Below are 144179 nucleotides of genomic sequence, written 5' to 3' on the forward strand. Positions count from 1 at the left end.
GGCGAAGTATATTCGGCAGCAGCTGTCCACAGAAAAGGAAGGGTGGCGATCTTGATAGGCAAGCAGGTCACCTGGGAATGGCTCACCACCGTCGCGGATGACCAGGGCCGATATATTATAGTGGTAGGGAAAATTAATGGCAGGGTTACCACTATATGCAGTGTTTTTTGCCCCCAATGTCTACTCACATACTTTCTTTTAGGAGATCCTGCATGAGAGCCATAAAGTAGCACAAGGCTTCCCTGTACGTACCTGGATCAGTCCAGACAGTGGGTTATGTCCCCAATCCAGCAGATGGAGTCAGCCCAAAGCTTCGAGGGGGCGTATCCATAAATACTACTACCCCCTCTGCAGGAGTTCAGTATCTTCTGACTCCAGCAGATGCGAGTAGTGGAATCTGGGCTTGCTCCCGATTCTCTTTTTCCTTTGTTCTTTTGCTTCCCTTGGTTGGAGGCTTTATTGTTGTCAGGTTTGTTTGGTTGGATCAAGTTGTGCTACAAAAAAAAAAAAAAAAAAAAAATTAATTAAGTTAATTGATTGATTGGGGAGGCGTGACTTCTGTATTGTCCTCTGTCTCTCCTTTCTCTATTTACCGGCGCTGTCCGGGGCTGCTGCGGGGTAAGTGTGATTTTCTTCTTCTCCTTCCCTTGCAGCTAGGTTACACGCGGCTGCCGGTGCTCCGGCCTACTAGCGTCTTCACCCTCTCCCGCGGCCATTTTGAGGCTCCACGTGGGCTGCACCGGGGAGAGGGCTGCTTACCACCGGCGGGTCGTGCGGCCAGGAGGGCCCCCCCCGCGGCGCCGTTTCTGTCTTTGGCGGGTAGCGCAGGCCACCCGGGCCCCCCCGCAGCGGCGATCCGTTTCGCGGCCCCCCCCCCGGGTTTTTCAGGAGTTCTGGGCTGTCGGGGACTGTTACCCTTGCGCTCCAGATGCCGCGGCCGGCGCGTTGCTCGGCCTGTGGGGAACCTGGATCGCGCGTTTCCAGGGAGGGAATTTGTGCTCGGTGCCTTCCCGGAGGAGAAGGCACCTCTCGGTCCCTCACGCATCGGGCCTCCATGACAGCCTTACCCGGGCGGCGCGGGCTGGCCCCTCCCCCATTCCTGGCGGGAACGGCGGCCATCTTACATACGCTGCGTCCTGAAGGAGCCCAGGCAGCGCAGGGGGACGAGGTGGCTTCAGAGGGCTCTCCCCCGAGGTTAGTACCGGAGACAGACCAGGAGGAAGGCCCGCGGGGGCAGGGTCCCTCGGGGCCCCCACCCGCGGAGGCCCCCCCGACCAGGCCGGGATTTTCGCCGGAGTTCATACGGCTGATGCATACAGCCTACCTGCAGGACCTGGCTGCGCCCGCGGATCCACCACCACCCAAGCTCCCGCGACCTTCGCCCGCCTATCCGGCCCCCCCGCCCCGGCGGGTGTGGGGGCCCCACAGCTCCCCAGCCAACCACGGCTCCCCGTGGGCTCGGGGGGGCCTGGGTCGCCACCAGCCTCCCCTGGGTCGGACCCCGCGGCGGCGGGACAAGGGGACTCCACTTCGGAGGGTGAGGACCCACGTACCCTGCGCCTCTTCCAGCGGGACGAGCTAGATGACCTGATCCCCAGATCATTCAGGGTTTGGACCTTGATCCCCCGCCGGACCCGCCAGCTCCCGTCGCGCCCGCTGTAGTCACCTCCTCGAAGAAGGGAGACCCGGTGCTGGCAGCCCTTCGCCCGAGGGCTCGGGCTTTTCCCATTCATGAGTCGTTCCTGCAGCTGCTCACCAGGGAATGGGATGCCCCGGAAGCCGCTCTGAAGGGTAGCCGCGCCATGGAACGGCTATATCCGCTGCCGGAAGATTTTCTGGATCTCATCAAGGTACCCAGAGTGGACTCCGCGGTGTCAGCGGTCACGAAGAGGACGACCATTCCGGTGACAGGTGGAGCAGCGTTAAGGGATACGCAGGATCGCAAGTTGGAAGTCTTCCTCAAGCGGGTCTTCGAGGTCTCCGCAGTGGGGCTGCGGGCTGCGATGTGCAGCTCGCTTGCCCAGCGAGCCAGTCTTCTCTGGGTGCAGCTACTGCTCACGTCTCAGGTGTTGCCACCCGAAGAAGCCGCCCAGGCGGATAGACTGGAAGCTGCGGTGGCATACGGGGCAGACGCTTCCTATGATCTGTTTCGGGTCCTTGCCCGCTCCATGGCCTCGGTGGTGGCGGCACGTCGACTTCTATGGCTCCGCAACTGGGCGGCGGACACGTCCTCCAAGTCAAGTCTGGGTTCCCTGCCATTCAGGGGTAAGTTCCTGTTCGGCGAGGATCTGGACCAGATTATCAAGTCTCTGGGGGAAAACGCGGTCCATCGTCTGCCGGAAGACAGATATCGCTCCAGCAGGGCGTTTTCGTCCTCCCGGACCAGAGCCAGAGCGCAAAGGCGCTATAGGAGTTATAGGCCGGCGGCGGCTCGGCCCTCTGCCCCCAGGTCTCAGCCCTGGTCTCGCTCCTTTCGCGGACGCCGCCCCGCGCGCCCCGCTTCCACGGCGGGACAACCTTCGCCCAAGTCCTCTCAATGATGTTCAGCTCGCCCACTCCGCCGTCCCCAAGATTGGGGGGCGGCTGGCGTTCTTTTACGAGGAGTGGGCACGGATCACCTCGGATCAGTGGGTCTTGGACACCATAGGACGCGGCTACGCTTTGGAACTTGTCCGCGCTCCGAAGGGTCGATTCATTTTCTCGCCCTGCGGCTCGGCCATCAAGCGAGAGGCGGTGCAGGCGACGCTGGACAGACTGTGGGAGATAGGCGCCATTGTGCCCGTACCCTCCGGAGAGGTGGGCTCGGGCCACTATTCCATCTACTTCGTGGTACCAAAGAAGGACGGCTCCTTCCGCCCCATACTGGATTTGAAGGAAGTCAACAAATCCCTCAGAGTGATCCGGTTCCGCATGGAAACGCTGCGTTCGGTGATCGCGGCGGTACACCGAGGGGAGTTTTTGGCCTCCTTGGATCTGACGGAGGCCTACCTTCATATCCCCATTCGCCAAGAACACCATTGCCTTCTCCGGTTCAAGATCCTGGACCAGCATTTCCAATTCGTGGCGCTTCCGTTCGGCCTAGCAACGGCCCCACGTACCTTCACCAAGATCATGGTAGTTGTGGCGGCTGCCCTTCGGAAGGAGGGTATTCTAGTTCATCCTTACTTGGACGACTGGCTCATACGGGCGAAGTCCTTCCGGCATGGCCAGGCGGCAGTGGCCAGGGTGATAGAGTTTCTGCAGTCCCTGGGATGGGTGGTGAACTTCTCCAAGAGCTCCCTCGTGCCTTCGCAGCGCTTGGATTTCTTGGGGGGCGACCTTCGACACCCGTCTGGGGGCGGTTTTTCTGCGGCAGGACAAGGCGCACTCCCTGCGGGAGCACATACAGCGGTTCTCTGCATTACCAGCGCCCACTTCCTGGGACTATCTACAGCTCCTGGGGGTGATGGGTTCCACCATCGACATGGTTCCCTGGGCCTTTGCGCGCCTCCGGCCGCTACAAAGGGCACTTCTATCCCGCTGGAAACCACTTTCGCAGGACTACCAGGTGATACTCCCGCTGCCCCAGGTTGCACGGAGCAGCCTGGACTGGTGGATGGTCCCGGAGAATCTGGCTCGAGGCATGTCCCTCGATCTACCAAACTGGGTAGTGGTAACCACCGACGCCAGTCTCGTAGGCTGGGGGGCAGTCTGCGACCGCAGCGCCACGCAGGGGACGTGGTCCGCGGAGGAGTCGACGTGGTCCATCAATCGTCTGGAGACCCGAGCGGTCAGGCTGGCTCTTCTTCACTTCCTGCCACTCCTTCGGAATCGGGAAGTCAGAGTCTTGTCGGACAACGCGACCACGGTGGCCTATATCAACCGACAGGGCGGAACCCGCAGCCCGCAGGTCGCGCTCGAGGCAGAGATGTTGATGCAGTGGGCGGAACGGCACCTGGCCCGCCTGGCGGCCTCGCACATAGCGGGAGTGGACAACGTCCAGGCGGATTTCCTCAGTCGCCAGCTCCTGGATCCCGGAGAGTGGGCCCTCTCCGACGAGGCCATGCAGCTGATCGTTCGGCGGTGGGGTCCCCCCCACCTGGATCTTATGGCATCCGCTCAAAACACCAAGGCGCCTCGTTTCTTCAGTCGCCAGAGAGAACGGGGGGCGGAGGGCGTCGATGCCCTAGCGCTCCCGTGGCCGGCCGAGCTACTTCTATACGCGTTCCCCCCGTGGCCACTGGTGGGAAGGCTACTACGACGAATAGAGGTTCATCGGGGGACTGTCATCTTCGTTGCGCCAGAGTGGCCGAGACGTCCTTGGTTCGCGGACCTTCTCCACCTAGTAATCGACGGGCCCATAAGGTTGGGACATCTTCCTCGCCTCCTCCACCAGGGACCAGTATTTTTCGACCAGGCAGAACTCTTCTGTCTTGCGGCCTGGCTTTTGAGAGGCGTCGCCTCCGACGACGGGGATACCCGGAGGCGGTAGTATCCACGCTGCTGCGGTCTCGGAAGACCTCGACGTCGGTGGCCTATGTGCGGGTCTGGAAGGTGTTCGAGCTGTGGTGTACCGGCCTGAACACAAGACCCTCGGAAGCGTCTGTTCCTCAGATCCTCCAGTTCCTGCAAGCAGGGGTGGACAAGGGGCTCGCCTACAACTCGCTTCGGGTTCAAGTGGCCGCCCTTGGCTCTCTCCTGCGTGACGGAGGATCTCTGTGGCGACATCCGGACATCGCCCGTTTCCTCAAGGGGGTCAAGCATTTGCGGCCTCCACTGCGCGATCCTTGTCCCTCGTGGAGTCTCAATCTGGTACTACGCTCTATGTCAGGACCTCCATTTGAACCGCTGCGGAATGCGACGATCAAGGATCTCACCCTCAAGGCGGTGTTCCTAGTGGCCATCTGCTCCGCTCGGCGTATTTCGGAGTTGCAGGCCCTGTCGTGTAGGGAACCTTATCTCAGGTTCTCCGATTCGGGTGTTTCACTTCGCACTGTCCCCTCCTTCCTTCCGAAGGTGGTGTCTGCGTTCCACGTGAATCAGACGGTGGAACTTCCATCGTTCTCTTCGTCGGAGCCGCGGTCTCTTCGTCTCCTTGACGTCAAGCGCACCCTGAGGCTCTACCTGGAGGCTACGAATGATTTCCGGACTTCTGACCATCTCTTCGTCCTTTGGTCCGGTCCCCGCAAGGGATCTCAGGCTTCGAAGACGACCATTGCCAGATGGCTGAAGGCCGGCATTGCCGCCTCCTATATTGGGGTGGGGCGGACTCCCCCACCCGGCATCGTAGCACACTCGACTCGCGCTCAGGCGGCCTCCTGGGCAGAGAGCCGCTCGGTGTCTTCGCAAGAAATCTGTAGAGCGGCCACCTGGAAATCGTTGCACACGTTCTCGAGACACTATAGACTACATCTCGCCTCGTCCGTCCAGGGACATTTTGGCGAACAGGTCCTACGAGCAGGTCTCGCAGGATCCCACCCGGGTTAGGGAAGCTTGGGTACATCCCACTGTCTGGACTGATCCAGGTACGTACAGGGAAAAGAAAATTATTACTTACCTGCTAATTTTCGTTCCTGTAGTACCATGGATCAGTCCAGACGCCCACCGCATTTGGGTCCTAGGGCCTACTCCTGCTCGACTGTATGTGGATGCTGAGTCTGTTCAGCTGTGTCTCCTTTTTACAGTAGTGCACTTACTGCTGTTGTTTGTTATTACGTGTTTCCAGCTTTCCCTGTCACTGTTTACTCCCTTGGAGGTTGACACGCTATGTTCGTGTCCGCCCACCCGTTGGTGGGTCGGTCTTTCAGTTTACTCGGTTATCACTCAGCGGCTTATTGTTGCCGTCCTGTTTCAACTTGATCCAAGCAGGGGGTTTTCGGTTTACTCGGGCTTTGATATACTCGATACTGAACTCCTGCAGAGGGGGTAGTAGTATTTATGGTGACGCCCCCTCGAAGCTTTGGGCTGACTCCATCTGCTGGATTGGGGACATAACCCACTGTCTGGACTGATCCATGGTACTACAGGAACGAAAATTAGCAGGTAAGTAATAATTTTCTTTTCTTGCTGGTGGCGGGCGACTTTAACTGCATGGTCGACCCCCACCTTGGACAGGTCTTCTCTGTTGGTTGTGCCAACGCTGGGGAAGAATAAGGGGATCTCGTATTTATAAAATCCCCTACATCTCTTGGATTTGTGGCGGACCCTGCACCCAGAGGAGGCGGACTTCACACACAGACCAATCTCCGCCCTCCATGGGCGGAGATTGGTCTGCCTGAATTCTCAGATCATTCCATGATCTGAATGGAGGTGACCTGGGGGACAGGGACAGGCAAGCCTCGTAGATGGCGGTTTCCCTCTCATTTAGCCACAGATCCAGATTTCCAGGTTTATCTCTGAGATGTGTTTTTTGTTTTTCTTTTATTTTGTTTTATGCATTTCAGGTATTACAGACATCAATACATTTGTCTAGAGAAATATCGGGTATATATGGCAGAAATAATGTTACCATCCAGGAAAAAGAAAAGTTATTTAAAGCAATCTTTCTAAACCATTTACCCACTTTTACAATACAATTTTGGGGGAACCCTATACCGGTAGTTGAGCAAATACACCAACCATATAACAGTAACGAAAAATAAGAAAAACCGACGATTTCTGAGAGCCTTGAGATTACTCAGTTCCTTGGATCTGTTGATGAGAATCTAAATAGTTTTCCAGTTGAACAGGGTCAAAAAATACATATCTAACCCTCATAATACATTTACAGGGAAATCTAATTACTATCTGTGTCCCCAGTTGCTAAAGCTAGAAATCTTTTCCGTCTTTGCTGTGTCGTTTTGGATGCATCTGGTTATATCCAGATTTTTTTGTCCCAGATAGAGTGAGCTCCTCTTTTTTTTATTTTTATTTTTATCTTTATTCAATTTTCAAATAACAAACAAAGCATTCACTTTGCAATGCAACATGGTATTTCAAATCAGAAACAAAAAGCAACCAATTACTAATTAATGAAAATAACCTCCATAGCAATTTTTTTCCTTCTATATTTAATACCCATTAGACCACATTTCAGGTGGGGGGTGGATAAGCAAACAGAAAACTAAAGGAGATATATGGGAAATATAATATTTACAACAAGGCTCCCTTATACCTCTACATTATATCTTGATGAACTTCGCTAAATACTACCTATTTGTGGGATAGCTTTCTTGGATTCTACAAAAACTTCTAATTGTTCTAGTTGGAAAAAAATATAATTATCCCTGTTATATTTAATGACACATTTGCAAGGGAACCTTAAGAAAAAGGAAGCTGCCAAGGCCAGTGTTTCCTGGCACAATGCAAGGAAACCTTTCCTTTTCAATTGTGTTGACTTAGTTAAGTCAGGAAAGATCCTAATTTTTAACCCCATAAACAAAACATTAGCTTTCTTTTTTTTTTTTTTAATTTTTTATTTTAAACCTTTCATTTCTTTTTACAAAGAAACAATAGTAATTTGGTACATTCTAACAATCTTTAAAGTAAAATGATTCATTATTTTTACCAAATTTTAAATTCATAGGCAAAATACATCAAAGAAAAAAATAAACTTAATGTTAATTCACATTATCTTTTCCATGTACCTCAAATATAAGTAATATAAGCAATATGGGCTGACCAGAAATTTGAGCAAAATATTTGTAGAAATTTCTATTACATAATATAAGTGATGCCGGAATGATATATCGCTTTATCATTACTTTGAGCCAACAGTGGGGTTACTCTAGTGGTGGCTCTCAACAAATACCCTCAACTGGTCTGGTTCAAAAAATACATATCTTTCATTTTGATACAATAAGCAACATTTACAAGGATATCGAAGCTCATATTTTGCACCCAATTGTATCACAGCTGGTCTCATAGAGAGGAATTTCTTTCTCCGTGTCTGTGTTTCCTTTACTAAATCTGGATAAATCCATACCCTCTGACCTAGAAATAATACTTGCCGATTTCTAAAAAAATTGCTTCATAACATTGTTTCTATTTATCAAAAAGGCAAATGTTACCAGTAAAGGCTTCCTATTTGTAATATTTTCTTCCTCCAACGAGGATTCAAGAATCTTGGAAATATCTAGGGGTAATGAAGCCTGTGCTGGACCTTCTTGAGTAACAATATTATCTTGCTTAGGTGAGGGAGGGTGATAAATTTTTGTTATTACTGGGAGTGTAGCCTCAGGTATTTTTAACATTTGCATCGTGTATTTCTTAAATAAATCCAATGGTGATTATATAATTCACCAATGGAAAATTCAAAACACTCAGATTATGTATTCTCATTCCATTTTCTATATTTTCCAGTTTTTTCCAGTATATCATATCAGACTTCACTAAATTCTGTTGGACTTTTTCTACGGCAGATACTCTCTGGCTCATATCTTCTATTTTCAAATTAAAGGATGTAATTAAATTGGTATTTACCAATACTTGGTTTTTAATCTCTGAAACCGCTTGGGATACTAGTTGTAAAGAACTCTCAATTGATTTTAATTCAGTCCAAGGACCTTCAGGTGACGTATAGTCCATACAATTTTTTTCTCTTCCAGCTCCCAGAGAGTTAAGTGAGGCCTTCTCCACATTCCCACTGCTGCCAGCTCCTTGATTTTGTACTTGGCCTGATCTTATTTTAGACTCTGTGGGTCTTAATGTTTCTGGTGTGACATGATCGTTTTTCTCCTCCTTACTCAGGGGGCTCGTCACGCCCAGAATTAAAGGTTCCTTATTCTCCATTGAGAGCAATTGCCGTTGCGCCTGGTCCGGTGCTTCGATTATTTCATCCGGGAGTTCTCCTTCCCGCGCCGGTCTCTCGGAATAAGGCGGGGCTGGTCTGCTCGGTTCGCCGGGACTAAGGGTGATATCATGAGCCAGGGCACATGTGGAAAGCTACAGGCCCTCCTCTTCCTGGCACCGCAGTCAGTGTGGTAATTAATGGGCAGCATCAGCATGCAGGGCATGGAGAGCTGGCTTCCACATTTCACACTGCACTTCCTCCTTTGAGTCCTTACGGCCTCTGGTTGCCAGTGGCGCAGCCAGAAATTAATTTTTTGGGGGGCCCAAGGTTAATATGCGTGGGCAGTTGCCACACAAATCTAGGACTTACTATTTGTATTCTTATCGATAAATAATGCCTTAGAGTGCATCTGCCAATGGATTTCTAAGCAGTCTCATCATGAGTGATGCTTTAAAATATTTTAATTCTATTATTTCAAGCACTTACCAGCATTAAAAACACCTTATTACTCTGTATTAATTTATTTTATATTTATTGCAGTTTATAAGAAATCCAATCCAATCATGTAATAAAACATATCAATGTATTCTTTTATGAACCCTCTTTCCAAAAAGCAGAGAATGTCATAATTACAATAATCATAATCATCACAAGAACTTAAGATTTGCAACAGGTGCAGAACAGAACTAGGACAGGCAAAAAAAAAAAATTCAAATTTTAACGACACGTCAGTGATAGCAAAAAAAACTCCTTCCACTGCCAAACATTTTCAGGCTGATGCAGTATAAGTGCACGGAAAAAGGGTGTTTATGATTGAGCACCCACTCTCCTAACGCATGCTGATCGACCTCTCCGGGGTGCCTAATGCAATATGCAAATAGGCAGCCGTGGTAAAAAGGAGGCACTGGGGCAAACTGTGCGCCCCTAGTGCCTCCTCTGCAGCGGGCACCCAGGAGAGGTGGCTGTTAGCAGGTTAGGAGAACGGACATTCAATTTTATAAGCATGCATTTTCCTAACTTATGCACAGCCACAGGTTAGGAAAATGGACGCTCATTGAGTGTCCCTTTTTCTAACCTGACCGCTGGCACACTTTAAAAAACTTTTTTTTTTAAATGTTTTCCTTTTTCTGTTCCTCCAACTTAATATTGCCACAATATTAAGTTGAAGGAAGTATAGAAAAGTATTATTTTCTGCTTTTCTGTCAACTTTTTGGGCTCCTCAAACTTAACGCCTGCTTGGGGCAGGCATTAATTTTTTAGGTCAAAAATGTGTGCATTGGGCACAATTTTTTTTTTTTTTGCAACTGGGGAAATAGCTAATAGTCTCATCAATATGAATTTACAAGCGGTGAGTGCTATTAGCTGTGCACGTTTTGGACGCACTCACCCCCATTTTGCATTAAGGGTTATGGACTCTCTTCCAAAATGCGTGTCCAATTGCATGTTAAGCCATGTGCTGCAGCCAGTGCAAGGTATTGCATCGGCCTGTTTGCGAAGTAAGAAAAATCTCTACAAAAAACCCAGCAATGCCTAGAATTTTGCCCTATCATACCTTACCCACAGTAACTCTCAGGACTCAAACAGCAACAACCTTATCTACAAAAAAGCAGCAAAGGCAAGCATTACACCGAGAGAAATTGCACGCAGCCAAAATACTGCACTTCTGTTGTACATGCACAACACAGACAGAAGGGACCGACAAAACAGAAATGGAAAGCCTGAGAAACCAGACTGTAAACACTGGAATACTGAAGAAACAGCAAAATACAAATATAATTGCCTCCCAAAAGATAGCATATTTCAATCACTGAAAGTCAAAATATATATATTATTTTTTACCTTTGTTGTCTGATCTTATTTTTCTAATCAATTGGTCCCAGTCTGTCTGTTCCCCTTGTCCGTCTTTTCCTAATTCCTTTTTCAGGGTCTCTCTTGTTCTTTGTTTCTTTTCTTTCCTCATCTTCTTTCCTTTCTCCTTCATATATACACACATTCTCTCTCTCTCTCTCTCATATACATGCTTTCTCTCACACAGGCTCTCACTCTTGCATGTTCTCACGTACACATAGGCTCCCACTCCCACACACTCTCACTCAGGAACCCGCTCTCAATCTCACATGCAAGTTCGCACTTCCCCACATACACAAGCTTATGCTTTCACATGTAAGCCCCCATTCCCCCTCACAGACACACCCAAGCTCTTACTATTACATTCTGTCTTTCACACAGGTTCACATTCCCATACAAACGCACAGGCTCTCACATGCTCTCTCTTACTTGCAGTTCACATACAAATATACACATAGGGCCAGATTTTAAAAGGGTTACGTGCGTCGGGCCTATTTTAAAAAGGCCCGGTGACACGTGTAAAGCCCCGGGAAGCATGTAAGTACTGGGACTTGCAAAAAGGGGCGGGGGCGGGGTCAGGTTCCTGGCACAGCAGCCATATTGGCCACTGTGCTGGGCTTCGTGCGCCGGCAATCGGCACGCGCAACTTCTTCAGCCCCAGGGCTGAAGTAAATTGTGAAATAAAAAAAAAAGCAAAGGAAAAGGTAGGGGGGAAGGGCAGGAGAGGTGGGGGTAGGGAAATTCCCTCCCAGGCCACTTTGATATTGGAGCGGCCTGGGAGGTAATGGGGGAAGGCAGCGCAGCTTGGCGTGCACAATTGTGCACCCCCTTGCATGCGCCGACCCCCGATTTTATAATATGCGCTCCTGCTCTGTTTTTTTTAAATAAAACTGGATGTACATGTGCACGCTTCTTTTAAAATTTACCCCACAGGGTCTCACACAAGCAGGCTGCCAATCCCACCATGTCATCTAGTCTTTCACATGCAGGTTCCTACTTTCAGACACATATGCTCCCTCACACACACACACACACAGGGTCTCATTCCCACATGCTCTTGCTTTCAAACACACATACTCTCACTCTCTCTTACACAAGGCTCTCACACTCACATGCTCTCTCACACACAGAGCTTCTCCACTCCCACATGTTACATAGAAACTTAGAAATGACGACAGAAGAAGACCAAACGGCCCATCCAGTCTGCCCAGCAAGCTATGCACTTTTTTTTTTTCCCTCTTACTTGTTACAGTTGGCTCTTAGTACCTTTTAGTTTTATTTCCCTTCCACCCCCACCATTAATGTAGAGAGCAGTGTTGGAACTGCATCTAATTGAATATGTAGCTTAGTTAGGGGTAGTAACCGCCTCAGTAAGCAAGCTACACCCATGCTTTTGTTTACTCGACTAGGTAATTTAGTCCTTGTTGGTTGTTCTCTATATATATAGATACTTTTTTCTACATTGCCCCTGCCATTGAAGCAGAGAGCTATCCTGGCTATGCGTTGAAAGTGAAGTATCAGACTTTCTCCCCTGCCATTGAAGCAGAGAGCTATGTTGGCTATGCGTTGAAAGCGAAGTAACAGACTTTCTCTTATATACACATATACACCCCCCCCAGGCAGGCTCCCATTTACACTTCTCCCTCCAGGCAGCCTCCCATTTATACCCCCAACCCACCCCATGGCAGGCTCTCATTCATGCACACACACCAGGCAGGTCCCATTCACTCACAAACAAGAAGTCTCCACATTGGGAGCAGAAGGGGAAGCTCATTCTGCTGCTCCTCATGAGCCAGTCTCTGCGCTATACAAAACTCTTGCGACTAGCACTTCCTCTATGCTGATCTCGTGCATCGCAAGATCAGCATAGAGCATGTGCTAGCTGCAAGAGTTCTGATCTGAAAAGCCGGCACAATCATGAAGCAGTCAAATGCACTTTCTTCCTGGCCGTCGGTGAGATGGGGTCCACTGGTGGCCTCTTGCGCCTCTTCATTCTTCGACCACCGGAGGGATGGGGTCCACCGGCAGTCTCTTGGGCCTCTTCCCAGACACCGGTGGGGTGGGAGCCGCTAGCAGTCTTGCAGGCCTTTTCTCTTTGGTAACCTGTGGGACAGGGTCCACTGCCGCCTCCTCTCTTTGGCTGCCGCTCCGCTGGCAGTGCACACCTGGCAGCACCGGGCCTGTTCACAGGGGCCCTACGACAAGGTTCTTCAGGCCGCTTGTCATAAACGGGCCCACCGGTGGCTACACCACTGGTCTGTGTGTGTCTGTGATAGAGCAGGTCTATGTGTGCATGTTCGTGTCTGTTTTTGTGAGAGAGCATATTCTGTAATTGAGCATGTATGTGTATATGCGAGAGAGAGAAGAAAGATTGAGAGCATCAACCCCTCTCCTCTCCCCTGCTAATCCACGACAATCTCAGGGCATCTGGAAATCAAAAGATCCCAGATATAGACACAGCAGGGGATTTTTTAAAATCCTTTTTAAGCATTGGGTAATGTTTGTGTTTGCTGTTTTGAAATATTTTATTGGTCTTTGGAAAATGTATTCTAGTTTTAAATTAGTGGATGTTATTCTTTTTGTCAAGTGTTTTGAAATGTTCTTTTTATTAGTATGATTTTACTTCTCTTGATTTATATTTCTCAAGAACATATACACACTCAATTTCAGAATGTTTACCACAAGTTGTTAGCGGCTAAGACAGAGCACCGTAGACGAGATGATAACCAATTACTACATTTTCTTGACCTGGCTAAACAAGGCTATTTTGAAGGGGGTGATAAATAGAGGCACTTTCTAGCCTGGCAATTGAAAAATCTAGTTGCTCAGGGCATCAACTATAAAAGTTAAAGATTCGAAGAGAAAGATGTTTACTGAGGCTACTGAAATTAGGAATTATTTTACTGAATTTTATTCCACTCTTTATCGTAAAGATATTTTTATAGTAGATTCTGATATGAGTTACCTGCAGACTGTGATGCTGCCTACTCTCTCTCCTGTTCAAAAGCAGTTTTTAGATGAGCCCATCACAATTGCTGAAGTACTGCAAGTGATTAAGTCACTTAAGCCTGGTAAAGCCCCCAGGTTGGATGGATTTTATATTGCTTACTATCGAAAATTCTCTCACATACTAGCCAAACCACTTACTATTTTATTTAACCATGTACGGCAGGGTGGTTCCTTTTCTGAATACTCTAATGTTGCAGGGATATCAGTCATAGCCAAGCCAGGTAGAGACCCATCTTTATTTGGATTGTATAGACCTATTTCCTTAATAAATTTGGACTTGAAGATCCTGGCCAGAGTCCTTGCCTTGTGTTTAAATAGATTTATGCCCTCCCTGGTCCATTCTGACCAGGTAGGCTTCATACCACCACACATCGCCTCAGATAATGTGTGAAAATTATAGATCTTATATGATTGGCTGATTAAAAAGTATATTCCCTCTGTATTATTATCCATCGATGAAGAGAAGGCCTTCGACTTTGTGCATTGGCCATTTTTGTTTCAAACATTGCAGCAGATGGGGTTTGGTCCCCATTTTCTTCAATGGTTGCAGAAATTTTATGACTCTCCTAGGGCCAGGGTAAAGGTCAATGGTTGTTATGGACAGGATTTTTCCATCGGTAGAGGAACTAGGCAGGGATGCCCCCTTTCTCCATTATTGTTTGCTTTTTTAGAACCTTTTGCAATAAGAATGTGCGCTACTTCTTCTATATATGCAGTGTGTTTGGGGACCTCTCATTTTAAGCTATCTTTATTTGCCACCGATATCATGTTTACCCTAACAGAACAGAGTTCTTCCTTAATGGGTGTAGAATCAGAATTAAAGCTCTTTAGTAAGGTATCTGGTTTTAAAGTACATTTTGAGAAATCAGGACCACTTAATATAAATCTACCGGCCTCCGAAGTTTCCCTGATTAAGAAACGCTTTCCTTTCCGTTGGGCCAAATAATCTCTTAGATACTTGGGGATATATATTGGTTCCTACACGTCTGAGTTATTTTTTCTTAACTGTATACCCTTATTGAGGTCTATAAAGAGATTTAGATAAATGTGGGAGAGGTACTTTTTCCTGGCTTGGGTGTATCGCTATTGTGAAAATGAGTAATCTCCCTGTTTTTATACCTTTTCTCCTCACTCCCTATTTTTCTCTTCTGCTCTACTACTCATCTGGCAGAAGAAAGTTTTTGCATTCATTTGGAGGTGCCATCCCCCAAGAGTAACACATCGAATCCTTTTTCAGCCAAAGATCAATGGTGGTTTTGGAGTGCCCAGTCTCATGTGGTACTTCGCAGCCTCCCAATTTAGAGCACTTTTAGACCTTGGATGTCAAGTTATCACCCATTGTTTCGGTGAAACATAACAGACGATCATTGAGGAAATGCCTTTGAGTACATTTCCCTGGCAACCAAGAATGTCCTGGCTCCCCCTACAGTGCCTACCTTAAAGGTGTGGAGTCAATGGAGAGCAAAACTGGTGCGAGAATATTCATATTTTTACCAATCTTCTCTCTTTTATAATCTGACATTTCCAGTGGGGTAGCAAACCATTTTGTTTAAATCTTGGAAGGAGGCCGGACTCTCAACCTTTGGGCACCTGTTTAGACAGGGTAGTCTTGTATCGAAAGATGCTCTGCAACAAACTTATCCTATACAGCACATACTTTTTTTTGGCTTTTATAGACTCCATGAGGAAATTAAATGCCCTGCAAGGTAGATCTTTGTTTGAAACTTATTATTCTCATTCTGATTCAATAAGGGATGCAATTTCAAAAATTTATAGCTTACTTAATGATCGGGGCCAACAGTCCTTCTCACATATTGTCAAATGGGAGGAAAATCTAGGTTGGACCCTCGGCTCTAAAGTCTGGGATTATGTCTATGCAACTGCCAATAAATGCTCAATCTCAGCACAATTGCAAGAAAATTGCTATAAAATGCTGTTTCAATGCCACCTTACTCCAGATAATCTACACAGAATTTACCTGAGGCAGTCTCACTTGTGTTGGATTACCTAGGGCCTTTTTCCACATGTGGTGGCAATGTGATAGAATTGCCCCCTTTTGGCAAGCAGTGTTTGATTGGATGGGCAGGGTCCCGGGTATTATCTGCTCCCCTTCAGCTGAATCTGCATTACTCAACCTACCTATCCTGGGACTGAATAGGCATCAACAGAAGTTCGGTATTTATCACAGCCAGGAGTGTTATTGCTATTAATTGAAAAACTGGAAAGGTACCTTCTTTTTCAAGTGTTCTGGAAAAATTGCAATGGCCACTATCATCTAGCATCCCTAACTGCTGCCAAGAATTAATTGTATGCCTTCTTTCCATTCTGTGTGGAATTCCTTTCTAAATTTTTATTCCTGAGGGGTGTTTGTGGACTCTCAACCTTTGATGTAAAAGTATCATGGCTCTCAGTTTTTGACGTGAAGTATGTTTACCTGGGGACATATTTACCACCTTCTGTATACTGGGAATATGCTTGTCAAATATTAACCACAGAGACGTTATTCCTTTTCTTTATTATGTTATGTCATGCTTTAGTATATATCCAAGCTGTATTGATGTGACATTGTAGGTGAGAATCTGGGGGGGGGGGGGGGAGAATGGGGAGCAGTGCTGTATTTCAAGGTTCTTAATGGTGGTTTAGGGTTTTTGCACTGTATTTTCTACTTCATAAAATTCAAATTATAAAAGAAAACAAAAAAAGGGAACTACCAAGCAAGAGATTGCGAGACCCTGCACTAGGCACTCAAAAACAAACACAAAAAATCATAACAAAAAACTTCAGAAAAAGGCTTGAACTACACCCTACCGGCTCAGTTGAAAAAGTGTCTCAAAGGACCCCGAATGGACATATGGCATAACAGCTTGCTGTGGGCAGGCCTCGTAAGGCTCAAATATTTAGGAACTTTGGACATAGTATTTCTAAGCTGGCTCCATCGGATGATGTTACCCATGTGTGAGGACTATAATCCTGCTTATGAGAATTTTCTATATATATTTAATATATAAAATATTCATCACATTAAATGGCATATCTAACTTTTTGGGTGGGTTGTGAAATTGGATCTGAAATTTCCTTCCCAAAATATGATTCTTTTTATTTTCATTTGATAAATAACTGGAGGCCATCTGCCACACAGATCCCGTTGTTGCAGAAGTATTTCTCCAGAGAAGGCCTAGGGCATCTTGTTCTTGTCATTCTCTGGCACCTAATCTTCAACATAGCCCCAGCTCAGACTGTCCAAGTGCTGATATTGTGCTACAGCCTGGCTTTGATTTGCTGGTCTCTCTGTAGGAAATGGCTGATGAATCCAGACACTCTCTCTGGGTTGTCCAAGTGCACAGAGTGGTGCCCATCCACCACTTCAACCTGGAAACGCTATATAAAGAAACATACAGAGATAGAGGAGTAAGAAGGTCATAATTAAAATTAGCTCATAATTAAGGTCTACACTAACTGCTTGATTGCCAGTGACTTGGCTTATGAATCACTTGCTGAAACTCAGGTCCCCAGAAGCAGCTATAGCTAATCTCCATTCCCAGAAAGTCTTAAAGCAAGATGGGCTATTACAAGTAGCCCATGCCATTTTTATTTAAGTGGTGTAGATTGACCCTGGTGATTTGAGCCTTGAAGAGGGGCTGCTAATTCGTGTGTGTTTTCAAACTCTTCAAAAGATATTTACAGTGGGTGCAGTGGCTCTACGGCAATACTGGGCACTGCCAGATGGAGGACCTCAGTTCAATTCCAGGGACAGCTCTTCCTCACCTCAGGTCAAATGGGATTGCAGCCCTGGGAGGAGAAAATGGCTATTAACCAATTTTACTTAAGGAATAGCCACTGCTGTTAATTGCATCAGTAGCATGGGATCTTCTTAGTGTTTGGGTAATTGCCAGGTTCTTGTGGCCTGGTTTGGCCTCTGTTGGAAACAGGATGCTGGGCTTGATGGACCCTTGGTCTGACCCAGCATGGCACTTTCTTATGTTCTTATCAAACAACAGTGACATCTAATGGCTGGATTTAGGACTGATAATTACAGGTTCTAGAAGGTACACTGGTGGCATGGCCATTACCTGGAGACTGCCACTAAAATGACTGGGATAAGTGAGTTAGGGGCGAGAATCACAGGTATTTGTGAATAAAGGCTCATGTTGCACTGGAAAAGGTACAGAGAAGGGCGACCAAAATGATGGAGATGGAACAGCTCCCCTATGAGGAAAGGCCAAAGAGGTTAGGCCTGTTCAGCTTGGAGAAGAGATGGCTGAGGGGGGATATGACAGAGGTCTAGAACGGATAGATGTAAATAGTTTATTTACACTTTCGGATAATAGAAGGACTAGGGGAGCACTCCATGAAGTTAAGAAGTAGCATATTTAAGACTAATGTGAGAGAGATTTTTTCACTCAGTGCACAATTAAGCTCTGGAATTTGTTGCCAGAGGATATGGTTAGTGCAGTTAGTGTTGCTGGGTTCAAAAAAGGTTTGGAATCATTCTTGGAGGAGAAGTCCATTAATGGCTATTAATCAAGTTTTCTTAGGGAATAGCCACTGCTATTAATTGCATCAGTAGCATGGGATCTTCTTAGTATTTGGGTAATTGCCAGGATCTTGTGGCCTGGTTTGGCCTCTGTTGGAAACAGGATGCTGGGCTTGATGGACACTTGGTCTGACACAGCATGGCAATTTCTTATGTTCTTAATACAGATGTTTTTATACTACTACTACTACTAAGCCATTTGAAGAGTTCTCATTCAGTATGGTAAAGATTATACTGTAGGAGCACATCCTGCAATATATTATCCCAATGCAGAGCTGCCTTTATAAATGGGGAGTAAAAGTTAGAGGCAGCTGTCACTCATGTATGTGACTGTTCTTTTCTACATACCATGTTTTTCCAACATGTCTTAATAACTAATATACATCTATAAAAAGGAAAGATGAGCAGGATTTCCTATCATATAGGGCATATAGCAGTGGAGGAGTAGCCGAGTGGTTAGAGCAGTGGGCTACGAGGCAGGAGACCAGGGGTCGAGGCCCGCTGTTGCTCCTTTTGACCTTGGAAAAGTCACTTTACCCTCCATTGCCTCAGGTACAAACTTAGATTGTGAGCCCACTGGGGATAGGGAAATACCTACAGTACCTGAATGTAATCCACATTGAAGCGTTGAAAAAAAAAAAGTATGAAAAGCGGAATAAAAATATAAATAAATAAAAGTTTTCCCCTTGATATACATTCCATAATCTCTAAAGTACTGCATCCAAGATCAGTGAAAGCCTCTGGTTCCAATTAGTAGCTAGTTCACATTAAGTAACAACAAGACACTGGATGCAAGTCCATCAAATATATAGCATTATGCCTTCACCCCCAAATTGATGCCAACAAGTTGTTTCATAACCTAGATAGATTTTCCCCAATTTATGTAACGTAAGATACCATCAGAAGTAGATCTTAAGACTATTTTCCATTAAGATGGCAGAAATAGAAGTTTTATCCATCCTAGTTACTATTTGTCAATTGTTCAATTACATTCCCCTTTCCCAGGCTAGCAAATGCTTGGGTCTATTTACTAGAGGTGCAGCCAGGATTTTATATAAATTAGATAAAAGGCTTCATGACCTGGAGTAACATTTGGATATGACTTCAAACTGAGTCATTTTTCTTTGGAAATCAGGATTCCCTTCTGAAGAATGAAACACTTAATTTGTATAAATACACAGAAATCCTCAGAAGGAATCTTAAAACAATCCTGCAATTTACCAAAGGAATATATGCCATCTTTATAAAAAATTTGTCCTAATCTTTGTGACCTCAGAGCTTCCTATTTCTTTAATATCCTAGAATCCAATCCTGGTAAGAAATCTGGGCTATATCACATGGGAGAAAATTTAGAGTAACCTATCCTAAATGATTATTATACAAGATATCTCATATTTTAATACTAAACCCAGTAATGGATTAGAGGAATATCGTGGTAATCTAGACCTTTTTGAAGCCTCATTTAGAGGATAAGACAAACCACTGTGCGGCCACAAATATGCGTGTATATGGCCATGCAGAGATTTACTATAGTATTTTGTAACCTGCGTGTATCAGGCACCCACAGATTATAAAATACTCGTATGTCTATCCCCCCCCCCCCCCCACACTCGGGTGGAAAGCACATACTTTTCCTATTTTATAAACATGCTTGCGTAAAACCCTGATTTAAACACGGAAGTTGGTATATTTTTAAAACATGCGTGCGTAATTTAAATAGGAAAATGAGTTCTTACCTGTTAATTTTCGTTCCTGTAGTACCACAGATCAGTTCAGACCGTGGGTTGAGCCTCCTGTCCAGCAGATGGAGACACACCAAAACTGAAAGGGTATCCTATATTTATTTATTTATTTATTTAACGGTTTTATATACCGACATTCATCAATGATATCACATCGGTTCACAGCGAAACAAGAAACTAGTGCCTGTGGCGGCGCTTTACATCGAACAAGTTTAACATAATACAATTAGAACATATTGAAACATAATAATTAGAGAGTAAGGAAAGGTAGGGGAAATAAAGCATTAATCTAAAATTAAAATAACATGAATACAAGAGGGTAAAAAGAGAAAAAAGGAGGAAAAGTGACAGAAGAATGAAATTAGATTAATAAATTAGTGTAGGCAAAGATTGCAGGTATATACAAAATGTACAATTATAGGGAATAACATGAAATATCAAATGTGAAGGGAAGGGGTGAGGAGAGGGGGGGAGAAGAAGGGGTAGGGAGGGGGTAGGGTAACACAGAAGGGAGTGAGAGGAGGAATGATGTATGCTTAGGGAGAGCCTACCCTGCAGCCCTTCAGTATAACCATTGTCAAAGAAGAAAACAACAAATGTAAGTAGAATCAAGCAAGTAATCAAAAAGCTCAACTGAGCAACTCAATAACATTGTAAAGAACATTGTGGAACTAAGTACTCTTGCATATACTTGGTATTCAACAACCAAGGCTTCCGGTGTAATTGTACTGTGTACAGTAGAAAATGAAGTATCAACTTCTGAGAATCTGCAATAACAAGCTTCAAGTGGACAGTAAGAAAAAAACAGGGAAGGGCGTCTGGACCCCTAGAGGAGCCACCTCGTCCTCGGGGTGTGTATACCTCCTCTGCCCCCGGAAGCGAGGACGGGAGGGCGTAAAGGATCGAGATTGTTTCGGACGGTCCTCTGGTAGCTTATGAACCTTGTTTTCCCCCAAGGAATTAATAAGCTGCTCAAGGTCCTCTCCGAAAAGCAACTTAACCTTTGAAGGGCAACGTGCCCAGCCGTGCCTTGCAGGACGGGTCGGCCCACCAATTGCGCAGCCAGAGGAGCCGTCTAGCGGAGACCGCCGAGACCATCGCCTTCGCCTGGACGCGGAGGAGGTCGTAGAGAGCATCAGCCCCATATGCGATGACGCGTTCCAAACGTTCAGCCTGCTCCGCCTCTGCAGACGGGAGGTCCTGGGTGCCGAGTAATTGTTGAACCCACCTGAGACCTGCCCGCTGCATGAGACTGCTGCAGATAGTCGCTCGGACCTCCAGGGTCAGGACTTCAAAGATACGCTTCAGATGGGCCTCGAGTTTACGATCCTGTCCGTCCTTCAGAGCCGTCAATCCCACCTCAGGGATAGTGGTGTGCTTGGTGACCGACAACCAAAAGAGTCCACGGTGGGGATCTTCAGCATGTCCAAGCATTCCTCCGGGAGGGGATAGAGCTTATCCATCGCCCGCCCCACCCGGAGTCCCGCTTCGGGAGCCTCCCATTCCCACAGGAGAAGCAACTTATGCATAGGATGAAAGGGAAAAGCGCTTGCCGGAGCCCTGAGTCCCGCCAGGACTGGGTCCATATCCTTGGGCAAGGAGGCCATAAGGGTTGTCCGCAGGGGGCCCCTCCAGCCCCAGTTCCTGAAGGACAAAGGGGATGAGGGGCTCCAACTCCTCCCTCTGAAACAATCGGAGGACCCTAGGATCATCCCCCTCTAGGGGTGAGAGTGCGTTCACTAAATCTGACGTGGGATCAGGATCCGGGGTAACTGGGGCCACCGGGGGGTCAGGGATAGGGGTCACCCCCACCCTAACAGACCCCTGTGGTTCAGAGACAGGAAAAACAGGTAGCGGCGCGGGGAATTTTCGTCAGGGGGGGGTGGCCCTGGGGAAGGGTCCTCCTCCTGCAAGCTAGCCAAATATGATTTATGCAGGAGGAGAACAAAATCGGAGGAAAATAGAGCCTTGGATTTCCCAGGGGGGGGGGGGGGGGGGGGCAGGGACCTCAGGACTTAAATCAGGGGGGAAAATCCTGAAATTCTTGCTCCCCAGCCCCAGGCAGCTCCGAATCGGGAGCTGCCGAAATCCCCAAGATGTCCGCCGTTCCCACAGTTTGCCGACTGCGCAGGGGATTCTGTCCCTGGGCTAAATTTGCTTGTCCTGCCGAGGAGGGGCCTTCCTCACCTGGCAGGCAGGTAGGCAGAGCACCTCACGCAATAGGCGCAACGAGGGCTCCCCACAGGCTAGGCAGGCGGCTGGCCGCGGCATCCTCAGCGAAGAGGAGCTGCGAGCTGAAGAAAAAAAATCTAACAATAGATGATTGGCAGCTCTGCCAGCAGGAGCGGAGGCAGGGGAGTGAAGCCTGCATGCTCCTCTGTGTCTGGCTGCCGGATCGATACCAATAGAAAAAAAGTTTAAAGTTTAGATTTTTTTTTTTTTTTTTAAATCAATCCTACTAGAATCCCGAAGGAATAAGTACTTGCTTGATCCAACAAGAAGAGAAGGAAAAAACGCTGACTAGCCCAAATCAGGAGACCGCAGGGTGAGCTGATCCATCTCTGCTGCAAACAAATACTGAAGGGCTGCAGGGTAGGCTCTGTCCTGATATAGGATACCCTTTCAGTTTTGGTCTGTCTCCATCTGCTGGACAGGAGGCTCAACCCACGGTCTGGACTGATCCGGGTACGTACAGGGAACACCAGTTTGCCACTATTTCCACCAGTTTAATCAGTCCTCCTTCAGTTCATCATCGAGACCCTCTTAGATCTTCACCTTGAACTTCCCCAGTTCATCCAGACCTCCTACCCAACCAGTAGCAAAGCACAAGCAAGTCTGCTATCAATTATGCAAGATAATTATCAGGTATAAAATTGTGCGAATAAGTGTCCTTATAAAATAGTAAATTACACGCATTCCTCTTGGCCCCACCCCAGAACACCCCTAGACCATGCCTTTTTTGCGTGTAAATATGTGCACAAAAAACTTGCTTTATAAAATAGCATGTATGTGAGCACAAGCTGCTTATGCGTGTATAAGCTAATTGTACACTTGCAACTCCTTTGAAAATTAACCCCATAGTATTTAAGAGGTATTTTCCAAACTTTGTTGTTCAATTGACACCCACTGTTTAATTGGGGAGGCAGCTTGTCGTTGTACCAATGCCCTCAATTGTGCTGCAAGAAAGAATCTTGAAATTAGGGATGCCTAGCTCCCTGTCTCCAAGGAAGATACATTATCCCACTTATGACTTTCTGTTTGAGAGGTCAAAGAGGTGATGAATTGGCTTCCAGGAATCAGGAAAGTTAATTAAAAGCAGAAACACTAGGGGTTGGGTTTTTTTTTTAATACAATAAAGAACTTTGCTTCTAAGAACAGCATAACAAAATTGGTGTTATGGTGAACGCTGGACATACTCTGACCATAGATTACTCACCAGAAAACACGCAGCAGCATCTCTGAAACCAGAAGCATAAATTTGATTGAAATACTGGGTTTTATGCAAGTTACCTGAAATGGGTTTTCCCATAAGGGGTTAAGAGTACAGCTGCACTCCCAGACCTGCCACTTTTTCATGCAGAGAGACCAAATCATCTGAGGTAATTAAATGAGACTTGGCAGTATTTGTACTGGAGAGTCAGTGACAACTACTGAAAGGACAACATTTTAGAAACAAAACCAACCAATTTATTCACCTTTTAGGCTTCTGTGGGGTCAGAATCTCTCCTGTAACCTGTGGTTGGGATTGATTTTTTTTAAATTGTATTTATATGGTTATGGTTATATGTATTTATTGTTGTACATTGCCTTGAGGAGGAAATGATTTACAGTATCCCAGTAAATTTGCCTCTCTGAAAATTACACTCCTCAAAATGGCTATAAAGTCCATGTGGGAGTTTATAACATGCATAATTTTAGCAGCATTGAAACAGGCGTTTCCAGGGAAATGTTTAGGCCGGGAGAGTAAAATACATGTGCAGACGGAATTTTCAAATCAGTGCCTGTACTTCCCTCTCGTTACTCTGCCCACAAAGGAGATGCAAAAACTACAGGTCCTTTTGTCAGCAGTTACTCATGTAAGTGATTTTTCAAAAGAAAAACTATGCATGTAATTGTCTTTGAAAAATGCCTACCCTGCTCCATAGGTACAAAAGATACCTTGCACCTACCCTGCTTGCTGAAAATTGCTCTCTTATATTTTTAATGTTGCAAATCAATATATATATTATTTGAATGAGCTCTTTCCTCATCATCCTTATCTGTAAGAGGCAGTTTAGCACTCAGTTTTTGTGTTTCACCAAAGCCAGTCTGTGCAAGTGCATGCCGAGAACAGTGAGCTGGCAGGCAGACCATGACGACAGCAATTAATTGTACAACAGCAGCCAATTCTCACAACCCATGCAGTGACTGCTTGCCTCTACTTTTATACCCCACGTCTCACTGCCCATCCATGATAGCAATATGCCTGTCAGAGTCCAGGCCCTGGCAGTCAACAAAGATGAGATGGCGGCATCATTATTTGGCACGGCTAGTAGGGAGCCAGATCCTATAATCCAAAGAAAGCACAATGGTGGTAGTGCTGAGTAGTGCAAGCCCTGCCAGCCCAAGAAGACAAGCCACTGGTGGCGCAATATGCAGCCAGACAAGGCCCCACCAGTTCCTTAAACTGTAATTCAGATGCGGATTGCTAGTGCAGCAGGCACAGAGCTCAGACCCCACCACCCAGAATGGTGCAGAACTATCTTTAAAGGTGGGCGTTAGGGACCAAGGAGGAAGGCAACAGCAAGGGGAAGAGGGGAAAAATACTAGAAAAGGTACAAGAGAGGGAAGGGGAGAGAAGGGATGAACTTGGGGAGGAAAAGAACATGGGACATGTATCTAGACAGTTCTGCTTTGTAAGACCAAATCACGATGGCCTTCTCCAGGTCCAATAGGTTCTCATACAGCAAGATTTAGCGACTTTCTTTTGAAACATCTGGAGCTTATTGAGTCCACATGAACCAAGACCTTTTACGCTGATAGACATGCATTACAATCATTGTCAACTAATTCATTAGTTGTTATACCTGCTGACAAAGACGGAGAAGTAGTTACTGAGAATATGGAATTTTTCATAGAAGTGTATAGACAATTACACAATACAAACCAGATTGGATTTTTTGACACAAAAGCAAGCACAATTTTTGATAAGCTCACACCCTTCCTGTGGATTTACAAGGTTCCCAAGGTTCATAAGTCATCAACTAATCCTCTCGGCAGGCCTATTATTTCTGGTCATGGCTAAAGGTTAGAGTTCTTAGATATTTGTAGAATTTTTCTTAAACACGATGACTGCAACTTTTAAACAGGCAGGCAGGCGCACTTGTGCGCATGTTTGTTGTCCTGCACCCAGAGATGCAACTATTTTATAATGTGTGTGTATGTTATAAAATAGTCTGGACGCGCATACATACATTTATTTATTTAAACGTTTTATATACCTGTGCACTCAATTTTAAATGAATGTGCGTGCAAATCCCGTACCTACCATGCAAGTGGGGAAATTTTCCAAGGGATGCTTGCCGACACCGTTCGCCATTTTCCCAGTTCAGGGACAGGACTGGCAAACACTCCTGATTTAAATAGCCTCCTTTTCCCTGTTAGCACCAACCCTTAAAACCCTGCTGGCTTGCTTAAATTTTTGTGTTTCAAAACTTACACGCCATCCATGGCAGCGGGAGATATGCGCATCCTTGGGCGGCTTAAAACATGCTCGGCACGCACTGTCCTGACTTGTGCGTGCATCTCTTGGTTTTGGCGCGCGCAGGGCTTTTAAAATTCGCTTTTATGTTTCCAAAGCCCACTTTTATGTTCAAGACTCTTCTCAGCTGTTGAAGACCGTACAAGGCGTTACAGGGCTCTCGGAAGTAAAGCTACTTTTCACCCTTGATGTTGAATCTTTGTACGCTAATATCCCACAAACAGCGGCTACTGATGTTATTACAGAAGTTCTCCAGCAATGTTCATGTCCTCCCAGGATCCCAAAACTGTTCATAGTGGAATTGGCTGAGATAGCTCTCTCCAATAATTATTTCAGCTTCAAGAATTATTTTTAGCTGCAGCCATGCAGGGTTGCCAAAGGTGCAGCAATGGCCCCAGATGTTGCAAATTTGTACATTTGACTTGAAGAAACTTTTCAATATACCTCTTTCTGTGTTTCAACACGTACATCTATGGAACAGGTATACGGAAGATATATTCTTCATTTGGTAAGCTACTACACTATTATATGATATTTTGAAATGGCTTAACATTGTTGATCCACATTTACATTTTACTATGCAGTTTGACTATCACAGCATTGCAGTTTTAGGTATTATTATTACTAAAACAGATTTTCAATTGAATACTTTGCTTTATCGCGAACTGCCAGAACAAAATATTTTATGTTTTTGAGAGCTTTCATCCTAGAAAGCTCAAGAATAGCTTGCCAGTTAGCCAATTCTTGTGACTAAGGCACCTCTGTTCTAATATACAGCATTTTAAAGTACATGCCCAGGGAGTTGGTAGAAGGTTTCTCTCTAGGGGCTATCCAAAGAAGGTGGTTAAGGCAGCAGATATGTGTATTCTTTACTTGAATAACGTCTTACTGTTGACACTCAATCTCTTAGTGATCCTAATAAGTGTTTTGCAATATTTTAATTAATCCAGGGCAATTATAGCTGCTGTTTTTAAACATAGGCATGTATTTTCACTTCACAATGCTTTTTTCTCAATATCCTTGTTTTGCATACATTAGAGGCCATAATAGAAGACCTGGTTGTCAAAGTGGCAGCACCTCATTCTAGCCATCAAGCATGTAGTTCCTGCTTGTTTTGTGCTGAACTACTACACGTTCTTTGAGGCAACATCCTCTGACCAGAATAAAATAAAAGTAAAGAGACACACCAATTGTTCCTCATTTAGTCATCTATGTTGTCAACTGTCCTTGCAATAAGATTTTTGTTGGCCAGATTAAATGGTCCATCAGAATTTGACTGACTGAACACTGCAATTGTTTACACACATGTAAGACACAAGCACCCATGGTTTCTCATTGTTTAGATTTTCAACAGGAGTTTTCCGATTTAAGATGGAAAGTCTTAAAACTAGTGTGGCTAAGAGGCGATCGTATAGTTTGCCTTTATTTTTTAGTTCTGATTTTTTAAATGTAGTTCAACCTAAAGGAATGAATGATATTCTTTGATTTGAAAAACTAGCAGTCACTATGCATGGACATCCATCAAGATGGTCTGCTGACATTTTTCAAGTATTAGCTTCACAGGGCCAGCTGAGGTAAACAGTGCAATTAGTTCCTTTTTTCCACAATAAACAATACTGGAAGTGGAGGTGCTAATGGCTGCCTGAAGCTTTCAAAGTTAATTCTTCCTCTCCTTGAACAGCATTTAAGTGAAACAGTCCAGGTTGGGCTATGCAAGATAAAGCTTTACATTTTCCAGATGAGCTGGATTTTTTACAACACACACAAAAAAAAAATCAGTATTGCTTCAATGATTATATTTTGGGAACCTATCAATTTCTGTGAGAAATATTCAGATTCTTTACATTTTATGTGGGCTATTACGTAATATAATATCAAACTGCCAGGACAGATCATATTTAATATTTTCTTCCCGTGATTGGACTCTCTAGTGTTTGGACTAGCCATAATGATACATTTCAAAACACCATTAAGCGCTTGCTAAAGATCAAGGACTTACTTCCTTCAGGCTGGTCCTGAATCCCTGAAGTAGAACTTTCCCAAACGGCCCTTCTGGATTGAGTAGTTTACTCTTCCCCATTCCATCCTTTGCTCTGGAAAAAAAAAAAAAAAGAAGAAAGAATTCTTCCATTGCTGTGCCAACAGAATCTAGGTTAACCCTTTAGGTACTGTGATTCCCTAAAATTCATGGCAAGCCAGTGCTTTGCTACTGCTCAGGAGAGCTCAGTGGTGATGTCAAAGGAAAGGTCATAAGGATCTCACACATCTGCAAGCTGTGTTCAAATATCGGAAAAAGTCCTCTGACCCAGTGCTTACTGTGCTGCCAAGGAGCTTGAGCTCCTTGAGTATGGAATGCTGCTGTAATAGCTTCTATATCCTTTGGTGAAGGAATGAACCAGCTACAGCTCTTTCACACTTAGACAGCCAAAGCAAAGTACTAAAACATGGCTCTTGAAGTATGTTGGTGCAGCACTTGGCCTACATGTACAAAACTTTATACAGCAACACCTCCTGAAAAAGCTGTAATAATCCTATACTAGATACATGCATGTTGCTAGGCTCCAAAGCGCTTGATTTACTAAGGCTTTTCTCCTATTCTATATTTCTATGGGGTAAAGGTTAGTAAATTGGGCTCTAAATGGTCTAAATGTAAAATACTACATTTTAAAGGGTTCTTTAAAATGATTTCAACAGTCCATCATTGAGTCTAGGGCTAAGAATGTGCTATTTCATCTTGGTTCATGTTATTTTATGAGGTAAGCATTGTTCTTAAGAGTAAAACTGTATTGTTGGCTTCGCTTAGACTGTATGTGCTGCAGTATGTTTTTAGATATTTATGCATCAACAAACTGAGCTTGTTCTATAGTTATTTTGAATTTAGATGTAATGTTTTGAATTTTAACCATGTTATTTTATTACATAGTTTTAATCTTATAGGATTATTTGATGTATTAGTTAGTATATGTTATGAATATCATGTATATGATTGCTTTTCATGTAAACCACTTTGATTTTATGGAAAGGCAGTTCAATAAGAAATTAAACTAAATTCCAGATCCTGTCACATCTCCTGCTGATGCACTATACCTAATATCCTGCAGTTTCACTTCTGCCACTCCAGTGTAATGTCAGAAGGATTCAGGCATCATATCCAGTTTGATGTTAGAGGCAGTCACACAAAATAATTCAATCACAAGATGATTCCAGGTGATAAAGAATGGGCTAAGTCAAGTCATGGTTGTTCACACTCATCCTATCTACAGGAACTACAAATCATGCCTTCATTAGGAGAATCAAGAGAACAAATCCCAGGATGAAATGAAATTGAAGAAACCCATCCTAACTCATCTTTTCACTAAAGATATGGGCCATCTGGTGACGTTAATGAGATGATAAGTGGTGACAGACAATGATTATAGGTAGCCCGCTAGGGTAGTTTTAGCCTGTTCTTTGTCACTTACACGATAATCAGAACATCTGCATCAATGTTCTTCAAGAACTCTACGCACTGCTCTACGGTGAACAGAAATGGATTAATCTGAAAGAAACAAGCAGAATATGCAAATAAAAACATGGTTCTACAGTGAAGGATATATATATATATTTATTTAAGTTCTTTTAATATACTGATGCTCAAGACAAGTCTTATCGAACCGGTTTACAATGAACAAGGGGAGAACCAATTAACAGAGCAGGCGTAGAAAAGTTACAATAAACAGGGAATGAATAACTTGGTCATTAGAAAAAGAGGGATAGATTAAACAGTAAAAATAATGAGTAGAGAACTGTTGATTAGATAATAAAGCTTGTACATACATTTCAGTGGTTCAGATATCAAAAGTTAATTGAGTGATCAGTTACTGGCATAATAAGATAATTGTAAAAACAGATTTCTTGGCCGAAAAGTTCCATATTTAGGGGGACTGAGGGTGAGACTGGGAGGTCAGGTGGGCGGGAAGGGGTAGGGGCAAGGAAGGGAAGCACTAGGGAGAGGGGAAATAGACGGTGCTGGAAGAAGACAGTATCTTCAGCGGTATGCTTGAGAGAATAGCCAGGTTTTCAGTTTTTTTCTGAAGGAGAACTGGCATTTTTCCTGGCGTAGATCAGGGGGGAGTGAGTTCCAGTGATGCGGTCCGGCCGTGGAAAGAGCTAGTTTTTTAATAGAGTTGTGTATAGAGGATTTGCTAGGGGGGACCTGTTGGGAGTCTCTGTAAGCGGATCTGATTGGTCTTGATGAAGCGTGGAAATCGAGAGGAATGGTAAGTTGTAGAGATGATTGCTGATATATGGTTTTGTGAATGATGGTTAGTGTCTTGAAGAGTATTCTATAGTGGATGGGTAGCCAGTGTAGAGATTTTAAAATCGGAGTGATGTGGTCTCTGCGACGGGTATTTGTGAGGATCCTGGCTGCTGCGTTTTGCAGCATCTGTAGAGGTTTAGTGGAGGAGTGTCTTTGAAACCAGGCTCCATCACTACAGTTTTATTTCTCCCACTTTAATACACAGAATATGAAAAATGTTCAAGTGTGTGAAGACATTTACAATGCACTGTACCTCTAGCTCGTCATTTTCTCTTTTGCAAAAGCCTAAATACTGCCTTCTGACCAAAGATCAAATCAGAGTTCAACCAATCATAAAAAAAAAAAACAGCAATACAATAAATGAACAAATATAATAAAATATCAATCCATAAAACCTATGGGGATGTTGGGGGAGAGTGGGTGGTGATGTCAAAGATCATAAGGATCTCATATCTGCAAGCTGTGTTCAAATATCAGAAAAGACCTATGACCCAGTGCTTACTGTGCTGCCAAGGAGTATATATACACACACACACGCTATGGGGTTCTTTTGGTCCTGTTGGACCTGACCCCTGCTTCTGATTTGGTAAATCACACAATCTTCCTTAATAGATGGCAAGCTGTTAGTGCTGAGTGCTCTGGTTTTACAGTGGATTTTCTCATTTCTGTTGGCTTGCTATTAGTGCTAATTAACCCTGCGTGTGGCATCAATTGCTAGGTCTCCGGGGAAACACTGAAAAGCTCTGGGCCTCTCTGTTTACTGCTGCAGCCATTTCCCTTTGGTAAGTGTGCAGGTAGAGGAGGAGTATGCCCGGAGCACACACACTGCAGGCAGCATGGGGGGGGGGGGGGGGGGGGGGGGAGAGACTGCAGCTGTGATTTCAGGACTTGGGGTAGAGTGAGCGTGCACAAGTTTGTGAGCTTTGATTTAAAGGTGGGGTAAGAGCAAAGAACGCTGGGGTTAGGAAGGAAAGAAGGGAAGAATGCTGGGGTCATCTCTGGAGAGGGAACAGTGGTTGTGGTGGTGGCAGGGAGAGATAGTGTGGATTAGCAGGGAGGGGGTGGAACAGAGAAAGTTGGATGGGATGAGGGTAAAAGGGGGAAGACTCGTGAGTAATCTAAGGAAATATGTGTTTACAGAAAGGGTGATGGATGCATGGAACAGCCTTCATATGGAGGTGGTGGAGACGAGGGCAGTATCTGAACTCAACAAATTATGGGAAATGCATAGGGGATCTCTGAGGTAGTGTCAACGATTGTAGAGCTGAGTATTTGGTGCAGATGGGCTGCTAGGATGGCCAGATAGGATAAGGATCCTGCGCTAGCTCTCTTTCAACTACGTCACAGGTTAACTGAGATTCCCAAGTGGCTACTGGGGAGTAAGTTGGCTTTGAGTTCCCAGAAAACTGGGATCAATAAAGGAAAATTGGTTCTTACCTGTTAATTTTCGTTCCTGGACTACCATGGATCAGTCCAGACTCCTGGGTTTTGCCTCCCTTCCAGCAGATGGAGACAGAGAAATTTTCACAGGCACTGGCATATAACCTAGTGTGCCACCTGCAGTCCCTCAGTATTGACCTGTACCCAAGCCAAGAATTTGTCCCATAATAATCCTAATGAACTCACAAACAACATCCCCCAACAAGCAGAAGTAACAAAGGTGAAAACCCCACCTTGGCTATAAAACTCTTTGCTTCTTAACTTCAAACTAGGAGAACAAACTTGAAATCCTAAGCAGCTCTGCAGCCTATATACACCAAACTATGACAGAAAAACGAGCAGACTCTCCCCCACATCCAGGGCAGGACTCTGGACTGAACCATAGTAGTCCAGGAATGGAAATTAGCAGGTAAGAACCAATTTTCCTTTCCTGTTCATACCCAGATCAGTCCAGACTCCTGGGATGTACCCAAGCTTCCTTAATTAGGGTGGGACTGCAAGAGTCCCACTCGAAGAACATTCTCAAAGCCCATAGCCTCTGGGGCCTGGACATCCAAATGACAATGTCTGGCTAAAGTGTGCAACAACTTTCACGTAGCCACCTGACAAATTTCCTGTGGCGACACCTGTTGGCATTCGGCCCAAGAAGTCACCTGTGACCGCACCAAGTGAGCCTTCAATCCCACCGGGCTAGGACACCCCTTACAGATAAAAGCAGAGCTTATGGCCTCCTTCAACCATCTTGCTATCATGGACTTTGAAGCCTTCTGCCTTTTCTTAGGGTCACTCCATAACACAAATAGATGGTCAGACACCGTGAAGCTATTAGCGACATTGAGGTAATGCAAAAAGCTCGCTTCACATCCAAACACCATAGGTCCCTAGCATGTGGAGTCGACGTATCCAATTCTGGGAAATAGGGAAGTTCACCATCTGATTAAGAAAGAATGTCAATACAACCTTCGGAAGAAAAAAAGGCACCATCCGCAAAGAAATCCTGGAATCCAAGATCTTCAGAAAAGGCTCTCTGAATGACAATGCTTGTAGCTCTGAAACTCTGTAGATCGAACAAATGGCTACCAGAAACACCACCTTCAAAGTGAGACCATTTACCGTTGCCCTTTTTAAAGGCTCAAAAGGTGCCACACACATCCCTCTAAGGACGAGATTGAGATTCCAACGGGAGGACGCAGATACTTAGGCCTTCGGAGAAAGTGACCACATCCGGATGAGCAACCAAAGACATGTCATGTATCTTGCCATGAAGCCAAACCAAGGCTGCAACCTGAACCTTAAGAGAGTTAAAGTCCAAGCTTTTCACCAACCTTTTCTGCAAAAAAGCCAGGATGTGAGCTATCAAGTTGATCTTACTCACTGACTTGAGCACCAGGACTCGAAGACTTTCCAAATTCTTACTTAGGACAAAGAAGTGGAAGTCTTTCTAGCTTGCAACAAGATGGAAACAACATCCTCTGGATATACCTTCTCCCTTAAACACTTCCTTTCAAAAGGCAAGCCATTAAACAAAAGTGATCTGCCTGATCCGAAAATATTGGACCCAGATGAAGAAGGTTCAGCAAATGGGCACACCTTAGTGGGCTGTCCAACGCCAGGTTGACCAGATTCGCGAACCACGGGCACCTTGGCCATTCCGATGCCACCAGGATCACTTCCCCAGTATGACCCTCTATTCACTGCATCATTTTTCCCACCAGGGGCCATGGAAGAAACACATAAAGCAGAATCCCTTGGGGCCAAGGCAGAACCAGGGTTTCATGCTATTTTCTGCAACTGCAGAACTGGGGCGCCTTGGCATTCCTTAGCGACGCCATCAAGTCCAGGTGAGGAGTATCCTACCATTGATGTTATCAGAGCCATTGCCTCTCCCGACAGCTCCCACTCCCTGGGATCCAGCTTCTGGCAACTGAGAAAATCCGCTTGAACACTGTTTACTCCAGCAATGTGGGACGCTGTAAGCAATGCTAGATGCCACTCTGCCCAGAGAAACAAAATCTGAGCTTCCTGGACCACCGCCTGACTCCTGGTCTCCCCTTGTTGGTTGATATAAGCCACTGTGGTCGCGTTGTCCGACAACTATGGCCCTCAGCTCCTGCAACTGTTTCATGGTGTCTTGGACCACCTTTCTCTTATTGAATGGAGCACAAGGGGAAACCATGAACAAGTACCACAGCAGATGAGAGAATTCTAACAAATAACAGTCTCTTATCACGCTGAGAACTCATTGGTCTGTCGTGATCTTGGTCCAGTCCTCGTAAAACAGTTAAATGCCCCCGATCGGAGGAAGAGAGGAGTGGAGAAGCCTCGCATCATTGTGAGGACTTAGCCCCATCAGAACTCTCGTTGAGACCCTCTCTGCCTAGTTTCTGCCCCCTCAAAAGGGCTGGCTCCTAGTTGCTGCCTCCTAGTGCCTTGTCTCTGAGCTCCTGCCAGAGGCCGATTCGGATGAAACCTTCTATTCGTCCAAAACTGGGAACGCCCTTGTAAAGGAGCCTTTGCTTCCTTTAGGTTTATCTTCTGGCAGCCTATGTCCTTTGGTCTCACCAAGACGCTTCAAGAGCTCTTCCAAGTCTTCTCCAAACAGAAGCTTACCCTTGAAAGTTAACGCTCCTAAACGAGACTTAGACCAAACATCCGCTGACCAGTTCCTCAACCAAAGGAGCCATCTGGTCAAAACCTCAGACATCATAATTCTTGAATAAGTTCTGATAAGGTTATACAGGGCATTTGCAACATAAGCTGCAGCCGCCTCCAGACAGTCCGCCTGCTTAGCCTCAGATGTCGATAGCTACCTCGTAGCTATTGACATCGTAGCCTGCAACTGCTGAACCCAGCGTAAACTGGCCCTCTGCATAAAGCTACTGCACACAGCAGCCCAAATGCCAAGCACAGAAACCTCAAAAATATTCTTGAGATGAATTTCCAATTTCCTGTCCTGAATATCCTTCAGTGCCGCTGAACCAGCAACAGGCACGGTTGTCTTTTTAGTGATTGAAGAATAGAGAGATTGAAGAATAGAGAGATTGAAGAATCTAAATATGTACACCCTGGAGGAAAGGAGGAGCAGGGGTGATATGATTCAAACTTTCAGATACATGAAAAACTTTAACGATCCAAAGACAATGACAAACCTTTTCCAACAGAAAAAAATCAGCAGAACCAGAGGTCACGAGCTGAGGCTCCAAGGAGGAAGACTAAGAACCAATGTCAGGAAGAATTTCTTCACGGAGAGAGTGGTGGATGCCTGGAATGCCCTTCCGGAGGAAGTGGTGAAGTCCAAAACTGTGAAGCACTTCAAAGGGGCATGGGATAAATATTGTGGATCCATCAGGTCCAGAGGACGCATATAAAGAGCAGGTAGTAAAATACTGCACGGAGCGGCAGTAGCCACAGAGGCATTCACGGAGCGGGATGCCAGTGGCCAGTGGTAGGTGTCCACCTTCATGGAGCGGAAGGATGTAGGGCTGTCATCTCCCAATTAAATAAAAAACAAAAACAAAAAACAAAACAGGGATGGGATCCATCAGGTCTAGAGGACACATATAAAGAGCAGGTAGTAAAATACTGCACGGAGCGGCAGTAGCCACAGAGGCATTCACGGAGCGGGATGCCAGTGGCCAGTGGTAGGTGTCCATATAAAGAGCAGGTAGTAAAATACTGCACAGAGCGGCAGTAGCCACAGAGGCATTCACGGAGCGGGATGCCAGTGGCCAGTGGTAGGTGTCCACCTTCACGGAGCGGAAGGATGGAGGGCTGTCATCTCCCAATTAAATAAATAATAAAAAAACCCAGGGATGGGATCCATCAGTTCTAGAGGACGCATATAAAGAGCAGGTAGTAAAACACTGCATGGAGCGGCAGTAGCCACAGAGGCATTAACGGAGCGGGATGCCAGTGGCCAGTGGTAGGTGTCCACCTTCACAGAGTAGAAGGATGAAGGGCATCCATCTCCCAATTAAAAAAAAGAAAAGAAAAAAAGAAAAAAAAACAGGGATGGGTTCATGGGCTTATAGGTATTACCAATTATTAGGCTTTTCAATATTTGATGATAGTTAATGTGACTTTCAAGGCATTCTTCACTTTCGGTGCATGTCCGGCATGACTCCTTGCTTCAATGACAGGGGAAAAGAAAAACTGATACTTCACACATTTCCAGCATTGCCCTCTGCTTCATGGCAGAGAGCTATGCTGCCGCTTACCCAACTAATCAAACTTAATATTTCACTTGGAAGCAGCTCCAGCACTGCTCTCTACATTAATGGTGGGGGTGAAAAGGGAATTAGAACATAAGATTACTAAGAGCCAAGAGAAACAGTTAAGTATGAGAACAAATGTGTGAAGCTTGCTGGGCAGACTGGATGGACCGGTTGGTCTTCTTCTGCCGTCATTTCTATGTTTCTATGTTTCTATATGTTAGTGACCGCAAACACTGACGCATCCAACTTAGAGAGCGCCAACAGCTCAAGTGTGTCCTCAGGCAACAGATATAACTTTGCTATCGCCTGGACGACCTTCAGGCCTGTCTCTGGAGTGTTCCACTCCTGACTACCAGCTTTTTCACTGACTTGTGAAAAGGGAAGGCTTTCGCTGGACCCTCAGGCCATCCATGACCGGGTCCACTTCCTCCTGATTAGACTCCTCCTGAGGAACCTTGACCCCCAACTCCTTGAGAACATGAGGGATTAAGGGCCATAACTCTTCCTTACGGAAAAGACACACCACTTTTGGATAGTCCCCTTCAGCTACTGGCACCTGGCTCAATCCTCCGTCTGGGTCTGGTACATATGGGGTAGAGTCAGGCACAGCTGGATTAGGAAAGGCAGAAACTTGCTGAACCCCATCTGAATCGTCCAAGTCCACAGCTGGACTGTCTGGGACCTTTCTCAGAACGAGACTCTTGCAGCAGCCCAGCCTTTTGCCAGTTTGCAGACCACAAGCCCCTTGAGACCAATCCAACTGCCTCCCAGCCACCTTTCGTGCCAAATATGCCTCATGCATAAGGAGGAAGAACTCCGAAGATAACATTGCGAGGTCCTCTGATCCATCCCCAGAAGGAACCCCCTCGTTGCCAGATCCCTGCCCCACCAGTGATAATGGGGGGTGGGGGGGTGTGGGGGGGGGGGGAAGATCCTCACACCCCTGAAACAGTCCCGAAAGACCTGCAGCCCCTGACAACACGTCCACCTTTCCTGCGCCTGGCAGGAGAGGGGTGGCCGATTTCAGACTTTTGTGTAGGCTGCTGCTCAAATGCAGTTTCTGCTGGTCCCGACCGCCCTCTCCACCAGAGAGACAGAAGGAGCTCAGTCTGGAGTGGGAAAGCCGCGCATGCACAGCAAGCACTCCCACACGCCATTACTGCAACCACTGAGTGGAAGAAATAAGCACCACCATGCTGTCAAACTGACCTGCTCTGCCGTCAAAGAAATCCCTATCCCGCAGCTAGTGAGCTCCTTAAGGGCTCCATACAACCTTCCTGACTGCTACACCCTGCCGCTCATCTACAGGTTCTTTTTCCCTTTTTTTTTTCTCCAAAAAACCGTTAATGAAAAAGTAAGGGTACTTTCCTGAGGATGAAGAGCTGCGGAACTCGAACTGTTCTCCTGGGGGGGGGGGGGGGGGAACTGGCCCCACCAGCTGTATACCCCCCCCCCCAGCGGTGAAAACCCGAGCCACAGAAGGGTCCCCGACCCCCTGTTCGTATTCCTCAATACCAGGAGGGATAGCCTCACCAGGACCTAGCATCCTCCTAGGAAGATCCCCTGAATTCTTCTTTCTCCCACCCCCTCCAGACTGTAGGGATTGTGCCTCTACCATCTGCTGGAGACAGAGAAATATTGAGGGACTGCAGGTGGCACACTAGGTTATATGCCAGTGTCAGTAAAACTTTCTCTATCTCCATCTGCTGGAAAAGAGGCAAAACCCAGGAGTCTGGACTAATCTGGGAATGAACAGGAATAGTGAGCTATATGCTTTCCCACCTACTCTCAGTATTAAAATGGACTGTGACACACCTGCATCTTCAATGAAAAACTTAAATGTAAAACTGGACTCCATGCTTAATTTAGATACTTTGATATTTCTCAGACTGTTTACAGTGCCTTTCTCAAATTAAGAGTAGTGCAGAATCTTTGCCCTTTCTTAAAGTTCTCTAAAGTTCTTTAAAACTGTGATTCACTTGGTGGTGATGTTGCAATTGACCTCCCTGAGCAGCTTACACATAAGCTAAAGGTGGTGCAGAATGCTGCAGCCAGGACAGTGATGAAATATTCTAAATTCACTTTTATAACCCCTGTGCTGTGCTCTTTATATTGACTTCCAATTATCCTTAAATACAGTTTAAAATGTCATTAACTTTTCAGGTTCTGAGGGATAGGGGTCCTTTAAATGTAAACAATAAATTGGAATGGTTTGCTCCTACATTCAAGGACCGGGATCTGTTCCATGTTCTATCCCTTAAGGAGGTGTGTGCAGCTCAGGTGCAAGCAAGAGCCTTTCATGTGGCGCTATCACAATACTGTAGAACAAGTTCTTTTGTAGATTAGACTAGATCAGAGTTCTCTCTCATTCTGGAAAAGGGTGACGATTTGGATATTTCCCTGGGATTATTCTGCAATTTCTGTAGGAGACTGGCTACTTCTGGTTGCATTTTTTGTTCAGTGTGATGATGCTGTTATGAGAAAATGTATTAGGAGAGCCACATAGTGTTTTCAGTGAGAATTCTGTGTTGAGGCCAGTATGGTGACGGGGCAGTTATGAATTAGATTGTGTCTGTATTCATTTTTTGATGTTTTTGTGTTTGATGTTGATTTTTTTTTTTTTTTTTTTACATATGGATAAATCTGGCTGGATGATTCAGATTTGATTTTATATGTATTGTGATGATTTTTAATTTTGTGTACACTGCTCTGGGCAACCTTTTTTAATGGCTGTGAAGGCAGTTTAAAAAAGATCCATAAAATAATAAATATATATAATATGTTTGACTCCTGCACATGGTTCTCTGTTAGTGCTATTTTGGCCTTGGAAACCGGGGGGAGGGGGGCTGTATATCGCACATACTTCTGCTTAACTGCTTGCTGCACAATGTGCATACTTTGCAAAGTGCAAGCGCTTTAGCATGTGCTCGTTGCAAAGCCACATGGGGCTGGAAACTGTGATGTAACAGAGGCAGTGGGATAGGCAACCAGTAAAGAAGAGGATGTCCACAGGTGGAAACGTAGAAGAGGGAGGAAGGCAAAGGGTGCCGGTGTCGGGATGGTGCAGCGAGGAAAGTTTGCTTGAGTAGGGTGGTGAACAAAGATCCTCCGCTGAATTTTCAACAAACAGATCTTTTCATATAATATATAGCGGTTCTTTCTGCAAGCATGACAGGTCTTTATACTTTTTGTTATCCCAGATCAATGCATCTGGAGACAAACTGTTTAAGGTTCTCTATGAGCAATGTCTCAGATACATACAGTATGTCTCAAGAAAGCTGGCATTTCCTATAATCGCCAGATTATATAGAAACATAGAAATGACGGCAGAAGAAGACTAAACTGCCCATCCAGTCTGCCCAGCAAGCTTTCACACTTATTTTTCTCATACTTATCTGTTACTCTGACTGCTGAGTTCAGGGCACTTATTTGTAACTTTTTGGTTCTAATTTCCTTCCACCCCCGCCACTGATGTAGAGAGCAGTGCTGGAGCTGCATCAAAGTGAAGTATCAAGCCTAATTGGTTAGGGGTAGTAACCGCCACAATAAGCAAGCTACTCCCAGGCTTATTTGTTTACCCAGCCTGTGCAATTTAGTCCTCCTTGGTTGTTGTCTGAATATAAATCCTCTTTCCTTCATTCCCCCTGCCGTTGAAGCAGAGAGCTACGCTAGATATGCATTGAAAGTGAAGTATCAGGCTTATTTGGTTTGGGGTAGTAACCGCCGCAACAAGCAAGCTACTCCCACGCTTATTTGTGAATGCGAATCCTTTTTCCCACATTTCCTCTTGCCGTTGAAGCATAGAGCAATGTTGGAGTCGCATTAACCGTGTGTATGTTTATTGAATAAGGGTATTAATCACCAGGTAGTAGCTGTCATTTCTGCAAGCCAACCCCATGCCTCTTCTCTTCATTCACATCCTCTAGATCCGTTTAGAGGATGTGAATGAAAAGAAGAGGCATGGGGTTGCACCAAAGGTGAGCATAAGGCTTATGGTTAAGGGTAGTAACTGCCGCATCAAGCAAGCTACCCCGATGTTTGTTCACCCAGACTGCATAGATCGATGCCTTGTTGGATGATGTCTGAATGCAAATCCTGTTTTGCTCACTTCCCCCTACCGTTGAAGCAGAGAGCAACGCTGTATATGCTTTCAAAGTGATGTATCAGGCTTAATTGGTTTAGGGTATAACCACCGTAATAAGCAACTACCCCCACGATTGTTTGCCCAGATTGTGAAGTTCAGTCCTTGTTGGTTGTGGCCTGAATGTAAATCCTGTTTTCTACTTTTTTCCCCCCTGCCGTAGAAGCAGAGTGCAGCACTGTATCTGTATTCAAAATGATGTATCAGGCTTAATTGGTTTAGGGTAGTAACCGCTGTAATAAGCAAGCTACCCACATGTTTATTTACTCAGATTATGAAGTTTAGTCCTTTTTGGTTGTTATCTGAATGCAAATCTTCTTTTCCACATTTCCCTTTGCCGTTGAAGCAGAGAGCAATGTTGGGGTTGCATTAACCGTGCAAGGGATTTTTTTTTTGATTAAGGGTAGTAATCACCAGCTAGTAAACATTCCAGCAAGCCACCCCCATGGCTCTACTCTTCATTCCCATCCTCTAGCCTTTATGGATCCACAGTGTTTATCCCACGCCGCTTTGAAATCTTTCACAGTTTTAGTCTTCACCACTTCCTCTGGAAGGGCATTCCAGGCATCCACCTGCTCTAATTTATCGCAGCAACAGTCCTCAGCTTGTGGCACTGCCCTAAATCTGGTTATTAGATGTCACCATTGCAAGGGCCTGTGCACACTGCCTCCCTAGCATCCCCAAAGAGTAAAAGATCTAACCTGAAAATTGAAACCAGGTCCTTTGCATTGCAGAGGCTTTCCTGAGATGTGTTTATAGCTGAGGAGGAAAGTAGCATGCATGCATGATAATTTTTAAAGGTAACAAGTGCAAAGTATAGGGGTACTTTGGGATGGGAAGGAAGGAAGGAAGGAACCTTACACTAATTTTCAAAGAGAAATTACTGGGATGTTTTGTTTTTTTTTAATTAGCGTAAAATATGCAGGCTATGTGAAAACCGTCCCCATAATGAAGAATGATCAGAAAGTAAGTTCAGAATATGCCTTGCTTTCGAACCCTACTTATTTTTCTGAACAAAACATGTATTTTGTTCATGAGAATTTGTGGTGCCAAATAGAAGACGACTTTGGTTCCTCTGTATGTGAGTATCTCCATGCCTTTTACAATCCATATACTGCATATCCACAGTGCCCCGCAGTTTATTCACATCTCAGAGAACAATCCCTGAAGACTGAAGCTTATCTTTAGCAGAATCCAGGACCATATTAAAATCTCCAGCCATAACAAACAGCCTTTACTGATTTTACACTCCACTTCCTGTAACTTCTTCATAAAGGCTATACTGAATGGAGGCAGTATGTATACTACTATTAATTCCCCTATACCTTCGATATATTTTGAGTGACATACAATCTACCTTACTCAAGCGATTGTACCTTACTCAGCTCCCCAACAAATGTGTTTCTTCTACCATAACACATGGGTTTGCTTTTCAATTTAAGATAGCTCTGTAAACCTTATCATTTAACACCTTTATGTGCCAAGTTAACAACTTCACCATTTAACAATCATACATATGCACTAGAACACCTTTTGAACACTGACCATGAGCCATGCTGAACTTGATCCATGCTCAATTCCACTGCTGGCTTTTTGCATTTCTATCCTCTCTGTAAATGAAAAATGAAATATTCTTTCCCTTCATATTCTTTATCCTGAGAGCTTCACTTCCTAACACAAGACACCAGGGGCCTGACTTACTAAGGCTTTTCTCCCATTCTCTGTCTATGAGAAAAATGCTTAGTAAATGAGGCCCCAGGATTTGTATCGACCAGCACTATTATGGGGAAAGAAACTACATTAGAAAATACTCAGAAGAAAGAGAAACTGAGGAATGGAACTTACCACAGTTGCTTTAATATCTCTGGAATAAGTCACCCCTGTAAAGGAGAAGGAGAGAGATAAAGTTACTTACACACATGGCACTTCTCATAAATGGCATCAGCCAAACTCCATCTCTAGCCTTGTCCAGGGCTCTGGAAGAAAGCCAGAAAACTGACCATGAGGCAATGAGATACTGCATAGCTAGTAGATTACCTCCTGGCACCTTTTTGGTCCCACGCTGCAGTAAGATCCTCCCACTCTCCTCCGTTAGAGAATTTGCCTTCAACAATCTAAAACGAAGGATACAGAATGTGATGGGGCATTCCAGTGGGAGGAAAGCAGACTGGATGATATAACTACACTATCATACAATATCCACTTTGTGTTGGCAGCAGCAGTGACTTATTGTCTAACCCTACAGATCACAGAATCACTGCTTTTAGCACAAAATGGATGCACTAGTGGTAGCAAGAAGCACAGCTACTAAGGAGAAAAGAAAAACAGAAACAGAAATTGTTAGCAGATAAGAAAAATTAGGCCCATCTAGCCTGCCCATTCCTGGAGCAATGCCAGAGACCACTGTTAATCTCTGGCTTTCCCTGTCCAGTCTTTGTTATTCACTCCTTCACAACTAACGATCCTCTGTAATCATCCCAGAGGTTCTTGAATTCTGTTACTATTTTTGCCTCCACCATCATTACTGGGAGGTCATTCCATGCATTTGCCACACTTTGTGAAGAAATAATTTCTGACACAGCCTACTCCCTTAGAGCTTAACACTGTGAATTCTTCTAGACCATTCTTTCCTCTAAAAAAAAAAAAAAAGATTTACTTCTTGTTGTTATGTTTGGTACAAGTGTGACCCCCTGGAACGAGGTGAGAGATGTCTTCGCCCACAGGGAGGAGCTCTGTGAGCCTCACCGCCGGTAGGCGCGGTCTCAGCTATGTCAGACACAGCTGTGGAATAGAGTCTTTATTGATAGCAGAGAAAGGCACCACCCGTGGAGTGGGAGATGCAGTAAAGTTCTGAGCAGAGGGGTATACCCAGATGATGCCTCAGACGTGATGATCCAGTAGTGGCCCGCGAAGCGGGGTATGCCGGAGATGAGTCTCGGTGATGGAATGAGAAAGCTGTCTGAGGTGCAGGAACCCAGATAAGGTTTCTCTAGCGGTGATGTGGTAATGACCTGCAGGCAAGGAATACCGGAGTGGTTCCTTCTGGGATGAACTGGTAGTGGCCCGAGGCACGGGGTACACCGTAGAGAATCCCACAACGAGGCTAGACAGTTGAAGTCCGTAGAAATAGGTACTCACAGGAGGTAGTTCCAGGAAAGGTCTCAGATAGTGGAACCAAAAGCAGTCCAAGGCAGAAGGTCCTCCGAGGAGCGGATAGCAAGAGATGGGATAGGGCCCCTGAGGAGCGGGTACCTTGAGTGTCTCACACCAGTGAAGAAACTGGAACAGGAAGTCCAAGGAGTGGAATTCAGCAAGAGGGAACTCCTTGCTAACTCATCACAGTGAAGAGCCAGCCAGCTTAACTACAAGAGGTGGGTAACGTCATATGGAGGGGATGCCCCCGAGGTTCCCACCATGATGTGTACAAAGGTGGCCCATGCGCGCGTGCCTAGGTAATTTCTGGAGCAATATGGCGGTCGGCAGCGACTGCGCCATCCCGGGAACGCCAAGCTGGTCGGTAGTGACTGGCGGAGGCCACCACTCCTCCAATGGATGACAATGCAGCAAAGAAAGAGGTGAGCAGTAGTGGCCACAGCCGTCTGTGGCCGACGGGCGTAACAGCACCCCCCCCTTCTTAGGGCCCCTCCCTGGGGGTTTTGGTTTCCTAGGTTGAGAAATGTGGAATTGTCTGATCAACTTCTTGTCGAGAATGTTGCTTGCAGGTTCCCAACTATTCTCCTCGGGACCAAATCTTTCCCATGCGATGAGATACTCCCAGTGCCTTCCGTGCTTTCTTACTTCCAATATATCCTCGACCTGATAAGTGATGTCCTCTTCTGCAGTAAGAGGTTGAGGCTGAAGGGCATTACTAAGTACTCAAAATGACCGTCTTGAGTGTTGAAAGCCGTTTTCCACTTGTCGCCACTGCAAATCCGGACTAAGTTGTAGGCCCCCTTCAAGTCAAGTTTCAAAAATATCTTGGCCCCTTGAAGCCGGTCAAACAGCTCAGATTAGAGGCAGGGGATATCAGTCTTTAATTGTAATCTTTTTCAGACCTCGATAATCGATACAAGGATGTAAAGTTCCGTCCTTCTTCCCCACAAAGAAGAATCCTGCGCCGGTTGGCGACTTTGAAGGTCTAATGAAAGCTTTCTGTAAATTATCCTCAATGTACTCGGACATAGCCTTGTTCTCTATTGCAGAGAGAGGATAGACACATCCTTTAGGAGGTTCAGTATTTGGTTTCAGCTGAATGGCACAGTCGTAAGATCTGTGTGGAGGGAGGATGTCAGCAGCTTCTTTGGAAAACACATCACTGAATGATGCGTACTGAGGCGGCAGTCCTGCCATCACTGGAGTTGTAGGCATGCAGGAAACAGGAGAGACTTCCTTGAGGCATCTGCCATGACAACCTGGGCCCCAGCGGGAGAGTTCCAAGGAGGACCAGTCGAATTGAAGCTGATGCATCTGCAACCAGGGTAACCGCAGAACGACAGGGTGCATGGCCTTCTCTAACACAAAGAAGGGGATTGACTCCGTATGGAGGGCTCCGGTGCGAAGAGTCACTAGTTCAGTATGACAAGTCACATCACCGGGCAAAGGTTCTCCATGAATGGAAGACAAGAATAGTGGAGCTTCTAAAGTAACGAGGGGAATCCTCAAATGTTCCACTAGGGGTCGAAGTATAAAGTTACCTCCTGCCCCCAAATCCACAAGGGCAAGAATTTGAATTGTAGATGTTCCACAAGTCAGGGAGACTGGTAGAGAGAGTGGAGGAGAAGGCATAGTAAGGCCTAAGAACAATCCTCCTGCAGGACTTAGGCCTGTCCATTTCTGGACGAATAGGGCATGTTGGGACATCGTGACCAGCTTGTCCACAGTACATACATAGGCCATGCCTCTTCCGAAGTCTTCTCTCTTTTGAAGTTAAATGACTGTGACCAAGTTGCATAGGTTCTTCTCCACTGGCAACAGGAGCTGCTGGAACCACCCGAAGTGCAAGTTTAGCACGAGTCTCCTTCTGAAACGGTCCTTTAATAGGCTTGAGTTCTTTCTCCGTATCATGAAGCCGGTGGACGATTCTAGTAGCCAAAGCCACTAGCCCATCCAGCGAGTCAAGTGTCTCTCGAGCGGCAAGCTTGTCCTTTAAGCGGGTATTCAGACCTCTGAAGAAGAGAGTTTTCAGCATCTAGGTTCCCAGCATAATTCTGTACCAAGTCTTGAACTCTATTGCAAAATCAACTAGTGGTCAGTTACCTTGCTTCAGGTCCACCAGGTCAGAACCAGCAACAGTCACTCGAGCAGGATCATCAAAAACGCATTTAAATAATTCTATAAATCCCTCAATATCCTGCAGGATTGGATCCTTGTGCTCCCACAGCATCGAAGCCCAAGACAAGGCCCTTCCATCAAGATAAGATAGAATATAAGTAGTCTTGGCGTAGGCTGTGGGGAAGTGTGCAGGCTGTAGTGCAAAATGCATGCAGCATTGATTTAGGAAACCTCTAGTCCTTTGAATCTCTCCCGAGAAATGAACTGGAGCAGCCAGAGGTACCATAGTCTTTATAGCTACTTCAGGTAACTGGCCTTCATTACTGGAAGTGGCGCCTTGCATCTTCTGTGCTTGTAGCTGAAAAAACGCTGAAGTGAGTTTCTCCAATGTGGCTTGTTGTTCAGCTATACGAAGGGCCAGGCCAGGGACGGCCTGTAAGGCATTGAGCTGTGCCAGATCCATGGAGTTAGCAATCTGTTGTAAACTGTGAGGTTTGGGTGGACCCTTGGACATTATGGCAGCTGACCACGCCCACGGGGGGAAGTCCCGTGAGGGGCCACAGGTCAGGCTTAGCTCAAGACACACAAACACAGAGTTTGATCTTTTATTAGACTGTGTAAGGAAGCCACCAGAGGTGGCAGTAGTGAGCAGCTGGAATAGCCCAGCTGGGCTGGTATCCCTCATGGGCTGGAACAGCGACTCCTCCGGTATCAGTGCTGTAGTGGAAAGAACTGAGAGAATGAGTACAGTGGAGAATATACAAGACCCCAGTATGGAGATCCCCAGGGTAGGGAGAACAGACCCTTGAGGAGCGAGTATCTGAACCCTGAGAGCTGGGAGGCTTGCAGATGAGGTACTCATGCAGCGGTTCCATGGAGATGGCACTGGGGCTGGAACAGAGGCAGGCCCTCGAGGAGCGAGTGCCTGGTTCCAGGCAACAGTTCTGAGGTGAAGATGGTAGTACTCACTGATGTTGAAGATTAGCGAATCCTTCTAGGCAGAAGAGAAGATAGGAGTAGGCAGCGACTCAGGGAACATGGGCCCTCGAGGAGCGAGTACCAGTTTCCTGACAGCGATCGAGAAAGCAAGTGAGGCCCCCGAAAAGCGGGTACCCCGTTAGCGTTAGAGAGTCCAATAGAGATTGGAGAGGCAGAGTAGTTGGGTACGAAGAGCGAATCCCATCCGTAGGATTCCTGTAGAATTACCCTTGCTAACTCAAAGGCTAGCAAACACTGTATGCTTTAAATATCCGGGCATCATGATGTGCCAAGTAGGAAATAAGAGGAAGGGCTGCGCAGCGCGCATACCCTATGGTACAAGCGGAGCATGGCGGGAGGCAGCACCCAAGCCAGTCTGGGTACGCCAGAGAGGACGGCAAGCAGACGCCGCGGAAGCCAGGCGTCCATCCGCAGCATGAGGAGGAGAAAACAAAGAGAGGTAGGCGGAGTGAAACCGTCGGAACGGGACGGTTGCAACAATTTTAAAGGCAAGGGGGAAAGATATGACATTGAAAGGAAGAAGCTTCAAAAGAAAGAGGAGAACATCTTTCTTTTCTGAGGGGTGGTAGATATCTGAAATAACCTACCAGCGAAGATGTGAGAAACCAGTACTGTGACAGAATTCAAATACACTTGGGAAAGACAGAGGTCAGTGGAAGCAACAAAGTTGAGAGCAGAAGCAAGAAGAAAGGCAATAAAGAAAAAACAAGAGGCAGATAAAGGAAGCATAAAATAGTGACAGTGCAGGTCCTGGAGTAGCTTGGCTGGAACCAATAAGCTAGAACTCCCCAGAAACCAACCAGGGTGATGCTGGCAGATGGTGGTGGCTAGATACAAGGATTTAGGCCAGAGCTTTCCAAACTTTTCATGTTGGTGACAAACTTTTTAGACAAACACAAGCCGTTAAGCCCGTAACAACGGGCTACATTAAAATTTTTTTTTTGGTCCATTTCCTTTCCACTCCCCCCACACCTCCCTCTCTCTCTCTCTCTCACCTCCCCCCACACCTCCCTCTCTCCCTCTCACCTCCCCCCACCTCCCTCTCTCTCTTCCCTCCCCCCACCTCCCTCTCTCCTCCCTCCCTCCTCCCTCTCTCCCCACCTCACTCCCTCCCTCCCCACCCACCTCACTCTCCCCCCTCCCTCCCACCTCACTCTCTCCCACCTCCCCTCAGCTCACTCTCCTCCCAGCTCATCCACAACCGGCAGACAGGGGGTGTCCCTCCCGCACGTGCGCCGCCGCCGTTACTGCTCCTCCCTGCCTCTCGCACGCTGCCGCCGCTACTGCTCCTCCCTGCCTCTCTCTCTCGTACGCGCGCGCGTCGCCGCCACTATTGCTCCTCCCTGCCTCTCGCACGCGCGTCGCCGCGGCTACTGCTCCTCGTCGCCGCCGCCGCCGGTCCTGCTCGCTGCCGCTGCCGGTCCTGCTCCTAAGGAGCAGGCGCCATTTTTTTTCCTGACACGCTGCGCTCTGGCCGATGTGCACACATGCGCAGTAGAGCTGCTCTCTACTGCGCATTTGCGGCACGTCGGTCAAGCTTCGTTTATTAGTATAGATAATTTCGGGACATAGTAATTCAGTCTACTAGCAAACCAGAGGTTAAAGGTTAAACGAATGAAATGTATTTCGACAATTTATGTATGTTTCCTTAAATATATACATAATAAAATGTTTCACGACACAACCTATCTTGTGAAAACCTTTCATTTTTATTAAAAATATATAATATTCCAAGATTAATGTTATTATAATTTATGAGTAACAATAATAAAACAAAGTTATTGTGTTATTCAATTTACCTCTTTAATGAGATATGAGGTTGATGGGATGAACACAGCGTTTGAATATTTGGTGTTAATAAAAAAAAGTCCAAAGAGTCTTCTGCGTAATTTTAAAAAGCTGGCCAGTTTCACACTATAAAATTATTTGATAGCCTCATTCAACTAATTCTATATGGCTATGAGAGTGAAGTCTGGAATTTATAGGAAGGGACAGAATGTCAATATAAATCCTGCACCTCCAGTTCTGTAACTCTGTGCATCCACTGAAATTCCCCCAAACAATGGAGCTTGGATGTTTCCCTTACAGCTCATCATACTAAAAGATATTTTCAAATTCTGGTGTCACCTCACAGTAACAGCAGCACAAACACCTTCCACTGCCAGGCACATTGTGAACTAACACAAAACCCCGCAAAAAAGACACTCAAAATCTATAATGCAATCCCACTGTAACATAACAGTAATAACACCAAGGACTCAAACAACAATAATCCTACCTGTGAAAAAGCAAGGGTAAATATTACACTGGGTCCTAGAATACCAATACACCACCTACTGAGGAAACAAAACAAACCAGATTGCTATAGATCCCTATGCTAGCAGAATCTCTCATCATGGTCACACACACAGAGCAGAGACAGACCCTCACCAAATACAGAATACAAAATAAAGGAGCACAAATTAGAAAAAACTGAAATGGAAACCCCCAAGAAGCCAGACTCTGTGTATTAACAATGGAAAAACAGAACCACCATTCCTCATAAAACAAATAAAATCAAGAAGCATAAAGCATCAGTTTATAATAGTAAAACCATACTAATAAAAGAATATTTTAAAACTACTGATAAATAAAATTTCTATTAATTAAAATCATATACATTTTTTACAATTTCCCCAAACACCAATAAAATATTTCAAAACAGCACATACCGTATTTTCCGGCGTATAAGATGACTTTTTAACCCAAGAAAATCTTCTCAAAAGTCGGGGGTCGTCTTATACGCCGGGCACACCTGCTCTCTGACCAGTTTCTCTCAATCAAATGCATTCTCGCACTTACACACAGGCTGGCTGCTTCTCTCTCTCTCTCTCTCACTTCCACCCCCACCCCCGAGCACAAATAGTAGCTGCATTAGCTTCCTCCTCCAGCCCCCGCAGGCCAAGAAAGAAGAAACCCATCGGCCGCGGGAGGCTCACGCTGCTGTCTCCTTTCCAGATTACCAGCTCCTTCGACTGCTCGGGGCCGATGCTGCTATCTTTTCATGTGGCACGGCTTTCTCCTTCCCGCGCACCGCACTGCCGTTGCCGCTGGGCTAAAAGCACGTTCAAGCCCAGCGGGAACGGCAGCGGTGCAAAAAAAAAAAAAAAGCTGTGGCATCCGCGGCTGGCCTTGTCTTCTTCCCGCCCCCCCCCCCCCCCTTTGAACCGGAACAGGAAGTGATGCGCGGGAAGAAAGAGCCGTGCCGCGTGAAAAAATTGCAGCAGCGACAGCAGGAACGGCCCCGAGCAGTCGAAGGAGCTGGTAATCGGGAAAGGAGACAGCAGCGTGAGCCTCCCGCGGCCGATGGGTTTCTTCTTTCTTGGCCTGCGGGGGCTGGAGGAGGAAGCTGCTGCAGCTACTATTTGTGCTCGGGGGTGGGGGTGGAAGTGAGAGAGAGAGAGAAGCAGCCAGCCTGTGTGTAAGTGAGAGAGAGAGAGAGAGAGAGAAGCAGCCAGCCTGTGTGTAAGTGAGAGAGAGAGAAGCAGCCAGCCTGTGTGTAAGTGAGAGAGAGAGAAGCAGCCAGCCTGTGTGTAAGTGAGAGAGAGAGAAGCAGCCAGCCTGTGTGTAAGTGAGAGAGAGAGAGAGAGAGAAGCAGCCAGCCTGTGTGTAAGTGAGAGAGAGAGAAGCAGCCAGCCTGTGTGTAAGTGAGAGAGAGAGAAGCAGCCAGCCTGTGTGTAAGTGAGAGAGAGAGAGAGAGAGAAGCAGCCAGCCTGTGTGTGAGAGAATGCATTTGATTGAGAGCATGTGTGTGATTGAGAGAAACTGGTCAGCGAGCTCATGTGTGTGAGAGACAATGAAAGTGACTGCTCAGAGAGATGACTGATGTGTATGTGAGTGTGAGAGAGAGAAAAAGCATGGAAGTGAGAAATCTGGGTATGTGAGAAAGCAGGGGAGTAAGAAGCCTGATTATGTGAGAGAGAGCATGGGAGCGGGAGGACTGGCTGTGTGTGTGTGTGTGTGTGCGCGTGCATGAGAGAGAGACTGGTTGATAAGGTGACGGTGTGTGTGAGAGAAAGAGACTGCTGTGTGTGAATGTGAGAGAAAGAATGTGATTCAGGGAATGAGAAGCCTGTGCACGTGGAGAGTGAGCATGGAAATGAGAGAGAGACTGGTGTGTGTGTGTGTGAGACAGAGAAAGTGATTATGAGAGTGAGAAGCCCGTATATGTACGGTAAGCAGAACACGGGAGTGGGAAGCCTGTGTGTGTGTATGGCATGAGAGAAACTGTTCAGGAAGGTGTCTGGTGTGTGTGTCAAAGACTGTTTGGGAAATGATTGGTGCGTGATAGACAGAAACTGGTCATGGGGGCATGACTGGTATGGTGTGTGTGTGAGAGACATGGGCCCTAAGGAAGAGGAAGAGGAATAGGAGAGCTGCTGGAGGGGGTAAGGAAAGGTGGCTTTTTAAGTTTATTTTTCTTGATTGACTGCCATTTTAATTATTTAATATTATGTGATGTGTCTGCTTTTTTGAAATATTTTATTGGTGTTTGGAGAATGTTTAATAGTTTTTATGAGTTTTTAATTGTTGGATGTTATTCTGTTCATAGCTGTTTTGAAACATTTATTCTGCTTATTAGTATAGTTTTACAATTATTTATGTGTGGGGATCTATAGCTGCTTGCTAGTTCTGTTTTCCTAATAAGAGGTGTATTGGTTTTTAGGGCCTGATATACAGTATTTATAGTGTTACCTTTTCATAGATAGGGTTGCTCCTGTTTGAGTGTAAAATTATTTTTTTTCTTAAAAATATGTATAAAAAAGGGGGGGTCGTCTTATACGCCCAGTCGTCTTATACACCGGAAAATACGGTATATCAAATAACACCCAATAACTAAAACTAATAAGGATTTAAAAAAGCCCCAGCTGTCCATACCTGGGAGCTCTTGATTTTCAGTCACCCTGATATTGTCAAGGATTAGGAGGTTATCCTCTCTCTCTCACACATACATACACATTCATGCTCTTATACCCACCATAACCTCTCGCTCTCACAGACACTGACACACTCTCAGGCTCTAAGACACTCTCTCCCCCTCCACACACACCCCCACACAAACTCTTACTCCCCTGGATTTTCTCATACACACTCATGCTCTCACTCTCTCTGGCTCCTTCACATACACACAAACACACACACCCAGGCAAGTTCCCAATCATTCTCACACCCTGAAACTGACCCCCAGGCAGGCTCCAATTCATTCTCACACACACAGACCCTCAGGCAGGCACCAATTCATTCTCACACACACACACACCACACACAGGCAGGCACCTATTCTCACACATACAAACCCCAGGAAGACACCCATACATTCTCATACACAGACACACCCTCAGGCAGGCACCCATGCATTCACACACACACACCCCCCCAAGGCAGACTCCCATTCATACACATGCACACTAAAGGCAGACCCCCTCTCTTTCTTTTGCCAGCAACCTCGGAGCCTCTCTCATTCCTCTGCTGCCACTGTCACTGCTGCCGCATGGCTATTGGGGAGGCGCTGATTGCTGCTATTGGCACTGAAGCCCATTCTGCTGCCTCCTCTGTGCAGGCCAAGTGGGTTTCCACTTCCTCCATGGTGATCTTGTACATTGTGAGATCCGCATAGAGAAAGTGCTACTCTTGCACATTACCAAAGATTACATGTGCCAATCAGTAAAAAGTAATTATTATTTTTTTTACCTTTGCTGTCTGATCTTAGTTTTCTAATCGGTTGGTCACAGGCTTTTTTATTCCACCTCCCCTTTCTTATTTTTTTGCCAATTCCTTTCATATTGTCTTTTTTTTCTATTTCTTTTCTCTCCATCTATCTTCTTCCCTCAAACATACATTCAGGTTCTCATTCTCACATGCTTTCTCTCTCTCTCACACACACACACACACAGGCTCTCACTCTCACATGCTCTCTCTCATACAATCATTCATACACAGTCTCTCTCTTGCACATGCTGTCTGACTCTCACACACCCAGGCTCTCTCTCACTCCTACATGCTGTCTTGCTCAAGCACGGGCTCTCACTGTCACATGCTCTCTCTCATACAATCATTCATACACATAGGCTCTCACTGTCACATGCTGTCTCTCTCACACACACACAGGCTCTCACATGCTGTCTCTGCAAACATTCAGGTCCTCACTCCCACACACAGTCTCTCAACTCATCTCATACACGCACACACACACAATCTCTCAACTCATCTCATACACGCACTCTACGGGCCCTAAGCCTCTTTCTTACCTCTGGGCCTCCTCTTCACGGGTCGCTGCAGGATGGGCTCTGCAACAGCCCTGATCTTCTCGGGCCGATCCGCAGTAGGGACCCTGCTACCGGGCCTCCTCCTCTTCTCAGCCCGCTGCAACAATGCTGCTCCTCTTCTGCACGTGGCAGATGCTCCTCCTCCTTCCTGCCCGTGTGGCTCCGGCAACATTTTTCTTCCAGGGCCGCGTGGGCAGGAAGGAGGCGGAGCACCTGCACGTTTAGACGTGACCTTGTACTTCGGGCCGTGGTGACGTGAGCTCCACCACAGCCCTGCCGATCTTCCTGCTGTGTGTCTCCGGCACACAGCCCAGCCCAGCGAAACTTCACTGCTCAGCCGCCAGTGGGATGAGGTCCACCGGCAGCCGCATTGGCTCCCACTTGCCGGTGTGTCACGTGCACTGGGCTTGCGCGACACACCGGCACACTGCAGACGACACGCACTTTGGAAAGCTCTGATTTAGGCAGTCAGATGTTTGGGCAATAGCCTCATTTGTTGTGGTAGCTTTTTAGATTACACAGCATGGTGGTAAGACATGGTTGTTGTTGGTGTTGTTTGGATTCTGGATTAAGTATGGAAACTTGTAAACTTATCTATCCAGGATGGTAGCGAACCAATGAGAAAGACATCAAGTACTGACTAAGGAGCGATATCTTAGAAAAGGTCAAGCTTCTACTGCTGGAATTTATGTTAGCAGTGTGTACCAGAATAACTGGGCAGACTAGATGAGCCAGTTGTTCTTTATGTGCTATCATCTATTATGTTTTCATGATTGGTCTGACATTTGGTAGCCACTGAGGAAGTTATCTCTTTATATATGACACAAAGGGAGAATACAAAATGTTCTCTCGGTCATAGATATTCGTGATAGGAATTTCCCTAAGTACAGTTATTTTGCGAAACGGTCTTTTGGTCAGTCAGGGAGCTTATGAAATCTCATATCATCTTGAAAGTGATTTAGCCTTGATAGGATATTATGAGGTAGAGCAATCCATAGTCAATGGCAAGAAGTACCTGGTCCATTATCTTCTGGCTGCTTTCCTACTGATCAACATTTCAGTGGAACTGTCCATCCCTTTCTTTCTGGTTAAATGGTTTGATAAAATATAGAGACATTTTCATGGTCCATATAATTTCATTTTTAGAAATTTGTTTAAGAAATGGCAACTCCACTGTTTATACAAGAATTCTTTAAAGGGTCCCCCGACACGGAAGATTCACGGTGAAGATTCACAGGGAGCGCCAAAAATTCTGATTGTTGTTATAAATCGCTGTCCCTCCCGATGCAGCCTGTTGGCGAACATGGGGTCCGTGTCGGGGGACCCTTTAAAGAATTTTTGTATAAACAGTGGAATTGCCGTTACTGAATCAATAAGAGATCGGGCATTCTCAACAGCCGGCCCCCCTTTATGGAACTCCATCCCTCCGGACCTCAGACAAGAACCCAGCCTCCCAACCTTCAGAAAAAGACTTAAGACCTAGCTGTTTAAACAAGCATTCCCGGACTCTAACTAATTCTCATACCATCAACTACACATCATACCTACCTCTTCTTCATGTAAATATCTACAGCTAATGTTTAGCGAATGTAAATATCTTTATTGTTATCTAACGTTATCCTATCCTTTTTTTCTCTTCTTCCAGTTTTATCTCCCCTGTTATTTGTAACTGCTTACTTCCTCACTAATAAGTTACTCAATTGTTCATTGTACACCCCTTGTTCTATGTAAACCGGCATGATGTGATTGTATCATGAATGCCGGTATATAAAAATCTTAAATAAATAAATAAATAAGATGAAATTATATGGACCATGAAAATTTCTCTGCACTCCTTTTGTGTTTATTATTATTGTTGAGTGCAGCTTCTGCTCGTGTTGCCATTTTGATAAAATATAGGAAATCATGTCTAAGGAAAACTGAACCAACCTCTTGTTCATAACTTTACAGCTGCTAGAGTATTTGGAGGCCAGATGGAGCAGTTAAGCCTTTCTCCTTGTGCATAGTTTGTGTATTTATCTCACCCAATCTCTTTCTTAAACCTCTGATTTTTCTGGCCAACACTTCTCGGTGAATGTTAGAATTTTTGAAAAGTTTATGACAGTGACTGGCAAATACGTAGTGTTATACGGTTGCTTTATTGCTTCTATATCTACTTTACCAATAAAATAAAGTTCAAAGGCAAGATCCAAGTGAGCAGGAGACACTTCAACACGTGAGACACATAAGGCTGAGTGGTGTAGGTTAAAATCATACATATTCCTTATGTACGTGCTTACATAACGCATGTTCTGTCATGAAGAGATAACACTGCTGGTTATAGAAAAGAGCAGTGAGGTCACTGGGAGGCATGACCTCGAAACTTGTGTAACAAGCTTGTCCCATCATTATCTTACCTTTTCAGTGCTTCCTCAGGACTATACACTTTGATATTCTTTTTTCTGTCCAGTGCTAGAAATTGTTTTATGATCATGGAAGCACTGCCCAACAGTTCCTCCTAAAGATGGAGCAAGAGAGAGACCAGAATTACAGCATTTTAGGGACTTAAATTCCATTATTTTATTGTAGCATGAGCCACAATAATGTGTTCAGTGGATTAGGCTTGAATTCCTGCAAATTAACATCTACAATATGTCCTGCTTGCTAAGGATAATAGGATGTGTAATTCAGTAGCTCATTCACATTTCAGAAAATATTGGAAAATTGGTGTTACCTGCTAATTTTCATTCCTGTAGTACCACAGATCAGTCCAGACTCCTGGGCTTTGCCTCCCCTCCAGCAGATGGAGACAGAGAAAGTTTTACTGACACTGCCACATAACCCAAGGTGCCTCTTGCAATCCCTCAGTATTGAACTGTATCCAAGCCAGATGAGGAAACAAATAACTGCATGATTAACTAACCTCCCCAAATGAGTTGTGAAAAGAGGAAACCTGGGAACTCCAACAGTGCCCACACAAACCCTGTGTGTAGGGCCAACAAAAATCTGTGCCATTCTTCAAAGACAGAACAACAAACAGATTGAGCAGACTCTCCAAGTCCCCTCTCCTGCAGTGGGCGGGAACTCTGGACTGATCCGTGGCACTACAGGAACAAAAATTAGCAGGTAAGAACCAATTTTCCTTTCCCTGTTCGTACCCATATCAGTCCAGACTCCTGGGATATACCAAAGCTTCCCTAAGAGGGGTGGGACTGCGAGAGTCCTGCTCGAAGCACACTTTCACCAAAGCCCATGGCCTCTGGGGTCTGGACAGCCAAACGGCAATGCCTAGCGAAAATGTGCAACAATTTCCAAGTAGCTTCTTGACAGATCTCCCGCAGCAAAACCTGCTGATACTCAGCCCAAGACACTGCCTGAGACAAAGTAGAATGTGCTCTAAGTCCCTCTGGGAAGGGGCGACCTTGACCGATATAAGCAGAGCTAATAGCCTTTTTCAACCACCACGTAGCTTGTTAGGCCTTATGACCCTTCTTGGCACCACTCCACAGCACAAAAAGATGATCCGACAGGTGGGAATCATTCGTAACCTTCAGATAGTATAATACCTGCTATTAAGTTCACTTAAAGAATAGCCACTGCCATTAGCAATGGTTACATGGAATAGACTTAGTGTTTGGGTACTTGCCAGGTACTTGTAACTCTGTTTGGCCACTGTTGGAAACAGGATGCTGGGCTTGATGGACCCTTGGTCTGACCCAGTATGGCATGTTCTTATGTTCTTAAGGCATGCCTCACGTCTGTCGCAATTCCCTTGCATGAGGTGATGCAGGATCCAAAGCTGGGAAGGACGGAAGTTTCACTGACTGATTCAAGTGGAATAAAGAAACCATCTTTGGCAAAAAGGACGGAACTGTTCACAGGGAAACTCCCGTATCTGAAATTCTCAAAAAGGGCTCTCTAAACAACAAGGCCTGAAGTTCGGAATTTCAGCAAGCTGAACAAATTGCCACCAGAAAAACCACCTTCAACGTGAGATCCCTCATGGAAGATCACTTCAGGGGTTCAAATGGAGCGGCACATGAGCTCTTAAGGACCACATTAAGGTTCCAGGATGGACAAGGTTTTCGGACCGGAGGACGCAAATGCTTGCCCCCCCCTAAAAAAACGCACCACATCAGGATGTGCTGCCAAAGAAACTCCAACTTTGCCACGAAGGCAGCCTAGAGCTGCCACCTGAACTCTGAGGGAATTAAAGGAAGGACCTTTAACCAAATCCTCTTGCAAAAAGGCCAAAACATCCACAACTGAGGCTCATTGAGGATCCATCTTCAGCCTCGTACACCACAACTCGAAGACTTTCCAAACTCTCACATATGACAGGAAAATGGAAGGTTTCCTAGACTGCAAGAGGGAAGCAATAACTCCTTCCAAATAACCCTTATTCCTTAAATCACTCTCTCTCAAAAGCCAAGCTGCTAGACAAAAGCAATCTGCCTGATCCAAACAAACGGGGCATTGATGCAGTAGATTGGGCAGATGCGCCAGCCGTAATGGACCGTCCACTGCTAGTTTAACCAAGTCCACAAACCATGGTCGCCTCAGCCAGTCTGGGGCAACGAGAACCACCTCACCTGGATGGACTTCTATGCGACACAAGATCTTGCTGACCAACAGCCAAGGCAGGAACACATACAGAAGGACTCCTGTTGGCCAAGGTAGAACTAAGGCATCCACTCCTTCTGCCCCTCTTTCTCATCACCGATTGAAGAACAGAGGGGCTTTGGCATTGTGAAAAGTCGCCATCAGATCCACTCACGGCTTGCCCCAATTTCGGCAGATGAGACACAGCGCTTCCTCAGACAACTCCCACTCGCTGGGATCCAATTGATGCCGGCTCAGAAAGTCCTTTTGCACATTGTCCGTGCCCACTATGTGAGAGGCAGCTATTCGCTCCAGATGCTGTTCTGCCCAGCAAATCAACTCTCTGGCTTCCTGAGCCACTCCTAGGCTTTTGGTGCCCTCTTGTTGATTTATGTAAGTCACCATAGTCGCATTGTTTGACAAGATCCTTACTGGTTTTCCTCTCACCAGAGGCAGATGTGCTTGTAGGGCTAATCTTATAGCTCTCGTTTCCAAACGACTGATGGACCATGAGGCTTCCTCCGCCGACCACTGGCTTTGTACAGATTGGTTCTGACACATCACTGAAAAATATCTAAGATATAACCAAAGCAAAAAAAAAACACCCCAAAAAAACAGAAAAGGGTTTACATCTGTATTGAAATTTTGATGAAAAAAGACTAAGGGATCACAAGGCAATACCCTTGTTGGTACTCCTGAACATGCTCAGTAGAGCAAAAAGTCTGAGAGCTAAGAGAGAAAGGTCTGTTTTGTACTGTCGCATGACATCATCCACTTGTCATGACTAATTCAGCCCCTGCTTGTGGATTTGAGGGGGAAAAAAAAAATCAAGCTGTTTTCAGTTCTTACTCCTAGCATTCTGGGGGCTACACTGATGGCCAGATTTTAAAAGGCCTGTGCACGTAAAATCTGGGTTTATGTGCATAGCCGGGCCTTGCAGGCACCGCGCAAATTTTCAAAGAGGCCCAGCCACGTGTGTAAACCCCGGTACATGCACAAGTGCCAGGCCTCTTCAAAGGGGTGGGCCGGGATAGCGTCACTGAACAATGTCCCAAAGATTTGCATGCCAGCAGCCGGCCAGCGCAACTTACTTCATGTCCCAAACTGAAGTAAGTTACAAAACAAAACAAAACAAAAAGATGTGTAGAGTTTAGGGGGTGGGGAGGAGAGGGGAAGAAGGAGGAGGGTAGGGAACTGGGGAAGGCCGAAATGCATCGCTGCATGGTTTGCATAAATTCTCCCCACCCCCCTTGCGTGCGGCCATCGGATTTTATAACATGTGTGCGTATGTTATAAAATCGGCACGTCCATTGTGTGCTGGCCAGGAACCACGCGCACACCTTATAAAATACAGGATTACAACCCTGTGTCATTCCAACAATTTCTTGTCAAGGGCTCTTCCCAGATATGCTCTATTCGATAAGATCCTCTGTTTTCACAAAACAGATTTACAATGGGTTTCTGGTTGTCCCCTCCAGCACATCATTGATTTTGCATGGTTAAAAGAACAGGAATGAACCAACCTTTCCCTCCTGACAGTTTAGTGGTAGCTGCCAAAATACAATCTTGGTGATGTTACCTGTTTGTAAGGCAAGAACCCATAACTATCCAAGAGAATCAGCTTGTCTACCATGTAAGGGAAGACTATGGCGATCTAAGAAGAAAAAAAAAATTATTGGGTAAGCACGAGACATTTATCAATGGTGGCCCTCCAGCACTCTCAGAAACTCCTTCCTGAACTGAAATCACACCATTTATTTATTAAAACATTTATTAACCATATTGCACGTTCCATGATTTCTATGATGTCTACAAGTTTATAACCTAAACTAAGGATAGCCTGCTGTGTGTGGCCTATAGTCCATCATCACTACCAGAAGGCAGAAGCACGAGCCCCCAGGTGATAGGAGGAGGAGGGATTGATGTGGTTCAGTTCAGTTCAGAAAATGTTAAAAAATAGGTCTGTGCAAGGACCATTTTCTTATGCCCGCCTTGGGCTGTGCCAGGCATGCCGTCTGAGCAGCAGACAGCCAACAGCACTAGGAAACAGCAAGAACCGCAGGGTTCCCATCTCCTAGCTATTCTTCCTTGCTTGAGTTCTATTTTAGAAAGCAAGTATGTGTGATGAGAAGTGGCCACTACTTGTGTCCCTTTACTGCTGTGACTGCTGCTGCAGCTCAAGGAGATGAGGACAGGGAAAAAGGTAGGCCCAGATTTAGGCATAGACACCTGCCAAAGAGGAGTTTGCTTCTGCTTGTTTTAGGGCATGTACCAGCAGAACACTCTGCCTATGGGGTGCCAAAAACTTAAATCCAGCCCTGGAGAGAGGGGAAAGGACAGTCACGCATTTAGGATTTTGCCATCCCTAGGCACTGATAATGTTTTTACCCCTCTTCCCCATCCCCCGCAGTAAGGTTGGACAAGAGGAGTATATCTAAGAGTTTCCTATTGCAGCTCAGGGGTAGATTCTGTGACAAATGTTAAAATTCTGAACACTGACAAACATTTCTATCTTTTATATTACATTATAAGCCTTGCAAGAAAGAGGACCAGGGATGGGGAGAGGAAGGGAGGAGGACTAGGAATGGGGAGAGGAGGAGGAGAAGGAGAGGACTGGAGATGGGGCAAGATCAGGGTGGGGTATATGTGAAGAGATCAGAAATCTGGGATAGGAGGAAGAAAAGGAAGGGAAGTTCTGGGATTGAGGAAGGGGAGAAGGGAGTGAGGGATTGGGGGGAAGGTTCCAAGATCTGGAGAGAAGAAAGAGGCTGGAAGGATCATAGGCTCCTGGAGCTGAAGGACAGGATCTAAGATCAAAGGTGAGAGGATGAATTTATTTATTTATAAACTTTTTTATACCGATATTAGTGTGGAACATCATATCGGTTTACAGTAGAACTATAGAGTGGAAAATTACAATGAACAGGGGGGTTAGGGGAGGGATTACAAGGAACAAATAAAGTAGCAAGGAAGATAGCGAATCAAAGGTTGGAGCTGCTCGGGATAACAATGAGAGCCCGTAAATGTCAACGTATTAAGTAATAAGAAGATAAATAAATACAACTATGTACAAAATTAGATACACCGACTATGTACAGGATAAAGTTAACTGCTGGCTGGGAGGGGCTATTGAGGGTAAGCTTTTTTGAAGAGCCAGGTCTTTAAATTAGCTCTGAATTTAGAAATGCATGTCTCAAGCTGGAGGCTTGTGGGTAAGGAGTTCCAGTGTGAGGGTCCAGCAATGGAAAGGGCACTGGCCCTCATGGAGGAGAGATGAGCCTTCTTTAAGGAGGGCACATGGAGGGTCCCATTATTAGAGGCTCTGGTGGGACGGTTGGATCGTATTGGGCGAAATGGTTCATCTAGCCAGTTGGAATTGCGCGTGTATATGGCTTTGTGGATCAGAGTAAGGGTTTTATATAGGATGCGGGAGGAGATCGGGAGCCAGTACAAGTCTTTAAGGATAGGAGTGATGTGGTCATATTTACGGGCGTTGGAGATGGTTCTCGCTACTGCATTCTGCAGCATTTGGAAAGGTTTTAGAGAAGAGTAGGGGAGGCCTAGGAATAGGGAGTTGCAGTAGTCCATTTTTGTTGTGAGGGTGGCTTGAGTGACAGTGCGGAAATCACTGGCATGGAATAGTGGTTTTAGTTTTTTTTATCACGTTGAGTTTGTAGAAGCCTTCCTTGAGGATCGAGTTGATGTGTTTTTTTAGACTCAATTGCTGGTCGATCTGAACCCCAAGTTTCTTGCACTGGGCTGCATGGGAAAGGCATTGTAGGCAGGATCGTTTGCAAGAGAGGGATTGGGTGGTATATGTTGTGAGATGAGGAGCAGTTCCGTCTTGGAGGTGTTTAGGGCGAGGTGGAGATTAGAGAGGAGAGTGTTGATGGAGGTGAGACAATTCTTCCAGAATTCAAGGGCTTTGGTTAAGGAATCCTGAATGGGTATGATGATTTGCACGTCATCCGCATATAGGTAGAATTTGAGGCCGAGATCAGAAAGGAGCTGGCAGAGGGGAGTGAGGTATATGTTGAATAGTGTAGAGGAGAGGGAAGAGCCTTGGGGAACTCCTTGGGTGAGTGCATGGTGGGTGGATTCAGCGTTGCCTATTTTGACTGAGAATTATCTGTTGGAAAGATAGGAGGTGAACCATTGGAGTGCAGAGCCCGAGAGGCCAATGTCAGCCAGTCGGGAGAGGAGTTGATTATGGCTTATTGTATCAAAGGTGGCAGATATGTCTAATAAGGCAAGGATGTAGCCGTGTCCTTGGTCCATGCCTCTGATGAGGTAGTCAGAGAGGGAGAGGAGGAGGGTTTCGGTATTAAGATGTTTATGAAAGCCGAATTGAGCGGAGTAAAGTATCTTGTTGTCTTCAAGGTAGTCAGTTGTGTGTTGACTACCTTTTCCATGATTTTTGAGATGAAAGGGAGGTTGGAGATGGGACGATAGTTGGCCGGATCTTTCGGGTCTAAAGAGGGTTTCTTAAGCAGAGGTTTGACTACAGCATGCTTAAGAGTGTCAGAGACTATGCCTGAGGATAGGGAATAATTGATAATATCAGCTAAGGTTTTAGCTATGGTGTCAGGTATTGAAAGGAGGGCTTTAGTGGGAACCGTGTCAAAGGGGTGGGAAGCAAGCTTAATCTTTTTGAGCAAGGAAGCGATTTCAGAAGATGAGGTGAGGTCCAGGGAGTCTAGCATAGCGACTGGCGAGTGGGAGCCCGTGGATGGAGAGTGGGGGTCTGGAGGGAATTTGAGGAGGAGGTTTGCTATCTTATTGTGAAAGTGGAGTAGCAGTTCTTCACATTTGCTACTTGCCTCATTGTCAGGAATGGGGGGGGGTAGACTTGGTAAGTTTAGTGACATAGGAAAAGAGGGCTTTTAGGTTGTAGATGTAGTCTTGGATTTTCTTGTTATAGAAGTTGCGTTTGGCATTAAGGGTGGAGGTTCTGTAATGATGAAGGGCGGATTTGAAAAGGGAGACTTTTTGTGGAGAGGGGTCTTTACGCCATGCTCTCTCCTTTTGTCTGAGATCATTTTTCAATTGTTTTAAGTCAGCGGTATACCAGGGGTTTAGGTTTTTAGAGGCTGGGTTCAGGTTGCGTCTGATTATCGGAGATAGCTTGTTTGCAATGTCAAGGGTGAGGTTGCTCCAGGATTAGACTGCAGTATCAGGATCAATACAATCGAGTTTAGATAGGGCTCCGGAGAAGGCTGAGCAGAGGTCCTCACTAGCGCAGTATTTTCTGAATGTAATGATGGTGTTGGAGGTGGGATGGTCTAGGGTGGGTGTCTTTATGGAGTAGGGTTTTGATAAGGGAGTGGTCTGACCAGGGAACAGGAGTACATGAGGGCGTATTAGTGGATAGGATATGGGAATTAATGAACATGAGATAGAGGGTGTGCCCGGCTTTATGTGTAGGGGAAGAGATGATTTGTTTGTATCCGATGGCATCGAGGGAGTTGAGGAAAGCTTCACAGGACGATGAGTGGGGGGGGGGGGGGGGGGGGGGGGAAAGACATCTACGTGGAGATTAAAATCTCCCAAAATGATGGCGGGGGCATCAATGTTGATGTTGTCTATAAAGAATTCGATGAGGGGGGATGGGTCGAGTTCCAGCAGGCTGGGAGGGGCATAGACAAGGCAAACCTGAAGCTCATGGGATTTGTATAGCCTAATCTCAAGTTTGGGTGGGGGTTCAATGTTCACATGTTTAGAGTTTCATATGCTTTTTAACTGTTAGGAGGAGGCCTCCGCCTCGTTTCTTGGGTCTAGGGATGGTGAAGATGTCGTAAGTTAGGTTGGGGAGTTGGTTGAGTAGGACAATGTCGGAATCTTTGAGCCAGGTCTCTGTGACTGCGCAGATTTCCGGCTTACAATCGATCAAGAGGTCGTTGAGGATTATGGTTTTTTTTAGAGAGGGATTGGGCGTTGAAGAGAATTATTGATAGAGTTGTAAGTCCTAAAAATTGTGCAAGTGGGGAAATGAGGATGGGGAGAAGGGATTTACAGTGGGGAAGAAGGTTGTAATGGGTAGTGGCGGGGAGCTCTACGGGTGGGATGAGTGGGATCGGGAGGTTTGGGTAGTTAGCCATTGTTGGGTGCAGTATAAGACCGTGGGTCAGAGCGCTGGCTGAAGATGAGGTGGCAGGGGAGGGGAGCACTGCCCCAAACTTTTATCTGACTTATTAACTCTGTGCAATGAGGTTTTACACAGGCAGTAGCATAAGTGATGGTGAATTATCTTGGGTAAGAGCATGAATTGGTATCAAATCAATTTCCATATACACATATACATACATTGATGATGAATGATGACAGCAGGGAATGGATAAACTGAGCAGTATGTGGAGTAGGCGATGAGGAGAGGTTGTAGTTCTGAACCACGGAAGAACAATCAGGTTTGCAGAGCAATATGGGGGGGGGGGGGCACTATGGGGCAGGCCCCTTTGTCGCGCTCCTTTGGCGCATGATGCCTGCGGTCGGTGCCCCGCTGATGACGATCTCGTGGGGGGTGGGTCACAGGCAGAGTTCGGATGAGGTGAGGGTTGGGAATGTGGCGGCTCTGGACCTGCTCTCCCTTGCAACCCCTCTCTAAAATCATATCCAATCCAGCATAGACACATACACACACGCACACACCCAGCACCAATCTCTTGCATGCTACCTGGGAGGGAAGGGGCTGGATCAGGATGCAAAGGGCTGTTCTCTCTGAGTGAGATTCAGCACAGCTGGAAGATAGCAAAATCTTCAGCAGGTCTGCTGGCCCCACCCAGATCTTTGCTGCCCTAGACACAGGCATAGTATGCTATTGACAAATCCAGGCCTGGGGAAGGACATGTGTGTGTGTGTGTGTGTGTGAAAAGGAAACATAGGTGAATAAGAGTACATGTGTGAGACAAAGAGGTTTAGACTGGGAGTGTAAATGAATGAATGTAAAAAGAAAAAAGTGCCCGAGTGTATATAGGGGAATACAGAGATGCATTTGTTTTGTGTCCCTGTTCCAGTTGTCAGTAGCAGCCCTTGAAATTTTACCGAAAGAATTAGACAAAACGAGAACGACCCCAATCACCATATAAAAGAGGGGATGTGCCACATACTTAAAACTGGGCACGATGATTCCCCAGTGAGAGCCACATGGTAAGGAGTAAATTGTGCAGGACAATTCCTGAGTGAAAAATGAAGAAGAGGAGGTGAGAGGTTATGTATGATCTCTTCCTGATTAGAGTCAGATCTCTTCAATCCCCTCCTTTCATCTTTCACTAATGCCTCTGTATCACTAGCAGGCAAATCAATCCTTAAAGGCTGAAGAGAATTCAGAGTTTCAGGACATGCATGTGATATATTTACATATAATAAAGGCTGTGCATTTTCATTGTGGATATCCGGAAAACTAATCTGTTTACAGCCCTTGAAAACAGAACTTACTCAATGCTCTATATTCGGCTTCTTGCCTTCCTTCTTTCTTTTTCCTCCCTTCCCCACCTCCCTCCATCATGCCTTTCCTTCCTTCCTTACCTATCTCTCAATTTTATTCCCTACTGCAATCATCAGCATTTTTCATTCAGCTGAGTAACTTTGAACTGGGAGTGCCAGAAGGTTCTGCTCGTTTACATCCCCTAGCACTGTGAGAACAGTGGACTGTGACACCATACAGCTCAAGGTTAACCAGTTAAGCTACACAGTGCCGAATAGGAACTGAAGGAGAGAACCATAAAGATCGGGATAGAAGAAGGCCTGGGGAACATAAGAAGTGGGGAGAAGAGCCAGTTTGCTTACCGTAAACTATGTTTTCCCATAGATAGCAGAATGAATTAGCAATGCTGTCTGGGACCTCCTCCGGGCGGCTTGGTGGCAGAGCTCTCTTAGAACACAGAGTCTTTCAGTGTAGTGTGCCTGCTTGGATCCTCCCCCGCTTCCCCCATCCTCCTCAGTCCATATCCAAGCAACTGCAAAGTAGTAACAACTTTTCGGGGAGGCAGGAGGGTCAGCATGGCTAATTCATCTGCTGTCTACGGAAAACACCATTTACGGTAAGCAAACTGGTTCTTTTCCCTGTAGATAAGCAGCATGAATCAGCTATGATCTCTCGGAGTCCCCCAGCTGATGTATTGAGCGCAAGTCCCTGATCATGCCCCAATGAGGAGTTAAGGTATTGCATTCAATACAGTAGAGAAGATAGGCGGACAATTCATCTCTGTTGACTTTGCAGCTTTAAGAAGTGCCCGCTTTGAGAATTGTTTTGCCCATGTCTGCGTCACTGCGGTGTGCTTGTCCAAGCAGTAGTGTGCAGCGAATGTGTGCAGTGAAGACCAGGTAGCAACTCTGCAAATGTCTGGAATGGGCACCTTATGCAGATGAGCTATTGAAGCAGCCACAGCATGGACCTGGTGAGCCTTAGGGGAAGCAGAAAAGGTCTCCGAATGTTTCTGATAGCAAAATTGTATGCAGTTTGGGATCCAGGACGAAATGGTCCTTTTGGAAATCAGAAGTCCTGGAGCGTTAGGGTTAAATGATACAAATAGTGCGGCGTTTATAGTAAGCGAGTGCCCGCTTATAATCCAGCGTGTGTAGTTTACGCTCTGCCTCATTACTATGGCTTTGGGTAAAAGGTTGGAAGGGTAATGGATTGGTTGAAGTGGAAAACTGATACCACTTTAGGAAGGAATGCGGGATGCGTACGCAACGTAACGTTTTCATGATAGAACTCCAGATATGGTGAGTAGTGCACCAGGGCCTGCAGCTCGCTGACACGTCTTGCAGAGGTGAGTGCGACCAGAAACAGCACCTCCAAGGAGAGGAACTTGGAATGGCAAGTATCAAGTGGTTCAAAGGGCGGTAGCAACAGTTGCTCTAGCACCACATACAAATCCCATGGAACTGGAGGCTTCTGGATTGAAGGCCAGAGACGTAAAACCCCCTTCATGAATCTGGAGATGAGCGGGTGACAAGAGATTGGGGCTTCGTTGTACAGAGAGTGATAAGCGGCTATGGCACTGAGGTGAACTCTTGATTGAGGCCTTAGCCAGTCCTTTCCTGTAGAGCAGATAGTGGTAGTCCAATAATTGCTCAGGTGGACAGGTGAGTGGGTCTGTCCTGCTTTCAGAGCACCAGGAGGCATAACGGGCCCATTTCCTCTGATAATTCATTCTTGTAGACGGCTTCCTAGAGGAAACTAAGATATCCTAAAGCTGAGATGAAAGTTTCAGGTGGTGGAGTACCAGCCTTTCAATCTCCAAGCAGTGAGAGATGAGTGGAGCGGATGAAGCAGGGAGCCTCCTTCCTGGGTGAGGAGGCGTGAGCTGTTGCCCAGGAGGATTGGTCGGTCCACCGATAGTTGAACTACATACACATACCACGGTTGTCTGGGCCATGCTGGAGCGATGAGAATGAGGTCTGCATTGTCCATGATGCATTTCTGGACTGTGTGAGAGAATAGAAGTATAGTGGGGAAAGCGTACAGTAGACCCCCTGTCCAGTTGATGAGGAACGCATCCTGCGCTAGTCTCTGGGAGCTGAGGTACACCAAGTAGAAGGTCTGCACTTTGTGACTGAGTTCTGTAGCAAAGAGATCGATGCGTGGCAGGCCCCAGGTTTGAAAAATTCTGTCTGCCATGTCCTGATGGAGTTCCCACTCATGAGGGTGAAATATTCTGCTCAATCTGTCCGCCTTGGCATTGTTGATGCCAGGCAGATATGTTGCCTACAGGGTGATGGATTTGCTATCCGTCCATTCCAGGATCTCCACCGCCTCTCTGCAAAGGTTCCAGGAACCGGACCCTCCTTCCTTGTTGATGTAGAACATGGCTACCTGGTTGCCTGTGTGGACAATGACTCTCTTCCCTCGGCGTGCTGGTTCGAAAGCTCGAAGAGCAATTTGAATGGCTTGTAGCTCTAGTAGGTTGATCTGTTGCAATTGTTCCTAGGCTGACCACAGGCCTTGAGTTTGACGGTAGACTAGGTGAGTGCCCCATCTCTTGGAGAAAGTGTCTGTGGTAAGGATGGTGTGATGTGCTGGTGCTCGCAGGGGGGCTCCCTCCGTGAGGGTGACAGGAGAGGAGAGTTGGTTGGAAAACTGGTTCCATTGTATCTTCAGGCCCCACTGCAGACGCCATATATGGAGGCGAGTGTGGGGAACGACATAGAAAGCTACTGCCATGTGGCCGAGGATTGTCAGGATTTGATGAGCAGGAGCAGTGGTGGCCTTCTGGAGACGTCTGGCGAGCGATGTCAGGGCAAGAGCTCAAGTTTCCGGGAGGAAGGCTCTGTCCCGAGTAGTGTCGATATGGGCTCCAATGAAGTGTAATATTTGAGTGGGTTGCAGATTTGATTTTTCGTAGTTCACTAGCAGCCCTAGGTTATCCAGGCAGTGTATGGTTGTGAGTAGATTGGTCTAGAGGAGGGACGGGTTGGGAGCCACCAGTAGTCAAGCATCCAGATAGGGGAATATTTGAATCCCCCGGAGGTGAGCCACTACTACTGCTAGCCATTTGATAAAATCCCTGGGGGCTGAGGAGAGACCAAATGGGAGCACCTTGTACTGAAAATGGCGGCCAGTGGCCATAAAGCATAGGAACCGCCAGGAAGCAGGGTGCATCGGTATGTGTGAATAGGCATCTTTGAGGTCCAGTGAACACATCCAATCGCTGGGTCAAAGGAAGGGCAAGATGGACTTGAGTGACATCATTTTGAATTTTTCCCTCGTCAAGTATCTGTTGAGAGCGCGAAGGTCTAGGATGGGATGTAACCCTCCCGACTTCTTGGGTATGAGGAAGTATTGGGAATAGAAGCCCTGGTGGAACTGCACCACAGGCAGTTCAGATGCACTGTTGCTGAAGCAAGCAGTTGATCTCCAGGTGCAGCTGACCGTAATGCGCCGACTGGTGTTTCTGGCGCACCAGGTGTGGAGTGGAGGGGGTGGAGTGAAAATTGAGGGAGTAGCCCTCCTGTATGATATGCAGAACCCAGAGGTCGAATGTGATGTCCTTCCATGCCTGAAGAAAGTGGTAGAGCCTGCCCCCCACCGGGAGTTTTAGCGATGGATTCATTCGCCCTAAAAACCCTGAGAGGGTTTAGGGGGGTTGGAATCCTGAGGTGGATGAGGCTGCCGAGGAGCGCATTGACGTTGCCAAGCCCCCTGTTGCTGGGAAGACTGCGAATGAGTCAGAGTATACTGAGGAGGCCGGTAGGACGGGCACGGCCGGTAAGGTCATTGCTGGTAATAAGGTCTTTTATATTTTTTAATTTTATTTAGCATTTTTTTTATATACCGAGGTACAGCAGAAATTGCCTTCACTCTGGTTTACATTTACAACAACCTGTTACATTTAAAGCATTTAACAGAAAAACAGAAACTGGAACTGAACAATAACTTAATACCAATCAAGATATACAATATAGTTAGATATATATCTGTGCTCAAATCATGTAAGGGGACAGCTGATACAGAGAAAAAAAAAATCGAGAAGATTTTTGGGAGTCAGAGAGGTAGACGTTGGAGGGAGATTGCATGCCCAAGGTGGGACACGCTGTGGGTGTGGTCTGTAGATTTATCCTATGTTGTCTTTGAGTGTGCTGTCTTTGAGAGTTTGGCTGAGTAGCCAGGTTTTAAGATCTTTTTTAAAAGATTGAATGTTTTCTTGAGAGGTCAGGTGATGAGGTAATGAGTTCCATAATTTCGGGCCAATGATGGAGATGGCTCTGTTTCTTGTGGAGGACAGTTTGGCTTGTGGTAGTGATGGAACATCTAGATGAAGTTTACTTGTTGACCTTGTCGTACGTAGTGACCTATGTATATGTATGATATTGTCCAGGGCTGTGTAGTCTACTTTATGAATTGCCTTGTGTAGAATTGTAAGAACTTTGAACTCTATTCTTTTCTCAACCAGTAGCCAATGTAAACTGTTGAGAACGGGGGTTATGTGGTCAGATTTTCTTTTACCAGTCAGGACTCTGGCAGCGGCATTCTGAAGTAACTGCAGTGGTTTTAAGGTCGTTTTATATGAGGTGAAGTATTGCCTCGAGGAAGCCACATCTGCAGGAGAAGACAGGAACATTATAGCTACTTTCTGCTCCTTGAGCTGGGCTACAGTTTCTCTAAATTTGTCCCCAAAAAGGTTATCTGGGAGACAGGGAAGGTCGGCGAGCTTCTCATGAACATCCTCGCGGATGGCTCTGGCTCACTGCCACACGAGACATCGGGCCTCGATGGCATTGGCCGTGGATTTAGCCGGTCTTGAACCCCTCATAGACTATTCGTAGGAGATGCCTCAATCCCTCCTCCAAGTCATGAAATTGTTCAGATCATCTGTGGTCTGGGGATGCTTCCTGAAGCAAGGGCTTTAATGATTGCAGGCATTCGTACAAATATTACATAATATAAAATTGGTGTTGCTGGATCTTTGCATTCAGCATCCCAGATTGGAAAGCTTTCTTCCCAAAGTCATCTAAATACTTTTAATCTTTCCCAGGAGGAGTGTTCGAGTGAAGGCAAGATTTTTTGGCCTTCTGCATAGTGGACTCCACAACTACAGAAGCATGAGGAAGCTGTACTGTGGAATAGAACGGGGACTGCCTCATATGGAATTTCAGGTCCGTCTTGCGAGAAGTTGATGGTCCCGCAAAAGGAACTTCCCAGACTCTGGTCATGACCGCGTCCAGGACCTCATGAAAGAGTAAGGCCGTGGGCTCCACAGGTGACTCAAATATTTTTAGGATGGCCCAGGACATCTGCTTTCGGATCAGGGATTTTTCTCGATTCGATGTTGAGGCATTGCCCCACCTTCTTCAGAAACTTAGAATACGAAAAGTCTTCCGGAGAAGAGATCGGCTCAGGTTGTTCTTCCAAGGGTTCAGAAGGATACTCTGTGGAGGATCCTGGTGATGTAGATGGCTGGGGGGAAAAATCCCAAGGAGGAGTAGGTGGCAGAGGTTGGCCAGGAGAAGGAACTGGACTGAGGCTGTCCTGCGGTGATGGGAGGCTTCCAGCGGTGTCTTCCCTGCTGCTCCTCATGGTAAGGAACTGGTACAGGATCAGGGAAATCTGGGACATCGCCTGCGAGGCCAAGGTGTCTTACGGGCTTGGCTGAGGCTGACTGTGTGGATCGGTGGGTGGCAGCCTAGGATCCATGGGAGGGACCACTAGGGGGTACCGCAGCCAGTAGGATGTCAGTGTCCAGACCTCTGGGTGAAGGAGGGATCGTGGGAGGCTGCTTGTGCCTCTTTTGTAAAGACTCATGAAGGCCTGATCTCCATTTATGTTGTGAGGCAGTGGACAGGCTAGAGTAGACCCTGGATGAGGCCGAGGAAGCATGAGAAGCGGCTGGTGAAGAGGGTGCCATATCTGAATCCATTACCAGGAGCAGGGAAGGTTCCCTGGATCTTGTGTGTCCTGAAGAGTGTTTATTGGGGGTCTTTGTAATCGTGTGCATCGATGGCGTTGGCACCAACTTGCTTCGATGCACTGATGTTGTGTATTTATGCTTCGATCCCAAAGGATGCGGTTGGCTCCCTGCGTTTGACACGTTGATGCGTCAGGGCCCCGACGGCGTCTTCAGCACCGTCGACGCCATTGACTTGTCTCCTGTGTCATGCGTCTGCGCCTTTGTCACTTGCTTCTACGCCAGCCTGGATGATCAGGGAGGCCCTACCAAGGATGCTCTATGATGCGTCGACTCCTTGGAGGCCCGGGGAGGACTGAGTCAACTCTTCCGAAGGGGCATACGAGCCCGATGCCGCTTCACACAGTTTTGTGATTTTGGCAGCCCTCTGTTGCTAGGCTCAGGGGGTCATGCGTCCACATTCCCTGCAGGCCACTTGGTCATGATCTGGGACATATGTAACATTTTGAGTGGCTGGTCACTGACATGATTTGACCGCATTGGCAAAATTTGAAGCCTGGTGGCCACGGCATGTCGTCGAAGAGGATAGGAAAAAGGATGAGGCAAAGAAAAAATGACCACCATTTCCTTTTCTTTCCTTTTTTTTTTTTCTTCAGAGAAGTGTTCCGCTGAGGAAAAGAGCTCCGTGTGCAGTCAGGCGCGCGGAAAGAAACGGACTGAGGAGGATGGCGGAAGCGGGGGAGGATCCAAGCAGGCACACTACACTGAAAGACTCTGTTTTCTAAGAGAGCTCCGCCATCTAGCCTCCCGGAGGACATCCCAGACAGCATGGCTAATTCATGCTGGTTATCTACGGGGAAAAAATAGTAGTGACACCAAAAGGAATGAGAGAGAGTGACAGCACGAAGGGGGGGGGGGGGGGGAGAGAGAAAAGAGTGAGCGATAGTACCAGAAGAGAAAAGAACAGTGGCATTGAGAGGGAGAGAAAAAGCAAGTGTTGCTTACCTGTAACAGGTGTTCTCACAGGACAACAGGATGTTAGTCCTCACATATGGGTGACATCACAGGATGGAGCCCTGTATGGAAAACTTTTCTGACACTGGCACACTGAGTGCACTGAGCATGCTCAGCCTGCAATTATCCCTGTGAGCCACAGGTGTCTCCCTCAGTCTCGTCTTATAGCTAAAAGCGCAAGCGAAACTAAAATAAAAGTAAAAACATATACAGACCCAACACCACAGGGTGGCGGGTGGGTTTCGTGAGGACTAACATCCTGCTGTCCTGTGAGAACACCTTTTACAGGTAAGCAACACTTGCTTTCTCACAGGACAAGCAGGATGCTAGTCCTCACATATGGGTGAGTACAGAGCTGAGGATGCCCGAGAGTGCACCAAATGCACCCAAGATGTGCGAAATGCACAATGACAGGGGTGGAAATTGGAACGTAGGGCATCCCGAAACCCTTAACGGGTTGGTGGAAGGATGTTGGGTAGTTAAACCGAAAAGAATAAGAGTAGACGGACTAGCTAAACATCGAGCATGCCGGCTAGTCGTATCTAAGCAATAATGGGCTGCGAAGGTATGGAGAGAGCTCCAGGTTGCAGCCTGATAAATATGTACAAGCAGCAGTGGCCGAGGGGAAGCTATTGATGCTGGGACGGACGCAACAGAGTGTGGTTACACACAGTGTTATAGTGAAATGACTGCTTGTTGGTAGGAAAAAGAGATACAGACTGTCAATTAGGAGGAATAGGTCTGTTTGCCCACTGGAACTCGCAGCTTGAAAGAGTTAGGTGGAATTCCTATAGAATGTAGTGCGATCTATATAGAATGCAAGTGCACTATTACTGTCCAAGAAGTGGAAAAAACCCTCTCGCTTTGGTGAGAGAGGTGTGTTGGGAAAAATGGGCAGAGAATATTCTGAGTAAGGTGAGATGCAATGTCTACCTTAAGAAAGATATGAAGTTGAATACGTAAAACCACTCGGTCACAGAGGAACAAAGGATCGGATGAGTATGTAACAAGGTGTGTAACTCATTGACCCTGTTGGCAGAAATGACATTTATGAGGGAAAGAATTTCCCATGTCAAACTGTGAAATGAGAGGAATGGAAAGGCTCGAACGGAGAACGTATGAGACTTATAAGGATAAATATAGGTGCCATTCAGTGACTAGTGAAAATAGAGGCGGCTTGATCAGTGGATAATCCATGGTAAGCTGACTCAGAAGGGGTTTACCATTAATAGAGTATCCCCACTCCCAAACGATACACCAATTGGAACAGAGGTGTACCTATGTGGAGGATGTCTGGGGAGCAGAATCCGAGGGAGCAAGAGAAAAGAGTGGTGTAGAAAAAGGGGAATACCCTTTTGAATGCATCATGTGGTAAATCATGCCATTTTGAATGGTAGGATTTATGTGTGGAAGGTTTCGTGATGCTACCAGTACCTGAGAACATCAGTGAGTCTACGATTTGAGACTGACTTGTGAGAAGGCGAATTGGTTACTGGTGTGATAGATTGAGAAGTATGGGACACATACTGGTCTCGGCCAGGACGTGGGTCTGAGGAACAGTGAACCCCATCCCGGTTCAACATTAGAAGAGTGCTGGTTATGAGAGGCAGCAGAAGAGACACATTTAAGAGGCCCTTGATGGAAGAAAGGCGTCTATGGGAATGCATTGGAAACATGTGTAGGGAGTAGAATCTGTGCACCGAATGGTTCGATTCAGACGTAGAGGGCAAGTTCGGTTGACCTCAGCCTTAGAAGATCTTTCCTGCTACACATGTAGTCCGAGACCATTCGAGAGGATGGAAACCTACATGAAGAAGGTCTGCTAGTGCGTTCAGTTAATCTCTTAGACAAATGGCCCGAGGATACATGGAGTGAGCAAGGACCAAGGGTAGAGCTGCGCAGCTTCCTTGCAGAGCAGGAAAGAAGTTGTGCGTGCTTGTGTGTTGGAAAGCACATTGTCCCTATGCTGTTTGTCTGACTGCACAAAGATTTCTTGCAGAGGCAGTATTGGAAGGCATAAGGGTATAACTCATGGCTACAAGCTCCAGGAAGTTCATGTGAAACTGTGCCTGGAGTGGAGTAGAGCATATTGGGTTGAGAAGCTTTTAGGTCAAACTTTACAACCCTGAGTAAATGTGAGCATGAGCAGGATCAGACTAGGTTTTGGTTCTAGATCTGCAATATGGATGAGGGACGAAAGCAGTTGAACAGCTTAGACCCACTGATAATGGAATTCCATTGAATCTAACCCATAGCAGTTTTGGATCTATGAGGAAAGTGCATAGTGAAAAAACCCCATGGCCCGACAATGAAGAATTGAGGGGGCTGAGGTTATGGAAAATGCACGCAGGGACATGTAAGAATTTATTAGAATGTCTGCGCGTATGCTGGACAAGGAAGGTCATTATGACTGTGGTGTCCAGAAGTGTTGTATAAGGGATTTATGGCAGTGACAGTAATCCCAGTTAGTAAATGTATAGTGAGTCATGAAGAAGTTAGAGCTCCTTGCGTGGACTGACTGTGGTTATGCAGCTGTCCATGCAAGGAAAAGAGTGAATGATGTTGCACTCCGCAGAGAAACAGCAGTCACCGATAGTGATTTAATGAATACCCCAGTTGCCGAAGTTGGTGCAACCGGCAGAGCTTGGGATTGTAATATTGTTGACTCACCATGAAGCACATAGAAAAATTAGAGGTAATGTACTTACTGCGATATGGAAGCATGGTGACGAGAGAAACTATTTTACCTGTGCCTTCTGAAGAAAGTTGGTATTTCTGAGGTCCAGGATGGGCGGAGAGTAACTCCTTTCTGTTGAAAGAAAGAATAGTGTAATTAAAACTCCCCAACCCCCCTCCCCGCTCTGTAGCATCTGGGGGAGTGTACTTTGGTATAAGGTGGGGTGGCCGTTCTGATATCCGGCCAGTTGGGAGACCAGGAGGTGTCCAACTGGAGGGGCTGATGTAATCTGGATATCATGTAACCTCCCACGGTAGCGTGAGCAGTAAAGTCTTACCCGCATTTCTGTGTGCTGTACAAGGAGACATCGAGACCTGTCGTCAGGCTTCAAGGTGGACTTGCACTTGAGGCAGTATTTGCTGGATCTTGTGTTTAGCAGATCAGCAAATGCACCTGGAACTTTGGTTCTGAAGCAGTAACCAGAAGCCAGAGCATTAATCAGTACAGAGCCTCGTTGCTGAAGAAGGGAGGATGCCCTGATGCAATTCCAAAAAAATGATAGAGAGGTTCTCTTGGTATTGTGGCTGACATAGTGTCACATATCGCTCTGCCAGCTAATACGGTTCTTGGAAGGTACATGACCTAGAACTTTTCGAACTATGTGGCTCGAATTAGAGAACACATCTCAATGGGAATGCCGCAGAAGCGGGTACTTACCATCCGACGTGGATCACCAAAGGACGAGCCGGTGAAGATTGCTGGCTCCGTGGATTTCAGAAGTCATCGAGGGAGTAGACGCCCGTCTCAACTCTGATGCCTGGTACAGTGGCGCAGGTATAGAGGAGACAGGCTGAGCGTGGCTGGCGCTACCATGGTAGTATTTTGTGGAGGGCCACAATCCCCACCGATGTCTGTGGGGCACACCTCGGGAACAGGGGAGCCGACTAACAGCTCGTGAACCTGGCCCTCGTCGCAGCGGCTCGATGTCTCGTGACGCAGTGCAGAATTCTTCGGAACTCGTTCCGGTGTTTCTGGAGCACCAAGGATTGCCAATACTGTGCAGAACAGTGTCAATGGCAGTGGTGATGTTGTTCGGCCCGAGCACAGTCCAGCATCAAGAAGGATAACATCAATGTGCTGGATGGCGTCTGTGGTGGATGGTTACAGTGTCGGTGACGATACATGCCACGGTGCTCGGCCCGGTCTTTCCCCAGCGCCGAGATGGATGCCCTCGCTGTCTTGGATGGCGACTGATGGACTGTCAGCATGCCTGCACTGCTCCTGGCACTATGTAGGGTCGTAGACTAATACGGGGCTTTAATAAGAACCCAAAGCATGGAGTACTGTGTTCAGGCGAGGGCATTACGTGGCGATGCTATGTCTGTATTGACGGTGTCGATGGCGGCCGACGTGGCGTAGAGGGTATCGTCAAAAATATATATGAAAAAATGTCGATGACTCGGTCAGAGCAATGATGACAGTGACGGAAGCACTGACTGCATCGGCGTAGGTATCTATGGGAACGATGTGGCATCGAATAATCGAAAAAACATCGTTGGCATCAGAAAAATGACACCGGCATTGACAGAGTCGATGACTGCATTGATAGGAATGTCGAAGACACCGATGGAAACGACGTGGGCGTCGATGCCCCCGACATAGGCATGGATGCCATCGATGCAATGGACCCGGGCATCGATGCAACGGACCCGGGCATCGATGGAAATGTCCTGGGCATCGATGGCATCAATAAAATAAAGGACGGCCAGCGATGGAAATGACCCTGGCATTGATGGAAGTGCCCCGGACAACGGTGGCATCGACCTGGGCATGGATGGCACAGACGAGACAAGTTGTACGTCGATGGCATCCATCTGAGCAATGATTGCACCGATGAAACCCAAGGAAAAATCAGTGCCATGGATGAAAAACATGGATGGCACTGATAGTAATGATGCAGGGACCGATGGCATCAGTGTACCGTGGGGGGAGGGGTACCAATGGCATCTAAGAATCCAGGACGGTAGCGATGGGGGCATTGACTGCGCAAGGGTACCGAAGAAATCGAAGGACCTGAATCGACAGGGGCCCTGGTGGCAATTGAAACCGTGGAAGTCCCTGTCCCACTAACGCTAATAACCAGGCAGAGTGTCACAGAGGGACACTCGCAGGCTATGTGTGACTAACTGAAAACATAGGGAGAGGGAAGGCCACAGTCGGTTGGCAGGCCAGGAAGGTGACAAGAACCGACCGAAAAAACAAGGCATAATACTCACCAAGCGTCGAATAAACGTACGTGAAGGGAGACCCGTGCAGGGAAAAGTGTGAAGTAAAAGTTTAAGTGTTTCTTTAAGGAAAAAGTGTTAGAATTTCTCACAGAGCTCCTAACCGCTATGCTTACTGCAGAGCGGAAAAAAGAAGACTGAGGGAGACACCTGTGGCTCACAGGGATAATTGCACGCTGAGCATGCTCAGTGCACTCAGTGTGCCAGTGTCAGTCAAAGCTTTTTAGAAACTTTAGACAGAAAAGTTTTCCGTACAGGGCTCCATCCTGTGATGTCACCTATATGCGAAGACTTCCATCCTGCTTGTCCTGTGAGAATGGTAGTATCAAAAGGGAGAAGGAGACAGACTAGCAATACAGACTAAAGGGACAGGGAGGGAGGGAGGAAGAGGACCCCAGATGGGGTGGACCCTAGCAATCTGCAAAGAGGAAGAAAGCAGTGGAGGATCGACAGGCTGTTGGAGGAGCAGCAGCAGTAGTTGTGTGCATACACCATGCTTTACTTTGACAGACAAAGGCAGCTCATTATAACTTTGCATTCTGAAAAAAAAAAAAAGCTTAGGATACTCACAATTCCTCCAATGAGACCACCTGTAAGAAAACAAAACAAAAAAAAAGAAATGATTCTTGGCTCCAGTATAATCAGTACCAAGGAATCCATTCTGAAGCTGGAGCCCAGTACAATCTCTGAGATCTAGAGTTTCACATCAGAGAGAGCTAAGTAGAGCAACCAGTGCCCTCCTCTCACAGCGAGTATTAAGAATATAGCAGCAAATTTGAGAAACTGAGCCCATATTCAACATACCTCGGCTTATGAGTGAGGTTAATTCTTGTCAAGTTATGCGGAAAACAAACCCCAACAGACACCAAAGGGACATGGGAGAGATGTGCTGGCTGTGCAGTTGCTCCAGACCCAGCATCTTTCGGCAGAAAGCACTGTTGGGGATGATGTATAAGTGCTGACATTTTGGGAGAACTTAACTCCTTGAACCTCAAATCCCAACTACAGGAGGCGCTGTCAGAGTGTGTAATTGCTGGCTAGTGGAGCTAACGCCTCCTTCAGCTCCCCCAACTCCTGCCACCAGTAGATGGCATCAGGTGTGGTGTTTCTTGCACTTCTGTTAAAAGTGTGCGCTTGGATACATTAAATGTAAAAGTCAGCAAATCATTAACTGCTACAACAGTAAGCTCGCAGTGATTTGTATTTATACATATCAGAAGAGTTACAATTTTATATATCAAGTTTATGCAATTATGGAAACGTATTTAAGTTACTTAGCAGTATGGAATAACAAACCAATTAAGCTTAAAAATAACTTATTGCATCAAAATCCAAGCTGCCTTCTATCCCGATTTAAAATCATATTCCTGACAGTTAAAGTAGGTGGTTTTCCTTATCACCAGCCAATCTGTTTAGAGGTATGGTAAATTAAAAGCCTGTTAAAAAAGCCAAGATTTTACCACTTTGCGATAGTTTTCATGCAGCCTCTTCTCCCTCAGAAGGCTATTCCGTAAGAAGAGAAAAAATTGCCATGCTGGGTCAGACCAAGGGTCCATCAAGCCCAGCATCCTGTTCCAACAGAGGCCAATCCAGGCTACAAGAACCTGGCAAGGACCCAAACACTAAGTAGATCCAATGCTACTGATGCCAGCAATAGCAGTGGCTATTTCCTAAGTCAGCTTGATTAATAGCAGTTAATGGACTTCTCCTCAAGGAACTTATCCAAACCTTTTTTGAACCCAGCTACACTAACCGCACTAACCACATCCTGTGGCAACAAATTCCAGAGCTTAATTGTGCAAGGAGTGAAAAAGAATTTTTTCCAATTAGTTTTAAATGAGCTACTTGCTTGTCGGAAAATATATGTTATTAAATATGAAAATGTGTAGTCAGTAAACATTAAATTAGTATCCAAAGATTTAAAACATGCAAAGTTTCTATTGTGGAATCACTAATAGGAACCCAAAATTTAATATCATCCGCAAACAATTTGTACTGTATCTCCAATTCAACCAGCACTTTACATAAAGATCCAATGTATATATTAAATAGAGTGGCAGATAAAGAGGAACCCTGCAGGGCTCCAGTTAAAATTTCAAATCACCCTGAGGTTTTATTCTCATAACTCACCTGAAAATACCTCTTCAAAAGAAAACCATTTTTTTCACGGTCCCAGTTATCCCCAACTCCACTAATCTACGCAACAACCAGTGTGATCTACTGTGTCAAATGCCGCTGAAATGTCTAAAAGCGTCAAACACAAACACTTGTCCCCAAACAAAACCTCTTAAAATCACACTTACGTATAATAACAAAGTTTCAGTATTACAAGCTTTCCTGAATCCATATTGATTACAGTCCAAAAGCAAATTTTCTTCAAGATATTCATCTAATTGTGCACTACCTTCTCTATCACCTTAGCCATAAAGGCCAAGTTAGATAGGAGACAGTAGTTCAACACATTCATTCAATCCAATTGCTCTTTTTTCAACAGTGGGCATACTATCGCCCCTCCTAAGCGATCAGGGGAAAACCATTCACTTAAAGATAAATTCACTAACCTTGTTATATACAAAGAAATTTCTGCCCTAATCTTCAAGGAAAAATCTTGGACTGGATTCAATTCAAAGAATGCTGGATTCGTTTTACCTATTTGTTGAACCTCAAGTGATGATACCAGGTCACAAGTATCCCATTGAGGCCCTGAAGTTATCTCATATCTCTCACAAACTACATCATCCTTTAAAAATTTACAACATATCTTGTCTTTTTTTAAAATGCCTTTGCGAATACCTCACTAGACAACCCTGTTCCTTCTTGAGAATCCTGACCCTCCCTTAATCCTGTTGTCGAAGTAAAGAATTTTATTGTTGAAAAAAAAGTTGCTGTTAAATTTCACCTCATGAATTTTGCTAGAAAAGTAAATTCTTTTAGCTGTTTCAATATTCGTCCTATATTTTTCAAGCTGATCTCTATATTTTCTAAGATTTCCACAACTTTTATCCTTTCTCCAACGCCTTTCTAGTCATTGCAATACTTTCCTCTTTAAGAACTTGGGTATACCATGGTTTCTTTTTTTTGTGAATGCCTTTTGAACTGATATTGCCGAACTGGGGCTAATTCATCTGCTAAAAGACAAAACCTTTTCCTTCCAAGTATCAAACGAAACAGAGGCAGTGGAATAATCCATCTCATCTACATTTCTACCATTCGATTTCTCAGGGGTTTTTTTTGCTTTGTTTTTTTTAATATCCATCATCCTTCTTTGTGAAATAATCTTCCTACTCCCTAACCTTTCCCTTTCTCCCTGTATGAAAATCCCAATTTTAATTAACTTATGATCAGACCATGGAATTTCTCTACCCTCAATCCCTCTCTGTTCACAACTGATCTTAATACTATTAACAAAACACCAGATCAATAATATGCCCTACCTTATGAGCTGAATCTCATCACACACAGACACACATGGCTCGCGAGCCAGATATGGCTCTTTTGAGGGCTGCATCTGGCTCGCAGACAAGTGTTGCCACACTTTCCAGTCCCCCGCTGGCCCAGCTGCTCCCCCGGTCCTCCTCCGCCCGGGCTTAAAATGCTGTCAGCCCGGGCGGAACGCGGCAAGACAGCTGGAGTCAGCGGCACCGGCGTGCTCTCTTCTTCCCGCCCCCCCCCCCCCGCGGCCCGGAAGAGGAAGTGGTGAGCATCGGGTGCCTGCGCGGGAAGAAGAGACCAAGCTAGTGTCCGACGAAAAGAAGACTGCAGCGTGGCTCGGAGGAAAATGAAGAGCTTCAACCGCGGCTGATGGGACTCCGCCTCCGCGACGGCTGAAAATGAAGGAGGTTAGCGTTGGGAGGAGGCTGCTGCTGCCGCGAGTTCCCGGGGTGGGGGAGAGAGAGAGTGAATGAGCGAGCAAGCATGTGTGTTTGAGATCCTGTGTGTGTGAGTGAGAGATTGCATGTATGTGAATGATTGAGAGCCTGTATATGTGAAAGAGAGTATGTCTGTGATTGAGAGCCTGCCTGTGAGAGAGAGAGAGCATGAATGTAAGTTTACCATTGGGAACCTGTATGTGTAAGTTTGTGTGAAAGAGTATGTGTGTATGTTTGAGATCCTTTGTGTGTGAGAGAAATCATGTGTATGTATGATTAAGAGCCTGTGTGTATAAGTAAGAGAGAGATCATGTGTGTCTGTGTGTGATTGAGAGCTGGTTTAGGTGATGGAGCATGTGAGTATGTGATTGAGAGCCTGTGTTTAAATGAGAGAGAGAGACCATGTGTGTCTGTGTGTGATTGAGAGCTGATTTAGGTGAGGGAGCATGTGAGTATGTGATTGAGAGCCTGTGTGTAAATAAGAGAAAGAGAGGACATGTTTGTAAGCATGTGAATGAGAGTCTGTGTGTGAGAGAAAAAGACAGCATGTATTTATGTGATTGAAAGCCTGTGTGTGTGTGTAAGCGTGAAAAGATAGACAGCATGTGTGTAAATGTGTAATTAAGAGCCTATATAAGTGAGAGAGAAAAAACATGTGTATATGTGAATACTGAGAGCATGTGTGTATAGGTGTGTCATTGAGAGCCAGTGTGAGAGAGAGCGCTGGTATGTGACTGAGAGAGGAGAAAGTTCCAAGCAAACCACCCCGCCTCCTGCTAATTCAGAACAATCTCAGGACACCTGGATATCAAACGTTCCCAGGTATGCAGAGCAAAAAAATTTTTGTATCCTTATTATTTTTCATTACTGGGTCTTTGTGTCTGCTATTTTGAAATATTTTGTTGGTATCTGGAAATGTTTTATATGAGTTTTTAATTATTGGATATTCCACTCATCAGCTGTTTCGAAATATGTTCTTTTTGTTAGTACAGTTTTACTGCTGATGATTTTATATTTCTTGATTTGTTTTATAAGGATGGGTGATGTTTCTTTTTTCCTTTGTTACACTGCATACAGAGACTCTGGCTTGTTGCAGTTTCCAATTCAATTTTTTCTGCATGCTTCTTGTTATGCGTTTTGGTCTCTTTATTCTATGTTAGGTGAGGGACAGCACGTGATTCAGGTGAGGTTTTCTGCTGGCGTGTAGTTTTCTGTGTAGGACTCTATAGCAGCCTGACTTGGTCCGTTTTCCTAATAAGAGATGTATTGGTGTCTTAAGGCCTGGTGTAATATTTTCAGAGACTTATTGTACTTTAAAAGTGTGATCTTACATAAAATGCACACATTTACTTGTATTTAGTTTTAAACATATTGTATGGCTCTCATGGAATTACATTTTAAAATATGTGGCGTTTAAGGCTCTCTCAGCCAAAAAGGTTCCTGACCCCTGCTCTAATTACTTGTTGTCATCCTAGTGCCCCCATACAATCTAAAAACATTTCAGCTGCAGATGTTAAAGGATTAGCATCTACTTGCATATTAAAATCCCCTAAAACAATTGTCGAAGTAAGATCAGTAATTAAATGTGAAAAACCCTCAACCAGAGGTGATATATCTCGCATTAACTATCCCGGGGGACATACAGAAAAATACCTAGATCTGACTAACATTTCATAAGAGGAGTTTATTTCAATAGTCACCCTTTTTAATTCTAATGATTTCTTTCCCAGAATCAATAAACCTCCACCCCTCCTACCCTGCCTATTCTTCAAGAAAAGATCATGCCCCTCCATCTCCAACTGATTTATAACTGAGTCAGTATCCTTAATCTATGTCTCCATAATACACACCCAATCAGGTTTTTTTTGTTTGGGTTTTTTTTTTTTTTTTAACTCTAATTAAATCATTAAGAACAAGTATTTTTTTTTTTTTTTTTTAGAAATTGACCATGCATTAACCAAAAACATTTTAAAAACAACCCAGCAGCTGCAATCATCCACTGCTGCATCTTAAAAAAGTTTTAAGAAAAGAAGATCTCTATATAGGATCATTCTGTCTAACAGTCCTCCCACACCCATATTGACCTCCAACTCTCCCTTGCCTATATCTACCTTGTCCCAAGATAACAGGAATTACTTTTTCCTGATCTATGCCATGCCTATCATCTCCAATACAACAAAATATGGCCATTTTCACCTTTCAATAGCAAACAAATAAATACCAACCTCCCCTCTTTCAAAATCACCAAGTAGCCTCACCTCTAAAAATCACTTTCAGGGACACGCAAAGGGGCAATGCTTCTTTTGCAAGCTCCTTCAGCAAGCGCACAAGGTGCACAATGCCTTTGACGTCCTTACTCCCTTTTAATTCGGCTCCCTTGTGATGCCATCAGGGGGAGGGGATATCAGTCCTGCCAAGTCCAAGGATGGAACAGTCGCGGAACAGCAAGAACACCCAGACCAGTATTCAGAATGGCAAACAGGTAGGAAGCAATAATTTCTCCGTGGTAGCGGTTAGAAAATCAAAAGACAAGAATTCTTCCTGCCTTTGGAACACTTACTTCCCTTTAACTCGGCCCCATCGTGATGTCATCGGGGGAGGGGCTACCAGTCCTGTCGAGTCCAAAAGGTGAGTGATGCTGTTTTGAAATACTACTTTTTTTTTTTTTTTTTAAATCAGCATTGCTACTCATTTACCTTACCAGCCACTTGACCAGCAGTTTAGGAAAATTGATCCTTAAACCCAATTTTAGCCTGCCAGATACCTTGTCCCAGATTACTGAGGCTGTTTCTCTTTTCACCAAGAATTCAGTTATCATATAGCAGATGTTCTCTCAAGAGATAAACTTCTCTCATGGGCTTTAATTTCTCCTTTTCCCTTTGATACCGGAGAAACAGAGATACAGCAGGGATATATACAGTGGTATAATTGGATGTGTGAACAGAAATTCACTTCACAATCACACTTATCAGGTTCAGATAGTACATGAATTTTCTATCAAAGGCTGCTCAAATCACATGCACTGCAGTTACAGGATTAACTGTCTTTATCCTAACTCTTACCCGGAATACATTGACTCCACCACTAGAAAACTCTCTGCATACACTCACACACACACAATACTCGTACACTCTCTGGTGTGTGCCTTCCTTTCTGTGCTTTACTTTTTAAAGTTTCTGAGCAGGCTCTGGTAAAGCTGGGACACAAAAACCCTTCTGCTCCGTCTCTCTCAACTGCCACTCTCTGATGGGAATCCCAACTGCAACAACTGTCCTGTCAGCTTAGCTTGTAGCACTTGGATAACCATGGATACAGTACACTTACAGTTTACAGCAGCTCCTAGGTTCCAGCATGAGCTCTGGCAGCCCCAATCAGCTGACAAACCTTTGCTGAGAGCTAAGGATGGGAACCCTGAAACCCTATACTGTGATAGCCAATTTTACCATAAATTTCAGTTTCAAAGCATTTTTTCAGCTATTATATTTAACAAAAAATGTTACCTCCCTCCTTTATTTTAACCACTGGGTTACACACAGATGCTGTGCTGTTCCAAAACATCTGGATAATCGTATAATCCCACCATATGTGAAAAAGTGCCCACCATCTGACATCCTCTTCAACATTTATTATCCACAGATGGATAAAATGTTCGCAACTTCTCGGGCATTAAATACCACCTATAGAGAAGTTTGTAGCTATTTTCAGTTATTAATATGGAGATAGATTATCTACTAATCCTTAAAAATACAATGTACCATTCCCCTGAAGATAAATCATATCCCAAATCTCTCCCAAAATTTTAAATGTGTAGGCAAATCCTTAGCATCTGTATTTAATAAAGTATATATGTTAGATATCACTCTTTTCACTTTATCTACTTGCATAAATATTCCCTCGAAAAAAGGAGTTACCGAGAGAGAGATGTGAGTCAATATTCTTCCTTTTTACAAAATGATGTATCTGTATATAAGATAGGAACTCATCTTTGGGAAGATATCTTATCTTTAGATTCTCAGATGTAACTAACCCTCCTGGCTCCCAGATGTGGTCCAACCTGGTCACTCTGCTCAATTTCCAAATATTAAAAGACTTTAGTGGTAGACAAGGTGAAAAAGTAGTATTATGGAATAATTCAGTCAGTCTTCTGCCCACAATTTTATCTTTCCATAATTTCCAAATATTTAAGGAATTGCGAGTACTAGGAGCCACTTCATTATTCCAACGTCCTGAATGGCATGGTTGCCATAAGGTTACTGAAAGCAGCATTGGGCCAATGTTCTAAAGATACCCATTGCTTGAAATTGTTCATTTGATGCCAATCCACCTCAGCTCTAAACTGAGATGCTACATAATACCAGATAAGATTAGGCACAGGCACATTAAGCCCACCATTAACCTTAGACATGTATAGTACCTTTCCTGCCAATCCTAGGAGGTCGTTTCTACCAAAAGAAATCAAATATTCTTTTCTGCCATAACTTGAGCATGTCATTGGGAAGAAAATCTGAAGAGTTTGAAACAAATAAGTCAATCTGGGAAGAACGTTCATTTTGACTACTGCTAGCCTTCCCAACCAGGAGAAAGATAAGCGTTCCTTCTTTTTAAGATCTTGTTTAATTCTTTGCAATAGGGGTGAATAATTTAGCTCCAAATGATCCCTCATCCTTTTACCTAAGTATACTCCAATATATTTGATTTTGCTATTTGCCCATCTAAACGAGTGTTTTTGTTGCGACATAGATTCCACATTACATGGTTAGGATACATTTAAAATTTCAGATTTTTCTCAATTTATTTTGAATCTGGATACCTTACTGAATGCCCTCAGTTCCTTTTCAACTTCAACCGGGGATTTTTCAGGTTTTGTTAATGTCCGCAAACAAGGACAATTTATAGTCATTATTTCCCATTGTGAAGCCTATCAATTGAGTATTTCATCTAATTCTAATGGCCATGGATTTTAGAAAGAGAACAAATAGTAAGGAAGCTAGGAGGACATCCCTGTCATGTTCCCCTCTCTAGCTGAAAATTTCCAGATTATCCCCCATTTACCTTAATGCAGGCTAGTGAATTAAGATATAATTTTTGTATCCATGTCAAAAAGTGACAGCCAAACCTAATTTTTTCCATAGTGTGAAAAAGGAAAGGCCAATGCACCACGTCGAAAGCCTTTTCAGCATCCACTGTAGAAAGAGAGAGAGCTAATATTCCCCTTTTGTGCCACCAATTATGTAAACTTCTTACATTATTTGAAGCCATTCTACCTGGTATAAAAAAAAACAGGCTTGATCAGAATGTATGATTTGTCCAATAATTTTATTCAAGCGATCTAATATTTTAGCAAGGCTCTTTAAAGCCAAATTAACGAAATTAACGAAATAGTATAAGCTACATGTAGTGGGGTCTCTACCTAGTTTAGCAAGTTTTATAACACAGCCAGCTCAATTTCAGCTCTTTGTAAATATTTTTAGCTGTTGTTAACCTTTTCTTTTATTTCCCTCCTCTCCTAGTTTAATCATCCTTTTTATTTGTAACTGCTTTCTTCCGCACTATAGTTCTTGTCTGAAGTTTATTATGCACCCCTGTTTAACTGTAAACCAGCATGATGTGATTATATCATGAATGCCGGTATATAAAAACCATAAATAAATAAATAAATAAATAAATAAATAAAATTTGAGGTTTTAAATAGTGTATATAATTTCTGAGATGGAAATTTTTCTGTCCAACCATAACTGCAAGGCTGCAGTGAGTTTTGGCAAGATAATCTTCCCATCTCTGAAGGTAATATCTTGTCTAAATTATTAGTACATCAGGTACTCCTTGCAGTGAGGGGAACTGTTGCATTAAAATGGAGGGTAGCTGCGGCGCCATCCCTAACAGATGTCCATAGGCAACTTGATACAGTGTACAACTTAAGTAAAATTATTGCTTTGCGTAAAAGAACATTCGCCAACTTTGAGAAATTATGGGCCCCATATGTCAGATGGAAGGCTGTGAATCTTTAGTACCTATATTTTGTGACACTGTTTAGGTGGTGGGCACAGAAAGTTTGCATATACTTCCATGGCATGTAGTACTTTATTTCTCAGTTTGTACTATCAGGATTTAGAACTGGGGGGGGAGAAAGAAAAGTGGGAGAAACTTATGACTTTATATATCTTGGCTTTTGAGAACTGGGATGTACATATGGTTTATATGTTATCTTTATCATCTCTTGCAATAACATTTTATTTGGGGGGGGGGGGGAAAAAAAAATGTAGGCCTTCTGGTTCTCTGCCCGCAGCGCCCTAGGTCTTGGTTGACTCGTTCAGTTTTGAATAAGAAAACTGTTGGAAGTCTAACGCTTTCTTTTTAGTCGTCATCTTTAAGAACGGCAGAAATAAATAAGTACTTGCCTCGTGTTTTTTGGGTTCAGATGGCTTTGATAACTGTGGATTTAGCTTTTTGGAGAGAGGAGTGCCTCGATCATGCAGCCATCAATACAGATGTCACTTCCTCCGCACAACTGTCCCTGCCTCTACAGAAATAGTTGTCTTGCGGGTAGTGGCCGACACCGGTGCATCTACCTGAGGAACTCTAAGAAGACTGGTCTTGTTTTCTACTGGCAAAAATATAATGTATTCATGATTCTGCTGTCTTTAAGCCCTCCTTGGGGGGAGGGGGAACTCATTCTGCCATAACCATATGTCTCAGGACCCCATGCAAGGAAAAGGCTCTGAGAGACTTCTGAAGCCTGGTGCATCAGTAAAATTCTGTAGAGAACACCTCCTGTGGAGCTACAGGCCACTCCCTGGGGGGGGGGCTTCCTGCACTGTTACCACTGGGAAAGACAGAGACTTCAATCCCATTCCTTTCCTCCCCCCCCCCCCAACTGAGGTAGTCCACGAAGGTGGGGCTGAAGTGGTCAACACCCACAGTTCCTATGTCTTGTCAGCCTCCGTTGTGGCCAGTTCCAACCCTGCCCATGCTGCTGCCTGATCACTTTGCTCTACCAGAGGAGAAACCCCTATATCTGTGGTCTACGAACACATGGCTTCTATGCTATTACAGACTGGGCAGAAGGAGCCCACAACGCTCAAAACACAGCAGGTTCAACAAACCATGCAATTGCTGCCCCTAAGTGTGGTGCTGCTTGAGGATGTGTGTATGGATTCAACCTATGGAGCAATGGCAGCCCAGCACAAGTCCTCCCATGTTAGCAATTTCCCTCTGTTCTTTCCCTCTGCATTACCCATGCCCTAGAACAGCAAGCCCAGGATTGCCTGCTAGCATGAACTCACTTTGCTCTTCTCCTTTTTTTGGCATAATTTGGAGCAAGAGAACAAAGGGAAAGGAAGGACAAAAAGGGTGGGGGGAGCCTTAAATGCCCTTTCAAGCCTAGGCAGAAAAAAAGGGAGACGAGGGCAATCCTTTCTGACTCAACCAGGTCCCGAGACCCGAGAGTGCCCTACACTAAGGCGATCAACCAGGGCCCTAAACCACTGGAGATCAGCCCCAAGGGCTTACTCAAGCAGGTAAGACTTCCTGCAAAATGGGCTCTACTAGGGAAATCAGTCCACAAGGGACTGTTGCTCCAGGAGCAGACGGCCTCAACCAGGGTGAGGCCTAACCTAGAATCTGGGAGATAACTAATACACCAGTCCTTGCATGTCCAGCTACTGGAGACAGAGACTACACACAACTAATATGGCCACACCTCCCTTATAGCCAGGGATGATGTCATAGGAAAAATGTGTCCTCATTCTCCATCAGCTGAGGGGTGGGAAATCCCAGTAGTAAATGAGTGGTCTAGCAGGAAGATAAGGAACCTCTGCTGCCAGGAGTTACCATCAGGGATAATGTAAGAGAAAATGTAAGAATACAAAGTGAGATAGCTTACTTACCCAGACTATGGCCCATTATTGTAAACCTGCTCCAGTTCAAGGCTACAAACATGAAAAGAGAAAGAGAGGCCAGTTCAGACTCAGCCCTAGCTAACTTTCTAACATCCTAATTTTGACACATAGGCTATGAATTAGTACAAAAGATGGTAATGCGAAAAATGTATTATGCGAGTAATACTAGCATTAAAGACCTTTAATTCTCCAAGTTTGAGAACCATGCTGCTTTTTGGCCAGATGCCAAACTAACTTTGAGACCAATATTCAGAAGCCATTTAGAAGTATAAATGAAAAGTTATCTGCCTAAATGGCAAAGCAGCAATATTTGTAGCTGTATGTGGCTTAATTCTAGTCATAATTTGGAGGTGGTCTGGGGGCAGGCAGAAGTCTTTTTGGGGTGAGCCAGAGTAGGCCGCATATGCAGCTAACTGATCACGCTATAAGGCTGTCCAAGAGTTAACCAGATATACTTATCTGGCTAACTTTAAAATAGACTGGTGTATTCAGTGGTCACATTGCTGAATATCCAGGTGTATCTGGCTAACTAGTCACTTCCAGGTTGAATATGAACCTCTTTATTTATAGAATTTTTATAAGTACAAATGAATTGCAGTACAAGTAAAGTCATCTTATGAACAGAAAAGCATAAAAGAGGAAACTACAATTAAATATGCACTAATTATGCGAGTAATACTATGGTAAATTCAAGTCCAAAATTGGAGAGACAGATGATTCAGCATTGGCAAAATTTCAACATTTTACATTGGACAATTCCTTCATTTATGAGCAAATTAAATTCCTTCATTTATGAGCAAATTAAACTTTAGTCTGTACTAGTCTTACTGTCAAGAAATCGTTTCAACTGCAAAAAGTTATAAAAGATAAACGTATTTCCTTGATGTACCACTACACATTTACAGGAAAATCTGAGGACAGAAGAGGCACCCAAGCCCGACACTTGGGGCTTTAACTGCAAAAAGGATTTCCTTGGCAACTATGTAGTTTGGAGAGATCTGGAAACACGCTTACTTTCTCTCCTAAAAAGGAGAGAGACCTATTCCTACAAAAAGTTTCAAAACCAGATCCCTATCCATTTCCAAAGCAAAAGTTACAATTAAGGTAACCCTAGCCACAATATCTTCCTGGGAATTTTCTAGCAGTACAGAAACATCTAATTTATCAGAAGAAATCAATAAATCAGTACCAGCTTTTGGAACCTCAGGTAAACAACTAAGAGCAATATTTAGTTCTCCTTCTCCTGGGGAAGCTAGGCACACTGACTTCTCCCAGTATATGAACAGCTCTGAAGAATTCTGTCTCAGAGGTTCCCTTTCTAGCCAGGGCTGCCAACTCATAAAAATGGTTTGTTTGGGGGGGTTTTGTTGGGTTTTTTTTTTTTCTAACTTATCACCTGCCAGAGCTTTACTGACAACCACTCAAACCTAACCTTTTTTTTTTTTTCAGACATGTTTAACTGTATATAAAATGGCAACAGTAAGACGTACAATGTTGAAATTCACCCCTTTATAGACTACAATGCAGTCCCCAACTCCTGCAGTGCAGTCTTGCAAAGCCTTGGCCCACAGCACTGAAGATAAGCCCTATTTCTCACAATGTTTTTACTGATATGAAATCATTTTTTTTATGGACAACTTTTTTTTTTTTTTTTTTTTTTACACTAACAGTTGGCAGTCCTGCTTCCAGGACTCTACCAGCAATGGCCTCTTTCACCCAGTGATCTAGGGAACATGGAGAGAGAGAAAGAAAACAGGAGTAAAAACTACTGCAAAATTACAAATCTAATAATCCATTAAGAAGCCCATAGTAAAAACAAAACCTACTGATTGGGTAACATCCTGATATTTTATCCAGATATTCAGGGCTGTCACCACTTTCTTGCTTACCTTCCACTGCCCTAAGCACATCCAGCACATAGTTAAAGTGATGATACATGAAGCCCGCAGCCCAGTGGGAAGACAGACCATGGCCAGAGAAATCTAATGCCACATAATAGCAGTCTGGGGAAAAATAAAAAAACAGAAGAGGACACAAGTCTGTCTCAAGTGACATGTAAGGGTGCTCTGCAAAGTTCTTATGAAAAATATACTTCTAAAAAGGTGGTTTCTCAGTGCGGTGAAGAGGCAGAGATGTTTGGCAAAGGCAAGTCACAATGTAAATCATTACTTTTATGGATTTTATCACATTTTTCCTAAAGAAATGTTCTGGAGAAGACAATGCTGCAAGTTCACCTAGAAAAAGTACTTAGAAATGCAAAATTAAGCTAAAGGTGAGTGTTTACATACCATCTTACAAGCTGACAGTACTTGCATATTACAATGATTAGACTTGTAGGAATAGCCAATGCTAAAAAGTATGTAACAAGTCAAAAAGTACATTAAGAGTCAGCACCGAGTTTTATTTCTGCCTTCCAAGTTCAATTTACAAGAAATCACATGACTTACAAGGATTCTATCATTAGCATATATGAAATGAAATTATAATGCCAATCAATTAGGAAAATGTTGTATTAACTAAGTAGCTAACTCACTGGTGTGCAAATCAGAGGTGGTGACCTATTTAACCTATTGAATCACTAATGTTCACTGAGACTACTCCTGAATTGCCCTTGCTGGTAATTATACTTTCCTGGGATATCTTAATAAATTACTTTTCTCTTTTAGTTGCTGCTATTAAATGTTTCTTTTCAGCCCACAATAATACATCATATTGTATCCAGGGCATCAGAAGAGCCCTACAGCATAATGCTCCAATTATGAAATGTGTTTTTCTCACCATTTTGGTAAGTGTTTTAACAAATAAAGGTTGCTTTCTCTTCAACACATCTTAAGTTTATACTGAAAAGATTCTAAGTGGCATGGCCTTCTAGTGGAGATATAAACCAGCAATGGAATTCAAGGAAGCATGTATTACACCCCAAGGATCTCTGATGGCAAAGCCAGAGATGAATGGGTGTCTCAGGCATAATACCAGGAAATAAACTGGGCAGCCTGTATGGGCTTAATGGCCCTCATCTATCATTGTATTTTATTGTTATGTATCCCAAATAATGGAAAAGGTATCGTCCAATGCTTCAATGCTCTTCACCAACTTTATAAATGAATAAATGATTTTTTATATTTATATATTTTATCAGAATCGCATCAGCAAGCCTGGCGACCTGCTCAGTGAAATCTAAGCCGTCTGGTCTTTTCTATCATTTGCGGTTCGATAAATTGTAGAGGAGCACTGAAGTGCTTTAAAAATTAGCCTCGAATGAAATATCTGTTTATGCCAAAGTATTTTTGTATCTTTAAATTTGACTCTACATCGGCCGTGTTTCGCAACTACAGCATTGCTTCATCAGGAGTCAATATCATATCAGAATTTTTGATGATCACCTACGAGCAGAAAAAACAGATTGTCAAACTCTACAATAACAGAATACCATATAGATAGTATTTAGATTCGTTGGTGTAGCAACCTTTTCTTGGAGGACGCCAAGTCTCAAACAATTTTCAGAGTTGGAACAGAGATGGCATTCAACCTGTTTGACTGGAATAGAGAAATAGACAAGACCGTTCTTTTGAGAAGTATCACAGATTTTCAGTCAATCGGAGTAATTTACATCATTCAGTGCCCCTGTAATCTGTGGTACATTGGGAAAACAAAACGGGCTTTTAAAACGCGCCTGATTGAACATCGTTCATGCATCAGCACAGGACGCGTCACAGCACCCTTGGTCACTCATTGTCTACAACGTTCTCATACCTTTGAGGATCTTAAAGCCTGTGTCTTAGAACAGATTTATCCTTTGTGGCGAGGAGGTGATTTCAATGGCCTGCTGTTAAAAGCCGAACAAAGGTGGATTCATTTTTTAGACACAGTACATCCAGCTGGTCTCAATGCTGCACTTGAATTGAATGTTTTCTTGTGAGGTTCCCCGACAGGTCCGGGTTTTGGTAGCTTGGGAGATAGAACGCTTTTGACAGGATATGATGTCATCATGTCATAAAAAAGAGCGAGCTATTTAATCCTTCAAACTGGTTGAATGCGGTCTCTGTCCCGACTCTGAAAATTGTTTGAGACTTGGCATCCTCCAAGAAAAGGTTGCCAACGAAGCTAAGTACTATCTATATGGTATTCTGTTATTGTAGAGTTGACAATATGTTTTTTTCTGCTCGTAGGTGATCATCAAAAATTCTGATATGATATTGATTCCTGATGAAGCAATGCTGTAGTTGCGAAACACGGCCGATGTAGAGTCAAATTTAAAGATACAAAAATACTTTGATGGGCATAAACAGATATTTCATTCGAGGCTAATTAAAAGCACTTCAGTGCTCCTCTACAATTTATCGAACCGCAAATGATAGAAAAGACCGGACGGCTTAGATTTCACTGAGCACGTCGCCAGGCTTGCTGATGCAGTTCTGATAAAATATATAAATATATATATAATATTAAAAAATCATTTATTCATTTATAAAGTTGGTGAAGAGCATTGAAGCAGTTGGACACACAGGATCATGTAGTGGCTCTTTGTTTGTTGTTTTCCAAATAATGGAACCATATTTGTGGGGTTTTTTAAGAACTCAAAATGAAAAACAAAATGGTGAATTGGCTGATTTTAGTTAGGGGTATTCTCAAAACCAGCTGCGATAATTCAGTTGGCAAATAAAACCAGCAAACCCTTTAAGATCACTTTTTTCCTTTCTAGGTTGTGTGTTATTTCTGAAGTGATGTTCTTGTTTAAAAAGTATTTGGAAGACAGTTATAAACTATAATGGTTGTTAAATTGGGGTGCTTCTATGCTGTCTCCCATGGTTAACCCAAGCATGGCTGAGGGATGCAGTCAAAAAATGAGATTTGCAACAAAAAACAAAACAAAACTACAACAGGTTCTATTTATAGGTGAAACAAAAGAAGTTAAAAAAGTATAAAAATCAAACACAAAAATATCATAAGATAAGATGTCAACAATAAATCATGTATAAAAAATCTAAGTAAAAAACGTATTTAAGCACTTTGCAAGGCCAATTGAACACAGAAAGGAGAAAAAGTTATAATGGAAAATACTGAACAAGCTGTTTACTTATTAGTTTCGGCTATCAGTTACACAGAGAATATAACAAAACTCCTATCATACATAAAAGTGCAAGTGAAAAACAATATTGTAGAAAAAAAATATTTAAAAATGTTCATCTTAAAATACAAATATATTTTATATAGTCCACAGAAAAGTCAAAGGAAACATTTGCCAGATTCTTTCCTCCACATGGACCACATTGCGCAAAAGCGGTTTCAAAGGGATATCTACAAAAACTTCAGAAGATATATTTTCATTTTGAGATGAGTTTTTTCCAGATAATTTTTATGAAATATTGTTTTTCACTTGGCGTTATGTTAGAAAAGAGTTTTGCTGTGATTATATTCCCATAAGAACATGCCATTTTGGGTCAGACCAAGGGTCCATCAAGCCCAGCATCCTGTTTCCAATACTGGTCAATCCAGGCCATAAGAACCTGGCAAGTACCCAAAAACTAAGTCTATTCCATGTTACTGTTGCTAGTAATTGCAGTGGCCATTTTCTAAGTCAACTTAATTAATAGCAGGTAATGGACTTCTCCTCCAACAACTTATCCAATCCTTTTTTTTAAACACAGCTACACAACCACATCCTCTGGCTACAAATTCCATTGTGCGTTGAGTGAAAAAGAACTTTCTCCGATTAGTAAATGTGCCACATGCTAACTTCATGGAGTGCCCCCTAGTTTTTCTATTATCCGAAAGAGTAAATAACTGATTCACATTTACCTGTTCTAGACCTCTCATGATTTTAAACACCTCTATCATATCCTCCCTCAGCTGTCTCTTCTCCAAGCTAAAAAGTCCTAACCTCTTTAGTCTTTCCTCATAGGGGAGCTGTTCCATTCCCTTTATCATTTTGGTCGCCCTTCTCTGTACCTTCTGCATCACAACTATATCTTTTTTGAGATGCAGCGATCAGAATTGTACACAGTATTCAAGGTGCGGTCTCACCATGGAGTGATTACAGAGGCATTATGACATTTTCTGTTTTATTCATTTTCTAATAATTCCCAAGATTCTGTTTGTTTTTTTGACTGCCGCAGCACACTGAACCGATGATTTCAATGTGTTATCCACTACGACGCCTAGATCTTTCTTGGGTGATAGCTCCTAATATGGAGCCTAACATTGTATAACTATAGCATAGGTTATTTTTCCCTATATGCATCACCTTGCATTTATCCACATTAAATTTCATCTGCCATTTCAATGCCCAATTTTCCAATCTCACAAGGTCTTCCTGCAATTTATCACAATCTGCTTGTGATTTAACTACTCTGAACAATTTTGTATCATTTGCAAATTTCATTACCTCACTCGTATTTCCTTCCAGATCATTTATAAATATATTGAAAAGTAAGGGTCCCAATACAGATCCCTGAGGCACTCCACTGCCCACTCTCTTCCACTGAGAAAATTGTCCATTTAATCCTACTCTCTGTTTCTTGTCTTTTAGCCAGTTTGTAATCCACGTAAGGAATCGCCACCTATCCTATGACTTTTTACTTTTCCTAGAAGCCTCTCATGAGGAACTTTGTCAAATACCTTCTGAAAATCCAAATACATTACATCTACTGGTTCACCTTTATCTACATGTTTATTAACTCCTTCAAAAAAGTGAAGCAGATTTGTGAGGCAAGACTTGCCTTGGGTAAAGTCATGCTGACTTTATTCCATTAAACCATGTCTTTCTATATGTTCTGTGATTTTGATATTTAGAACACTTTCCACTATTTTTCCTGGCACTGAAGTCAGGCTAACTGGTCTGTAGTTTCCCATATCGCCCCTGGAGCCCTTTTCAAATATTGGGGTTACATTAGCTACCCTCCAGTCTTCAGGTACAATGGATGATTTTAATAGGTTACAAATTTTTACTAATAGGTCTGAAATTTCATTTTAGAGTTCCTTCAGAACCCTGGGGTGTATACCATCCGGTCCAGGTGATTTACTACTCTTCAGTTTATCAATCAGGCCTACCACATCTTCTATGCATCTGATAGCTGTAACTGGCAGATAAACAGCTTGATCAGTATTCATTTTTATTTTCTTTGATTTATAGCCTGCTTAATTTGTATCATAACATCCTAAGTGGGTTACAAGAGAATTATATACAATCCACAATAATATTTAATACAATTATCAATAAAAAAGTTAATTTAAAACAAAAATTAACTATTCTCAAGTAAAAGCTTTTGCTGTGTTTTGGAACACCTAATAAGCTAGATTGATTGGCTCCTACGAAACCACAAGTATTCCTCTAGTCAGGTTTTCACAATAGCCACAATGAATATGCATGAAGTAGATTTGCATACAACTGAATGCAAATACATCTCATACATATTCAGAATAGGTATCCTGAAAACTAGACTGGTTAGGTGTGCCTCCAAGAAAGAATTGAGAAATACTGCCCTAATATCCTGTGGTAGTTTGTTCCACAAAGAATGGATCTATACAATAGAAAGCTTGATACCTGGTGCATTTTAGATAAACTTTAGTTAATGATAAAAAATTTGATTATGATGTGCAGTTACTTTCTATAGTCCCTCTTCATCCAATTGGTCACAGTGACTAAAAAAAAATGTAATGATTAATTATGATACCAAGTGTTGGTCAATTTCCTAATCCTGCTTTTGCTAAAATGACCGTTATCCCCATCGCTTCTCACCTGTTGGGAGCAAAGGGATGAGCCTATCAAAAGTATTGGCATTGTCTAGCCTGCCATGCAGGCACAGCACTGGACGGCCTTCTGGAGGACCCCAAGCCTTGGCTGCAAGAAAGCCCAAGGGAACTGGCAATCTCATTTCTGTTGTGACACCTGAAACCAAAGCAGAAATAAATTCAGCATTGTGTAGTAACTTAACAGAGCATGTTTAATGAATAATTTTCCAGGATTGCCAGGGCAGGAGTAACCTCTAGTTACTTGCCTGAATTTTCCAGGCTCTCTCTCTTACCACTCCACATCTGAAAATATGAAGGTTGGAGGGGAATGGGATGATACCACAAAAGCCGTTCCCCTCCCCCCAAGTCTAGAAGTGGAAAAACTGGAAATTTTGCTAAATATAGGAAAATTGGTTCTTACCTGCTAATTTTCATTCCTGTAGTACCACGGATCAGTCCAGACAGTGGGTTGAGCCTCCTGTCCAGCAGAGGGAGACCGAGAAAAACTGAAAAGGTATCTTCTATCAGGACAGTGCTCACCCTGCGTCCCTTCAGTATAATCGATATCAAAGCAGCCAAAATAGCAGAGAACCAGGATAAGATCATGCAAGTAAACAACTATCAAAATGAAACAAGAAATTCAAACATGTATGAAAAATGATCTTACACAGCTATCAATATATATATAGCAGATATCTCCAGTGCCTTACAATTCGGATGAACTTCCAGTGTCTTAAAGCTCAAATAGGAAGTAGAGAATCCCAAAAAGAACCTGTGAAAGAAAAATTCCGAGCAGACGTAGCAATGTAAATGTAGTCAGGACAAGAGTCTGGAATGATCCGTGGTACTACAGGAACGAAAATTAGCAGGTAAGAACTAATTTTCCTTTCCCTGTACGTACCCGGATCAGTCCAGACAGTGGGATGTACCAAAGCTTCCCTAAACAGGGTGGGACCAAGACACTCCCGCTCGAAGTACCTGTCTGCCGAAAGAGCCAAAGACTGGCACCTGAACATCGAGGTGATGACGACGCGCAAAGGTACATAGGGATTTCCAAGTAGCTGCTCTGCAGATTTCTTGTGGCGAGGCTCACAGACTCTCCGCCCAAGAGGTAGCTTGAGAACGTAAAGAGTGAGCTTTTAAGCCCTCCGGAACCGGCCGGTCCCGACAAATATACGCCAATGCAATCGCCTCTTTTAGCCAGCGAGCGATAGTAGCTTTAGAAGCCTTATTCCCCTTACTTGGCCCGCTCCATAAGACAAAGAGATGATCAGAGACTCGAAAATCATTCGTCACGTGCAAATATTGCAGTAGGACCCTCTTCACATCAAGGCGCCGTAGATCCATGCCAGGCGTGTTCGCAGTGTCCTCTGGAGAAAAAGCAGGGAGCTCCACTGACTGATTGGCAGGGAGGATGGGACTGTTTGGAGGGAAACACCTAAATCAGAAAAGAGAAGGAAAGGCTCCCTACAAGATACGGCTTGGAGCTTGGACACTCTCCTGGCTGAGGAAATAGAGACCAGAAAGACAGTCTTAAGGGTCAGATCCTTAAGTGTGGCTCGCCGAAGCGGTTCAAAGGGCGCCTCGCAAAGAACCAAGTTAAGGCTCCACGACGGACAAGTAGCCCAGACAGGTGGGTTCAAGTGCTTAGCCCCCCTGGGGAACCGAATGACATCCGGCCGGGTCGCCAACACGTAACCATCGACCCGCCCAAGGAGGGAACCGAGCGCCAAAACCTGTACCTGCAAGGAATTGAAAGACAAACCTTTGGAGAGACCATTCTGCAGGAAGAAGAGAACCTGGGACACTGAAGCCTTTCGCGCCGGAACTCTGGATTCAGCGCAAATAGTCTCAAACACTCTCCATACCCGAATATAAGCCAGAGAGGTAGAAGTCTTACAGGCCCGCAACAGAGTGGAGATAACCTCCTCCTTAGTCACCGCAGCTCAAAAGCCAGGCCACTAGACAAAAGCGATCCGCCTGATCGAAAAATACTGGACCCTGTTGGAGCAGGTTTGGCAGATGGCCGAGGTGGAGAGGACCGTCCGAAGCGAAGTTCACCAGATCCGCGAACCACGGTCTCAGAGGCCACTCCAGCACCACAAGGACGACCAGCCCCCTATGGAGTACTATTCTTCTGAGTACCTTTCCCACCAGAGGCCAAGGTGGGAACACATAAAGGAGGACATCGTGAGGCCAGGGAAGGACCAGTACATCCACTCCTTCTGAGCAGTGCTCCCTTCTGCGGCTGAAGAGGTCTAAGTGAGGTCTAAGTGAGGGACCACCCATTTGTACACAATCAAATCCATCACCTCTCTGGACCATTCCCACTCTTTGGGGGTCTAGATGCTGACGACTGAGGAAGTCTGCTTGAGTGTTCTCCTTCCTCGCAATGTGGGAGGCCGCTAGCCATTCCAGATGGCGCTCCGCCCAAGCTAGCAGCTTGCTGGCTTCCAGGGCAATCGGATGACTCCTGGTGCCCCCCTGGTGATTGACGTAAGCTACTGTGGTGGAATTGTCGGAGAGGACTCGCACAGCTTTGCGATGGATCACGGGCAGAAAAGTCTTGAGAGCCAGACGGACCATTCGGGTCTCCAGACGACTGATGTGCCACTGAGACTGGATTGGGGTCCATCGTCCCTGGGTAGACTGATTCTGACACACTGCTCGCCAGCCAGAGAGGCTGGCATCCGTTGTCACAACAATCTACTGAGGTATCTGCAAGGGCATCCCTTTCAACAGGAGGCCGAGAGAGAGCCACGACTGCATGCTATCGATGGTAATATCGGAAAGTGGTAAGGGTGTCTGAATCTCCTCCGAGACCAGCTTCCAGCGGGATAGCAAAGCTTTCTGCAAAGGACGCATATGCACAAAGGCCCAGGGAACCAAATCTATAGTTGAAGCCATAGTTCCCAGAACCTGGAGATAATCCCCAGCCGTGGGGACCGTGAGAGAATAGATGTTGGACTTGACCCATGAGCTTGAGGGCACGGGTCTCGGGTAACAGAACTTTGCCCACATGAGTGTCGAAGCATGCTCCTAAGAATTCGAGGACCTGAGAGGGCTTGAGGTTGCTCTTTGAGAAATTGACTATCCACCCGAGGGAGGTGAGAACAGACAAGACCCTGTTGACCGCTATCACGCACAGGTCCTCCAACTTTGCCCGAACGAGCCAGTCGTCCAGGTACTGGTGGACTAGGACCCCCTCCCACGTGACATGCTGACCCCTGGCCCATCACTGCAAGGTGCCGTGAAGCACTAGGAACGCAGCTGCAAAACAAAAAAAAACAAACCAAACCTACCGCTGTGCTAGAAAAGGAGGAAGCTGCTCAGCCAGACTAAACAGTAACAGCCAAAATTAAAACTAGTGGTTTCCTGTCTTTTTTTTTCAAACTTTAATGAAAAGTGCCAGCACTGAGAAAGCACCTATAAGAAAACAAATATGCTGTCTTAGACAAAAAAGGGACCTAGAGCCTGCAGCCGCTGAAGCAGCCTCGTGAAGGGGAGGGATCTAGACCACCAGATTTACACTCCACAGTGGCATGGGTCGGGCACACACAAGGGTCACCAACCCCCGGCCCACCCGCCTCAACCGGACAGGGAGAACTCCTTAGGATTCAGAAAAATAAAAAACCCTGGGAGGAAGGCTCAAAAAGAAAAAAAAGTCTCAGTCACAGAACTGCAGGTGTGCACCCATCTACCATCTGCTGGAGACAGAGAAATACTGAGGAACTGCAGATAGCACATGTGGTTAAGTAGCAGCATCAGTAAAACTTTCTCTGTCTCCATCTGCTGGAAGGGAGGCAAAACCCAGGAGTCTGAACTGATCCGGGTACATACAGGAACCTGTCTCCAACAGTGGCCAATCCAAGTCACAAGTACCTGGCAAATACCCAAACATTAGATAAATCACAAGCTACTATTGCTTATTAATTACTGTAATAGCAGTTTATGGATTTATCCTCTAGGAACTTATCCAAACGTTTTTTTAAATCCAGTTACACTAACTTCTGTAACCACATCCTCTGGCAATGAATAAACTATGCACTGAGTGAAAAAGAATTTTCTTTGATTTGTTTTAAATGAGCTAATTGCTAAATTCATGGAGTGCCCCCTAATCCTTCTACTGACTTAGAAAATAGCCACTGCTATTACTAGCAACAGTAACATGGAATAGACTTAGTGTTTGGGTACTTGCCAGGTTCTTATGGCCTGGATTGGCCACTGTTGGAAACAGGATGCTGGGCTTTTTGGACCCTTGGTCTGACCCAGCATGGCATGCTCTTATGTTATTAAGAGAGAGTAAATAACCGATTTACATTAACCTGATCAAGTCCTTTCATTATTTTGTAGACTTCTATCATATCCCCCTCAGTCGTCTCTTCTCCAAACTGAACAGTCCTAACTTCCTTAGCCTTACCTCATAGGGCAGCCGTTCCATGCCACATATTTTGGTTGCCTCTCTCTGCACATTCTCCAGTGCAGCTATATCTTTTTTGAGATACAGCGGACAGAATTGCACACAGTATTCAAGATGCGGTCTCACCATGGAACATTATGACATCCATCGTTTTATTTGCTATTCCCTTCCTAATAATTCCTAACATTCTGTTTGCTTTTTTGATCGCCACAGCACACTGAGCCGATGATTTCAATGTATTATCCACTATGACGCCTAGATCTCTTTCCTGGGTGGTAATTCCTAAGATAGAACTTAACATTGTGTAATTACAGCAAGGATTACTTTTCCCTATATGCATCACTTTGCACTTGTCCATGTTAAATTTTATCTGCCATTTGGATACCCAATCTCACAAGGTTCTCCTGCAATTTATCACAATCCACTTGAGATTTAACTAATCTGCATAATTTTGTGTCATCCGCAAATTTGATCACCCCAATCATCTTACCCCTTTCCAGACCATTTATAAATATATTAAAAAGCACCTGTCCAAAGTACAGATCCTTGAGGCATTCCACTGTTTACCTTTTTCCACTGTGAAAACAGACCATTTAATCCTACTCTGTTCCTGTCTTTTAACCAGCTTGCAATCCATAAAAGGACATCACCTCCTATCCCATGGCTTTTTTTTTTTAGTTTTCTTTGAAGCCTCTCATGCGGGACTTTGTCGAACACCTTCTGAAAATCCAAATATACCACATCTACTGGTTCACCTTTGTCCACATGTTTATTCACCCCTTCAAAAAAATGTAGATTTGAGAAGCAAGATTTCCCTTGGGCAAATCCATGCTGGCTATGCCCCATTAAACCATGTCTATCTAAATGTTTTCTGATTTTATTCTTTATAACAGTTCCCACAATTTTTCCTGGCACTGAAGTCAGGCTCACTGGTCTATAGTTTCCCAGATCACCCCTGGAGCCCTTTTTTTTTTTCTTTATTAAGTTTTAAATCATGTCTTCTAAGTAATTAACCTTGGTTACAGAAAAAAAGATTATTTAGTTACAATTGCCAAACAAGAAAAGTTTCACAGAACAATATAGAGCTAAAGATCTATATCATATCACAAATGGGGAGAGAGAGAAAAAGGAAACAGAAAAATCCAAACTCCACATTAACAAGCCTATATACTTCAAGGACCTAAGCAGTTACATTAATATTCCCATTACCAACGTTGGGGACGTCCTTATTATTCAGGAAATTATCCAGCTGCGCTACTTCATGGAAAACGAGCAAGTCTGCTTACAATAAACGGTGTTTCCGTAGATAGCAGATGAATTAACCATGCTGTCTGGGACGTCCTCCGGGCAGCTTGGTGGCGGAGCTCTCTTAGAACACAGAGTCTTTCAGTGTAGTGTGCCTGCTTGGATCCTCCCCCGCTTCCCCCATCCTTCTCAGTCCGTATCCAAGCAACTGAAAGTAGTAACCAACTGTTCGGGGAAGCAGGAGGGTCAGCATGGCTAATTCATATGCTATCTATGGAAAACACAGTTTATGATGAGTTGAGGTAGTATGCTCAAGATAGTAAAGAAGACCGGTGGACAGTTCATCTCTGTTGACTTTGCAGCATTAAGATGAGCCCGCTTTCAGAACTGTTTTGCCCATGTATGCGTCAGCTGTGGTGTGCTTTTCCAAGCAGTAGTGAGCCGTGAACATGTGCAGCAAAGACCAGGTGGCAGCTCTGCAAATGTCTGGAATGGGCACCTCATGCAGGTGAGCTATAGAAGCAGCCATAGCATGGATCTGGTGAGCCTTAGGGGAGGCAGACAAGGTCTCCAAACATTTCTTATTGCAGAACTGTATGCAGTTTGAGATCCAAGACGAAAGGGTCCTTTTGGAAACCGGAAGTCCTGGAGCGTTAGGGTTAAATGACACAAAGAGCTGGGAGGCACTGCGCTCAGCGTGCGTGCGGCGCTTGTAGTAAGCAAGTGCCCGCTTGCAATCCAATGTGTGTAGTTTACACTCTGCCTCATTACTATGTGCCTTTGGGTAAAAGGTTGGAAGGGTAATGGATTGGTTGAGGTGGAAAACTGATACCACTTTAGGAAGGAATGCGGGATGTGTATGCAGCGTAACCTCATCGTGATAGAATTCTAGATATGGCGAGTAGTGCATTAGGGCCTGCAGCTCGCTGACACGTCTTGCAGAGGTGAGTACGGCCAGAAATAGCAACTTCCAGGAGAGGAAGTTGGAATGGAGTAAAGGTCTGCGAGGAGCCCGGCCTCTGAGGCCGCCTGCCATGAAAGGAAGGTGTCCAAGATTGCAACCGCGATGTCTGCTGTCTCTGTGGGAAGGGACCCCCCCTTCCCACACGGTACCGGTGTTGGCCCCGAAACCGGCCCCTGGAACTAGAGAAGGAGCGCGACCTTTGGTACTTATCCTCGGGCAACGTATAAACTTTGTTATCCCCCAAGTCCTTGATGAGCTGATCCAATTCTTCTCCAAACAACAACTTCCCCCTGAAAGGAAAGGAACCCAGACGGGACTTAGAGGAAGCATCTGCCGCCCAGCGTCTAAGCCAAAGCAACCGCCTGGCCGACACAGCAGCCGACATAGTACGAGAGGAAGTCTGCAATAGATCATATAAGGCATCAGCCGTGTACGCCACCGCAGCCTCGATACAGTTAGCCTGCTCTGCTTCATCCGGAGAAAGGTCCTGGGCTGTAAGCAACTGCTGTACCCAGTGAAGGGTGGCCCTCTGCACGAGGCTGCTACAGGCCGCCACCCGGACTCCTAATGCTGCAACTTCGAAAATGCGCTTCAGTACGACCTCCAACTTCCTATCCTGGAGATCCTTCAGTGCTATACCCCCGGTCACAGGGATAGTAGTGTGCTTTATCACGGCCGTAACCGCCGAATCGACTTTGGGGATTTTCAGGAGATCCAAAGACTCCGGCGGCAGGGGATACAGCTTATCCATAGCCCTACTGACCCTCAAGGACGCTTCCGGAAGATCCCATTCCTTAGACACAATTTGAAACAGCTTGGGATGGAAGGGGAAGGTTTGTGGAGGGTCTCTGATTCCTGCTAAGGCCACATCCCCCAGGGAAGCGTCCGCGTCCTGGAGAGGATCAGAGATATCCAGCTCCTTCAAAACATGGGAAATTAAATAAGTCAGTTCGCCCTTCCCAAACAAACGAAGGACCTGGGGGTCATCCCCTTCCATGGACGCCAGGCCATCTAAATCGCCACTTCCAGCAACATCAGCAAAATCCGGAGTAGAATCCGGAGCCAGAGCCGGAGGAATCTTTGCACCCCCCCCAAGGGATGAGAACCGCGATTCCCTGCTTTCTTTTGGTCCGGGGCTACTCTGGGAACCTTAGATGGAGGAGACCTTGTGTCCTCCCAGCCCTCCTGCGCTTCTAAAAATGCTTTGTGCATTAATAGCACAAATTGTGAAGAAAATGGAGCCGGCCTTTTCAAAGTGCCCCCCGCGGGACCAGAGGGAGGGTGTGTGGGGAGGGCTCCTGAAGCGAGTGACTCAGACAGGCTCAGAGCCGGCAGAGAGGAAGGAGGAAAATCCTCCTCCTCCGACGCTGTCCCCTCCGCCGACCGCATGGTTAAGATGGCCGCTGCCTCCTTCTCTAATGGAGGCGGGGCTGCCGACCGCACGGTCCAAACTCCCCCCGCCGCACCGACGAGGAGCTGCGGGCAGCGCTCGGCCCCCGGGAGGGTCCCTCGCCCCCAGGGAGACAGCGGGAGCAGAGACCCTCCCGGGAGAGTCGCACCCCCCCCCCCCACCCCACAGGCCGTGCAGGCCGAAGACCGCGGCATGAGGAGCAGAGGAAAAGAAAGCGCGCCAAACTGCAAGGTAAGCCCCTCGGGTGAACTAGCCACCCCCTCCGGAGTCCCGGGACAGACGGACGGCAGGCCGAGGCTGGATGTAAAACGTACCCTGCCTGCCCCAACAGGCCTGACGGGTACGGACTCGAGCTGAAATTGTTAATTTTTTTTTTTTTTTAATCAGCAGTCTACAAAGAAGCTACAGCCTCCTTCAGAAGCCTCAGACTTCTGAAACGGTTCGACTGGGGGGGGTGACCGGCCCATCGGCAAACTCTCCCCCCGGCCCCTAGGGAATATCTCCGGGTAAGTGGCCTAAGGGCATGCCCTGCCAAGCCTGCCTTAGAAAATTGTCGTACCAACCTGTCTATAAGAATAGAGAAGAACAGATCAAGAAAAAAAAAAAAAAACTACTACTTTTTTTTTTTTTTTTTTTTAACTAATAGACGAAACCAATTGATCTAGTCAGTGGCAGTGCAAAGGAACCAAAAAAAAGAACCTGTACATCAGGGAATAAATTTGCCAAGATTAGGACCGCAGGTTATGCCTCTCAATCTGCTGGAGTCAGAGAAAATACTGAGGGATCGCAGGTGGCACACCAGTATATCTAGGGGGTGCTTTTCAACTTTTCTCTGACTCCATCTGCTGGAGGGGAGGCATAACCCAGCACTCTGGACTGATCCTGGTACGTACAGGGAATGAAGAGTTATAAAATATGCATGTCTTCAAGGTTAGATTTCTCAGGATGTTAAGGAATGTTAATGTCAGCAAATGTTTTTTCACCTTGTGATCTTAAATCAAAAGCAAGTTTGCTTACAGTAAACAGTGTGTTTCCTTAGATAGCAGGATGAATTAGCCATGCTGTCATGGGAACTTTATCAGGGCCCAGGAGGTGGAGCTGTCCAAAGAGAAAGTCAGAGTTTTAGCTCTATGCGGCTGCGCATTTGTTCCCGCACAGGAAACAGAGTCTCCTTAGTCTGTAATTAAGCTGTAGTTGATAAGCACTTCTATGATGTCGATTGCCCAGGGAAGGTGGGAGGGTTAGCATGGCTAATTCATCCTGCTATCTACGGAAACACCGTTTATGGTAAGCAAACTTGCTTTTTCCCGTTGATAGCAGGGATGAATTAGCCATGCTGTCATGGGAGTCCTAAGCTCCCGATCACGCTATGTTTTGAAAGTTCCTGTTGTGTGTAATCCCATGGACGTGGAGAGTCGACTATGGGTTACTTTGTCAAGTTGAGAAGAACTTCCTGTCCAAGTTTAGCATCTTCAGACGACTGTTGATTCAAACAGTAGTGGGACATGAAAGTATGTAAGGAGGACCAAGTTGCCGCCTTACAGATGTCGATGGTTTGCACATGACGTAGATGAGCTATGAAGTCACTACTGCTCTCACTTGATGAGCCCTTGGATGCGATGGAAGGGGCAATTTGTTCTTGTTATAACAAAACTGAATAAACTATGCAATCCAGCTGGAGATGGTACGTTTTGCCACCACTAATCCCGGTGCATTGGGATTGAAGGAGACAAACAACTGTGATGCTCTGAAAGTTGTATGTGTTCTGTTTTTATAGTAGGCTAGTGCACGTTTACAGTCAAGGGTGTGTAGCAAATGTTCCCTATCGTTCTGATGAGGTTTCAGAAAGAACGTTGGTAGTTCAATGGACTGGATCAAATGGAACTGTGACACAATCTTTGGCAGGAAAGATGGGTGAGTCCGGAGTACTGCCTTGTGATAGTAAAACTGCAGATAGGAGCTGTAGTGAACCAATGCCTGGAGTTCGCTAACTCTGCGTGCGGAGGTTACAGCCACCAGAAACACCACCTTCCAGGTGAGGTATTTTATGTGGGCCGAGTCCATTGGTTCAAACAGTGGTTGCATGAGTTGTTCTAAGATGAGATTGAGGTTCCATGGTACTGGTGACTTGATGATAGGTGGCCTTAAGCAAGATAGTCCTTTTATGAATCTCGATAAAGGGATGCAATGAGATAGGTTGTCCACGATGTGAACGATGGTACGCCGCTATGGCACCGAGGTGAACTCTAACCGAAGAAGTTGTGAGACCTTTCTTGTATAATGTGTGAAGATAATACAGGAGATATTCTGGTGAACAGTCTAACGGGGGGATGCCCTTAGTCATGCACTATGCAGAGTAGCTGTTCCACTTGAACCCATAATTACGTCACATGGAAGGTTTCCTGGATTCCACGATGATTTCCTGAGCTTCCACGGATATGCCCTGTTCCTTCAGGAGGATCCGCTCAATCTCCAAGCTGTTAAGTGTAGGGAAGAATGCATGGGGTGCAGTAGGGTCCCCTTGTCCTGTGTTAGGAGATCCGGATGATCCGGAAGTCTAATGGGGTCTGCTATGGAGAGATGAAGTAGATAGGTGTACCATGGTTACCGGGGCCAAGCTGGAGCTATTAGGACAATCTGCTCTGCATCCTGCATACATTTTTGAATCATTCTTGTGGTGACAGGAATCGGAGGAAAAGCGTATAGCAGACCTTCTGTCCAAGAGAGTAGGAAGGCGTCCTGTGCCGTTCGGTGACGACATAAGAACATAAGAAATTGCCATGCTGGGTCAGACCAAGGGTCCATCAAGCCCAGCAACCTGTTTCCAACAGAGGCCAAACCAGGCCACAAGAACCTGGCAATTAACCAAACACTAAGAAGATCCCATGCTACTGATGCAATTAATAGCAGTGGCTATTCCCTAAGTAAACTTGATTAATAGCCGTTAATGGACTTCTCCCCCAAGAACTTATCCAAACCTTTTTTGAACCCAGCTACACTAACTGCACTAACCACATCCTCTGGCAACAAATTCCAGAGCTTTATTGTGCGTTGTGTGAAAAAGAATTTTCTCTGATTAGTCTTAAATGTGCTACTTGCTAACTTCATGGAATGCCCCCTAGTCCTATTATATGAAAGTGTAAATAACCGAATCACATCTACTCGTTCAAGACCTCTCATGATCTTAAAGACCTCTATCATATCCCCCCTCAGCCTTCTCTTCTCCAAGCTGAACAGCCCTAACCTCTTCAGCCTTTCCTCATAGGGGAGCTGTTCCATCCCCTTTATCATTTTGGTTGCCCTTCTCTGTACCTTCTCCATCGCAACTATATCTTTTTTGAGATGCGGCAACCAGAATTGTACACAATATTCAAGGTGCGGTCTCACCACGGAGCAATATAGAGACATGACATTTTCCGTTTTATTAACCATTCCCTTCCTAATAATTCCTAACATTCTGTTTGATTTTTTGACTGCTGCAGCACACTGAGCTGACGATTTTAAAGTATTATCCACTATGATGCCTAGATCTTTTTCCTGGGTGGTAGCTCCTAATATAGAACCTAACATTGTGTAACTACAGCAAGGGCTAATTTTCCCTATATGCAACACCTTGCACTTGCCCACATTAAATTTCATCTGCCATTTGGATGCCCAATCTTCCAGTCTTGCAAGCTCCTCCTGTAATGTATCACAGTCCGCTTGTGATTTAACTACTCTGAATAATTTTGTATCATCTGCAAATTTGATAACCTCACTCATCGTATTCCTTTCCAGATCATATATATATATATATATATATATCTTTCTTTATTGAAAAGCACCGGTCTAAGTACAGATCCCTGAGGCACTCCACTGTTAACCCTTTTCCACTGAGAAAATTGACCATTTAATCCTACTCTGTTTTCTGTCTTTTAACCAGTTTTTAATCCATGAAAGGCCATCGCCTCCTATCTCATGACTTTTTAGTTTTCGTAGAAGCCTCTCATGAGGGACTTTGTCAAATGCCTTCTGAAAATCCAAATATACTACATCTACCGGTTCACCTTTATCCACATGTTTGTTAACCCCTTCAAAAAATTGAAGCAGATTTGTTAGGCAAGACTTCTCTTGGGTAAATCCATGTTGACTGTGTTCCATTAAACCATGTCTTTCTATGTGCTCTATGATTTTGATCTTGAGAATAGTTTCCACTATTTTTCCCGGCACTGAAGTCAGGCTCACTGGTCTAGTTACCCAGATCGCCCCGGAGCCTTTTTTAAATATTGGGGTTACATTGGCCACCCTCCAAGTCTTCAGGTACAATGGATGATTTTAACGATAGGTTACAAATTTTAACTAATAGAACAGAAATTTCATTTTTTAGTTCCTTCAGTATCCTAGGATGTATACCATCCGGTCCAGGTGATTTGCTACTCTTTAGTTTGTCAATCTGGCCTACTACATCTTCCAGGTTCACAGTGATTTCGTTCAGTTCGTCTGACTCATCACCCCTGAAAACCATCTCTGGAACGGGTATCTCTCCAACATCCTCATTAGTAAACATGACTGGGCCAAACTGGGCAGAAACGGGGAACCTTTGCATTCTGTTCCGTGGCAAAAAGGTCCAAAGTTGGCTTCCCCCACTGATTGAAAATTTGGTAAGCTACTTGTTGGTTGAGCAACAATTCGTGGGGGTAGAAGATGCGGCTCAGTTGGTCTGCCCGCGTGTTGATCATTCCCTGCAGGTACGTCGCCTGGAGGTGTATGGCGTGGCGATGAGCGTGTTGGATTATTATTAGTGTCTCCTTGTAGAGGGACCATGAACCAGACCCTCCTTGTTTGTTGATGTAAAACATTGCTACTTGATTGTCTGTGTAGACCATTACCCAACATCCTCGAAGTTGAGAGAAAAGGCTCTTAGGGCGTTTCAAATTGCTCTGAGTTCCAGGAGATTTATGTGTAATCTTTGCTCTTGAGGGGACCATTGACCTTGTGTTTGTAGATTGTCTGTGTGTGCTCCCCAACCCTTGCGAGAGGCATCCATTGTGAGTACTGTGTTGTAAGGGGGAGTGCTGAACAACATCTCTTTCGACAGCGTGGTCTTGAGTAACCACAAATCCAAGTCTTTTGACATCTCTTGGGTCAGAACTAGTGTTTTTGTCATTGATTGTGAGTACTGATTCCACTGATGTTTCAACCCCCACTGTAGGCGGCGCATATACAATCTGGTGTTGGGAACAGTATAAATACCTGCTGCCATGTGTCCCAATAAGGTAAGTATTTGCCGTGCTGAAGGTTGCTGTGCCACCTTGAGAGACTGAAGTAGAGAGCGCATTGTTTAACTGCCTGTCGTCCGGTACGAAGGCTCTGTGCTGTGTGCTGTCTAGACGGGCTCCGATAAATTGTAGAATCTGTGTGGGAGTCAATGTGGATTACTGGTAATTGATGACTAGACCGAGTTGGTCCAAGAACTGTGCTATTTGATGCACCTGAGACAATTTGTATTGCTTACAAATCAATGACCATAATCCACAAAATTCTAAACACTGATCATCAAGGTCTTAACACCCTAAACATAATCCCTCAAATTTCTCCCAGAAACCTACGCTCTAATAATTCAGGCTACCTAAACATTCCCCCTATCAAAGATGCACATCTGGCAACAACAAGAGAAAGAGCTTTTTCAATTGCTTCACCTAAACTTTGGAACACCCTACCTAAATTCCTGAGAACCCAACACGACCTAAAAATATTAAAAAAAGGACCTAAAAACACTAATGTTCCACAAATTCTACACTGACCCTCAGTCGTCTGATCATTCCAACTCTCAACTGAACTCTCAGTTATAAACCTCTTAATACATTCTCTTCACCCTGAACTGCATACCTTCCTCTTCCAACCTAATAATGCTCTCTGGACTTGATATGCTTATTTCTGATATTGTTCAAATTGTTTTTTATTATTGCACAACTGCTAAGAAAAATGTATATTTTTGTAAACTGTTATGATGGCTCTACCGAATGACGGTATATAAAACGCAACAAATAAATAAAATAAAGTTATAGGATCCGATGCTACTATCAACCAATTGTCGAGGTAGGGGAAAATTTTCATACCGCATAGTCACAGAGACGCCACCACTACTGCCATGCATTTCGTGAACACCCTGGGGGCCGCTGACAGTCCAAATGGGAGGACTGTGTACTGGTAATGAGTGTGTTGGAATTGAAAGGACAGGTAACGCCATGAAGAGGGGTGGATAGGGATGTGTGTATATGCATCCTTCAAATCTATCGCACCCATCCAATTGTTGGGTTGGAGAAGTGGTAGAATGGTTTTCAGGGATACCATCTTGAACTTTTCTTTCAGCAGATATATGTTTAATTCGCGAAGGTCCAGTATTGGACGGAGGCCCCCAGACTTCTTGGGAATTAAGAAGTATGGAGAATAAAAACCCCTGTTGTGGTCCTGCGAGTGAATCTTGTGAATGGCCCGTTGCTTGAGCAACGAAGTTATTTCTGCCGCCAACTGGGGTTGGTGTGATCTGGAGCCCCTGTTCGATAAATGGGGGGAGTGCTGGATGTGTGATGAAATGTAATCGGTAGCCATTCTGTACAATCTCCAGTACCCACTGACTGGACGTTATGGCTGCCTATGCCGGTAGCCTTGCTGTTATGCGCCCCATTGGTTGCAGCGGTGGTGTAGGTGATTTTAAAAAGATTGGGACAGCTTGGTCGGTCGGCGCTGTTGGTTGTTGTGCTTGTGACCGCTGCGTTCTAGACCTTCCCCTTCTGATTTGTGTTGGCGCTGGGCCTTTGCTGCGGGTGGTACGAAGGTTGGCGGTACGATCCGTATGGACGGAAAGGGCGTCTGGAGAAAGACTGCCTGTGAGGTCCCGAGAAGTAGCGGCGTGGAGCATGAAGAGTGGATGGTGCAGCCAAAGACTGAATTGCAACAGTCTGCTCTTTTAATTTTGCTACAGTCTCTTGAAATTTATCGCCAAAGAGATTGTCATCCTTACAAGGGAGGTTTGCAAATTTTTTGTGCACGTCTTCTCTTACAGAACTGGCTCAAAGCCATGCCATTCTACGTGCTGCGATGGCCGATGCTGAGGTTCTTGAGTTAGTCTCAAACGCCTGGTAGATTGTCCTGAGGAGGTGTCTGATGCCTTCCTCATTGTCCAGTATGGGTTGAGAGGTAGATGTGGAGGGTAACTCCATGGTATAGATCATTCCCTTTATTGTCCGCACACATTCGTACAAGTATTGTACTATGTGGAACTGGTGTTGATTGATCCTTGCAGTTAGCATCATGGATTGAAAAGCTCATTTCACAAAGTCATCTAAGAGACTATTTTCTTTTCCCAGGGGTGCGGAGGCATGGATTTGGGGTTTTCTTGCCTTTTGTAATGCAGATTCCACCACGATTGAATTGTGGGGAAGTTGTGGTTGGGAATACAACTGGGATTGCTTCATTTAAATTAATTTTCCTGGAGACTGGGGGGATTTGTGAAAGGGGACTCCCAGGTCTTCTCCAGAAGCGCATCAAGCACCTGATGTGATGGTAGCAAAGTGGGTTCCGCTGGAAGGTTGAAAAGTTTTAGTATTCCCAGGGTTTCTGCTCGAGGATCTGCCACCTTCTGAATCTGCAAATTTAGAATTGATCCAACCTTCTCCAGGAATTTCGGATACGAAAGATCCTCTGGAGGAGAGTAGGGCTCCGGAGGATCCTCTGGCGTATCGGAAGGGTAACCCATAGACATGCTTGGAGAAGAAAGCGGTGTATCTGAGTGGTCCGGTGACAGTACTGGAGTAGGATCTGGGGGAGCTTGCTTTTGAAGTGGCGACGGTGAATGCGGAGATGAGTCCGAAGGAGAAGGACACGATGTAGCTGAGGGCGGTAATTGAAAGGTAGATTGTGACGTGTCGAAGAACCCAGACAGGGCTTCCAACAACTGGGAAAATGCCTGCTGTGTGAGGGGTGGCATTTTTGGTTTGAAGGCTTCTGTGGATGTCTCGGGGGAACAGCCGCCGCCAGTATCTCTGCGTTAGATGATTCCTTCTTTCCATGATGTCGCCCCCGCTCGCCTTCCACTTCCCTCTTTTTTGAAAGTGGTTCTTGGAACTTTTGCTCCCTTGCTCTCCGTTCTGCAACGGAGGAAAGGTCAGAGAAAACCTGTGATTGTACAGACGAAGAAGATGAATGCGAGGGAACTTTGATCAATTCCTCATCCGAGCTTGAATGGGCTTCCCCAAGCCGGTGATCCGCAGATGAAGTGGAGCAGCTGGAATGGTGAGAACTGGACCTTGATGATTGAGATAGTTTGGAATCTGGTCCTGACCTCTGTAACCGCAGCTCAGTATACTCCGGTTCGATGCTCTGTGGCCTGGAAGCAGATTTTTCACGACTGCGAGCCCCACTATTCCCGTGGGTGGAATGCCTAGGCTGTTGTACCTCCTGCGTTGTGGAGAACTTCCCTTGCGTCGAGGGTACAAGTGTTTGCGTCGATGCTTTTCGCTTCGGCGCCAAATTGTGCTTCGTCTTCTGCGCCGGCAAGTGGTGCGTCATCAACATCGAAGAGTGGTGCGTCTGTGCCAGCGCCGATGGATGAGTCTGTGTCTGCGCCGTTGCTGGATGTGTCGACACTTGCGCCTGGATATGATGCTTCAGTCTAGGCTCCGATCAGCTCTTCGTCTTTGACGCAGAGTTCGTTAGCGTCGATGGTGCCGGTCGATGCAATTCGTAGTCCAAGGGATCTACGATGTCCCGTTTATTGTGCGCCGTGCGCTCTGAGTACAAACGACGCGATTGCGGCTCTCTGTCCCTATGTCCCTTGGATGTTAGTTTATGGGGTTCTTGACCCCTCCAAACCTTTTTAGGCTGTTCAATGTCCATGGGCCTGGATGTAGGTTCCATTGACGAGGCCCTTCTCTGTGGTAACCCCGGGGCTTCACTGGCCCTGGGGAAGAGTGGGATTCTGAAGGAGGGGCATAAGAACCCCCTGCTCTCTCCTTCAATTCTTGAACTTTTTTTGTACGCCGTCTTCTGGCTCGAGGTGACATGCGGCCACAATGTACACACTCGGCCTGGTTGTGGTTGCTGCCTCGGCATTGACCATGTGATGGACATGATTTTGTCACAACCACAGGGTTTGAACCCCGATGGCCTTGGATTCGGCTTCTGAGACATTCTTTAACTATTGAGAAAAACCGCTGAGAAGTCAGCTCCACGTGCGATCCTGTACACGGAAAGAAACAGACTGAGGAGAATCTGTTTCCTGCGCGGGAACACATGCACAGCCGCACAGGCGGAGCTGTCCAAAGAGAAAGCTATGACTTTCTCTTTGGACAGCTCCACCTCTCGGGCCTTGATAGACAGTTCCAATGACAGCATGGCTAATTCAGCCCTGCTATGAACAGGAAAAGGAGTGTTGTACTAATCCCTAGGGCAAAATTGTATTTAAGTAAAGACACTTGGATATCTGATTAAGTCAGTCTCAAACTTTGGAGCTGACTTCCTTATGCGCATAAGAAATAAAGGTTTTTGATCATGAGAAATACTGTCTCTGTTGTCCTCGGTAAACTTTTACATTGCAGCGCACACTTTTACTGAACTCCAAGAGCTGGGTCCGGGTTGGCACTGTGGGATAACCGCACCATGCATTATGACTAATTCATGCCAGAAACTGCAGGAGGGATCAAATTGGATAGAGAGGGAAGAAGATAGCATAGAATGGCAAGAATAGAGACAGACAAGAAAAAGCACACCTTTAGGAGGAAAGAGGTAGGCTGTACTGAGAGAAAATGTTACACAGAGGAAGGAGGAGAAAGAAAGCAATGGAAACAAAACAAGTACAGAAAGCATGCAGAGACATGGCCTCTAGAATGCTTTCCAACAGACTTATAGAAGGGATGTGTGCACGCGGCTGAGGGGAATGGAGGGTGGGTGTATGAGATTAGGTGGGATTGTGTGCAAGAGGATGCTTGTTTGCATATGTGGTGGCGTATCTTTAGGAATCTGGGGGGGTTGTGGGGGTACATTTCTTTGCCCTATGGCTGGGTGTTTGTAGATAGAGAATGTGGTTATGAGGGCAATTGTATGTGGGTGGATTGCTCTATGTAAGCTGAATGTGTCTGGAAACATTGTGTGTTGTCACTACCTGCTGGTTGCTCTGCTTGGATATCCACTAATTGGCTACAATTCCCCTGGTTCTTAACACTCCCTGCAACTCCTCAAAGTTATCCTGTTCCTTCCAGCAGAGTCACTGGTAGCCTCTCCTTCCAGACTTCTGGAATAAGGTTGTCTCTATAACACAGTCTTTATAGCCAGCCAGGCCTCTGTAGTAAAGCTCAACATTGTTTTTCTAACACAATCTATGTACTGTGGGCTTGATCCTGGGAACCATGCCCCACTACTATCACCTTTCAATTCCTGTGGCAGGAATTTAATACTTTTACTTCTCATCCAGCTACAATAAAAGATAAGATCACAGGGTGAGGGAAGGGGTATGAGGAGTGAGGTAAAGTGAGAGAAAACCGCAGAGTGAGGAAGTTGTGCAAAAGTGCCAGAGTGTGAGGGGAAAGGAGAGAGCCAAGGCTGCTGAACGATAAAGAGGGGGGAATGGAAGGAAAGGAGAATGGTGGGGTGAAGGAAAGAAAATGCAGAAGGACTTTGTAGAGGAAAAAGGGAGGGTGATTCAGAGCAAAGAAGAGATGAAAGCAAATAGTAAAACATGGACAAAAGAGAAAAACAAAGGAAAAGCAAAAAGACTAAGAGGAGGTGGGGTGATAAAATAGAATCAAACCAGTTGGAAAACCTTAATTTAATCATTCTCCACCATTTTAATTGTTATATAGTCTTAATTCACTGCTTTACACATTTCTACTTTTGTAGCAGTGACTGTTATGCAAGTGTTTCCATAAATATTCCCGGTTGTGATCTCTTACCTGCCATGACTATAGAAGCACAGGAATGCAAGCTTCACTTTCCCTCACCTGCAAGTTAACAAAATATCCTGAGTAAAGAACTGCTACTCAGCGATTGCCCCATCCACGGGCAGAGTTCATTCAACTTTTGTCCTCAGACAGAAGCAATCAATCCCTTCCCTCCTCCCCTGCAAGAAAAAAAAAAATCAATCCCTCTCTGCCTCCCAGGTCAGCAGCATGGAGCCTTTTAGATCTGCCTTCGTTTTCCCCACCGCACATTTGTAACCTGATGCAATCAGAACGTGTTTTCTCTCTCGCATAATACCAGGTGAAAAGCAAACCGCAAATTTATTTTCTTTTTTTCACTTCAGTCTGCCAGTGCTAGACGCCGCGGCACTTCGATTCACCAGAATCGAGGTACGGAGCAGCAAGTCCCCGCCACCACTTACGTCCGTCTGACACGAGTACAGAGGCCTTCAATCCCCACTGTGTGGCTGGGCCCCCGGATTCTGCCGGGGGGGTGCAGTTACCGTCAGCTGTGCAGCCTCACTAGATTGTAAACTGACCGGAATACGCATTTAAAGAGCACGACAGGCGGCCCCTTCTCCAGCTTATTCGCTGGGGTTTTCACGAGCCGCGCTGTAACTGCCTCTTTAAAAAGTCACAACCAGGGAACGTTGGTTTCTCCTCCCCCCCAGCTTTCATTTTTGGTGATTCACTCCGGGGGTAAAGATCAGATCATCGGACGAGTGATTTTCTGGAAAGTTGAGAGAGAAGCGCTATAGGCTGAGAGCATTTTTTTTTTCTTCGACATGGTTGGGTGAATTTAGCCGAGAAACTGTCTGCCCGCCTTAAAGGCGGGCTGGCCCAATGACGTCATGGCTAATGCCATGGGTCACGTGATGCATACTTCGGCTGCATTCCTAGGCAGCTACTGACAGCCTGCTCAGCCCCTGTCACGTGACCCGGGCAGCCCTTTAGTCATTCTTTCTGGAGGACTACAAAAACTTTAGAACAGTGGAGAAGTTTGCTGACATTTTCTAATATATAAATTGGCCACTAAAAAAAAAATGGTGTATTTGTAGGCGTCCATTGTGTTGGTTCCCATACTGTTGAATGGAGATACAAAAACCTATTAACTTTTTTTTTTTTTAATAAAAAAAAATTTCCTGACAATACAGGAGAATGAGTGATAGGTATGAGATACGGAAACCTGGGACTTTTCAGTCTGGTAGGAGAACAAATTGTTGCTGAAGTGATATTTAAATAAGTCAAGTCGGCACAGCTCCTTTTCAGTCTCACAGCCCCACTCCCCTCAGGTCTTCTCATTTTGCGTTGCTATGTCCCCTTAGCCCTTCTCCCCCTTCAAATCGTTCTTTTGGTTCCCCTTCCCTCTCACAGGTGTCTTCCTTTCTTATGGCTCATAGTAAATGATGGCAGATAAAGACCAAAATGATTTATTCTGTCAGCCCACCAAGGTGTTCAGGGTTGTAACTGCCGGTGCAGGTTACCCCCATTCAGAAATATTGCACCAAAGGTTACCACTGGTTACTCCATTTTTATCTTCTAGCCATGAAAAATTTTAATTCTCTCAGCTTCTCTGTTTCCCGCTCTCACTTTCTTTCTCAGCCCTCCTCTCGCAGCAAATCACGCACACACACACCCTCACAATTGCCCCTTGCCCAGATTGAGGCAGCAAGATAAGGACAATGCTTCAGTACAGTGCTGTCTACATAACTGCTATTCCTGCATCTCTACTACATTTCTGCTTTTCTTCCAAACCAGAAGCACACAGGAAAAGCTGCAGCGGTCGCTGATCTGAAATCTTTTATCACTGATCTGGAACCTTTGTAAACTTGCTTTCTTCATTGCAACTGGCATGGAAAGTGGAGGCCACTACTGACTCTGACCTGGTACCTCTTTTTTAGAAAATTACTGCTGAACATGAGGTTAGTCAGTGCTGTCCCTATGGTGAGCCATCAGCAGCTACAAAGCCAGATCATGCCATGCTATTATATGTACAGGAACCAGGACTCTTTGTATGGCTGTGCTCTTTGTATATCTATGGAAGGGCTTCCATAGCCACACCATCAAAACAGCCCTTTCTCCAGTACTATGAGTGTATGCATGAGAAGTGGTGGGGAAATTGAGGAAATGCAGAGACCATATAGGCATGGGCCTATGGCTCTGCTGTCATAAGTGCTCCTCACAGTCTAAAGAAGAATAGTTCCTTAGCTTGGAACCACCACTTGGTCTTTTCTCAATGATGGTGAACCAGGGCAGATCAGAGAGCAGGAAGTGTATTTCTCCCACACTGCTGCTCTTTCCTGCTCCTGCAGCCTATTGTTAGGAATTTCTTTTCCAACTAATAGGTTAAAGGGAGAAGTGAAAGTAGTAACATAGGAGAAACAAGTACTTGTTATGTTCTGGTAGGGTTGTGGACCCTGGATCGTAGTGAGAGCTGACTCCACCCACAGGGAGGGGCCCTGTGGGGACTCACCACGATAGGCATGGCCTCAGCTGAGATGGACACAGTTAGTAATGAGACTTCATTAGATTGAAACATAGGTGAAGGACCCACTGAGTGGGAAGAAAAACACAGTCCAGAGTAGTAAGGTGGCTCAGTGATGATATCCCAGTAGTGGCCCGCGGAGAGGGATACGCCAGGGAACTCCTCCTCCAGTTGAACACTTTTCAGGGGTAAATCCGGTAGTGGCCTGCAGCGCGGGGTAACCGAGAATCAGCACTGATATTGATAAGAGAAGTGCAGGAGGTCAGCAGAGCAGAATAGATGAGGGTACTCACTCTGAAGTGTAGAAGCAGGTATGCTGAGGCGAGCATGGTAGTGGCCCGAGACACAGGGTACACCAGAGGTTCCGACAGCAAGATAGTAGCAAACGAGTAGCGTACTCACAAGGCTGAAGAAGGCTGGGTCCCAATACGAGTACATGGATTCTCCAGGCAGGAAGGCCCTCCGAGGAGCGGGTAGCCAGAACGCAACAAGGCCCCCGAGGAGCAGGTATCTAAAGCGTTTAAGACAGGGGTGGGCAATTAATTTTCCCATGGGGCCACATGAGAAATTGGGATGGTTTTAGAGGGCCGGACTAATATAATTAACTCAGTTCTCAATAGCCCTCCTTATGAAAAGACAGCAGTTTACCACCAATGTATGTCCTCTGAGAAAACACAACAAATAAGACCGATACAAACGCTTACATGCTAGCAAAATATCTCATCTCGGTAACAGACACAGAACCGACCTAACATACTCCCAGGATCTGTAGTAATGCACATAAACTAATCTGCACACAGTTACACCTGTATTATGGAATACACTCAAACAGGAGCAACCCTATCTATGAAAAGGCAACACTACAAATATTACATCAGACCCTAAACACCAATACACCTCTTATTAGGAAAACAGAACTAACAAGCAGCTATAGATCCCCAAACAGAAATAATTGTAAAACTATACTAATAAGCAGAATAAATGTTTCTAAACAGCTATGAACAGAATAACATCCAACAATTAAAAACTCATAAAAACTATTAAACATTCTCCAAACACCAATAAAATATTTCAAAAAAGCAGACATCATACAATTAAAATGGCAGTCAAGAAAAAAAACTTAAAGCCACCTTTACTTACCCCCTCCAGCAGCTCTCCTACTCCCCTTCCCTGCAGGCCATGGCACACACCAGAAGCAGCAGTAGAAGCTAAGCTCTATACTTATGGTCCTCTTCCTTAGTGCCCATGTCTCTCACACACACACCATACCAGTCATGCCCCCATGACCAGTTTCTGTCTCTCACACACCAATCATCTCCCAAACAGTCTTTGGCACACACACACCAGTCACCTTCCTGAACAGTTTCTCTCATGCCATACACACACACACACACACAGGCTTCCCACTCCCGTGTTCTACTTGCATATATGGTCTTCTCACTCTCATAATCACTTTCTCTGTCTCTCTCTCTCACACACACACACACTCACTCACCAGTCTCTCACTCCCATGCTTGTTCTCTCCACATGCACAGGCTTCTCATTCCCAAAATCACTTTCTTTCTCTCTCACACACACACACACACCAGTCTCTCACTCCCATGTTCTCTTTCAGATATACCGGCTTCTCCCTCCCATGATGTGTCTCACACACACCCAGGTTTCTCACTCCCATGCTCACTCTTCACATGCACAGGCTTCTCATTCCCATAATCACTTTTTCTCTCTCTCTCTCTCACACACACACACACACACCAGTCACCTGATCTCACTCATGCATACACACACACACAGGCTTCCCACTCCCAAGTTCTCTTTCAGATATACAGGCTTCTCCCTCCCATGCTGTGTCTCACACACACCCAGGTTTCTCACTCTCATGCTCACTCTCTTCACATGCACAGGCTTCTCATTCCCATAATCACTTTCTCTCTGTTACACACACACCAGTCTCTCTCATTTCCATGCTCACTCTCCACGTGCACAGGCTTCTCATTCCCTGAATCACATTCTCTCACATTCACACACACCAGTCTTTTTCTGTCACACACACAGTCACCTTACCAAGCAGTCTCTCTCTCTCATGCATGCACACTCACCCAGGTTTCTCACTCCCACAACTCCAGGCTTCTTATGCTCATGCTTTCCCACATACCCAGACTTCTCACTTTTTCTCACACACACACACACACACACATCAGTCACCTCCCTGACTAATGCCTCACACTCTCACATACACATCAGTCATCTCCCTGAGCAATCACTTTCATTGTCTCTCACATACACACACACATCAGCTCTCTGACCACTCAATCACACACAGGCTGGCTGGCTGCTTCTCACTCTCTCTTACTCACTTCCTCTTCCCCCTACATATGTCACGGAGTTTTTTGCCGGTCCGCGGCGCGCGCTCCCGGTCTCTCCCGCTGCCGTTGCCGCTGGGCTGTCAGCATGTTCAAGCCCAGTGGGAACGGCAGCGGTGTTGGAAGAAGCTATGGCACCCGCGGCTGGGCCTTTTCTTCTTCCCGCGCCTGCCCCTCCCGTGACCCGAAACAGGAAGTGATACAGGGAGCGGTGTGCGGGAAGGAGAAAGAGCCGTGCCGCGTCGGCTGCAGCATCGGCCCCCGAGCAATTGAACCAGCCGGCAATCGAGAAGAGAGTCAGCAGCATGAGCCTCCCGCGGCCGAAGGGATTCTTCTTTCTTGGCCTGCGGGGGCTCATGCTGCTGACTCTCTTCTCGATTGCCGGCTGGTTCAATTGCTCGGGGGCCGATGCTGCAGCCGACGCGGCACGGCTCTTTCTCCTTCCCGCGCACCGCTCCCTGTATCACTTCCTGTTTCGGGTCACGGGAGGGGCAGGCGCGGGTGCCATAGCTTCTTCCAACACCGCTGCCGTTCCCACTGGGCTTGAACGTGCTGACAGCCCAGCGGCAACGGCAGCGGGAGAGACCGGGAGCGCGCGCCGCGGACCGGCAAAAAAACTCCGTGACATATGTAGGAAAGAAACTCGAGCGAAGGCACGCTGTCCGATTGGCCGGTACTGGGCAAGGCTTGCCCAGCACCGGCCAATCGGACAGCGTGCCTTCGCTCGAGTCACTCCCCCCCCCCCCCCCCCCCCCCCGGACGCTGTAAAAAAAAAAACAGTTCATTCTCCGCTCCCCGATTGGCCGGCCAATCGGGGAGCAGGGAGCGGAGAATGAACTGCTGCCTTCCCTCTGCAAGGGAAGGCAGCAGTGCCTCATTCCCCGTCTGCTCTCAGCAGTGGGCGGGCGGATTCAGCCCGCGGGCCGCCCCTTGCCCAGGTCTGGTTTAAGACCTGGAGTGCAGGAACGAGTTCAGAGTAGCGAAGAGGTTAGGGCTGTTCAGCTTGGAGAAGAGACGGCTGAGGGGGGATATGATAGAGGTCTTTAAGATCATGAGAGGTCTTGAACGAGTAGATGTGAATCAGTTATTTACACTTTCAAATAATAGAAGGACTAGGGGGCATTCCATGAAGTTAGCAAGTAGCACATTTAAGACTAATCGGAGAAAATTCTTTTTCACTCAATGCACAATAAAGCTCTGGAATTTGCTGCCAGAGGATGTGGTTAGTGCAGTTAGTGTAGCTGGGTTCAAAAAAGGTTTGGATAAGTTCTTGGAGGAGAAGTCCATTAATGGCTATTAGTCAAATTCACTTAGGGAATAGTCACTGCTATTAATTGCAACAGTAGCATGGGATCTTCTTAGTGTTTGGGTAATTGCCAGGTTCTTGTGGCCTGGTTTGGCCTCTGTTGGAAACAGGACGCTGGCCTTGATGGACCCTTGGTCTGACCCAGCATGGCAATTTCTTATGTTCTTATGTTCTTAATTCAGCAGGAAGAAAGTCCTTGCTAACTAGTTGGAAGCAAAGTCCGAATAGCTTAAATATACTGGCGGGTGATGTCATGCAGAGGGGTCACTCCCGAGGTTCCCGCCATGATGTGTTTAAAAGAGGGCGTGGCGTGCGTGAGCGTGCCCTAGATAATCCCCGATTCAAGATGGCGGACAAGATCGCCCAAGTCATCCCGGGAATGCTGGGGAAGGCGGCATTTGCAGGCAGAGACTACCACTCTTCCAAGAATCGATGGTGCAGGGAAAAAAGAGGTGAGCATTATAGGTCGCAGGAGATAGCACAGTGCTTCCTGCCTGCTTTCATCCTGAGCCACGCAAACCAGAACTCTCAGGATCAACTGGTAATTTTTCCACCATGGGCAGTTTGCTATTTGTCAGAGGGAGTGCAGGACAGAACAGTCAGAACCATTGTGGAAAATTTGGCAGATCTGCAAATCTAAATATCTATCTATATATGTATGTATATACTGTGTGTCTGTGTGTGTGTGCGTATATGCTAATAAGCCCAGTCTGTCAGGCTCCTACACACAGACACAGGCAGGCAAACTCACGTATAGTCATTATGTGTTCCTTGTGTGCCACAGAATCACTTGCAGAGTAATGTGCAGAGAATGTATTGCAGTTAATGTGATTTCTTCCTGTGGGAGGTCCTAGAGAGTGCAAAAGAGCAGGGAAGGTTCCAGCTAGTAAAAGGTTATCTGTTGGTCAAGAGGTGGTTCTGGTATGAACTAGGTACGAATTTACATATGTTTGTATGTTGCATAAAGTTGCAGCCTTTATGACTAGGAATCCAAAGTAGATTGGAAAGAATTGTGGGAAGATCTATCCAGTTAATAATAGCAATTATCACCCTATTCAACCATACTGCTGAAGAAAAGCGCTTTTTGTATCTAGCTACTTTATTGGGTAAAAAAGCTGCTTTGAAGACCTGGGTGAGTGATTCTCCTCCTAGTGTTTCGTATTGGGAACAATTAATGGTACATTATTTTTATAATGACTTTCTATATTTGAGGAAACTGAAGTCTGAAAAAGCGAAAAGATCATTGTATTTATGGTCTCAGTTTTGTAACACTTTGCCTGCAGAGGCTCAGATTGCTGTTACTGTGTTTCAGAATATTTAATTAATCACCTTTGCTTTTTTTCCCCCTTATCTTGCCAGGAAATGAATGTTGTATGAGTGTGCACTGACCAGTGAATGTGAATCTGTGGTTAGTTTGGGGGTTTTATTTTTATTTTTGTTATCTGTTGTTGAGGGTGATTATTCAAAACCCAAGAGACATATGTACATTAAGATATTGTCTTATTTCATGCTGGAATTTTCGTCCTTATTGCTATATACTTACTGTTGTGGATTGTTTATATTTGTTGTCTCTGGAATAAAACAATATTAAAAAAAAAAAAAGAAGTGGTTCTGAATCTCTTGACAGACAGACTAGTTCAGCTCCTAGGGCCTGGTTTTGAAAGGGAATTATAATCCCGCTCAGAGCAAGACTGGGGGCTGCCCAAGTGTCGCCATGTGAAGAGAAAGCAGCAGCTGGAAACCTCTCCACGGGTTTCAACAGGAAAAGGGGAGAGAGTTTGGCAGAGATATTCCAATAGTGTCTCAGGGAGCCTGTGTGAAGCATCCAGAAATTGTACTGAAGAGTTAAAAGTACTGGAAAGGAAAGGAACTGTGAAGGGACCAGTTGGGACCAGAAAAGAAAACCCTGTGCCCAGTTGGATCCTGGAAACAGGGTTGAAAGTCTCCCGTTTCCTCCTGCAACAAGGGGAAGTGAATAGCTCTAAACCATCCAAGATCCAAAGTGAGTATTGAGATTTGCTGGGTTTGAGAAGAGAATTTAAACAGTGTGGCCTAGTATAGGCCGAAGAGTGGTATATATAAACTATAACATAAGTTGATTGAGGCTGTCTGGGAGGCTGAGAGAAAAGTCTTACTGGATTTGCTGTGAAGCTGAAAGCTGTACTATTCTCTACAGTTACTGAAGATACTTTAATAAGCTATCCTTTCTTTTTGGAGCACAATTTGGATGTGGACAGTGGTTTTGTTTTTTGTTTTTTTTTTTAAGTACTTGTGTGTGTGACCTGTGCCTGTTTGGCCTTGCAGTTCAGCTGCCTCCAGCCCACAACCCAACTGAGATTTAATTCCTGACTTTGGGAAAGTTACCAAGGGTTCCCCAAGGCAGAGAAGGTGACCCTCAATTTACAAGGAGTTACACATATGCACACACATATGCATGCACACACACAGGTTCCCACTCACACATATACATGCACACACACACACAGGCTCCTCACACATACATACACACACACAGGCTCCTGCTCATCCACCACATACAAGGCCCCCACACACAGGATCTCTGTTGTGTTTGTGGCATCATGTTGACCCTTAGTCACAGTGGAGATGACTCCTTCCACCGGGAAGGACCCCGTGGGGAACCACAGCGATAGGATAAATTCAGAGAGCAGACCCTTGTAGGTGGAAAACTTTATTGTACTGCTGTAGATAGATGGTATGAGGCAGGAAGAAAAGGCATTGAAGTCCGGCAAGGTGCCAATACATTCAGACAGTCTCAGATGTAGAAGTCTCACCCAGATGTTCAAGGTAGATAGGAACCCACAGTGCGGGAAACGCCAAGCCTGGTGGGTGGAGTTGGAGAACCGGATCATAGAGGTACTCACAGGAACGTAGTGTGGGTGTCTTCCTGGCAATGGAGATGGTTGGACCGAAGGTCCGTGGTGCAGGACAAACTGGACTGATAGGCCCTCGAGGAGCGAATACCTGATAGCACAGGAGATCCTGAAAGAAATAGAGAGAGACCCCCGAGGAGCGGTTGTCTTGTTAGTAGAAACCCCGAAGGGTTGGTGGAAGCGAGAGGCCCCCGAGGAGCGGGTGCCAAGAGCTTCGTTAGGAGCAAGAATCCCCGGAGGGTAGCGAGGTGTCTAAGCGAGCAGCTTAGAGCGGTCAGAGTAGCTAAACCGAAGTCCTTCCTAACTCAACGAAGGTAGCGTAGTGGAGGCTTAAATACCCGGAGGTATTGACGTCATGCTTGGGGATGCCCCCGAGGTTCCCGCCATGACATGAATTTAAGCGTAAGCAACGTGTGCGCGTGCGCCCTAGGAGGCCACGGGACGGAGCATGGCGGACTGGAACGCCCATGCTGAGTTGGAGATGCCTAGGGTTTCAGCACCGGAGGCAGCCATCTTGCCCAAGGAAGAGGAAAAGGGTAGAAAAGAGGTAAAGCAGAGCGGTTGCATTCATCTGCGACAGACAGACGCAACAATCTCACACAGGCTTCTGCTCACACACACACACACAGGTCATCTTCTTCAGGCACTGCTAGACCCCTTTTTCAGACACTGCAGGACTCCATCCTGTGGCGCACTCTCTCTCTTTGGTGACTGTATGATGGGAACTGTGGCAGCATTCCTTCAGGCCTCTTCCTCTGGTGTTGGTCAGCCCCAAGTGGGTGAGTCATGGCCTACCCAGACACACTTGTGGCTACGCCACTGTTGTGGATTGTGAATTGGTTAAAAGACAAGAAACAGATTAAGACTAACTGGTCAGTTCTCTCAGTGGAGCATGATGGTAAATAGTGCAGTGCCCCAGGGATCTGTACTGGAACATTTAATAACAAATGGCATATCAATCCCAATAACACACTACACAACAAATTTAGGAGTCATTATAAACACAGATCTCACAATGAAACAACACATATCCTCTCTTACAAAAAAATCATTCTACAAACTCCAACTCCTAAAACATCTTCGTCCTCTTCTCTTCCACCGTGATTTCAGAACTGTTCTTCAGTCTCTAATTTTTTCCAGTCTAGACTATTGTAATGCTCTCTATTTAGGTTTACCTGATTCTTCATTATACCCTCTGCAACTGGTTCAAAACAGTGCAATCCGTATCTTATCTGGTATTTCACTCCGAGATCACATTACTCCTATCTTACAATCCTTCCACTGGCTACCCATAAAATTTAGGATAAAATACAAAGTACTTACCATAATCCACAGTTTAATACACAATCCCTCATCCACTTGGCTTTGTTCTCTACTCCGCATCTATAAACCGACACGACATTTAAGATCACTAACACAAAATCTACTTGACATACCATCACCTCGACAAGCAAGACTAGAAATCACCAGGAAAAGAGCATTCTCTGTAGAAGGACCTTCACTTTGGAACTCTCTTCCAATCTCCCTCCGCCTAATATCAAATCCACTTCATTTCAAAAAATCTCTCAAAACATATCTATTTCAACTAGCTTTCAACATACCACCAACTCATCCAACCTTCACCACTCAACCTCTGCTTATTTCTTTCACGTCTTCATGATATTTTTTAGTCCGATTCATCCCAACTTGTTCTCTTAAGAGATAACTCTTTTCCCCTATATTTTGTACTCTTGACCTGTCTTTTCCTTCCCCCCTGCTTTCCTCAAGGCATAAACTTCTTTTCTGTTATAAGATAAAATCATTTTTGTTTAAACTAGCTACCTAGGCAGCTATATACCATTTTTATGTATTTTTTTTCTATAATCTATTTTAATTTTGTTGATTTTTACCTCTCTTGTAAACCGTTTTGATAAAATTTATTTTTAAAAGCGGTATATAAATACTTTTAAATAAATACATAAATAAACAGATGATTTTTAATCTTCCTCTGTAACAGTCGCTATTTAGCACTCTGTACAACTGGCATCTAATATACTGTCAATGTTTATAGAGAGGTTCCTTAAGTGTCTATATGCTTTCTGTTAATTACTTAACAAAATAAAACAATATTTATATTCAGTTTTGTTTGATTTTAAAATGTATAGCTGTTTAGGACCAGACAACCTTAGCAATGCTGGACAGTTTTCATTAGTGGTGAAATGCAGCACGCCAAATATTTTTCAGTGGAAAAGTTATAAAGGGGTGATGATATGAAGCTCCAAGTGGGGAGACTCACGGAAGGGTCATTGGATGCATGCAGCAGCTTCCAATTAAAGATGTTTAGGACAAAAATAGTAATAGAAATAAAAAAAAAATATCTGAGACAAGTTCAGAGTATCTTTGCTAGACTGAGATTGAGATTTATCCTATTATGCCACATACAAAAATGAAAGCTCATCTTAAAGAGATTGCTTCTACGCCTATTTCAAATATGAGTCAGCCACGGATTGAAGATTGCTTTGGAAGAGCTTCATCTGGCACACCGGGTCAGCACGCTGGAGCTATCAGTTTGGAGCAGGAGCTGAGTTCCGGGCAAATTGAAACATCTTTGAGTCCCGGTGCCCCTGTGAGACCAGAGCCTGCAATGGGTAGGATTGAAAAAATCATTTCTGAACATTTGCTTTTATCCCCAGTTCCTGGTTCCCAGAGAGGAACAGATAGGATATCTGTATCCTCGGAGGACCCAGAAGAAGGGGGTCCCAAGGATCCAGGAGAAGGGAATTCTCCCTACCAAGCAGGAAAGGCCTCTATAAGGATAAGAGAAGAGAATATCCAGATCACAGTCCCAAGGGAAATACCATCTTTAACTTCAAAAAAAATGTTCTCTTGAAGAGATAGGAACTATGATCCTCCTTATGCAGAAATCTATTAATGATTTAATGCTTAAGGTACAAGATGTTTTAAATCGAAATATGGAAACTCATCAGAAGGTAAACAAATTAGAAAGTACAGTGAATGCTGCTGAAGTGAAGATTGTAGCATTTGAAAAAGTTCAATCAAATCTGAAAAGATTTGTTCAGATAAGCTTGAACTACTAGAAAATCAAATGAGAAATCTGAACCTTAGAGTTTTAAATTTTCCTAAAATTCATCTTATTTCTCCTAACGACTTGTTCAAAAGTTATTTGATAAATGTGTTGAAATTTTCAGAAACAGCTAGTCCAGTCTTTTCAAGGATTTATTATTTACCCCAGAAGCAAGGGGAAGGAGGAAAGCAGTGTTTAGAGGAACAAGTTGATACAAAATTAAATCTAACTGATATATTAGAGAAATCTATTGAAGTTAATGTTCCCACCAGGACTACCTTAATTGTTCAATTTGTATTTCTAACTGAATGAGCTTCTGTATTAAGGTTATATTTAAAAACCAAAAGTCAAATTTCTATGGACAAAATCTCAGAATTTTTACAGATATAGCCCGCTCAACACAGCTTAGGCGGAGAAAATTTATTTCAATGAGAGCTGAAGTTGTGGAGAGGGGGGCGAAATGTATTCTTAGATTTCCTTGTCGTTGTTTGATCTTATACCAAAATGCTAGATACATTTTTAATTATCCAGAACAGCTAAGACAGTACTTGGACTCTCACTCTTAAAAATGTCCTATAGAAATGGGTTAATAAATGAAATTAAGATAAAGTATAACAACAATGTGTTTCTGTTGAGAAATTAAGTATACTTTAATCGCTGCTTGGAAATATTGTTATGTAATGTCTCTATTTTCTTTGTATTAATATATGAGTGTAGAGAAGGTTAATATCCTTCTTGATACTGTATCTTGTAAATTATTGAAAAGTTCTAAATAAAAAATTGAAAAAAAAAAAAAAAAGAAGTACAGATAATAGTACTTTAATACTTATATCATCCCCAATATTAAAATACTTGGTGGCACCTTCTCAGATTACATATATAAATATACAACCACTGGTTGTGACTACATATTGGTGAGCACCTGAACCTTTACTCAGTGTACTGTGGTAATAGTATCAGAGGTGCGTGAAAGAAAGTGTGAAAATAATCTGTACCATATACGAGCGAGCGAGCATCTGAATTTAATTCCTCTATGCTAGCTAGAATAAGGATATTTAATTATCTTTTGTTTTCCATAATCAGCTAGCCCAGTTCCTGTTAATTACCATGAATAAACACTAAGGGAGCACTCCTAGTACACTCCAGAAGATAAACGCGGTTAGTGTAGTGGAGGAAAACGCTATTTTGTTATTTAAAGAGTATAGGTAGGTTTCTGACTGCTCCAGAGACAACGTACTCAATATAGCACCAGGATCACAACCGGGGAGCGACATCTGGGACCCTCTGGCATTCAAGCCGTGCCCACGAGCAGTGTCGCAGCAAGCCACGCCCCCTATCAGCAGCAGAGGGTACGAAGATACATCCTAAATAAAGTCAGTAAGTGTATACTTGGCATAAGGTCTAGCTAGACTGAAACTTTTCAACACCACAAAGAAAGACTACAGAATCACTGCAGCAGTTGTCATAAGTAATTGTGCCAGAAACATAAGTGAAGAACACCCAGTACAAAAGCCTCAGAATTTACAGGCACTGGATAGTTCATGGGAAAGAGACAGAGAAAGAAAAGTGTTTAAAAAGAGATAAAGATTCACTTTCTTCAAAGTGGCATTAATTACTAAATTCTCGATATAGAAAGCATAGCAGTTAATACTCAAACCATACTTATTTGATTGCTTTATGGTAAAGTTAGGAGAGCCGATAATATGGGTAGCCAGGACTGTCGCTTCTAACCAAGCCCACCCCTTTACAACTGAATAAATACACATACAACAGATTTGGGGGTCAACAGGCCGCAGCTTTATTAAACACCCCCAGAGCCCGAGCCATGCAAATGTAACAAAGTATTCCCCCATTTCCACCCATTCGCCACAAACCAGCAGGATGGGCACCACCCAGGCTATCCCAGCCTGCAAGCCGTGTAAACCCAGGCTGTCCCAGCCTGTATGAAGCGCCCATCCTTTACAGAATCCCCCGACTCCCGCCACCATCAAGCAAGGAGCCGATTAAATCGACCCTCGCCACCGTCCATCAAGGAGCCGTACCACCAACAACTGCACCCAATTGTTTGGATAGGGATCCCTGACTAGTCCCCTGTCAGGTCAGACACCGGTTAACCAAGGCATGACCCCTCAAATCGGCTCAGGCTACCCGCAACCCCTCCCCCCCATTCAAGCTGCGACAACGGTAAAGCCCTTTTTAACAAGCAATAACAACAGGGGCGGGCGGGGTGGGATGCAGCGCCAGAGAACCCAACCGTGGACAGAAGCTGACCTGCGGGAAGATGGGTAAGCTCCTCTCGACTCTTCCCACCCCCAACTAAAACAACTGCGGGAGCCAATCGGTTCCCTCCACAGGGTAGTTCTAAACCCTGCTCTGCTGGGCTCATGGATCCCGTGTGACCGGCCGGTCACCCGAAGTCCCCCCCCCCCCCCCCCCCCCCCGGATCTGACCATGCCAAGCTTGCATCAGCGAGCCTGGCACCATATTATCCCGGTCGGGCAGACATGAAGCCTACCCGACCTCACATTCTCTTCATTTAAAATGCTTGTTAAGTGGGAAGTAAGAGAAAACCCAAGTTGTGTTAACTGTGGAAAACACATGGTACCTTAATAATATTTTCATGACTTGTTTCTCACTGTTTAAACTTGTGATGATAAATCTGAGACATAGCTTACATTCAAGTTTTGTTTTTTTTTACTTGGGTTCTGCCTTCTCTCTCTTCCCCTGGGAGACTTGCTGGGTGGGTTCCGGACCCCTATTCCTTGTGGTGTCAATTTTAAAACCCGCGCACGTGCGTCCGTATGCTCGCGGTTCCCGGCGCGCGCACACGGGCATGGCTAGTTTATAACATGTCCGCGTCGGCACACGCATATTGTAAAATATGATTCCCGCGGGCACATGAGTGCCAGATTTTAATGTCTGTGCATGCATTTATGGGCAGGCGGCCTCTTCCACACACAACGGGAGGATTTTATAAAACAACGTGGAGCGACAGGAGTAGGGTTTTCCCAGTTCCCTATCCACCTAACTACCCTTCCTACCTTTTTCCTCTCTCGTCCCCAACCCCTAATCCCTACCTAACTATTAGATTTTTTTTTTTTGTTTGTTTTATAACTTACCTGCTCCTTTGGAGTAGAAATAAGTTATGCGCACCAGCCAGCTGCCGGCGCGCGCTTCCCTGGGACAGGGCCTAATGGCTGCTATCCTGACCAACCCCCTGCCCAGACCACGCCCCCCAGCCCACCCCTTTGAGACAGGCTGGCACTTCTGCGCATGCCGGGGGATACGCGTGTGTCTGGGACGTTTTAAAAATGTGCTCAGCACGTGCTCGGCCCAGCTACGCTCGTATCCCCCAGTTTTAGCACGTGCAGCACCTTTGAAAATTTGGGCAAATAGTGGGAGACCCGGTAAGGAGGAGAATTCCTTTTCTGTCTTTCACCCCTCTGGGCAATTACAATTTGTGACTCCTCTGATACCATCTGAAACCCCATTGCTGTTCCAACGCTGCCTCTGCCACCGCAGCGAGAGGGTCACTACAAATACACCCCGGAGGGGCGGGGCCTTAGACTGAAAAATTATTTGGGAAGACATGCTATTGACTGGCAAAGCCTTGTCACACAAAGATCATCTGAGAAGAGTTCCCTGTTCACAGAGGGGGTTTGGTCAACTCTATCGGCAGCTCGACCCTGACTGTCAAGAACCCTAAGGCCTTAAAATATGGACATTTCCCAAACAGGGATTACATTAATGCAACATATAATGCTAACCTGACACAAAAACATTTCCAGTGCCTCATGCGAAATTAAATTAAAAAAAAAAAAAAAAAAAAAGAAAACTTTCGCCAAAGCACTGCTGCAGCAAGTTCAATCAATGCACACTGCTGGAGGGAGATTCTTAATATTCTTCAGAAAATGTATCCAACATTTACTATATAATGAGCCCCATCTAGTGGTGAGCAATAGCAACTATCACTGAGAAAAGAGAAGAGCGCTTTGCCCTTGATCAGACTATGGCTGGTTATAATCCCTCACAGCTAAAATGAATATAGTATAAATAGTATTACACTAAACTGTAATACTCCAATTGCACTTGTATAACTTTAGAGCAAATCCAACCAAGCCAGAAGAGGCAGGAATCCGATTTCTCACCTGTCAACCATGGCCCTTGCTTTTATATGTTATCCAGCTTTATGAATGGGCGGCCCAATGGCCCAGCAGCAGGCTTGCAAACTGCTGCTTGTGAAATCCAGGTTCAATTCTGGACTTCCTTCCTGATAGTTGGACCAGACAAGGCAGCATTCACAGCCCCATAGGAATCGTAGCTGTTGTAGGGCAGTGGTTGTTGCTGGCCAGCACAGGGGACACTTGGGATCCCATGGAACATCACTGTGACAAGGGAAGAGAAACATAATGCATCCCAGACTACTGAAGCAGTAAGCCTGACACAGAACAGTAGTGAAAGTTCCAAACAGTAAAAAGGATAATTTTTGAAAACTCTTGTGAATAAGCAGGGTGATATGCATCACACTAACACATTAATTCACTGGTGTATTTTTTTAATGCAAAAGGTGTAATTTTATGCAAGCTTCACATTGAAGATCCTCCCCTCAGAGAGCATAACAAAGGTGTATTTATGCTTGAGTGGGGCTGGTATGGTCATGAAATGCAGGGCCTTTCATTTATATATATAATCATAAAATCAGCAGAGCCAGGAAGTGCTGGCCCGTGAGGTTTGAATATGCTTGTGGTGCCAACAGACTACGTGCAGACATGGTCAGGAGTAGACAAACAAGCTCCCACCGCTTCTCTAATTAGTTGGCCCTGTGATCCTGTTTCTCTCTCTGGCAGCCTCCAGGCCTGTTTAAAGCTATAGCAATCAGGGAGACTGCATTGTGCCTTGCCATTCTCCTGGGTGCCTCGAATGGGATAACTGGGAGTGGCAGTGAGAGATAGGTCCCAGCATTCCCTGTGCCCATGTCATTGTTTTGTTACTCTTTTCTGCTGCCCTGCCATTCCTGGGGGCCCCTGAATGAGTTGACTGGGAGCAGTGGTGAGATACGGATCCCAGTGCTCCCTGCATCGCTTCTGCCCATGTCACTGTTTTGCTGCTTATTCCGTCCTATGGGACTTAATAACAATCTGCTTGCTTTGCTGCCCTGCACCAGGGATGGAACAGCTGGGTACCGAAACGGTCCCCACTCAGCAAAGAGAAGAATTGGAAGTGTATTGCAAGGTGACAGAGGTGGTTTTCATATTTGTTTGGCAAAAGGGAGAAGGGGCCCTTTTTTTTTTTTTTTAGCCAGGTATGGAATGTAATTGTAAATTTCTTTGACACAAAGTATGTGTGTGGGTGAGTGGGGATGGAGAAGACCTCCAAATCTGGGATTGCATTGAGACCAAACATGTATTAGATCGGATTTGACAGGCCCCATAATATGAGGACCCGGGAGCTGGCTGTCGCTCGCTCTCCTTGCCTCCAAGAGGCCCCATGCTGCTGTGGGTCTTTGGAGCCTGCTGTGTGCCCTTTCTCCATCCTCTGGCAGACCCCATGCTGCGGGACCTGGCTCTGCTGTAGTGCTATCATTCCTTCTCCCACAGGCCAGCTTTGCACAGAAGCTCACTCTCTCTCTTTTCAGCTTGGAGAAGAGACGGCTGAGGGGGGATACGATAGAGATGTTTAAAATCATGAGAGGTCTAGATCAGGTAGATGTGAATCGGTTATTTACTCTTTCGGATAATAGAAAGACTAGGGGGCACTCCATGAAGTTAGCATGGGGCACATTTAAAACTAATCGGAGAAAATTCTTTTTCCCTAAATGCACATTTAAACTCTGGAATTTGTTGCCAGAGGATGTGGTTAGTGCAGTTAGTATAGCTGTGTTTAAAAAAGGATTGGATAAGTTCTTGGAGGAGAAGTCCATTACCTGCTATTAAGTTCACTTAGAGAATAGCCACTGCCATTAGCAATGGTAACATGGAATAGACTTAGTTTTTGGGTCCTTGCCAGGTTCTTATGGCCTGGATTGGCCACTGTTGGAAACAGGATGCTGGGCTTGATGGACCCTTGGTCTGACCCAGTATGGCATTTTCTTATGTTCTTATGCCCGTCTTCTTTGTTTTTAAGCCTGTATGTGGCTGGTAGCGCCTCGGAGCCATGGGACCTTGTGTCATCACCCAATTTGCCTAAAGTTAGCCCTTGAGCATAAATAATTGAGGCCTTTCCCCTTCTTCCTGCCCACCAAGCTTTGTGCTCTCTGACAGTTTTTAATTCCACCAAAAGTATAAACATTGCAAAACGTTACATGATTCAAAGATGCAGATAAAAGTGAATAAAATGAAAGAAATGTAGCCCCCTTTTCCACGTGGGTCACCTTTGGAGGCTACAAAAGGGGTTATTCACTCAGCTGCAGCTCTGGGAACACTCAAGGTTCCTCCAGGGATCGCCAGCGGAGCCCAGATCAGTCTCTGGGAGGCCCGAGGGAAGACTTACCAAATACAACAGAGTCAAATGTCCACAACAATTGTTGGCCCTAAATAAAGAAAATGTATTGAATGTTCAAAGGTAAACAGTTCTTCACAGAAGTCTTCAGCTGACACAGGATACAGTCCAAAACTCAAACAAACAAACAAACAGTAGCAGCCTTCTTCAAATTACCTTCTTTGAGGAAGAAATTACACAAAATCCCACTTAGCTGGAAGGTTTCCTGGGCGGTAAGGGTCCAACTTCTTTCCTGGAGCTTCCCCAGAAAGGCTCCTCCTCCTGGATGGCTGCAGGACTCTTATCAGCTTCTTCAAAACACTATCAATTATACCTATATCTCTGGAGCCCTTACACTCCCAGGTCAAACTCCTCCTCTCTCTTAAGGTGCCTGGAAAAGCATCTTAAATAAACTTTCACAAAACCCATCCCTCGCGCCCTTAGAGGGCATGTACCTCCTGATAGTAATACCTTATCTCAAAACCATTACCTCATCCCCTGCAAACACCACTCCCTAATCCTCCTTTCCCAATCCTTAACGGGAAGGGCATAGGCAGAGTGCACCAACCCTGTAAAATGCACGAGCTCTGCAATGCCCAGAACTCTCTGTCCTCTGGCTAAGCTTTGTGAGAGCACGCAGAGACCCTCTGAGCACACTCCTTAAATAAACCTGGAAAGCTAGAACCCTCCAGAAATGTCTACCACACTGCTTGGTGACCTTAGTCAGGGTTACAGAAACATTTTCTTCTGCTGCACTGGGGACTCTGGTAATCCTGAAAGATTAGAGGCAATACAGGAGGCTCTTCTTGAGAATTCTGAGGATTTTGCCATCTGACCGAACTTCCCCCTTCGACAAGCAGATAGTCTTTGTGAGGAAACATGAGCGCAAGTGGCAGGCCAACTCAGTAACCACAGTATTAAGTAAATAATGACTTGTGGTTAACCCCAAGCTTTCTCAGCAATTTCCTTAAGGATCAACAAATCTCAGATGTCCACAAGCTAAAGCAAAATAAAAAAAAGAAACCTCTTGTTTTTCAGATGCATATGTCAGTTTTATTTAGTTTGTACAAGAAACAAGGTATATAAAATACAAAGAGTTTGTATTGATATGAATGATCGAATAAAATAGTACACGGGTTTGGAAAAGTATTTTGGAAACACAGTGGAGTTGCCAATACATTCTTTGCGGTCACTGGACTTCCTCTACGCTAAACTGCTCCACCGTGGCTTTGTTGGTGTGCAGCGCGATTGATACCTCCCTGCGTGACAGCACAGTGAAGTCACAGTGATGTCACAGAGCTGTAAAAGGTGCAGGACCAGCAAAGCATATGTACTAGAAAGTGGGTGACCTACATCTGTCTGAGGGCAGATCTGAGTGGACAGGATGGATTTCAGCACCTCTCAACGAACCCCTCTCTAGAGCGATTCCTGGGATCCCTGGTCCAGCACCAAAGCTGCAAGAAGCAAAGAAGTATTGAAAAAAGATCTACAGAAACTGTATGAAACGCGGATACAAGGCACAGTATTGCATAGAGGTATAACCAAGGTAATAGGCTAGGGCCAAAAAGACCACAAGGAACCCTGAAAGCAAATACACCAACAGGTAAATTTTCAAAGACCCATGCGCATAATTTTTGGGGGTTTACACGCGTGGCCGGGCCTTGCGTGCATTGCGTGCATTTTACAACAAAAGCCCAGCCTCGTGCAACGGAGCAGCTAAGTAAAAAAACAAAAAACAAATGGAGATAGGTTAGGGTCGGGGAGGAGCGGGGAAGAGGTAGGAAGGGTAGGGTTAGGAATAGGAAAGTTCCCTCCAGTCCACTCCTTAATTGGAGCTGACTGGGAGGGAACTGAGGGAGGCCCGATTGCGAAGCCGTGCGTAGTTTACTAAAATTCACCCCCTGCATGCGCCACCCGCCATGCAGATTTTATACCACGCGCGCATGTTATAAAATTGGCGCATCCATGTGCGCATGCCGGGAACTGCACGCTCCTTTTAACACTGACCCCCAAGTTTCCAATTTGTTCAGGCTGAATGACATTTGGTCTGGAACCTCTCCAGTAGTCTAGTGATTAGAGCCATGGGCTACAAACTAGGGTTCAAATCCCACTGCTGCTCCTTGTGACCTTGGGCACATTATTTTACCCTCCTCTGTCTCAGATACAAACTAAGGGGTTATTTACTAAAGGTTTTCTCCCATTTTGTGTATATGGGAAAAATGCTTAGTAAATAGGGCCTCCTGAGATTGTAAGCCCTCTGAGGACAGGGAAATACCTACAGTTCCCGAATGTAATCCACTTTGAAGTGCCGAAAAGCGGAATATGAATCAAATAAACACTTGCAGGCCCAGGTCTCCTCACTCTCACCGAACACTCGGGAGGCTGTTAGCAACAGCAAGGCATCTTTTGGGCAGTGATAGCCTGGGGACAGAAAGGTATGTAATGATGGCCCTGCCCTCTCCCTTCAAGCTTCCTTTCTTGTGGCATGCTTTTCTCATTTAGAATGAGACAGAACATGTAACTAGAGTGCACACATCTCTGCCAATCCCCGCTCTACCACAGCCAAAATGTCGTGCTGAGCTATTGCTCGGCACTCTGATTTTGAAATTGCATGATGTGCGGGAGAAATAATTAGTAAAACTTTGAAAACAAAAATGAAAAAGAAAACTGTTAAAGTAAATCTAGTGGGGAAGTGAGGTCCTGAAGTAAGTCAGGCCCATGTCCTGCATCACGTGACCTCTCCCATTTTAACATTTTATTACGTCTTCCAAGCATAAGATACATTAAATCCACAATACACCTCACATTCCCCAAAAACCATCTTCCCTTCAAACTATTGTCCATTAATTACAACTCTGTTCTCCCCCCCCCCCCCCAAGGAGATTTTATTCAGATGTAGGTCCAGGACTTCTGTTGTAGGCATCCAAAAACTTTAATTGCAGATCCCTTGGAAGCGATTTTATGTAGGCACTCCATATCCTCTTAAAAAAAGATTTTCTGTAGTCTAAACAAAGCAAATCTGTTAAAGCAGTTTTCCAACATTGGAGAAGTGGACTTTCAGCGGATATCCATTTATCTAAAATGTAACATCTATCAATTAACATGCTTTTCAATAAAGATAAGATATCAAATTTAGCCCATTCTTGGATGTTTATTGTATAACTTAAGAATCAAAGAAGGGGGAATGCAGGAATATACATCCCCATTACTCCAGAGACATATCTTAACAGTTCAGGCCAGACATTTTGTATTACTGAGCATTCCCAAAGACCATGATGTGATGTGGCATTATCGGCTTACAGCTGAATCTATTATACAAGCTCTAAATTGTCTATACAGAGAAAAAAATAAGTCTGTGTATTATTTTTAACTGCTGCTCTCACAATAGGGTGGACTGTAGTTTTATACAACATTACCATGCACAAGGATATAATATCTGTTACATCCACATTCAAATTCTTACCCCAAACATCTGCCATGGTCTGCACAAGAGTAAAGATATTTATACAGTATTTATACAGTATATATAACTGATTTAGTCATTGAAACACTCCAGAAGAATAGGCACGAGATTCAAATTTAAACCAAGTTTGTATAAAATTAACTATTTGTAGATAGGCCAAAAAAATCTGCCTTTGCTATACCTAGATGCTGCAGGCAGTATTCAAGTGTGTATCTTATTTATCCCGAAATCTACAAAGTTTTGAAAAGTCTCTATCCTATTCTGTTCCAATGTTTGAAAAGTCCGACATGTATCTCCTGGTGGGAATGCGGGATTGCCTTTACCATAGTATTTTATAATGCTTGTGTATGATATATACGTGTTTTATAAAATACTCATATCTTTATCCTCAAAAGCCCTTTGTATTGGAGGTTGATGCATCATTCATTGGAGTAGAGACCATCTGGTCCCAGTACAATAACAATGGGACTCTTATGCCCTGTTTCTTCTACTCCAAAAATTTCTCACCACAGGAGAGGAATTACACTGTTGGTGACAGGGAACTCTTAGCTATGGCACCTTCTATTGGAAGAAGCCTTTCACCCAACTGTCATATATATTGATCACAAGAACCTCCAGTACCTCTAACAACCACAGCGATTAAACCCTCAGCAGGCCAGATGAACCTTATTCTTCAATCATTTCAACTTCAAACTCAAATACCAGCCAGCAAAGAACAAGCATGCGGATGCTCTCTCCCAGTCTTTCGAGGCTTCAGATTCTCAAGAACTACCTCATCACATTATTGATCCAGCCCAGATGTTACAAACGTGCCCAGCGGGCGCCGAGGAGGGACGTAGAGGTGCGATTGCCTGCTCCTGGGAGAGAGTGAGCCCTAGGTCCATGGGGCGACTCAGGGAGGAGCCCCAAAACAAGCGCCGAGGGAGGTGAGCGAGTACAGGCATGGGCGGAGCAAGTTCACAGGAGCCGGGACGAAGCAGGGTCAGCTCCCTGCTGAGCCAACATGCACCATCAGATGGAGGCAGAGGGCTGGAAACAAAGAGATAAGGAACTGGAACAGAAGACTCTGGATCCTAGAAACATGAAAAGAGTCAGGTACATAGAGGAGACGAGAACTCCTGGAACTTGGACGAGACGAGACTCTGGAAGCTTGGACGAGACTAGACTCTTGGAACATGGAAGAGACGAGACTCTTGGAACTTGGAAGAGTCGAGACTCTTGGAACTTGGAAGAGTCGAGACTCTTGGAACTTGGAAGAGATGAGACTCTTGGAACTTGGAAGAGATGAGACTCTTGGAACTTGGACGAGATGAGGCTCTTGGAACGTGGAAGAGATGAGACTCTTGGAACTTGGAAGGCACTGTCCCTCAGGGCGCCCTACATAGCCCAACATGGACTGGTCATGGACCACCCTGTCCCGCTGCGCGCCCTACACAACCTGAGAGGCTGGTCGCGGACCACGCAGAGAGCAGAGCAAGCCCAGGACGGAGAAAGGATCCAGACAGCGCTTGAGAGAGGCCCAGCCGGAAGGGGACTCCAGTCACCCGAAGACGGACACCAAATGAGACGGATTTACTCCCACGAAAGACGGTGGAGAGGAAGTCCGGTGAATGGCAAGGTTGCATGCGGATTCTTCAGGATTGGGATAGGAATGAAGGACATCGGTACACAAGAGAATGCATTATTCCCCATTTATGCCACCCCTGAAAGGTCTTATTAAGAATTCCAGCTGTTCTGTTGTGGATCAAGTGGGATGAGTAGAAGTAGTCTCTTTGCCCTACTAGCTTAAACTTCCATTTAGACCATACCCTTAATGTGGTATGTAAGGAGAACATATTGCAGCTGCCACTTCATTGCTCTCAATGGCATACCTCCCACTAAATGTTACTCAAGCTGAACCCACTGCCTAGCAGTCATTACCCTGTGCATATCTAGCATGGCCATGAGTTGAGCCACAGCGTAATACCAATCCAAGTTTGGTACTCCTAAACCCCCTCTATCTCTATTGATATAACAGGAGACACAACACCTGTGGAGGACGCCTCCTCCAAATGAAATCGAAAATTTTCTTCTGCGAAACGAGGAGAATAGCAGAACTAATGAAGATTGGGAGAGTGATAAAAAGAAACAAAAAAATGAGGGAGAATATTCATTTTTACAATGGCGATCTGCCTTAGCCTTGAGAAGTGTTCTCTAGCCCACCTAAGAAAATCCTTCTTCACTGCCTGTTCTAATGGGCGGTAGTTCAACATAAAGAGGTCCCGCACATCAGGCCCAATCTGAATCCCTAAATATTTTATATAATTTTTTGCCCATTTAAAGGGAAAGCATTTTTTAAATGGCAAACTTCACTTTCCACTAAAGCAACATTTAAGTTCTCAGATTTTTCAAAGTTTACTTTAAACCCAGAGACTGAACTGAAGACTCAAGTTCAGTGGTGACATGCTGCAATGATATCCTGGGATTAGTTAAAGTACACAGAATATCATCAGCAAAAAGGGTTATTTTGAGGTTCATATCCCCCTCTGCATTCCATGAATCCCAGCAGAGCTTCTTATTCTAGAGGCAAATGGTTCTAGAAATAAAGCAAATAAGAGTGGGGATAGAGGGCAACCTTGATGCATATTTCTTTGCACGGGGAAATTGGTCCCATTCTCCCCATTAACTTTAACCCATGCTCGAGGATTGTTATATAATTGCTTAACCTAAGTTAGAAAAAAGGGGCCAAACTGCATTTTCTCTAGAGTAGAAAAGAGAAATGTTCAATTGACCATATCAAATGCTTTTTCAGCGTCGATAGAGAAAAGCAAGAATGGAATGTTCTCCTTCTTGATCCACCATAGTATATCCGTAACTTTACGTATGTCAAATCCACCTGGTCCTTGTATACTAATCCCGATAAGACTGTATACAATTGTCTCGCTAACACTCTACCCAAGATTTTAAGGTCTACATTAATTAAGGAGATTGGACGATAAGATCCGCATATAGCGGGATCCCTTCCATGCTTAGCTATGATTGTTATTCCTGTGATGTTTGAATGTTGTGGGAGAGAGGTTCCTACCCTGTTACGATTTAAAAATTCTGTTAAAGAACTTAAGAGAACTTTTTATAATAACTTCCCATAAACCCGTCAAGCCCCAGGGATTTCCCCAATTTGAGTGATCTGATTGCCTGTAGGACTTCTGGTGTACTAATGGGCATATCCAATTATTGGTTTTGTTCTTCCAATAAAAAGGGTATTTTTTTAATTTATTTATTAGTTTTCGTATACTGTCCTTCGGCAAGGCCATCATAATGGTTGACAAAATAGGGTAGGAATACAATTCCAGGTAGCCTGAAATATCAGAATTATTAATGGTCTCATCCTTTCTATACAATGAAAAATAAAAGTCAGTAAAATATTACGTAATAGTGGAGGAGGAAGATATCATTTTACCAGTAGCATCCTTTATTTTAGCAATATTATTCTGGGTAGTTAAGACCTTCAATTTCCGTGCCAAAATCCTCCCCGCTTTGCTTCTCCTCTCAAAAAAGATCTGTTTAATACATTCAAGCACAATTGCTATTTGAGTGGATTCTAGCATATTTAATTCACTTCAAGCAGCATTTAATTGCTTTAACACAGAACAGTCTTGGGAGCCCATATGAAGACGCGAAAGTGTTGTTATTTTATCTAACAGCGCAATTCTGCGCCTTTCCTTTTCTCGTTTGACATAAGAAGCCTGGGCTATAAAATAACCCCGAATTACAGCTTTAGAACATTCCCAAATATTACTAGCTGACCCTTCAGGGCTTTAATTCAAGTGTAAATACTCTTTAAGTTTGGCATTTAGGGACTTACAAAAATCCTCCTCTTGAAGTAAGCTATTATTCAGGCGCCAGTATCTTAGTCCAATATCTAAATCTGAGAGTTGAATCGAGACCCAAATAGGGGGGCATGGTCTGACCACACAATGTCACTGAGCCCAGCCTCCAATGTCCTATTTTGTAGGGATTTATCTATGAAAAGATAGTCAATTCTTGAGTATGTCCCATGAGGGGCAGAACAGAAAGTATAGGACCTAGACGTGGGGTATCGCTGGCTCCAGATATCTACCACACCCCATCTAGTCAATAAAGAGGATAATTCTGTCCAGGCCTTCAAACTGGAGGTTAACCTGAAATGTGATGTGTCCATTCGGGGATTTCTGACAAAATTAAGATCTCCACCCCATATGATTGACCCCTCTGCAAACTTCTGTAGCACACCATCCAATATTCTCAAGAAGGTGCATTGACCTAGATTAGGGGTGTATATATTCACGAAGGTAAAGATTTCCCCATCGATTTTTAACTTTAAAAGTAGATAATGCCCAGAAGGATCTGCAATGTGAAAGAGATATTCATAAGTAAGGCATTGAGAAATAAAAATGCCTACTCTTGCATATTATGAGCCCTGCGTACTTGCTTCTAAGTAACTATTTGTTGTGTCCATCAGTTCTCGACGCCCTCTCTCCACCCTCCTCACCCCTTTGGCGCCTTCCTCTTCGCCCGCGGGAAGATTGGCTGCCGCGGCGTTTCTCTGCCGAGGTCCTCCGGCGTCCTCGGACCGGCTCCACGCTGCTGACTGCCATGTTTCCTGGAGGCCTAGGGGCGCGCGCGCGGCACAGCCCTGACTAAAGTACTGGTGATGGCGCGAACCTCGGGGCATCCCCCGAAGATGACGCCACCCGCGACGGATATTTAAGGTCTTAGAATTTGCTAACAGATTGAGTTAGCAAGGGTTGGGGTTTCACTACCTATGCTACTCTGCCTCCTCGGACTAACCAGGGGTACCCGCTCCTCGGGGGCCTCGTTCTCTCTCTTACTTTGTAGATTGCAGCCTGGAACCGGTACTCGCTCCTCGAGGGCCCTTGTTCCCGGACTTCTTCGAATTCACTTCTGCCTAGAAGTCAGCACTGCCTACTACATCTGTTGTGGTCCTGGTCGCGAGCACCGCGACCAGGCCCTTACCTCCTTGTTTCCAGACCTGCTCCCGCCTTTCTAGCCCGTTTCCCGCCAGTGGTGACTCCGCCCAGTTCCTGACGTCAGACGCCATGGCCTTGATAAGCCGGCCGCGGCCATCCAGTCCTTGCCTTGCAATGGGTTAGCTTCCCGGTTTCCTGTTGCGCTGTGCCCCGGAGTGACTCACTTAGCTTCATCGCTCCGTTCCTGCTACAGTACCTGCTTGGTTCCTGCCTGCCTGCTACAATTGCTGCCTGGTTCCAGTACCCGAGTCTTGCTACAGTTCCTGCCTGGTTCCAGAACCCGAACCCAGTTACAGTATTGCTACTGTCCTAGTCTGGTTCCAGTTACCTGTCCTGATCCACGACCCGCCTAAGTCCCAGCGGCCAGGCCCCTACGGGCTCCTCCCAGGGGAGTACCAGCTTCCAGGGTGAAGAGCATCTACGTCCCGCCTGAACATCTGCCTCCCGGCCTGCTATTCATTAGAGACATTGACCATCTATTCCCAGTCTCCAGCAGGTCGGCCCAAGGGTCCACTAAACTGAGACTCCCACAACAACATCTGTGAGTTATCATCGCTCTCTCAGAGCTTTCCCTGGAACCAGGTTCTCGCTCCTCAAGGGCCTATACTTTCCAGCTCCTGGGCTTCTATGAGACATTGTGTGAGTCTTACCATCTGGTTCGATACATGAACTCTGCTTACCCTGCCTACTTACTGTATTTCAGTTTCTCTACAGCTCAGCCTCCAGGGATCGCTGTTCCAGCTTCTGAGGGACTACAGCCCAGTCGGGCATTCCAACTCACTACTGCCACCTCTGGTGGTTCAGTATACTGTCTAATAAAAGAACTAGTGTGTGTCTGTCTCCATACTCTGAGCCTGACCGGTGGTCCCTCTCGAGGTCTTCCCCGGAGGCGTGGTCATCTGCCAATGGTCCAAGGATCCACCCACAACTTTCCTAAATACTACAGAATGCTAACTCCTATCTGATTGCTCCTCCCATCAGATAGCGGATTCAGAACAGATTGCTAACTCCAGCACAACGTTCAGAACACTATTAGGATACCTTTTAAAATTAAGCACATGCTCATGCTACAATTTTATATGGGATTCTTGAACTAAAGCTATTGAGACTTTATAATGTATTGAGTCTTGAAGGAGAAGATGTCTTTTTTTTTTATAAGTATTGAGCCCCTTAACATTAAGTGACCAAACACACAACGCTGTCTTGATAGTGTGAAAGAAAAAAAAAAGTTAAAAAATTATAACTTTCTTTTTAAGTGCCCATGAATCATAGCTACTCCCTGTGCCATTGTTTCCCTCAGAAAATAAGCTTGCGGATATACCTCCCACCCCAATTTATTTGCCATCCCCCACAACTACTGAATCAGCCCTTTGGACGCCTCCCAACTCAGGGGACAAGTCACACAAACCAAAGAATCCTCCCATCTGGGAACTCAAGCAAACCCGCACAACATGTGAAAGAGCCTAGTAAACCCAATTGAACCAAAATTACCGGTTCATCTAAAAGGTAATCACCCATACTGAGTGTGATATATGTTGACTCCAAAATAGCAGTATTTACCGCCACCTATACAGAATATTAACAGGTTGTCATCGCGTGTCTGAAATTCAGGTACTAGCTGTATTGTCCTTCTCTGATGGTGCCAAATAGGCGCTTGCTGATGATTGACACTTCAGCTTCCTGCGATTACCAGTTCTCTGCCACCGTGGGGCCACATTGATTTTAACCTTGTCCTCTTCTGCCTGCTGAACTTGGAAGTGTACTGGCAGGTAAGCATGCTTGAAAGCTTTTTCAGCCTCGTGCGTAGTTTTAACTTTATGAGTCACACCATTCACAGAGAAAGAAAGTCCAAATGCAAATGTCCATTGGTGTTGCGCTGGAGGTGGACCCTTGGCCTGGCGCAGGATTGGTACGACCCTCTGAAGGTTCCCAGAGGGTGCCTGCCGCCAGGAGGCGGAGCACACAAGGAGACAGAGGCTAGCTGGAGCTTCACCAATAACAGTCCAGGAGCTCCGTGGGTTGAGCCCTTGTATACCCGGACCGCCTGGGCTTAGGTGGGCCTCTGGGGCTCTCCCGGAGAGGTGTGCCCACCAAGAGCAAAGGTGCATGGCTAGTGGAAAACAGATAAGCTAGACCGGAACAGAGTGTACCGGAGACCACTGGAATGGAACAGGAACTGAAGGTCCTCTGGTCAGGATAGGCAGCACCTAGTGGTCTAGCTTATAGAAGGCCACGGGTAGCATCAGAACAGGCAAGCCTGGTGGTCACAGGAGAAGGAAAGACAGTGCTCGAGTGGAGCGCTAGGGTCAAAGCCAGGGTATCCATCCGAGGGTGGTCAGCCAAAGCAAAGGTCAGTTCCAGGTATCAGTCCAAGCATGGTCAGTAGCAAGCAGAGGTCAGATCCAGGCAGCGGTCCAAACATGATCAGAGGCAAGCCGAGGTCAGTACCATGTATCA

The 144179-nt window shown here is 45.2% G+C and overlaps 1 protein-coding gene across 5 annotated transcripts; it reads right to left on the bottom strand.

Annotated features, from left to right (window-relative positions):
* Positions 1-16102: 16102 nt before the first annotated feature.
* SERHL2 (serine hydrolase like 2) lies at positions 16103-115463 on the bottom strand. 5 transcript variants are annotated; one of them, XM_029590374.1, is made up of 14 exons: positions 115087-115463; positions 114659-114706; positions 95698-95847; positions 89849-89962; positions 87948-87989; positions 76763-76782; positions 58453-58527; positions 54689-54789; positions 41755-41831; positions 41563-41597; positions 29084-29160; positions 27622-27715; positions 23319-23340; positions 16103-16984 (listed from the first exon to the last, which is right to left on the bottom strand). In XM_029590374.1, the coding sequence occupies exons 2-14, from the start codon at positions 114663-114665 to the stop codon at positions 16971-16973; spliced, it is 828 nt and encodes a 275-aa protein (XP_029446234.1). In that variant the 5' UTR covers positions 114666-114706; positions 115087-115463; the 3' UTR covers positions 16103-16970. The 5 variants fall into 5 exon arrangements, with proteins under 5 accessions (XP_029446234.1, XP_029446233.1, XP_029446232.1 ...); XM_029590373.1 differs by lacking the exon at positions 23319-23340 and having other exon boundaries at positions 115204-115460; XM_029590372.1 differs by lacking the exon at positions 23319-23340 and having other exon boundaries at positions 115087-115459.
* Positions 115464-144179: the final 28716 nt, after the last annotated feature.

This window comes from Rhinatrema bivittatum, chromosome 2, assembly GCF_901001135.1.
Source record: "Rhinatrema bivittatum chromosome 2, aRhiBiv1.1, whole genome shotgun sequence".
In the NCBI taxonomy this organism is placed as follows: Eukaryota; Metazoa; Chordata; class Amphibia; order Gymnophiona; family Rhinatrematidae; genus Rhinatrema; species Rhinatrema bivittatum.

Excerpts from the sequence above, each read along its gene's own strand:
- SERHL2 (XM_029590373.1), bottom strand. Across the intron at positions 58,528-76,762 it reads GTGGTCTCATTGGAGGAATT|ATCGCCATAGTCTTCCCTTA; the intron begins GTGAGTATCCTA and ends TTTTCTTCTTAG. Across the intron at positions 54,790-58,452 it reads GGTTCTTGCCTTACAAACAG|GAGGAACTGTTGGGCAGTGC; the intron begins GTAACATCACCA and ends CTCCATCTTTAG.